The 144179-nt window shown below is 41.9% G+C and overlaps 4 protein-coding genes across 9 annotated transcripts; 3 read left to right on the forward strand and 1 right to left on the reverse strand.

The window, feature by feature from the left end:
- Positions 1-11348: 11348 nt before the first annotated feature.
- On the reverse strand, positions 11349-32804 carry LOC115376547 (B-cell scaffold protein with ankyrin repeats-like). Of its 3 annotated transcripts, none has more exons than XM_030076211.1 (16): positions 32786-32804; positions 31821-32216; positions 29810-29952; positions 29577-29715; positions 27958-28100; positions 26709-26823; positions 25247-25443; positions 20211-20274; positions 18114-18326; positions 16061-16123; positions 14072-14256; positions 12558-12621; positions 12374-12403; positions 12051-12130; positions 11824-11858; positions 11349-11673 (listed from the first exon to the last, which is right to left on the reverse strand). In XM_030076211.1, exons 1-15 carry the CDS (start codon positions 32796-32798, stop codon positions 11826-11828), a joined length of 1878 nt encoding a protein of 625 aa, XP_029932071.1. In that variant the 5' UTR covers positions 32799-32804; the 3' UTR covers positions 11349-11673; positions 11824-11825. The 3 variants fall into 3 exon arrangements, with proteins under 3 accessions (XP_029932071.1, XP_029932070.1, XP_029932072.1); XM_030076210.1 differs by having other exon boundaries at positions 25247-25446; XM_030076212.1 differs by lacking the exon at positions 12051-12130 and having other exon boundaries at positions 25247-25446.
- Positions 32805-37449: 4645 nt separating this feature from the next.
- LOC115376184 (serine/threonine-protein phosphatase 2B catalytic subunit alpha isoform) lies at positions 37450-110335 on the forward strand. 2 transcript variants are annotated; one of them, XM_030075673.1, is made up of 15 exons: positions 37450-37742; positions 67113-67313; positions 77037-77161; positions 77755-77866; positions 78305-78450; positions 79304-79443; positions 83402-83479; positions 84685-84779; positions 95403-95528; positions 96850-96921; positions 100127-100211; positions 101299-101396; positions 102002-102010; positions 104803-104832; positions 108508-110335. In XM_030075673.1, the coding sequence occupies exons 1-15, from the start codon at positions 37682-37684 to the stop codon at positions 108708-108710; spliced, it is 1581 nt and encodes a 526-aa protein (XP_029931533.1). In that variant the 5' UTR covers positions 37450-37681; the 3' UTR covers positions 108711-110335. The 2 variants fall into 2 exon arrangements, with proteins under 2 accessions (XP_029931533.1, XP_029931534.1); XM_030075674.1 differs by lacking the exons at positions 102002-102010; positions 104803-104832 and having other exon boundaries at positions 37453-37742.
- A 2459-nt stretch (positions 110336-112794) lies between these two features.
- On the forward strand, positions 112795-122522 carry LOC115376840 (mucin-2-like). 3 transcript variants are annotated; one of them, XM_030076632.1, is made up of 13 exons: positions 112795-112954; positions 115340-115420; positions 115760-115861; positions 116197-116328; positions 117017-117106; positions 117823-117873; positions 118068-118094; positions 118413-118463; positions 118577-118612; positions 119288-119389; positions 119551-119575; positions 119675-119757; positions 121235-122522. In XM_030076632.1, the coding sequence occupies exons 1-13, from the start codon at positions 112897-112899 to the stop codon at positions 121246-121248; spliced, it is 852 nt and encodes a 283-aa protein (XP_029932492.1). In that variant the 5' UTR covers positions 112795-112896; the 3' UTR covers positions 121249-122522. The 3 variants fall into 3 exon arrangements, with proteins under 3 accessions (XP_029932492.1, XP_029932494.1, XP_029932493.1); XM_030076634.1 differs by having other exon boundaries at positions 117829-117873; XM_030076633.1 differs by having other exon boundaries at positions 117020-117106.
- A 6974-nt stretch (positions 122523-129496) lies between these two features.
- LOC115376841 (DNA damage-inducible transcript 4-like protein) lies at positions 129497-132180 on the forward strand. Its single transcript, XM_030076636.1, has 3 exons — positions 129497-129635; positions 129887-130043; positions 130664-132180. The coding sequence occupies exons 2-3, from the start codon at positions 129953-129955 to the stop codon at positions 131155-131157; spliced, it is 585 nt and encodes a 194-aa protein (XP_029932496.1). The 5' UTR covers positions 129497-129635; positions 129887-129952; the 3' UTR covers positions 131158-132180.
- Positions 132181-144179: the final 11999 nt, after the last annotated feature.

A 144179-nucleotide genomic window follows, 5' to 3' on the forward strand; every position in this document is an offset into this window, starting at 1 on the left:
AAATCTCCCAACATACGCACCCTCCTCCGTAGTTACTGTAGTCACACACACGGGAAGCAAGAATACACTGTCACTCCACAATAAGTGCTGCTAATGTGCTGTGTGTTTGGGGGTTAATCTTTCTTTTCTGTTTGTTTTCCAGGGGTAACTTGGCAATTAGGTTAATTTAGCAATGCATAAGGAAATCACTACACCCATGTACAGCACCACACATTGGGGTTAGACCAATTTATTAGTCTACTGATGTATAGGGCCGATATCTGCCTTTAAAAAAAAAAAAAAACAGATATCAATGTGCCCATGCGTTCCTTCTCCCATATGACTGAGTTTATTCTGTGGCTGTTTCTTTAAAAAGATTTTTGTTTGACAGCATCTCATTTGCATTTGCATGATTTTCTTTGATCATTTATTTATTTAAACATTTCTCTAAAAAGAATTTTTTGCATAGTAATTTTTCAAATTTAAAGATATTAAATATCAGCACAATACATTGGTTGAAGTGAAAAAAATGCAACTGAAATCAGTATCGGTATAAAAAAAAATGCCTATCAGTCGAACCCAATCTCACACACACACACACACACACACACACAAACGTGCCCCATGTGTTTCCTATTTGCAGGGTTGAAAAATAGTAGTTACTGTGCCGTTAAGGCATTTAGCTGACACTCTCGGAGCTCTTTACAGAGAGCACAAGAGCAGATTAGGGCTCAGCTCCTATAATTACCATCAAAATGACATGTAAACAAAACTCAGGTATATTAAAGGTCACAGGCCTGGTGTCCCTACAACAATCCTGTGACCACAGAGTATCTAAAAGCAAAGTGCAAGGAAAATAAAGAGAGACATGAGTAAGGAAGAGAGTCATGCTGATGTATGTTGATAAGAGGTATCTGGGTCGTCAGAACATGCTGAATGCACTGCAGAGGTGCGCGAGTTCGCAAAAACACAAATATTGCGCGCTAAATGTCATATTGATTTTCTCGCCAAAGCCCAGGGTTTTATTGACTTGGACTCTCTCTTGTTTCCTCCCACACAAACACATGATATGATAAGATGAGCCGATAAAATGAACTGACCCAATGAATAGCAAAATATATCAATACCCATGCAAGCACAATTAGAAAAAAAAAAAAGAAAGAGAGAAAGATACCACTGCTGTTCACACACCACGGATGCCACCTGACAGGGACTTGCATCATTGCCGGTATGAGCGACATACAGTAGATCTGCAACCTTCCATAGGCTCCCTGAGACATCTGCCATACATGGCAACGTGAATAGAGTTGTTGGCTTGGGTTCAAGCTTTGGAGAGTGTCTTTTGTTGGTGAACGGCCTATTGTGGAGGGATAGGAGGATGGTGTTTATGGCCGCTGCTACCTCTGTGGCCCCCACAAGGAGGATAATGAGATACAGTTGTTATCAGTGACAGCCGAGGGCCACGAGGAGTTGTATCAGCCTGGTGCCTCTGCTCTGATCCTCCCAGGGTGTGAGGGGAGATTGGAATGACGCTACTGTTTACATGAAACCCTTTTGAATCTACGGCGCTCACAAATGCCTTGACTGCGGTATTTATCGAATGTTACGGAGCAGCAGTAATGACATGGGATCAGTTGTGTGTTTCACATTTGTAATCAGTAGGTTGGTTGTGCAGGAGTTGAGAGGCCTTTCAGGGATTTGAGAGGTTAGAGAAGCACCGGCTCCCAGCTATAAAACTCTCTCAGCAGCAGCTGACTGATAAACACGGAGAGGAAAGTTTCTTTCTGATACATACCTTTGTTTGAACTTTGACACCTCTGCATTACCCACCAGCCTCCCCCACAAAAACCGCTGCCATTAACTCTTATCTCAGAGCTCAGACCAAGCATAAAAGCAAATCAGCGGTGGCACACTCTTTACCCAATATCCATGCTGGATGTGGCACAACATCTTAATTGATTTGTTCCAAACCCAAGATGAAGTGACTCACAAAAATCTGCGCTATATGCCCCTAGATAAGTGCAAAGAAACATGATTTCGCTTTGAAGGATATCCAGCAATTATGTGCGGTATTTGTGGACAAACACCATTGTTCATGGAATTTCGGGTCGAAGCGGAGGCCCCTACAGATGATTTACTTATTCACCGCGGGATGGGGGTGGATAAAATGGGCAAATTTCATCTGGCTGCAGAACGCTCCAGCCCAGCGGGCCCAGAGAAGGCTTAAACATAAGCAGGACGGGTGCCAGGTCCTCTCCTCGGCCATTGTGCTTTAATTAACCTACATAGGAGCTGACTGCTTAAATGTGCAGTGATAGATAAGGCCCCTTGGATGATTGATTTATTTACTGCACGTGCTAGTGATTTCCATAACATTACTAGCCCAATTACTAGCCATATGAGGCACAGAAGTCATTAACAGGCAGCTTCAATGTATGTATGACCATGCGTGCAATCTCAATCTAACCAGTTTGCTGTGGATCTGACATTTTAGGTATACGGGGCGCACTGCATTCCCCCTACCAAAAACATGACAAAGCTTCATGAATGTGGAGTGATCATGAGGTAAACTGTCTCTGCATCACGCTCAGCCAAGGTCACTCGCGTTTCAGTGAAGGACAGCGAGGAATAATTACACTAAATGATCAAGAGATGGTGGATCGTCGACTCTTGGAGACATTGTTTTACAAAAGCACAGGCATTGGGTCTGGCATTGTCGAGGAAAGTCTGGCATGCGCCCAGCAGAAGTCTGAGGCTCTGATTGCAGCAGAACGTCTCCATCAGAGAGCACTAGAAGGTAACGGTGGGATTAAAATGGGCACTGCTGGCACATCCAGGCGGGTAGGGTGCTTTTTCTTTTTTTTTTTTTTTTTCCTTTTTCTTTTTTTTTTCGCAGGGCCATTGTTCCATATGTGCTCCACCTGCGCCTCTCAGAGCCTCGCGCCAAACACACGGCCGGCAGGCTCTACCATCCTTGTTGATTGGAAGTTGCCATGGTGATGCTGGAAGCCGGCGATGGGAAGGGGGGCCGCGCTGTAAATCTCAACATGGTATTTTTTTTAATTTAGGAAATTGGCAAAGGAAGTGTAGTAAATGAATCGCCGTTAATAATAATTCACATATGGGACAAAACACAATTAGGCTGTTTTTGGCTACAGGCAAAGAGCAGCCAGCTCCCTCTAAAATATGATCTCATCTCATCAAAGGCACTTCAGCTCTCCCAGTAGTCCTGAGTGAGGAGATATGCATCTATCTGATAATGATGTTTATGGAAATAATATCACTGAGAATTATCATTGAACACAGAGAGCAGTGAGATGGAGACATCAATCATGAAATGATGAGCTGTATGCCCACCAATAAATTAATTCCTTATCAACCAACGCAAATGGATGCTAAAAGTGATTCAGTGATTCTTTTGCTTAATAAACAACCAACCAACAGAAAACTCAAAATTAGTTTTTTCCCAGTGGGTACGCTGAACCCAACCTTGTTTTGTTTAATAAGTCTTTTTTTGTAGAGGTTGTCTACAGAAAGTGTGTTTGGAGTGCAGGGGAGAGGCAAGCAGCAAAGCTCACCCGTAGCTTTTAATAACACGATGGCCACCATCCAGCTTCAGACGAGTGCTGGGATTGGCTGATCCCTTCACACCCTGGCACCTGGAGCAGCCAGAAGTGTATGTGTGTGTATGTGTGAGTGAGTGTGTGTGTGCGTGTCTGTATGTGTGCAAGAGAGAGGAAGAGAGAGAGGGAGAGTGTTATTTGGAGGTTGCACTATTGGAGGCGTGATTCAACCGGAATCAAAGGCCCTCACCTGCAACCAAGTGAAAAGAAAAATCATTAAAATGGTTTCAGGCCAAAAGCCCTTGCATAAAATCCAAAAACTTTTAGCATAAAATATTTTTTTTTCTCCTCCGCTGCTGCACTCAAAGTTCACAGAACATTCAAGCAAATTCTTGGCTTGAGTTTGTGATCTGCAGCAGGTGTTGTAAGGGAATATGTCAGGGCAGAAACCTCCGTTTGAATTCTGCAGGGCTCAAGTATGTGAGATAGACGCTACCACGCTGATCACACTTGGGTCACAATTCACCATGGTGACCCAAGTATTTGCGTGTGATTAGCACCCCCTGCTGAAAACGGCTGTGTAAATATGATATGTACATTTGCATGTTTGTTGTCATTCATTTGACCATTAATCCATAATCCAAACTGTCGTCGTGGTAAACAGCATTGTGTGTGTGTGTGTGTGTGTGTGTGTGTGTGTGTGTGTGTGTGCATGCATGTGTGTGTATGCGTTTGATTGTTCAGCTGTGGTAGTGTGATTATCCAATGGGTTAACACCCACAGAACAGACTGAGATCCCAGCATCGATAAAGAAGAATTCAAGAATTCCTGCCATGTTGGCACCAAATTCCTAGTTTAGCAAAGAGAAGCTCAAACAGAAATGGATGTCAGTGCTGCTAATTGTAAAACGGTAACTAATGTAATAGTGCTAGTGAGATGTTAACTCGGTGCTGTTTGTGGGTCTCCTCCTCTGGCTTATTGCGGTGCGGATGTGACCTTTCCAAGTCATTGAAAATGCAGAGCAGCAACAGACAAACTGACCTGCGGAGGAATTAGCCAGTGCCCCTTTCGTCTCCTGCAAACCCAACAGCTTGAACACGCTTGGGCGCTGCCTCACAAAGGCGCTCTACAGAGGAGGCCTATTAATCTTCCCAAAGCCTCCAAAAGCAGAGGAGTCAGTATGGGCCCCTGAGTTTGGTGCCTGGGGCCCATAGACAGGGCTCCTTGGCAGGCTCCGCGGGGTCACTCTTGGCCCCTGATCAAATAGACAGGGGCGGGACAAGGGCACATGACTGTGTACCTGTGCCCTTTGGCAGATGCTAGGGTGAGGCGTGCTCTGGGGACAGGTGAAAGGATTATTCCTGGTGCTGCTGGCCTTCACAGACATCAATCACGACTCAAGCTGGGGTTACTCCATCAAGAGGAAATAGCTGTCAAGTAATTATGAAGCTCCAAAAGCTCTTTGCTCTCACGTGAAGTCCAACATAGAGCCGGAGTGAAGTGCGACACCGCTTTTGCCCCACTGTTCCCCTTATCTTAGCATTTATCATACATTTTCACTCCTGCTTTGATTGGTTGAGTACTTATGACAGCAAAACATCTGAAGCTGTAAATGACTTGTTACAGTTGTGTTCTTACTCAGTGAATAAGTAGTACTCATTTGCCAGCAGGGGATGTATTTTTGCATTTACAGTAACTAATTTACTAAAAAAAGAAACCCCCAGCTATAATTGTATGTATGTGTAGAAACAATCATTTGTATATTGTAACAGTATTACAATATGTGATTTTCTTTAGATTTGAGATTCTATTGTTTGTTTATGTGTCAGTGCTATCTTGTTAAAATCACCACCTGAATTTTTCAGTTACACAAACAGAAAAATGATCAGTTTTTGTCGCCTTTTCATCAAACTCAAACTGTTTTTTTTGTAGCCGGTGGGAATCAATACCCTGTCCCCACCAGGGACGGCACTATGCTGAGGGACAAGTGAATTTGTTTTTGTACCCAGTGCTACAGATGGCACTCTTGCCGGTGCACCAGTGGCACAAACAGGAGTGAGGCTCGGATCAAGACTGAGGCTACCATTATGGGCACAGTAATGGGTATTATAAAGTTGAATTAAGGTGACATTTTTAACTTTATTACATATGTGTGGTTGAAAAGGTCACATTTAAATTCTAATCTATCACACAAAACACAGACTGGTTGGCTTGTTTAACACTACAGTCATTAACATAATCCCCTGTACAAAATAAAAAGGACTAAAAATCCATAATGTGCATTTTGTGTCGCTTTCATACTTTTGCGACTTTTCCTCCACAAAGTAGCAGCAACTCAAACCGATAATTAATTTAACTTTATGTTCAGCAACATGAGGGGTGTTATTACCATCTTTTGGGCAGCAGGATGGCTTAATCCTTCAACCAGATATTTGGACGCAAATCCCTGCTGAAGTGTCCTTGAGCAAGACGCCGCTTCCCCAAGGGCGCTGCTCTGTCTCTGACCCTAACCTTTGACCCCGGCGCAGATTAAACAAGAAGAGAATTTCGCTTTGAAGAAACAAGAAAAGCACCACGTTATCATTTTCTACATCCATTAGCCATTTCAAACCACAGTTTGTCAAGAAAAAAAGCGGCGTCTGTGTCACGCCACCGTTGAAAATATAGGCAAGGGGCTGCCCTTCTTGAGAGAAACTCCCAAACTGTCTGCATAAATCAGAATAAAAAGAAGGGAGAGGGGTGCAGCTCTGTGCTTAAAATTAATTTATTATCAGACTTTGAGCGTCGAGCCACACCCTTCCTCTTTCTTTTTACTTTGGAGCCGCAGTGTGAGAGGGTTTTCTCTCAGTATCTCACAGAAAAGACACCAAATAATTTTTTTTGTGAAATCCACTTATGAATTTTTGCACTGCCTTTTTTTTTTTTTTTTTTTTTGCAAGGCCCATACCACTCTCATACTGATCATGCTCCCTGACCTGATAATATTAATTGCAAGACAAAAGTAAAACAAAGGCAAACAGGATGGATTACATTTTATTCGATTACTTTCCCCTTGGCCACAACCAGAAAATCATCCGGTTATCGTGTTATAGCCTCAGCGTCATTCAGCTGGCTCTATTGCCTCTTAAACAAATAGACCTTGCTCGGGCTTTTCAGTATGTGTAAGGACTTGTCAGAATAGATGTACCCTGCTGAGGCTTCTGCTCTTTTCACCCCACAGCCTGCGAAGACTGAACAGAGCTCTACTGTGCCTCAGCGGACATTGAAATTCCCCCGACGTTTGTACAGTGAATTCCATTTCCTTGGTTTTTGATTCATACTTTTTTTTTTTGTCTGTGCTGTGAAGTACCTTTTCGTCCTCTGTTTGAACTTACGTGAGGAATTACTCTGCAAATGGGGGATAGGGTTAGACAGAATGGGTGAAGTGAATCACTTGAGCAACAAAAAAAAAAAAAAAAAAAAAAGCATTGATCACACAGTCTCTTGCAGACGATGGCTACTTCTGTGGAGGTCCTCGCTGAGCAGTGTGTGTTTATTAACGCGCAAAGCTGTCCTGCAGGCGAGTTTCATAGGAAGACAGAGAAAAGCAAAATGATTTCGGCGAGGTTTTTCACATTGCACGATCCCTCATCATCAACTGATTTTTTACTTTTTTTTTTTTTTTTTTTTTTTGAATGCATGAATGTTTCCTAATTTTACACATGGACCTGCTAAATGCTTCATGTCTTGCTGCAGTTGGTGAAACCCAACCCTCAAGTCAAATCCCGCAAAACACATATTATTGTTTATTAATTGCATTTTTAAATCTTTACCTCAGGATCATCGTCTTGCTCGGGGTTGATGGATAAGAGCCATGATTCACACAATTATGATTATGATTGATGATTAGCAGCTCAGAGGGAAGTGAAGGTCAATATCCACCACCGGAACTGCCTTTTTCCCCCCCTCCTCCTCCTCCTCCTTCTTCTTCTTCTTCTTCTTCTTTTTCCCGCAGCACCCTAGAGTTTGGCTACTCAATGTCTATATAGCCAATCAGAGGTGTCCGCACTGACCGGGGGTCAGCTCAGAACAGCTTGTTCTCATCCCGGTGAGGTTCATCTATACTGTCTGTGCGGTGTGGATTAAGGGATGAAAGAATGCCACTGACTGTGAAATTGCCTGATTTTTATCGGGGATGTTGGGGAGCAGCTGTGCACAATCCTCTGCCCTAATCCTGGGGCCAGAGAGAGGACCAAGCAAGGAGGGGAGGTGTATATGTGTATTTTTTGCTTGTGTGTATGCGTTGTGTGTGTGTGTGCTGTGAATGCATGCATGCCCGGGTGTATAATGGAGAAGTTCTAAACGGTTGTGTTTCTGCATGCTCCTTCAGTAGACGAGTTATCCCTGATAAGTGAAAAGCCCGCGCTTGTGCTCTCATAACCATATTTCCACCTATGTGGAACCGGCGGTGTCATTGGGATGCAGGGAGGATTCAGCAAATGATTCAGGCAGCGGCTCGGCTTTTCATGTTTCAATTGGTCGAGGCCATCGCCCAGTTGAGAGCTGTGTCATAACAATATTATTGATGCGTTGACTGTATAATCCTGTTTCTCCACTATCGGGCCAAGGCTACTCCTGGAATAGAGGGGGAATGGGAAATCCTATTGTGAAGTTTATCAACACTTTTGCAGCATTTCAACTCACGCTGCATGAAACGTGAATACATAAAACTGACTTTCATACACCACTGAGAGAAAGTGAGGGAAAATTAAGAGTCCCTGCTGGCGCATATAGATATTTAACCCCTTAAGGCTCACTACATGCTGGTCCAGTCGGTGGGTTCATCGTTCCTGTGGAGCTAAACAAACTGAGAGAACTTTTATTTTAAATGCTAGTGAAGAGCCTGAGGTTTCTAAGGATACCAAATATGCCCTGCTGAATTGCAGGAAAAACAAAAATAGAAAATGATGCACAAGACATGTGAACATCTTCTGTTTTACGTAATGCTGCAGCCGTAAAACAATGGCATGTTTGATTGGAATATTTCAGTATAAGTGTGATGTAGTTTCAGTGAAGCTTTGCAAGCAGCAGGCACATGTAGAGTATGTATGAGTATGTATGTGACATTTTCACAAATACAGGATTTTTTTTTTTTCTAACTTGTGTGCTGCTGAAAGCAAAATTTGAGGGAAAATCCAGCATTAAGGGGTTAAAAACAACTTCACAGCATTACAGGTTTGTAAGTGTTTGGTCCAGCAAATTTCATCATGTGTAGAGTTAGATCATTTACATTTATTTTATTTTATGTTTTAATTTTTTATTCTTTTCAAAAAGTCATACAGAGTACAACGTTTTGAACATTAAAACAGAGATTCTTTGATCCAGCCAGTTTTTGATGTTCTCTTTCCCACATAAAGAAGTATGTGTGGTGTGGGTGATAGATGCCACTGAAGTCCTCTGGCTGCCTGGCTTTCTGGGGGTGGGGAATTGTTCCTGGTGGCAGAGCTCGGATATTTGCATACATGATGAATCAAGGCCTATCTCAGTGGCCATGCCTGACGCACAGACTGAAATATACTCAGCAGGTGACAGACAAACATATGCCTCAAATGCCATGGGGTCCTGAAGCCGGATCATCTCCAAAGGCTAACTGGCAGGTCTAAGTAGGAATGGCTTTAATACATATTATTCACAAAGAGCATGATTGAACAGAAAAATGTGCCCGGCGTGTAACCAGCTGCTTTGTTGGCACACAGCTCAGCCACTGCCAGGGTTTCAAGACCAAGCTTGGATTTAGCCATGCATTCACTGAATTCCCCATGCAGCTTTTATTCATTCATTCAGGCATAGATTTAGCTGTACCAGTTGAACCGATGAACTGGTATGTACGTACATGTATGTGTGTGTGTGTGTGTGTGTGTGTGTGTGTGTGTGTGTGTGTGTGTGTGAGAGAGAGAGGCAGTGCATGTGTGTTTGTGACGATGTTCCTTGTTCAGCAATCCTATTATTTCAGATTTGTGAAAAGCTGATGTATAGTTTGGAAAAGTCCTCCAGTTTAAAGAGATTTTATTCGTTTATTTATTTATCTACACTCTTTTTAATGTATTTTCCCTCGCTCCTTATTTTATCCCCTCATAAAGCACGTTGTAAACTCGATCTGCTTTTGGGTAAGTGCTGTGTAAATCAATTTTATCATCACTGAGGTGTGATTTAAAAAAAAGGCACGGGCCCCGTCTGCCTGTTAGTGAATGACTGTAAAGCTGTTTTTAGGAGACTAAAAACACTAGTGCCTGCACTACAGCTGCAAAAAGGAGCGGAAACCCTCTTCCAACGAGCCGCCCAGGACAATAAAGACTTTGACCTTTTATTTAGGGTCTGCTTTGCTTTCACTTGATGTTACAGCACCCCTCTGTGGGCATTTTCATTTCTCCCACTGAGCTCAATGACTGGTGTTGCTATTTTCATTTTGTTTTTTGTGCTTTCACCGGCAGCTTCACCGTCTTGTGTCTTCGGTTTTTCTTGTGATTGTTCCTCCTCGCAATCCAGCAGCTATTTCAGAGTGACAGGAGAGCCAAAGTACGACCCACAGAGACATTTTACTGCAACCAGGACAGACCACAGAGCAACAGCTGCTCTCTTTTATACACAGCAAATAGCAACTGAATGGTGAATTTAAATGCACTCAGTAATCTGCAGTATTTATATTATCTATCTATGTTTTTTTCTATAAAAATGTGTGGTCGCAAGCGGTCACAGCTGTGGTGTTTTTAGGAAGGTACGGTAATATCAGCAGGTCAATGGTATCAGCTGATAAAGGCTTTGAAATGAATATCAGCATATTATAAATCAACAACAACAAAATATATATCATGCATGCCTAGTGAAAATACATATTTTACATACATATTTACATATTTTGCCCAGTGAATGTGCACATTTTCAAAAGCATGTGTTTTATGTCTGCATCTGCCAATGGCCCATCACTATGACAATAATAATATGTTACATCCACAATAGGAGAGGCTTGATGTTCTGGTGGAAAAATATGTGCATATATTGGTATCAGCGTCAGACATCGGCCAAAAGAGTTCAAACTTGACAAGACATGGTACTGGATTTTTCTTTTTGGCTCATTGTTTGATCTGATCTCTGTGAGACATAACAACAACAAAAAAAATATATCTTGGATTACAATTAAGGTAAGAAGTCGCTCCCCCTCACATTAAATGTGTAAGAAAGGCTCAAAGAGGTTTGGTCATGTTTTTATAAGCTGAATGAGAAACTTGCCATTTTCACTTCTGAACCTATCGCAGAATACATGTTTTCGGTGCATTTTTCATCAGGAGGTCAGCAGGTGCTCCTGTTCTCTCTCCAGATGCTCTCCAGATGTGCTCGGATGCCTCCAGGAGCGCGAGTTTGATCATAAGTTATATTTAGCGACGAGGCGCCCTCTAGAGCCAGAGCTGTGAAGAGTTTCCTCAGCCTGGAAATCATATGGGAAACGTCTCGGTCTGGGATCCAGGCCCATGAGAACCTCTCACTATGACTAATGCCATTTGGTGCATTAGCCATTTTAAGAAACTGCAGCGTATTTACTCCCCTTGGATTTGCATTTCTAAGTTGGTGTGCCTTCTGCGGTCATGATATTTTTGGTTAAAGAAAGCTTCATGAGGAGAGTTATGCAAAGTTTAAAAAGTAGGTGACCGAATGTTCACTTGTGCAAAGACGACCAAATTTGCTGGAGACGCTGAAAATCCACTTTAGAGCAAGAAATAGCTGTTTGATGAATTTATTTACTCTCAAAAGTTACAAAGTGGTTTCTGAAATGACAGTCTTAAATGTGAAACACTTTACAGAATGATCACAATTAAAGTGGTAGTTAAAATAGCTGTGCTGTGTTACAAAGGTTATGTTCATGCTGTGTATTTATGTGCTTTTTATTTATTTTATTATTTGATTATGTTTGTGGCTGCCTATCTTAAATTAAGACAAAAAAAAATCAAGAATCAATGCATGATGAATCAGTAAGCAACACATTTGCCCGAGATTTAACAGGATTGGACAGTTAAACCCAAAAACTCATGTTTTACATCAAATGGAAAATCCTTGGAATAATCAGCGGAGGAAGTGAATCTTTGTGTAGAGATGATGCCTGTGAATATGTAAAATATGGTAAGCTTGAATTAATATTTGCAGAGGCAAATTTGTTTACCCAAGTTGATTTCAGTGCACACGATAAACTGATAAGACAGATTAATATACATGTGTTGCATTTATGCACAGCCGTTGCTTTTGCGCTCACCTTCACCGTTTGTCAGCTTTCCAGAAGAAATTTGTCTGCAAAGTGATTCATTGGTGAGTCAAATATACATTTTTTGACAGTGGTGAGCAAGCAGGCCTAATGCATTTTTCAGCTAAAATACAATAAAATTCTTAGGCAACGCATCTTTCAGATCTAATAAAATATGATTTTTCATATTCATTGTTTGTGCTGCTAAGCTCTCCCTTGGCAAGCAAAGTAAAACTTACATGCTGTCCTTTAAGAGGCTTGCTATAAAAATCTGACTCCACTGGATGGCTTCCTCTTCGACATTCATTCACGGTAACATCTAGGGGGAAATTATCCAATTTGCACAGCCGTATGGAGAATTGTTCAGTGAGAGAAATAAAAGACTTCCATTAACTGTGAGTGAAACTCGCTAGATCAAAACAAGGTCTTTGGGGGTTTGATTAAATAACACCTCCCCGAGGATCAGCTCTCCTCCGCTGCAGTTGGAGAAAATGCAAAGGCATACAAACAGCAAACTCACAGTTTCTCTATGAAGATTGAGATCATTTTTTTTCAGACTCACTTGGTGTGTGATGAACAATGTTGATTTTATCTGTAGGGGAGAGAAGAGTTGCTAAGCAATTTGAAGAGTAACTCACCATTTACACTTGTTTGTTTTCTGGATATTAAGCTTGGTGGCTCAAAATATGCTTATTTTACGTTATTTTGTGTCTCTGTGTTGAACCCACATGAAGAGGGATATTTACCATAGACGCTGTCATCGTCCTGCCTGTTGCTGATGATCGTCGCTCTCAGCTGACGCAACTTCTCCTGTGGAACAAAAGCCGCCTTCACTGACATGAGCGAGCCTTTATTTACACCTTTTTTTCTGCAGCTTTCCAAATTTAAACCGTGTTATGTTTTTGCGTGCGCTGGCTAAGAAAAGCAATGGAGGCCCTGCACATGTGTCAGAAACCTTCTAGCAACCACATCTGGCGCCATCATGGAGAGCCAGCCGAGAACTGGCTGTGTTTTAAAACGGCTAAATATACACCAGGCTGATAAAAAAGATTGTTGTGGAATGAGTGTAGGTGAAAGTCAGTCAAATTAATTGTTACTGTGGCTTTTGTTAGCTGACTAGCCCGCAGGCACAAGGGATGTGCAGAAGTTGGTGCCTTGTCTGAACAATAGTTCCTAGATGATTACAAGAAAAGAATCTGTTGTGCCGTTTGGGCTTAAGAATGAAGACGTCTTATTTTTGGCATCTTACTGTAATAATAATTGCTTTTGTAGTTAAAGGACAAAGATAAACCATCTTTTTGATCTGTTTCTGGCTTTGTGCTCATGTTGAACACAAACCTGAAGTCTTGTCCTACTTTACAATTCGTGCATTGTAACATTGCAGACGACTGATGAAATGTAAATATATGTAAGTATATTTAAAGTGCCCATGAAATGACTTCTTAAATAAGGACATCATCCCGCACTATATGGTGTAAATGAATATTTCAACCAATAAAACCTTCTCAAATCTTTAAACATCTTCTCTTATCCACCTGTGTCTTCAAATAAAATCATGTTTATCTCTCAGATTAGAGTCAGTCTTTGCTCTTTCCGATGGAGTTACATTTGTGAATGAACCTTCGCTGCACTATTTCCCGCCCAAACATCTCGTTTCATCAGGAAATACATTGAATCAAGTAGGTAAAAGTCCATTTCATGATCTTAAGTCTAGTCTAGGGTTAGTCAAGTTTATTATTGTTTGTATCTCAGTGGAACCAAGAAGGAATGAAAAAAGCCTGGTGGAAAAGTCGGCCAGACTGATTAGTAAACTATCCGCTAGTAATGCTAACCTTAGCTGCTGCTCGCTAGTGCACAAATCAATCGTGTTAACACAGTGAGGCCGAGCTAACATTTTCAAAACACAAGGGAACGTATATCGCTGAATCATGTTGGAATGGCCAGTTCATGCACTGAAAAATGCAAAATGTTTGTTACTCCAATATGGCTGCCAGATGGGTGTGCTAATGTCAACTTAAAGCTTCTTATTCTTTGGATAATACTCTAACATGCATCAGGACCACGTTCAGGATACGAGTCACACCACATCCAACATGTGCCGCACATGGAGGACGTGTGTGTCATACGTGAGTAAACTGCAGGTTGGTTTGTTTTGCCGCTCTCAGACAGCCGCGGTGAGGCCGTTTCCTCCTCTCGGCGAGGTGAGGTTGGCTCCTGCGTCGGCGGCTCTGTGCTGTGAAAGTGAGGCGCCGTGTGCTACCTGCTGGATGGAGTCCATGCCCTTCTGAACCCGCTGCCAGTCGCTGAAGCGCTCCAGGGCCTCATCCATGGTGAGAGAGCCTCCCTTCACCCGCTCCTGCAGCTCAATGAGCTGCTGCAGCCCCGGCGACTGGCTGGGCACAAAGGTGTCGTAGGTGGAGGAGATGCTGTCCCCTCGCGCACGTGCTGGGAAAAAACAAACAAACAAACAAACAAGAACAACTCAAACAAGCCAGCAAATGACCAGCTGTCTGTTTTTGGCGCTCCAAAATATGGCATGAACATTTACAGCTTAAAGGAGAAATAATTTAAATTTGTATTAACCTGGAGTACAAAACTGACAAATACAACATGCACACACACACAAACACACACACATTTACTGACCTCCTACCAGACAAGACACACTCATTAGGCAGGTTGTCATTTTGTTTTTCAGTCAGATAGTAGCAACATTTTAAAATTTTATTGGTTTGTTCATGTGACATGTGACATGTGACAGCAGCTTAACTAGTAAGGTGGTTCTAACACATTTTGAAAGAAAAATATAAACTCAAAGCTACTTCAAGCAAACTCGACCTTAGTATAGTGTTGGGTTGTGATATGAGTCCAAATATCCTCCTCAGTTGCTCTGTGCTCCCCCCTTATTTGTTAAAATACTATCAGGTCATTTCCTCCTTGCACGAGGATACAATGAATATGTTTCCTGCAGATGCTACCTGCCGGATCTACTTTCCGATTCAAATATGGAAAACACAAGAAAAGAGCGGTTTAAGTTCCTCAAAAAATGGGTACCAGGACTTGTTATATTTTTTATATTTGTTTTATATTTGCTTAATACACTTTGTGCACATTCATTTATGTGCTGAAAAAAAATATATTTTGGGACCTGTTTTTTTCTGTGGAAGTGAATGGAGAGACAGAAACACAGTATTGTGGATTAGCAGCCGAGAGGAGCGCAGAGCAACTAATGAGGACATTTCTCCACCATGTGGACTCATATTCAGGTAAATATACCATCCAACACTCTGCCAAGGTTAAAATCAGTGAAGAGTGTGTGTAAGTCCTCTCCATATGTTACCAGGAATCTGTTGGTAATGTGATTTTGTGATTCATTGGGGTGGTAAAATAATTTTCTAGGGGTGTGTGGTGAATTAGCTGCCTGCCACATTCCATTACCCACAGGTACCCGCCTAACAACCTCATAAGTGGCTCTATATCTTAAATGCCAAACATTATCACCAGTCATATAACTTGATGTTGTGTGCTCACACAACATCAAGTCGCTCCTGATGGGATTAAAATCAAATAAAATTCTAAGTAATTTCAACCAGAGAAAATTGCTGTAGTCCTGATTTCTGAGGTAAAAATGACCAATCGCTCGAACTCCAATGGTGATACTAATGCCATCTGGAGAGAGGGAAGTCAGGGGCATTTCTGTAGGCAGCGCCAGCCAGGCCACAGATGAGGAACCAAATCCAGGGACCATCGCCAGAAACTTTACTGATCAGCACCAGTGACTCACCAGTTAATTTACCAGGTACTAACAAAGTCACTTTCTGGCCTGAGCTCGCTGTTTTAGAAGAATAACTCAGTGGAATTACAAGAAGCTCCTAAACCCTCCAACCCTGTTTCTGCAGCAACAACAAATAAAAATCCTAAAACTGAAGACAAAGAAGCAAAAGACAAAGCGGTATTGTTATTACAGTGTTTTGCGTCATCATATATTACCTCTCCAGTAGACATTTTTGTCTGGTGCCTGCTCTCGTTACCTATCTTAACCTTTAGGGAAGGGAGGGCCATGCCAGAGACTTATTATTGAGAGTTTATGTAATTCCTACTATTCGTCAATAGAGGGCGTTAAAGGTTATACAATAGGCAATACCCCTTTCCTGTGATCACCAATGGAGTATTTTTCATCTAAGTGAAGTGCTTCAAATGGATCACATTACGTATTTCCTAGAAAAGTAACATCACCAGTCACTCTCACCTTGTTTAGTAGGAAGAGAATACAGCATGTCAGCGTCGCCCTGTGACATCTTCTTCTGGAAAACTGTAAACACATCGCAGTGCGCTATTATAGAGTATCATATCATTTCCATAGGCTTCACTGACGGTTACATTCACTGTCAAGCATGTTACGCTACATTTTGAAGCTGCTTCAAGCATCAGGCAATACACCTTTACTGATTTGTTCTCTTGTAGTTTAGCAAATCCTCCACAAGATGGCGCCACACACTTAAGAAAATATCAACCTGTGGCTTGACTGTTAAGTGTAAACATCCAGTCTTATGTGAACATGCTATTAAGACATTTTTTTTATGTTATAATGAAATCTGAATACAACGACATGCATTCTGATTTGGTATTCTCGAGCATTCCTCTCTTAAGACACAAATATATGGTCCTGGATTGAATTAGATACTCTTAATGATGGTATTGATTAGTCCTTAGAATGAAATGCTACACAATTTCGCTGAGCCTGGCATTTTTCCATTTGTCAGCGGTGCTGGAATTGCCTTAAGGCAGTGGTGGTGTGACATACACTGGATTAAAATTCTACATCCACACCCTGGTAGATACCCCCACCTCCGACTGTTTCCTACATGACAGCAGCACTGTTTTCCTCTTCATGTTCAAACACAGCCTCTGTCTCGCTCTTGCTCACAATACAAGACGCTCATGTGGCTAAAATCAAAATGAAATGGTGAGTGGAGCACTGTTTTGGATCAGCTGGATTTCAGGGGAATCAATGCGGCAATTACTTTCCTTTTCCATAGTCTCTGTGTAGTTTACATACCCCGTTATTCTCCATTCAAATTTCAGCGTTTCAGTCTCATTGAGCTCGAAATGTTGCAGCTAACAAAAGAAAACTCCTCATTATTTCCACTTGTGCAGTGTTCTCCAGCAACTGGCACCTCGCCTAATCCTCCAGCAAGCCTCATCTCTTCTCTCGCATCTCTCTCACTGCAGCAGTGGGAGTGAAGAGCAAAATGTGATCCTTGTGTGGTTTGAAGCTCCACTGTCTCAATAGATGGAAACCTCAGAATCCCTCTCCTTTCTCTCGTGCACTCTGGGGACATGGACGATGGAAAACATGTGTAATGACTTATTCTGGCTGACTTGGCCTTGGTCTGGCCAAGATTGGTTGCAGATGGCAGCCCGGTAGTTCCCTCTCTCTTACTGAGGAGATGGTTGGGATACAGGGAGTATAATATATTGGGTGAGTTCACTGGAGCACTCAATCTCCTTTTCACTTTGTAAGTCCCATTGGGCAGTGAGCTGGCTCAGTGGATAAGCAAAAGCTCAATAAAGAGCTACATAATGGAGAAAGGATGCCTGTTGCACAATCATAATAATTTTTTGAGATTGTGTGTGTGTGTTGCATGCATGAATGGCTGGCTGGTGAGGGAAAATTGCCATTTTGGCTCTGAGAAAGGCAATTAATACAGCCTTTTTTTGTATGTGTGTGTACACGTTTGCATTTGAAAGACGAATACACACAGTCAAAACCGTAGCAATGATTTATGATTTAGCTTTAATAATACCACTCACTTTTGGATGTTTCATTGTCATGAATTATTCACACTGCTCAAATTGAACAGTTAGGAACTATAGGCCCTCAACCACCCAGGCAAATGGGTCTTACTCTCTCTCTCCCTCTCTCTTTTTTTTGGGGGGGGGTTTGTTTTGCAGAGAGGAGCAACCAACTTCTTGTGGTTTTATGTGATGAAAACAAACAGCATCGCAGAAGCCTCGCTGCTCTATTCGCCACTGCTCTATTCACAATGGCAATGCACATTCCAGGCACTTCCTCCCCTCCCACATGCTCTCCCAAACTCCCCTTCACACACTGCAACTCAGCCTTGTTTTTCTCTCCGAGCCAGTCCTGTCATATCTGTGTCGAGGGGTGATCTCAGGTAATAAGAGATAGATGAAGTTTAACTCACCCAGAAACGAAAATTCTAACATCAAAAACTGCCTAATTAGTGAGTAACTACAAGTGAAATGATTTATTTTTGCATTTATCTGTTCTGTGTTACCTTGAGCAATGAATGGGATGCGGTCCTCCTTCACTTGGGTGCTCTCGGGCCGAGGTGTGGGTGCTGGTGGGCGGTTGGCAATGGGGACGGTGTTGCTGGAGCTCAAGATGGTGTCATACTCTTCATCATTCACCCCGAGCAGCGCGTATGGGTCTTCTTCCCCTTCCTCCTCTTCATGTTCCTCCTTCTGAGTGTCAGTGGTAGAAGGACTCCCTAACAGGCATTTAAAGGATAGGTTTGGCAGTTTTCAACCCAGCTGTGTTAATGTTATGTTGATACCCCTCATTTATAACAGTACTAACTTATGACTTCGCTGCAGCTTCTTGTTCACTGTTAACACAGTCCAACAGTACACTTGATTTCAGCCTCAAAAACCAACTGTACACTCAAAAATGGTTGAAAAATTGTGTTTTCTAACGAGTTTTATTTAGCATTAACATTACTATTGCCTTGGATACACCTAAACTGTTCTGCTGCAGCTAACGTCACGCTCACAGGAACTCGGACCACAGGATATCCATCCAGGCAATTGCTGACCTGTGACAACATGGTGCTCATGGTGTCAACTCCATGAAAATAAATGCTCTCAAGAAGAAAACAATGTGAGTTTTCTTCCTCGGGGAATGCCTAAGAAAAAAGCATCCATTTTTCCTGAGTTGATACTGTAACCAGCATGCTGTCAAACTATACAAGATGGATATTCCCAGGTCTGAATTCAACTGAATGCAGCATTAGCTGACATAGCGGAGTCATTCCTATGTTCCCAGGGTCCTGTGTTCCCAGATTTATAGGGTACATTAAGGGGATATAACACAGGGTCTTATGTGGGGTAGGGTTAGGGCTACTGTTAGGGTTAATTAAAGGATTAGAGTTAATGTGTGTTAACAGAATATTGAACTAAGGAACATAGAACCCTGGAAACATAGGGCCCCAGGAACATGGGACCTTGGGAACATAGGATCCTGGGAACACAGGGCCTCAGGAACATGGGACCTTGGGAACATAGGATCCTGGGAACATAGGGCCCCAGGAACATGGGACCTTGGGAACATAGGGCCCCAGGAACATGGGGCATTGGGAACATAGGATGCTAGGAACATAGGACCCTGGGAACATAAGGCCCACGGAACATATGACCATAGGAGCATTGGGCTCTGGGAACACAGGACCCTGGGAACATAGGGCCCTGGGAACATAGGATCCTGGGAACATAGAGCCCCAGGAACATGGGACCTTGGGAACATAGGATCCTGGGAACATAGGCCCCAGGAACATGGGACCTTGGGAACATAGGATCCTGGGAAATAGGGCCCCAGGAACATGGGACCTTGGGAACATAGGATGCTAGGAAAATAGGACCCTGGGAACATAGGACCCTGTGAACATAGGGCCCCAAGAACATAGGACCCCAAGAACATATTGGACCCTAGTTAAATAAAACTTATCAGAAAACACTGATAAAACTGTTTTTTGGGTGGACAGTTTCAAGATGTATTTGGCTATGTTCCAAGTTTCCTGTTTTAAAAAGTAACATTTAAATTGGTTTCAAGGCTCAAGGGCGCCCTTTTGGATTGTATTGCAGGCTAGTAAGAGGCTGCAGCTAAAGCTAGCACAGATACTGTGCCATATACGGTTGAACAATGATGCATGTCAACATCTTAATACAACCTGGACTGAAAAATACCAAACCTGTCCTATCCTCTTGGCGAGCTCAAATAGAAGATGGCAAGGAACTGCAACAGAGTAAAGCTAGTGTTGACGTTATAAACTGATAAGTACAGTACTGATGGTACCTCCTACTCACTGGCTGCATGAGAGAAGGTCAAATACAGGTCAACCGCTTGGGGAGGGAGGTATGATACTAAATGAGATTGTCATTATGAAGTTCAGCATGTTGTTTTCAGAATCATTTCACAGCTAAACAGAATCAACACTGTGCAGCGTGACCCTCCGCACGGGGGTGGGGGAGGCTTCGCAGTTATCGGAAATGAACATCACAAAAAGCAAATCTGCACCAGCTGAATGACATGCTGGAAAAAAAACCCATTACCGGTTTTCCTTTGTCCTCATTCCATATCCCATCAGCCCTTCACTCACCTGCAGTGCACATTAGTTCATACACACTGGCGTCGCCGTTGTCCTCGCCTGAGTCGAACATATTCTGCAACAAAAGACCATAAAGACGTGTTCTTCATGACTGTGGCACATCACTGAGAAACAGTTCAATAGAGGCAGTTCAAATGAAGTAATGCTTCTTCACTTACAGGACTGGGTGGTTGCTATATTTAAGAGTGGAGGCTTTTGTTACCAGTGTTGACACATTTGTTAAATTTTGATACACTGACCAACTGGATTGGCAGCCATTGGACTTTCACAAGTGTTTTACAGTGTGCATAATACTGTCACATGTAGCCTTCTTCCAACATTTTTTGGAGATAGAAATACATGCGCATTTAGATGACTATTCACTCTAAATTTAAATCTAAAAATAATGATTTGAAGGTCAGTTATACTGTAGGCTGATGCCACTTTACCCTAAATACCATGCAAGTGTTTTCATACCAACTTTGACTAAAGTCCAAATTATTAACTGTGGTATGTTACTACATGTGTTGGGACTTCACACGTAGAACAGTCTGCATTTTTGAGGTTATAACAGGGATTAGAGAGGTGTGCTATCACAACGTGAACATAATCCTGCCTGCTGGCACAATCCATGTACTTTTTCCTCTAACAGTGATACTGTGGAGTGAGCCTGTTTGCTAATAGCATGCTGAGGGACAGAGAGGGGTATCATCAGAGTAATTATGAAATCACAGACAATCTTCCCCTTTCCGTTCTAACATATCATTTAGTGGGCAATTCAAGAGCCAGTTTTGGCTCAATATGTGGACTACATCTGCGATTAGTAATTGAGAATGTATCAGTTTACGGGCATATTATAACTTCTACAAGTGCTGTGTGGGGAGAAAGGGTTACGATATGTTTTTATGTGCAGTGAACAAAATGCTACTTTGCACAAAAAAAAAAAAAAAATGCTTTGAAGGAGACAGACAAAAACAAGAGCAGCAAATTGATTGTGATTCTACTGTATAAAAATTGTTAGGATTAATTGAAATATTAACCAACAACCTTATGCTTCAAAGGAAAGAACAGACACTTTGTGCATTTATTACCGTAAAACATATGTAAACAGCTGGGAAGATGGTGAGTTCTCGCAACAGAGAAATAATAATGGTAACAAATGTTTCCATCAAGGGATATGATAATGTCTTACTCTTATAATTGGTACGAGAATATGGTTTTAATGCAATCCCAGTGAATCAATAATTCTTTTCAGTTTTTTTTTTTTTTTTTGCAGAATGTGTACAGCTCACTTTGATCAGGAGGGTTTCCATATAACTAGCCATGCTCTGTATGCAGTTTCTAAGCAACACAGCCACTCATGACTCAATTACAATATTGCACTGTCCCTAGTACCACAAAGTACTTATTGGCTGTCATGAATGCTTTACTTAACAGTAGAGGTTCGCAACCACTGCAACAGGTAGATGGGACGGGTTAATTACCATCCCAGCTTGAGCACTGAATTATAATAGTTCGATGCTGTGCTTAAGTATAATGTGCTGTTTTCACCGGTAATTCCAGGAATGAGCGAAAATATTTATTTATAAACCGCAAATGATAAATGATTTTTGCAGATGTCTTAAATTGCAGGGGCCCCAGGCATTCTGACAAATTCAGTTTCGCCGCCACAATCCAACCAGCAGTGCTGCAGAAATACAGCGGGAGTTGGCCGAACATTATTTTGCTGGAAGAAAGAGGAATTAACTTCATGTGACTACACAACAAGGACTATAAATCCAGTTTTTTTGTGGCCGTACTGGTCAGCTCACAGGCTGGCTTGTCTCAGCTCTCCTTGCGTTTGCCAGCATGTTGACATGATCGTCTGGCCACATAGTGATTCCACGATAAGGCGGCCTGATACGCTGCAGATTGCAGTGTCCCCTTTTGACAGGCTTAGTACATTACGACCAGCTCTGTGTATCAACGGAAAAGAAAGATCAGTAAGCAAGGAGCCCCATAGGCCTTTCAGACTTCTGTAAAACTAAAATTAATTGGTAAACCTGTCTGTTTTCATTAAAGTTTATAGTTATAGACTTTTTTCTAAGTGACTACATGATAAGGTCAATATCTTTACACTGTCCTGCTGCACACACACACACACACACACACACACACACACACACACTGCTTTTAGCCCCAGGGATGCAGACAGCTTCCCAACTTCCTTTCAGAATGAAAATGACTATATCATTCAAATACTAAACAAATCTCAGAATTAGGCTGACAACCAGCTCATTGTACGGAAGCTAACCAAAATTAACATGGCATGCAAAATAACCTAGTCGGACTCAACGCCCACCTGTTGGTCCCAGTGCATGAGGTTGTCTAAGTGTAGCTTAACTGTACTTGGATACAAAACAAAAGTAAACAGCAACGGGCATTGGTAACTCTCTGTAGCCTTGCTGTAGGAATACAGTTGCAATGTAATTTCTCTTTTTGTTTTTCTTCAGAGGGGCCAAACTAATTTCCAAGTGCAGACACTGAAATTTGTGATGCAGTGGTAATCATAAATAAAGAAAAAAAAGACATGTGGAACTTGGACTGGTAATTACTATTAGCCAGCACTAGCTTGCAGGTCTAAGACATAAGTGTAAAGGTTTATTGCATAGCATTTTCTATATTTGTGCTCGTGTTATGCTCTCCCTGAATAATTCAGCCTTCCCCTCCGGAGCAGTTCACAGCTAATTAACAAAGAGGAGTGGTGCCAGGGCAGGCTAGTGGATCTGACGTAGGTCCTGTGAGTGATTCAGCCTGTGTATGGAGCAGGGGACCCATCCATCCAGGATTTATTGACAGAGAGTTGGTACACTGACGCCCAAATCACTGATCCATCACGGGCTGATTAATTGGAGGTAGGGGGAAACACTGCGAGTGAGTTAATGAAACTGCTGCACAAAAGGAGCCAGAACAAAACCCCACCCCCACAGCGATGAATCATTCACCTGCTTACACTGACACACCGCACAGACACCGTATGTGTATGATTTTCAGGTGTCAACATGAATTTTAATTACCTTGCAGCGAAACCACAATGAATTGTCAGCTCCTTGTGCATGTCAAATCTGATATGTTACATCTATAGGCTTGTGCAAATCCCCACGGAGAGGCTTCTGCTCGACTCTAGTGCTCCCCTGTCAGTTTATACAACTCACAGTGAGCACTTCGACTCACTAGAGCAATCTGATCAAACCTAGCTCCATCTGCAATCACTCGCAATTAGCAGCGTTGCTAGGGGGATAAATACATTTACAACAGCTGTCGGAGTGTCTGAATTTCCCTCAAGGGGGAATTCTCCATAGACCGATCCAAAACATCAGAGAAAGTGAAAAGTTACCGCTGTTGCAAAAGAAGAGGAGAGTAGAATAGGAGGCATTTCCATACAAATAAAAGCCTGTTTTGCCACGGTCTGTTGCACACAATTGTGATTCACCCTATGGCCACATCATGACGGCTTTTACTGCTCTTAAGCTCGGTGTCTGGTAGCTCTTTCCTGGGGAAAAAGGAAGTGATGCACTTTCCTTTTTCGGTGGCGGCAACAGCAGTTTCTTTGCAATGAATAAAAAGGAAAAAGTGAGTAGTTTGCATGAGCTGTGCTAGTCACCGTGGCTGAACAGAGAGAGAAGTGTCTCTGGGATGTGCACTGCAGAAACACCACACCTGCTTGGCACACAACATGTCACCCAAAAACAAACAAACAAAAAAAACATGCATCTTTCAGGCTACCATTCAAATAAATCTTAATAATCTAAATATTAATGAGACTAAATGACAGTGGATATATTTATAAATACTCACAAGTGTCATATTTTCTTTCTTTTTTTTTTTTTTTGGAATTGCTTCACATATTCCTGGCCTGTCACTAATACACAGCCTCTGAGGGAGTCTATCTTGACTATTTCCATAAAAAAGGATTCCTGTGAAAATTAAGTTATTAGGTTAAACTAAAGGATTAAGTGCTTATTTCTGTGGGCAATTATGTATATTTGGAATATGTGAGGAGTGTTTTGCAGACCACACCACAAGAAACAGTGTCACATCAGTCGGTGCATTATTTCTTTGTTTTAATGATTACTGTCTTCTGTGCATCATGGCATCTTGGGCATTATGATGCCAGCATCCTTTGGCTTCATCAAAGAAAACAAATGCAAATGTGTGCATACTGTAACGAGCTATTAAGTTTGGATTGCTAGACATTAGTGAAGAAATGGTAAACGACTTGCAGTTGTGTTACTGAACCCACACAGTAAGATGGGAGATTGAGCAGGGAGAGGCTCTCTATATTAACATGAGAAAATGGCAGCCATTACACATGAAATCATGGCATTAGTGGCTGCATAATTGTCTTAATGTATGCAGACAACCTGCACTCACACTGCAAACACACCATTGTGCATGCATGAACAAACACAGGCTTCCTCGTCTCTGTGGGGGCCCTGCATCGAGAACCACACATATCCAAGACGAGAGGAGATAACGCGAGTCATAAATCCACTTGCTGTGCCTTGGACTGGAAGTAAAGATGCTGTGGTTAGGGGGGGAAGGGTGATGGAGGTGGTGGTGGTGAGAATGAGCTGACCCCTGGCAAACAGCTCTTTCCATCCCTCTATCCACTCCACCCTCTTCATTATTGATGGAGCACCTCTTACTCCAGAAGGCCTGACACAGGACTGCCTTGCCTGGGAGATCTCAAGATCTATGGTTCCTTGTGTCTTTTTTTCCTCAGCCCCTATTCAGCTTGTTAACAGGTAGCCAGGAATTATATTTAGCGTGCATTACATTCATATGGGAAATGCTGTGGATTAGGCACCCAATAGATGTCTGTGAGCTGATTTAATTGGCTAAGAAACCCTAAAAAGGCCTTTTATAGCACCTTACACCAATGAGAAAGTACTGGAAAGAAATGAAACTCATCATCAGACAGCAATGAATGACAGCGCACAGGCACAAAAGAAAGAGGCTGATACAGACACCCAGGAGATGCAAATAGCTGATGAGGAAATAGTTACCAGTCTTTCCTTCAACAAGATGTGAAGCTCTTTATGGCCGTGGCTCTTGGCAATGTCAGTGGGGGTCTGTCCATGTCGATTGGCTGTGCGCAGCGCTCGCTCGGCTCCTGGACACTGCAGCAGCAGGCTGGAAACGCTCTTGAATCCATTTTGGGCAGCAAAGTGGAGGAGCGAGGGAACATCCACAGGGTGGAGCTCTGCTGAGGGCGGTTTTGCCAGTTTTGAGTTTTGGTTAAAACATAATCTTGCCAAAAAAGTGCCAGTGTTGACGATTAATGAGGTGTAGTTAAGCATTTGCAGCTGCAGATTTATAAAACAGTGTGCACATAATGTTTTCAAAGACTGGAGATTGTATCGCATACTTGCTGAGGCCAGTAGTCAATTCAGTGACTCTGTCAAAGTGTTAATTTAAAGTTGACTGCATGCGGTATTAGAAATTAAGCACCTTAAAAAGAGAAAGACAGCTGGAAGGCACATATTGACCTGCTTGTCATGGAAATGTTTCCCTTTGCCCTTTTTAGCAGAGTTAAGAATCAATCTCAGCAGCTGATGAGGCCATCAATCTGCCGCATAATGAGCCAAGAAATAATGGAAGACTTTTGTCATGGTGGATAACGTGCATCATGCAAGAAGAATGAATTCCAACTGCGCACAGTATGCAGCATCCATGCCGCTGTATAAACACATGCTAAGAGGGAAACAATTTATGAAATGGACATACGGCGTGGTGAGGCATACCATAAATGCTGCTGATGTTTTGTATTAACACAAGGTATGGCTTCATCATTTGCTCTTATTATCACCTGTCAGCTGGTGTGGTGCTAATAAGTTATTTCTGGGCAGAGCTGCAGTAATTGGACTATATGTGCATGGGTAATAAGCAAAAGTCAACCAGCAAAATTGTTTCAATATTGTAGAGAAAGTTATGTGTAATATAAACAACATGTTTTGGCCTCATGGCAATAGGGCGTCAAATGTGACAGAGTGCAGGGACAGACAGATTTCTTTATCAAATAAAACATGCTCACTGATTAATCACCATATCAACAAATCTTTCACACTGCAGCTCCATCTTAAATCATTTTGTTCTAATTTTCAGTGTTAAAAATCAGTAAAAAATCAAAAATCTGCCATCTGGATTAAATAATCCTGTTAAGGCAATCCCAGCACACTAGTATCAAGAAAATGACACTTGATTCATGGAAATTCTGGAAGCAAGATGATTAGTGTTGATTTGATTTGATTTGTGTTAGGAAAAACAAGATTTTTAACACTGAATATGAGACTAAATGACTTGTGAAGATGGGGATTTTTTGCAGTGTGAAAATATTGTTTGAGCATCACAGAATTTCAAAATAGAATGTGGTTTAGTTAGCCCCTCTAATTTTTTTCCGTCATGGTTTGCCGCGTGATTACTCTCTTGTTATTACATGTAAGGTAAGAGCAGGCAGTGTTACAGTACCTCTCTCAGGTGCTTTCTCACCCTGCAGGCCCTGAAAGCCTCCGGTGGGCATTCCCTCCAGCAGCATGGAGGACAGCTTCTGATCCAGCTTCTCTACAGAGGACACCTGAAGAGCCTGAGGAGTCCGCACAGACAGACTGTCAGGCAGGCAGGACTCCAAACAGGAACCACAGGCCTTTATTCCACATCAAATGTAAGCAACATGCTGAATTATAATCTACAGCAAACAAGCGGGACAATGGGAGTCAGCTTTGTTCTGCTTTGTCAAGACATCCAGCATTGTATGGCTAAGTAGCCTATTTAACAGCAAAACACAAAAATAGCAGGTTGGACGCAAAATCGTGTGGGCTGGGTTGGAGGTAAAAAGTTATTACTGCCAGACATCTCGGTCCAGTATTGCCAACTTAGAGTCTTAGTTTGAAAGATAGCAGTATTCACTATTGTCATTCACTCTCTTGGCAAATTAGGCTTTTGGCATCGGGAAGTGGACTGCTGGAAGTTTGCCTCCTCAGCAAAAGAAGCCCAATCACATCAAGTGTTCGTGGCCGAGGCAAGGCTGGAACCTGCCACCTCTTCATTTTGAGAGAGAAAATGCTACAGCAGTGCACATAAACACAAGCGGGAAATATGCTGATTCACCTCATCAACTGTTTTTTTTTTTCCAAGTGTTTTCTTAATGGCTAATGTGTATTGATCATATTCAGCATTTTGCAGTGGGGATCAATTCATTTCTTTGACTGACTTACATTCAGTAAGTATTACAACACACTCTGACTAGAGAAAGCAAAGCATTGCAGTCAAATGTAACTTCACATTACTAAATCAATCATTGACTAGTTATTTGAATATATTTGCAAAGTAACGTTATAGTACTTTGTCATGGAATAGTTTATTACTCCCCAGCGTCCTACTTTGTTTGAAGGGTTACACATTAACCATACACACTATTTTGTGAGGAAAACCTACAGTACATAGTACCACTCTTGTAGTTCACAGAGGAAAACTTTTAATACAGTTTAATAATTTTAGAAACAATCTACATCTTCATTTTCCACAACTGCAAATAGGAAATTTAACTATTAGAAAGTTAGATTCATAATGTAAAATAATTTATGTTACTGTAGGTGTAACTGTGATTTCTAACATGATCTAGATAAAGCCTGAGCTTCCCTCAGCACAGCCCTGGTGGTTATCAATTCATGAAGTAAAATGTTAATATTCCTCAGATGGCCCTGAGCAGCAGGACTACCTGACACATGAAGTCTACGGGGTTGGCCGCTCCTCTCAGAAGCCTTGTAATCTCGTCCATGGTGCTATAATACTGCAGCTGTGTCCTGCTCAGTGTCTCTCCCCCACAATGCAGGGTCACGTTAACATTTCCTGCTGGAAAATCTGCAGTGGACATAACAAAGTGTCTCTGCTGAGGCATGTGGATGTGGTTTCCATGTATACATTTTATCTCTTCACATGATACCTCACTTGTAAACTATTTCGAATGGCTAATAGGGCATTAGGAGGGGAAAAAAACAATAAAATCAAGCAACAAATGCAAATATTAAGGAAAAAGGTGAGTGCAGTTCAAAAACAATAACAAAAGGACAGTATGTGATATCAAATCTATAAAAACAAGACGTAGCACGTGATATAAAACATGATGCAGAAGTGGTTAAGTCCAGAAGGACATGATCCTAGATCAACATCCCATGGTGCATTCCTGGACCAACATTGTGATCAGCCAATCACAGCCCTCTGACATCATCAGTGCACTGCTCCTGTACTTCTTTCAAAATTCATTTCTGTTTCTTTAGAGATAAGCCGAGTTGAAGTTAGTACAATTGCTGCAGTGCAGACAGCTCTAAAACAAGTCATATCCTCAGTAAAGCTAAATATTGGTCACAAACATTAAAGAGTAAGGATAATTTTGCAGTTGTGTATGTGAAAAGAGCAAAACGCAAAAACTCAGTGTGGGCTACTTCACTGTATTCCAAAAAAATATTGTTGTAACAAGTAAAGTAGGTCTAATGTTGCTTTGGTCAGCATAAGTCAGCTTTTAAATGAACAGGAGCATCGTAGTTTTTCAAGTAAACAACTTTCGATGTGAGCTAATTTCAGTGGTGACAAGTTGAACTGTACTCATTCATAAGAGAAATTAATTTTTGCACTTTTAATAGGCATGCTAACAATGACAAAAAATGTATAAAAATACACCAAACATATCCTTTAATAATGACTTGTTTACCATTGTGAGGCACAATTTTTTTATAACCGATTTAAAACGCTTTTCTTTTTTTTCCAATTTTTTTTTCCATTTTTTTTTTCAAGATTGCAGCTCTAGTGTTGATCCAAGACCACTGCCATGCTGATCCTGTAATAATTGATCCTGTAATAATTTGTTCATGCAGTTTTACAGAGGAGCACCGAGGAATTTTGAAAGAGGCACAGGAGCAGCACGCTGATGATGCCAGAGGGCTGTGATTGGTTGATTGCAACATTGGTCCAGGAGCACAAGGTGGGATGTTGATACAGGACCATGTCTTGGCTAAATCACGTCGTGCGGCTGAGCTCCTCAGGCTGCCCAATCCAAATTCTGGGAGCCCCGATGGCAAAGAGCCAACAGCCTCTTGTTTTTAGTACAGACTCTGAAACAGCCACTCAGCCCTCTTTTAATCTAGACGTTGAAACAGGCCCTCATGTGGTTACACATCACTGGGAGGACCTCTTTCATTGTCTCAGCACTCAGCTCATGACATGGACCGATGACTATATTCCACTGTGCCTAGGACTCTCCTAAGCTGACTCAGATGAAAGATATGGCAATAAGCATTTCTTCTATCATGCACTCATTACTTGTCATTGTCTTTTGCTCACCCGGTGCATTGACAAAGAGGATGTGCTCATTCCAGTGGAGGGGCTTCACTCTCACCCTCTGATTGTCACCGCTGAACTCAACTTCAGCGTCGCCGCCAGCCACTTTATCTTTCAAAAGAATGAACATTTCCATGGAGCTCTACCAAAGAGACAAATCAATGCATCGCGGTCCAGTCAGTGTTGTGCTGTGCTTAATGAAACAGGCTCTACTAGTGACTAGATCAGTGTCTCACCCCACAGGGGACTCTGGAGGGGACGACCACAGCGCTAGACTTGCCGCCGTGTGCTCCACTTGACTGCATTTGTTCCGGCTTTTGCTCTGATCCTGACGCCCTGCGTGACAAGGGGTTGATGCTTACTGCTGCGGCTGATGCACCTTCAGGAAAACAAGACATTGAAGTCAACCTAATATTGAATTATGCACAATGTTAACCTGTTAAACATTCATTTAAAATTTAAATTAGAAGACTATTCACCATAAGTCAGTGGTGAGTAAGTTATTGTGATTATCTTAAGAATGATTCAGAAAGTCATAAAGGTAACAACAAAATTGACAATTTGATTCTGTATGTGGGTCAGAATAAGCCTCAACAGCCTATTCATGAGTGTGATAAATTTAGCATGAAAAGTGCACAAGTTGCTCACGAAACGTGTGTAGACCAAATACAAGACTGAAAAATATAGATAATCTGGCCTGTGCTCAAAAAGTGCAATGAATGCTTGAATCACTCAGGCTCAGGCAGCAGCAGATGAACAGAAACATGTATGGCCTCTTCATTAGTGTCATTACCACAAGCAGAATCAATTTACAGCCAACGTGTCCTTACTAAGCATAAAACGACTGATTTGATAATATTTTTTTTTTTTTTCCGTTTCACAAATTCTCCCCTGTTACCTGTTTTGACAGGTCACAGGTTGCCTATAATCCCCATTTCATGTAACATTGCCTCAGTTTTCATGATATATGGGTCCTACAAAATAACCAAATCATAGATTGCAGTTCCTGTTCTGTTTATCAAAAAGCAAACAGACAAACAAAGTGACCCTGTAGGATGAAAGGAGGCTGTTTTCTCCCCTGCAGTTCATACTTTTGGCTCAGATTATAACTGAACTGGGTCTGAACTGCTAGGTTGCGTCACAGTTTGATGAGGCAGGGTACATTTGAATTTGCATGGCTGGAGATTACTGATCAGTAACAGCCAAGGAGGAAAGACTGGCTATTTGCATCAGACGTCCATCCTACATACGTCTGTATAAATAGAAGTTTTGCTTCTACTTGTTAGTTTATACAAATAGTTCAATTAGGAAAAACAGGAAGGGAGGCAGGGGATAATTGGTGGGATAGATGAGGACAAGCTAGAGGTACCGCAGTTTCTCCAAACTTGCCTCTGCAGCTGCTGCTAAAGAGCATTAATTGTCAGTCTGCAGCACACATAATTCTCAGGAAAAATAAGTCACTAAACAGTTTGCCAAGCCGCTGCTGAGGCATTCTTACAAATAATGAGCATTCTTTTCTTCGCGTTTATGACAGCGGAACAGCAAGGCCACACATAATCTTTCCTGGAACCCGTCTGCGTTGAAGAGCGTGATTGTATTCTGGGTTTCCAAGATTTGGTCGCAGACAGCGTCTAAATTTCCGATCTGTTTTACTCTCATCTATTATGATATTATCCAGCGGTATAAACTACAGTGAGACAGATATGTGGCTTCACGGATTTTGGCCTTTCGATTAAAAACGGGTATCAGGCATTTGATATCAGAACCAGAATCAGAATGAGAAATACTTTATTGACCCCCAAGGGGAAATCTACCTCTGACAAAGATCCCATGATGCTCTAAATGCTGAATCAGAGCTGTTTCTAAGAACAAAACTCTGAGGGAATGAAACGATAAGAATTAGTTTCGCTTAACTTGACTCAAACTCAAGTGGGATACAGTAGTTTCACATCTCAGTGTTTCCCAAAATGGGATGTGGGGACTTCCAGAGGTCCTTGAAGAAGGTTCAGACAGCCTTTAGTAAGAAGACAAATGGCTAAATATAACTATTATTTCTTTGTGTGGACGTTAAGGTTCACTCCACTCTGCTGCCCTCCATGCTGCAGTGCAGACAGCTCTAAAACAAGTCATATCCTACAGAAATCCTTGAGACAAAATGTTTTCACATGGTGTTCAGGGGTTTCATTTGTAGCTCTCAGGGGCCCTTGAAAAGGCGAAAAAGGAAAGGTTTTGGAGCCGATGCCATACCTCGCTTCACAATATCAGTCACAGTGGACAAGTACTCGTGAGCATCTTGTTCACTGGAGATCTGCGTGCACTCCTCTCCGTTCAGGGGCACCAGCTCCAGCAGAGGAGCCAGGCTCTCCACCCCACAGAGCAGCACCACCACGTGAGCCGCAGGGTTCAGCACACGGGCCAGGAAGAAGCGCCGCAGCTGGCACAGAGCTTCCAGCATGCCCCTGCTCAGGATCAGGAGCTTGCACTTATAGTGGCCCAGCCTCAGGAAGTCGTCCCGTCGGCTGGACACTGTGGCGATGTCATAGCAGCAGATCCCGCCCTCTTGGATGGGACCCGTGAAGGCTGAACGCAGGTACGTGGCCCACTGCTCAGCCTCTGCCTCATAGATAATAAGCAAGTCCGCAGCTACAAAAAAATACAATTCTGCTGAAATCCCAATGTGTAAAATGAACTGGAGGTTTATAATTAATTTAAGTATATTTGGCTAAATAGCACGATTTGTCAAATGAAAGTATTTTCTGTGGAAAAAAAACATCATAAGTACTTATTTTCATTATGCTTCAAGCCATTGAAGCTGCATAAGTTATATTTGTGGGAACTTTCCCTTAGACTTTCCTGCAATTGACAAGCATAAAGGAAAAACCTTGCGGCCTTCAAATCACATTTACACAGTATGAAAATATCTTAATTATTCTTTTTTTAGTGCTGTTGCTTGGACACTGAGACAAAAAAAAGGCAAAACATGGGAATTTGATATTTCTTTCCATTGTTATTGTGCCAACAATATAAGCAGCAAAATGAGGAGTAAATGGATTTCAAGATATTGTGATGTTGTCAACACTTAGACTTAGACAAAATATTGGTGTCAGCCTTGCCAGCAAGATGATCAAGCAGAAAGACATGCAAATTAAATCAAGTAAGCTTTATAATTTTCCCAGTAAAAATGTGCACAATAATGGAAAGGGATGGCTTACCCGTCTGGCTCATGGTTGCAGTGCTGTTTGTCCACAGGTCTTGCTTTGGAGTGACATGGAATACAGAGCTACTATTGTCAGGCGGGGGCAGATAAGAGGGAGTTTCCTGCTACATCAGATAGGGCAAGGATATGACACCTCATTTTCAAAGTGAACGTACAGGAATACTTTTCTGTGCAGCACCAATGAGTGAGAGGCTTGGCCATGAGAACTTGGTTTGGTTTTATTTCCCCGCTCCCAAAAAAAACAGAACATACATTGATTTGTAACTGTACTGGTTCAATGGCAATATTTCCCAGCAGTGTGGTCAATAAGGAATTTAAATGTGTTAAAAAATAATAATAATAAAATAAAAAAATCTCTGCCCACACTTTATGTTTTCGACATGGAGCCTTTCTGTCAGCCTGAATCATTTAAACCATCTTTGATCAAAAAAAGTGGCTGAAGGCTGCTATATATTGTACCTGATAAGCAGAATGGTGTTAAGTTATAAAAGGCTGATAAAAGGTTGAATTTCATTCACTGAAGAGGGCAAAAGCATGAACCTGAAACTCAGAAACAGGTCTCTCTGTGTTCAAATATCAAGGTTGCCTACATTAACCAAGACTAAAACTAGCATAAACAGTATTAAAACGTTGTTGTAAAATGAAAAAAGAAAAAAGAAAAAAATGAAAGCAAGACTTTGTGAAAAGACTGGAAGTGAGCAAAAAGCAGAAATATTGTCTGAGTGACATGTTTTTTGTTTTCATCTTTTTTATTCATGTGCAGGTAAGAGAGGGAATATGAAAATTATGAAGCTGGTCGTCAAAACTTTAAGTTTGTGAAAGATGTGTTGAGAATTTGACAAAAACATCATTAAAATGTTGAGTTGTGTGTATTACGCAATACCTGTTGCAATGCAAACACACACACACACACACACATACTATCTGTTCTCAACCTCTGTGTTATGCCTTAAAAAAATACTGTACCACCTCTACCAAAGATACTAAAAATAATGAAACTTAAATGAAAATAAACACAAACTAAACTATGAATCAATTCAGTCAATTAATAATATGTAAGAAAAATAAACAAATAAGTTAAAAATACTGAAGCCATGTTCAAAAGTCACCTCAACGAATGTGAGATTGGAAATGAAAATATAAACCAGTTTTAAATATGAAACTACAAAACTTTAAAAAAATAAATATATTTTTCATGAAAAAATGTTCAGGAGAAAGATGGGGGAGGGTTCCAGGCAAATCTAATAACAGCAAAGGTAATTCTCAGATAGACAGCAGATGACCAGAAGCTGACAGGACGAGGCAGTGACTTGTCCAGAGTTTAATTCAAGTCTGTGAAGCGACCGGAGCCACTTAAACTGACCTGAACCTGAGGTGCGGTAAAACTATTGATGTCCAGACACAGACAAAGAGGCTGTGGGATGCTCTGGTCTAGTTAGTATGCACACATATGGCCCTTTATTAAGAGAAATCTTACACTCAGGACTCCATTAAGTGCCTCCACCTGCCAGACAGCTGACTCATACTACACCAATGTCTCACTAATGGCAACTTGCTACCATTTATTTCCTTTGAGAAACAGTAAGGGAACTGAAGTGCACAATTGTAGAGGAAATGAGCAGGTGAAGTCGACGCCATGCAAAATGATGCCATTATCTCTTGTGAGGAAGCGGCCACCATTAAGGGTCCTGTATGCCAAGTGACTCACTGATGACACGTCATGCTGTTTTCAAGCATCTGTACATGCTCGTGCAAAAGATGCTGGACTTTCTTTATAGCCACACACACACACAGAGACACACACACACACTGACACGTTCAGATTTCCTGTATGACTGCTATGATCCATCCACAAAAGAGACGACATGAAACATTGCAGCAAGCAGCTCAAGATCTGTGCTGGGTTCATATGAGGGCTGTTTGCACTGTCCTCAGCCCTGGGCTAAACGAGTTTTCACACGTTCTAAAGTGGGCTAGCAATGACCGGGGGGGCAATCCACCAACCTTATGTCTTGCATTCTGGTGAGTTTTTAAACATACAACTATATAAAAGCACAAAATGAAAACTGCATCCTTTTATTTCCCATAGAAACATACTGCATTTGCAAAATACAACCCATGGAAACAGTACATTTTATTGTGTAGGCTTTTCTTAACAATGAAAACGGAAGGAATTCATATCACCCATGCCTATAAGTGATTAAAATTACAAAATTATCATACCTAAGTGCCATGCATGTACCAAATAGGAGCTGATCCACACAAATGAAGGTGTTTTCTACCACTAGAAAGACCCGTCTAACGATCTAACGATACTATCTGTGGCTCACCGAGACGTGCAAACATGAGTCATTTTGTCAAAATCAGAAAACATATTGAATCATTCAAATCAGAGGCAAAATAGCGGCAATAATGGTGTTCGCATGAGGACACCATAAGGTAACCATGGAGACTGCATTTTTAATACAGTGCATTTTATTGGTCGTTTGGCGACAGCAGCAGTAGTGTAGGTCCGAGGTTTTGGGTGTTTCTGTTTGCAACAAATGTAGTAAATGGGCAGAGTGTGAAATGGGATCCAAGTATGGGACAAAATGGGAGACAATGGGAGACAACCAGATGACAGACATGGATTATATAGAATGTAAACATTGGCCACAGCGTTTGTAGAAAGGACGTCAGCACAGGGCTTCATAGTACCAGTGTGAATCGTTAACCCTGGGCGAAGACATAACCCAAATGCTGGTGTGAACACGGTTTAAGTGTGTAAGTGCGGTGTGAAGAAGAAAACAAGCATAACGATCACAGCAGCCACGACAGCCACTAACCTCCTGTAGCACTTGATGATGCGATAAATAAAATGTTAACCATCAGATCATCAAATTCAGATTCACGCACATCTGCAGTGCACAGGTCACTGTATACTGTTGAGTATTTTTTTTTACTCTGCATAAACAGTCTGAATTTGCTGAAAAAGTTGCACATTGTAGCTATAATACATATTTGTCCGCTATATCACATGGTACATTTGCATCTTGTGATACACACATGCAAATTGCTCATCAAGGTTTTGAATAAACATTGAACTTCCTTATAAAAAAAATGAAAAGCCGTTTATTGTCGGAGATGCCCCCCTCCTGAGCACACACATCTTTCCTAACCTACTTTCACTTATTCCTTACAGAGCTATGTGGTTTCTCTCAGACAGACGTTTAGAAATATCACAGCCAGCTACTGAAATGCAGTGTTGTTTGGAAGGAAAAAAAAGTCTGCCTCCAAACCTAACAGAAATAATACAAAATTGAACCAGAAATGAAAAAAAAGGATCTAATAATTTGGAGGAAGCCCCTGATTAACTATCAATACATTTTCAGTGTTGAAAATGTATTGTGTCAACATGTCAGAGGAAACTTTTGACAACAACTTCACAGAAAATCATATTGGGGAGATTCTTTTGGGCACACTTTGGCACTCTGTACAGGCCAAATGCTTAGTTGAGCACTGAATTTTATTTTTTTATCATTAACACCAGAGGCACTATTCTGAAAACAAACAAACAAACAAACAAACAAACAAACAAACGGCAGCCGATGTTGAATGGTAGTTCACTCTAAAGATGGTATTAAATATCAGGCGAGGCTGGTTGCATTTGTGCCTGCTTGAAAGAACCACTGTAACAGATGTGGTTGGCTTGGTCATCTCGGGCTTGTAAATTGGTGACTTATTGTGTGTGTGCGTGTGTGTGTGCGTGTGCGTGTGCGTGTGTGTGTGGATAGGGAGGGGCCACTGGGACTGCGAGGACTCTTAAAACTGGCTTGTGTAGGCTTGTGCAAAACACATTCTCATGTCCTCTGAAACCAGCAACCAATCAGCCGTCTCTGGGGTTACATTCACACCCCGGGCTTCTTAATGGAAAATCATAATGATTTTCCTATTTTATCCTTATATGGATGAAATTGTGGCGTGACCTTTTCATACTTTATTGTATCTTTTTTTTTTTTTTTTTTTTTTTTTTAAATACATGTATATCTCCTTTGGTATCGCTATAATAATCCTGTAATTTCTCCATAGGGACTTGGAGTATGTGCCTGGTACTCCATTTTGAGTTCACAGTGACCTTATTGTATTTTATGGTATTTTTTTTTATAATATTAATTTTACAATAGCTCTTCTTCTCCAGGGCTGCCTATGCTGCAGATTTATTGGGACAAATACATTTTGATTGGCTAAGACAATGTATTCCCAGGGTCCACATACATCTTAAATACACAATTTTGCACAAATTAAAAAATCATACTTGAGCATAAAGATAAAATTAAAAATAAACAAAAACAAAAAACAAAAATTGTCTTAAAATGTTTAGGTGGCTACGTGAAGCTTGTATGACTCCATTATATTTTGACTGGTCAATCTGTAAACATACCCTCGATGTGTTTGTTTATTTATTTATTTATTTTGTTTATTTATTTGTGCGGGACTGGGCATGTACACGGTTAGAAAGTGAGATCATAATTTATTCATACCCGGCTGGATTGACGGGGGAAGGCGTCCACTGACAGGAGCGGATGTAAAGGCAGAGCTGCAGCCTGCCGCTCTCCACCAATGGGAGCGCGCCGCCGCGAGCTCGGGGGCGGGCCCCGTCGGCGCCAGGCTAGGCTGCACACTGCGCTCAGACAACTTGACACAGAATAACAGTAAATCAGACAGAGCTGCTCCTCCAGCACCAGCAGTGAAATTGTAACCCTGTTGCAAGTATTTTTGGCCACTGATAGGACCGAGTGAGATCACTGCGGTCTCTTCCTCTCGGATAGACTCAGAGTTGTTCGGCCAGAGCAACGCCGGGATCGCTTTCAGGCGCATTTCTTCTATATCTCAATATTATATCACACTGGAAATGTCCGAAAACAAGCCGAATGATGACCCGAAGTTATCTACGACGGACAGGGTGGTGAAATGTAAGTGTAATTTGGGAATGCAGCTCGGGGCACGCCGTTGTGAGGTTGGTAAAAGCAGACGCTACAAACACAGCTGTGTCTGGCCAGCAGGACGGGCTTGAATCCGCGGTCGCCTCTAACGTTAGTCGAAATTATTCGCTGGCTATGGAGGAAGAAGGGTGTTAGCCGAGCGGTGACAGCACTGAAGTAGGAAGTGAGGGTTAACTCCAGTTGTAGGCTAGAGCAAAGAAATCAGCTCGAAATGTGTCACACTGTGCCTGTGAGGCGTCATGTACCCGCCTGTGTCTTTTACACTGTTCTCACCAGCGACGACTGAGCAGCCAGCAGTGTGTGTGTGTGTGTGTGTGTGTGTGTGTGTGTGTGTGTGTGTGTGTGTGTGTGTGTGTGTGAGATGCAGGACCATTTCATTGTGATTCATGTACACAGTGCACGGCAACAAAGCAGTTTGTGCATGCACTGATATTGCACAACCATTGCATGCAACACAAGGGCGTTTTTTTTTTTTTTTTTTTTTTTTTTTGCCTCCCCTCATTTTGCATGCATCACCAAACATAGCCTGGCTGAGGCTTTTTTCATCATTGCATAATATTACTTGATGTAGCGTGTGTTGAGTGATCTCAGTAGTCTTTGGGCTGTGCATCATGTGCATTCAGTATTCATGCTATGTGCAGCGTTTCTTGCTGTCTTCTCTCTCTCTCTCTCTCTGTGTGTTTACAGGTCTGTCATTCCACCTTTGCAGTGTACCATAAGAATGCAATAAAGATCATAATCAAATCCACCTACTCCTCTAACAGTGTAGCCTACCTGGATTTCATGTCAGTGCCTCATGTGTACTTGTTGCTATCTAGACCACCACACTCTACTGGAGTTGCAGAATTAAACCCTATTTCTCTTTGTCTTTCAGGGTTTTTTTTTTTTTTGGCAGAATGTGTCCCTTTTATGTCATTCTGCGTTATATTTCTTGAGATAGAGGACAAAAAAGCCCCTACTCAGTTGGAAGATGATAGCTTGTGTTTATTTGTGGATATCAGTGTGCTGGATGTTTTTGATCCAACGCTGGTTGCAAAAAGTATCTTCCCTAGCTGGATCACAACAAGCGTGTGCGAGGATCACAGGCTGCACAAGCATGGGGAGGGGGGGGGTCGTTGAGTAATTTTCTTCAGGCTTGCTTACTGCCACGGTTCAGCCAGTAGAAATGATTGGATCATCAGCAACCATTGAACATTAAGATATTGAGAGGAAGGAAGGCAACGAGACACAGTTCAAAAGACCATGACTGGAATGATCGACTGTGCGCTGCGTAAAAGGCAGCCGTGAGCCGTGGCTTTGCTAAACTCTATCACAAATATAGTTCCACTTCATTAGTTTCTTAGGGCATTGCCTGTGACATTTGAAATGGAAAGCACTGCCTCAATTAAACGAATGAGAGCTGTAACCGCCCCCCCCCCACCACCACCACCACCTGCTTAGCCAGTGTCAGAATAAGCCAATTGTGTCGCGGCTCTGTTTTCCTCTGCAAATGGGGTTGAGTTTTAAGAGAGTCATGGCATGTCTTGGGTGCCTCTGTAATGAATATTTCAAGAGATCATCCCTACAGTCTCAAGCAACTTGAAGGGTACTGAAAAATGGATATGACATGTATGGTTTTGAAGAGATTTAACAATACCACTGGCGGACTCAGCCGGTTATGTTATGTGGATCTTAGCTACTCTTCCCTTTGTCACATGGCTGTGTTACATTGTGACCATGCCATTTGTTGCTCTTCACAGTACAGTGTTTTCCATCCCTCACTGCACTACTGCACTGCGAAGTGAAAGCCTACTCTGCCCTTAATCAGCTTAACCAAATGTATTGATCGGTGATTGTACGGGCTGTCAGGAAGCGTCAAAACCCAGGTTAAAGTGCCTATCCTTGAACCCGGTGTTCATATCAGAAAACGAATCTGAACTCATTATTCAGTCATCAGTTTCATTGTTTTGGTTATGCGTCAGTATTATGACAACATAGAGACGTTGGCTGTGTACAAAGCACCTCTCCAAAATAACTGGAGGCTATATGTGTGAAGTCGTTTGTTTTCAGCTGCCTAGTTTGCCCTGTTGCAGTGTCAGTCCAACTTATCGTAAGTGCTTTGCATCCACCTGTTCTCCAAACGCATTATCATGATGCCTCAGAAAGACACTGCAGCATCATAATCACCCGCAGAGTTTAATCAGCCGAGGCAGGACAGCTTGCATAATTTTCCGTCTTGTCTTAATCCGTGATGGAAGTAAATGTGAAAAATGTGACCATTCTCACTTGAAATCGAATGAGTCCCTCACATACAGGTCTGCCCGTTGCTTCATATTGCCATTGTCTAGAATTTGTGCTCACTGGGTGATCATCACAACGTCACCTCATAGAATTAGTTTTGGTTGGCTTGCCCGGTCAGGTTGTGGTCAGGGCTGCAGGATTGTGTCTGAAATGATAATTTTGTCACATATTGTGATCATAATAATTATCATTATTGTCAATAATATTTTCAGGAACACATTATTTCATAGCCCTTCCTGCATTTTTATCAGAATTTTGAATATTTGTAACAATAGCAGATTTACAAAATGAAATATGTCAATACTGGTAAGGCTAGGATACATTGATATTTATTGTGATATGAGACTATATATCGCCTTGTGATTTGACTATTGTAATGTCATCATATGGCACAAGTGTTGTCTTTTCCCGACTTAAATCCAATAATATAGAATCTAATGATATTTGTTATCTTTGATAGGATGATATTAAATATTGCGATACTTTAAGGCAACACTGTGATACTAAATTTTGTACCTCATGCTAACCTGACACGGAATTAATTATGCGCGCGCAGCCTGAGGTTAAATCCAAATAAGTAAATAATATGGTAGCCATGGCATTATCATGACAGCCATTGAGTTCAGTAATGGTGTTTTTCCGTCGCCAGCTGAGAAGCGAGGCCCCCCCCCCCCCCCAACGGCGAGCTGAGTTCTTTTCTATGCATGTGGATGGATAACATCTGACATTTGACTTTTGAGGAGAGGCCCCCATGCTCGGACGTGCGGGCCGGGGGTGGGAGGTGGGGTGGATGGGGGCTGGTGGTGGGGGGGCGGGGGCAGGCAGCAGGCAGCGACGCAATGTCAGCCACTGATCCCAGCTGGATAGCGGAGTCATTTATAGAACAGAACATTAAGTAATGGCACATACTTCATCCTGGCTTTACGTGTAATCACCTGCATCCAAGCCCCCGCTTCACGCTCGCGGGCTGCCATGTGTGCATCTACATGTGCGCTGTCACAGTCTGTTCCTCACATCCCGGGTACAAACACAGTCTCATATGGAGAGTATTCCCTACCTGCTGTGTTGATTATAACATCACCATTTATTAGCATTTCTACCTTGTGTTGCTTGACTGAGTAATGCTTCTGTATCAGCAAGCACATAATAAATTACTATTATCTCAGTTTGCAAAGCACTAATGTTACTTTCGGGGTGTGAAGTGAGTTGTAATAATGGCAGAGTTTGTGTTTGTAATGCCATGTAAATCTGTCTGTCATTTGCTAAGTAAAAAATTCAGCACGAGTTACCCACCGTATTTTGGTGAGGGCAGGGGTGCACTGGTAATCCTAATCCTCAGCGAAACAAGCTCTGAGTAATTTTAGCCTCATTTTTTTTTTTTTTTTTTTGTGATTTCTTCAGCAAGATTTGTGATTTCAGTGTTTTCGCATTTTCTGAAACGCAGAGTTGGGGCGTTGTTTATTCATTGCTTCACACGTCTTCACAAAATAGTTCTCTATGTCGAGGAGGCTTAGGCAAATATAATAATGAGAAAAATTGTCTGGCGAAATCAGGTCTCGCTGCTTTTTGTTTAGATTGTGCTCGTGGAAGTGGGAGTTTCATGATTCACACCCTTCAGGTATTTCAAGCCAAAGCAAATGATTGAATCAATGCACTCTTTACTCATGTGAGGACACAGCCATACCCTTAGGCCTATTTGACCACGGTGTTGCAGAAAATGAGTCGTTCCATATAGGTTTGTTAATGTACCCTGCAGTGTTTACTGGGACTGGAATGGATTTGTTGACCAAGACATGCTGCTCCCTGGAACGGGGAAGGAGGAATGTGTCCATAAATTTGTTGGATTTCTATAAAGGGGACAGGAAAAGTCAGCAGGACCCTTCAGCTGTCCACTGCCATATGCTGAGCTCAAGTTATGAAAGATTGGGCATGTTAAATACATCAGCGAAAAGTGTAAACATTTACTGGGCAGATACAACAAACAGAGGTGGGATCGGTGTGATGTTTCCAGATGTACCAAACGAACTGAACCTATTTTCATTCAAGGTTGTCTCTTCCCTGCCGGCTAAAATTGATTTCTCTTGTAAGACTTGCTTGATAATTTGATCAATTCCTCGCAGATGCTCAGCGTTCCCTTGCCTGCCCCTCTCTCGAAAAACGAATTAAAATGTCTCATAAATCTGTAAGGGTGTCCCCCCCCGCCCCCCGCACAGCCCAACTCTTTGCTGTCTCTGTGGCATCCAAAGGGAATCTGGCCGCTCGTGGCTAAAGGGGCTCACCGCCTCTTTCTCAGCATCTTTTGACAGCAGCCAACTCATGTCGCTTGACCTGGAAACGTCGCCTGACAGCAAAAAAAAAAAGAGAGAGAGAAAAGAATGACACATAGCACATAGCCAAACAAGCAGTCAAAACCCGTCATGTGTCTGCTTGCCCGGCCCTGCGGAGGCTTAAGGGATTCTGCTTGGGCGGTTCTGCACGTGTGGTTAACATTGTGTTGCATCATTTTATGGCAGGGACATCCCAAGCTACCTCCGTTGTGATGAGATGCGCACGTACACAGGCTGTGGTATTCTGAACCTGAGTAAGTGCACCTTTACCGCTCATTAGATTAAAGAGGAATTAGGCTCTGTTGTGGATTTAGGGCACAGCAAAGCGGTGGATTTGGACAGATTAAGCTCCATATAGGGGGATAAAGGCAGCTCTGCTCAGAGGTTGTAATCTGACTCCATGCATTAGCCGCCGCTCTTGCTAATTCATCTGAACAAATGGATGCCGGGTCTCGATAAAGCAATAGGGGCATAAAAACTGTTTACCTACCTTGGCATTTTTAGATCGTCGCTAAGCCTGTGAGTACAATTTGGGGATTTGCGCACAAGCCTTTGAACTCCCGTTGTTGTTGCACTTCACACCAGTGCAACGCGGGCTGCAGTGACTCTCGGGCTCGTAACGTAATGAGGGACAGTGTTTGATCGTGTCTTTGCTGTTGGGACGCTTCATAAAACGCTTCTGCACTTGAGCTCTAAAGTTTCCTCTTGAAGCATCAAAACATCATATAGTAGATGGGGCGGGGGCGGCAAAGACAAAAAAAAAATTCATACTAGATTAACCCCGGTGACAGCCATGAGCCATCAATCATGGTGTTTTTGTGTTGTGTTTTGGTAAAAATCAGTCTCACTTTAAACAAACCCTCGGCATCTCCCGTTTCATGGCTGGCAGACGCCGCCGCACGGTTCTTTTGTGAGCCACAGTGGCTAGCAAAAGCAATTTGGAGCAGAGACGAGTTGCGTGTCATTAGATCCCCCTCCAGAGCAGGCAGTGGCACAGTCGCAGATCAATCAATAGAGTGTCTACTACAAATGTAACTACATATTGGACACAGCACAGTCAGTGTGGGGGAGGACAGGCTAACCCAGTGACCTGGGAGCATTGGGCTGCCAGAGCAGGCCTTTAATATGGGGCGTAAAGCTGCTTCCTTACCTTTAACTCTTGCTTAGAGGACGGAAAGGGCATTGAGAGGCAGTATGAGCACAGAAATCGTCTTAAAACACAGACGTGTGGCTCCTGCACTTTCCAAAAATGCTTCGGCCTTCTTGTCTTTATTTTTGCACACCTGAAAGTGATAGCAGGTGAGGGCAGATTTCCCCACATCTGTATCACATAAACTGGGAACTACTCCACAAAGCCTGACTAACGTTTATGCTCATTCCATCGCAGTTCGTGGCGTTTCAATCACCTGCTTCGGTTTTGTTTCCAAGGGGAACACATTTTCATGAACCCTGCGCCGTGACTGGTCGAAATAGCCTCTCTTCTGAAATGGAAGGTGACCGCTTCCAGTTTCATCTCGCACTCCGCAGCACAGACCCTCTCTCTCTCTCTGGAGCGTTCGAAGACTGCGGAAGAGAGACGCTGGCTTGAGAGTGACTTTAATTGAAGACTTGGATTTTGTTCAAAATTCAAATATTGAGAAACATCTGAATTGAATTGCTGTCTGTTTACATTTTGAATTGGCTGAACACTACTTGTCCTCGGCACATATGTATGCTCACGCACGCACACACACACACGTGCAGGCAGCCCAAATCACATGTGAAATGAGTAACACTTTTAGTAGCACAAGACAGAGCTGAATTATGCTTTGTGCTTCAGAATGAGCGAGTCCCACAGCTAAGTTTTTATCTAGGACAGGCCTCTGTGTGAGCACGGTGTATTTTGGCCTCAGAGCCTGCCTGCCTTACCTTCCCTTTTGAAAAAGAGGAGGTGCCGCGCGGCGAAAACATACCTTCACGCTAGACACGTTGCAGCTCTGTTTTGATGGATGGGACAAGTCCCTGCATGCTGCCGAGTGACACACACACCCCAGCGCACATGCACACTGCTGTTTTGTGCCAGGCGGTCGTTTGTATTTAAATGTGGGTGAGATGTGTAAAGCCATCTGTGGGCTTGCCTGTAAACGGTAGATTAGTAGGCCAAAGGAAAGTTTGTTACCAAAGGGGGTGGATGCTCTAACTCTTGTGTCGACACATCTGGGGAATACAGATAGGAGCAATGAGATAGGAAGGGGGCACAGTATCTCATTCAAACTGTTTCCCAGGTTGTCTTAATTGCCTCTTCTCTAGTATAATATAAACAGTGGTAGTCATCACCCCCGCACACACACACACACACACACTGAAGCTGATGTAAATGTGACCCGTTCCTATGAAGAACTCATGAATATGCAGATTTTTTTTTTTTTCATTTCCAGTATGTGGGCATGTGTGTCAGGAGGCGCGAAGAATTGCAGGCATTATGCAGTAGGCACACTTTCTCCAAAATTATGACTCTGCAGGAAGATTCTACCGTGCAAGCCAAGCCCTGGCAATAGCCGAGTTTGTTATGACGAGCTGACTGAGCCTTTTTGTGTCAAGCACCCTAACAGGGGCAGTGAAACTCCAATTATTGGAATCATCCTGGTTTATAAACGGAGCAGATTTGCATCCAAACCGTTGCACCCATTGCAGCACATCTTGGCAACAGCAGCCAGCGAGGCCTCATTTTCACATCGTCGTCGAGTGATTTGATTTTTGCAGGGCATTTGATAAAGTATATCACCTGCCAGAATCACACAAGGTTTTAATCCCCCCTCCCCAGAATTCAGCGTTGGCCTTAAGGTGTAGTACATCGTTCCAGGGAAGGTGTCGGAGGGGGTTTGGTTTGGCCAGTCAGTGGTGCGTGGGCGCTGGGAACAGCGGGGGCCAATGCGGCGTCAGCGCTGCACATTTGGCCGAGGCTCCCCGTGGTTCCTGGACATTGACGGGCTTTCGTGCTGCAGAATGCAGTCTTGACATTTTACAGCGCGTTTTCAGCACTCTGAGCTGTTCACTGTAAAACGGGAGTCCCCCAAGAAGTTAAGTGTAAGTGTGAGTCAGATTGAGTGTTATGTGTGTCAGCCCGCCAGTTGTTTACCACACTGTGCAGGAATGCAGTGGAGGGTAAAACCACTTCGGCTGAGTGCACCCACCTTTATTCACCACTACATCACTTAGGCTGTGCCTCAGGAAGTCCCCTGCTGGACACACTTTATCAGACCATGTTGAAATCTTGATCTTCACAGTGTTCCTTTTAATTAAGAGACTACTCAATACTGTTAATCAGTTGTAATGAATATAACCGACTTCATTAGGAGCTCAAGTAACAATAGACAAAGGGATAGGGATGATGGAGCAAGCTTTATCCCTCACATTTCCATCTGGCTGAGTTAAGTCACTAATAAACACATGATTTAGAATTTTTTTTTTTTTTCGGGGAATGTATGTTTAGAAACAACAGCAGCCATTCATTTCCACTATCAGCTGTGCCAGGCAATGAGTTGGGCTCTTCTCAGGTTCTGGATGGAGCCTTTTAACATTAAACTTTTTTTTTTTTTTTTTTTTTTTTTTTTTTTTTTTTTAATTTCTCAGAACCATTAAACAAATGAACAGTTATTGCCTTAATTGAGGAAAGCTCTCGTTAGAGATGGATAAGTGAGCACATTATACCACGTTGTTTATCTGTATTAGTTCTTTGCTGGTCTTACTGTGTGAAATGACAACCCTGGGGAGACTTTTTTCCCTTTCAGGTGTCGTTAGCTAGCTAGCTAAAGTACCTAATGTGTGGACAAGGGAGCGACTCCAGCTATACAAATACAGCTGGAGGTGAGTCGAGGCCCCCAGGTTTATTTGCACACATTCACACGCGTTAATTATAGACCGCCTGGCTGAAAATTAACCCTCTTATCCCATGTAGAGGTGAATTTGGTGTCTGCTTAGCCTCCTGAGCAGTAGAAAACAAATTTCTCTCACTGTGCAGTAATCCTTTTGACACAGCATTGTTTTGAAAGCTTGGTATTTGTGTGACGAGATATGACAGTATTTCCTGGTGTGGGCAAACGGACTCCTAATTCATTCAATGCATGTATTAATGTTTTGTTTTTTCTGTATCTTAGAAATCACGGACGGTATTTTGTAAAACACCTTAGGGCTGAAAGAAGCTCCAAACTCACCAATTTAGGTGTAGATTCTAAAAATAATGAGCGTTTCACCCATATCTTCTAAGTTTTTGGGATAAGAGTATGTCACAAAGTGATTTGGCTCTAAAACTAGTCCCTAAATCTATCAGAAGATAAAATTTAGAGGTTGTGGAGTGGACTCCGAAGTCACTAAGACCAAATCACAAACAATCCTAACGTGGTTTCTGCAGGTAATTTGTCTTGCACGTTCTCATGCTTTCAAAATACTATTCCAAGAGCAGGATTAATCGCAGTCACAGCTTGAAATCAGCTCAGTAGCTGAAATAAAACATTTCCCATGGCCAAGTTATGTTTTCTTACTGTTGTTTTATTGATTTCGAATGAATGAAAGCCAGTCAGCAGAGCAGCCATTCACCTGCTGCAGTTTGTTTTATATCATGAAAACTGTGATGGATAAACACATTTGAAGTCTTTTAATCAGGACTTTGAAATTATGACAGCATGAGCTCTGTCATTTCATTCAGGCCTAGTCTTAGTATAATAGTATTTTTATAGCAGTTTTAACATGGGGGTTTTGGCAATAATCCCCTTTATGATGTCAGTTAACCAAACATGGCGCCAAGGTGAAACAGGCGAATCATGATGACAGTCGAGCCGTTCAGGGCCGCGTCAGTGTTTCCCATTCACTGTCCCAATGTGCTGCCCATGTATAGATTATAAAGTTGATCTATCAATTGCTCTCAGGTGCACATGACGTCATGTTCTGTTTGAGACTAATGCGCTCTCAGCGATTAAAACAAAAGCGAAACATGAAATTCTTCAGTTTGCTCCAAACGGGCCTTTGTTCGTAACCGTAGCAACAGTGTTTGTCAACAGTCGTGGACACTTTGAAGTCATGGAGACGTGTCAAACTGTCCAGCACTCGCAGCTCTCCTAGAAAATTAGCACTAGTGCAGCGCAAATATTGCCACATTTTGCTGTTCAGCGTTAATTTCCACCTGAAACTGCTGTCACTGTGTGGACTTATAACCCTCGTGACCCTGCTTCTTTTAAACATGTCACCGTGATATCTCCTTCTGCAGTATTTCTATCATCAGTTCACTGACAGAGAGCCGTCCCCTATCAGACATTCACTATAGTAAGTGAGCTTGTTCATGAAACACAATGTCATCCATGGCAACAGGTCAACCCCGCCCCTGCTCGTAGTGTAAGTTGGTCCGAGCAGCTTTGTGAGATGGTTTTGAGTGAGAGGTCTTTGCTTTGAACTTTGAGAGATATTTAGGGCGACTCTTACTGCTAAGGAAGTAATTCCCAAAAGCTGCACTTGTTGATTACTCTTATTCTTATTAAGATTGTTGTGATTGTTTTGGCTGACTTTATCTCACATTTACCATCAAACCTTTTCATTTGGGGATCCCTGGAGATTAGGCTATTTGTCGCACGATGACTGGGCAACTATGGGTTAATTTTGCCCTGGAGCTGATGATGGCAGTCCACTCAGTCACTCCCGCCCACTTGGATGGTGTGTGGAGGAGTGGGGGGTTGCTCACTTAAAACACACTGCAGTGGGTGACCAGAGCCAGAGTCGTGACTGAGGTGTGTGTGTGTGTGTGTGTGTGTGTGTGTGTGTGTGTGTTTGGTGAAGTGGGGGTTGTCTGTCTGTTTCCTTGCCCTAGCTGTTTCATCTGTTGAATAAGGCCCCTGGGCCAAGTCGACCTCCAGGTAAAATTTCATCACCGGCAAATGACTCTTCACAATTAGTTATCCCTGAGAATGTTCTACTAATAAGTACAAGGTCAATTCATCAGAGAGTAGGAGTAAATCTGTGCCACAACTCAGCACCACAACCATGAGAGACCGTACTGGAATAGCTCGCTGGCTCTGGGATGCAGAATAGACAGGCGCAACCTGTGGAGGTAAAGCTGACACCTTTGTCGACTTGGAATTGGTCTCGGCAGTTGCCAGGCCAAGGCGAGTGCGATCATAGTGCAAATTGATATCTCATCGGCCCCCGAGCTCAGGCCGGCCCTCCTCTGTAGCCAGATTGTGGAGAGGTTAGTGTGTCCCATTGGCTCCAATTGATTTTGTGCCTGTCCAAACACCACCGGGGAGCCATGCATTACAATTCCCAATAATTCTGGCTTTAATGTCATCCCGCTATCCATTGGACCGTCAGGAGGAGGAGGAGGAGGAGGGCTCGCCGACTCCTGACTTTATCTTTTTGTTGTCATGTGGGCCTGTTGCTTCCCCTGCCTCATACGAATGGTGTGGTGTTTGCTGTGTATTGATTGTGTGCGCCGAGATCCTGTATCCCGGCAGTCTTTTCTCGATGCAGCAGTCTGCTGTCATTGCGGTGCCAGTGTGTTCATTTTCACATTTTTGCAGTCTTATCAGCAATTCTGAAAATGTAAAGTTCAGCATCGAGGCAGTAGTGTGGGCTTCCCATCTGTTTCTTTGACACCAGACTTTTGTTGCATTGAACTTAATGAAGACTGAATCATGAAGCTGTAGGAGATGTGATGTTTCAACAAGGCAACCTCCTCTTTCTTTGTGAACTCTCAAGCCGAAGATGGGGTCCATTGTTAGTAATTAATGCTGTTGTCACACCCTAGTCCTACACACACATGCTTGCCATTTGTCATGTTCCTTGGCAGCCTGCGCATGGCTTTGCTATATCATGCAGCCTTTTAGAGTGGCCCAGCCCCCGCAGAGACTGGGAAGGATGACTGAGTGGCACAGTAGCTCACTGCCACACAATTACTGCTGTGAACACAAGTCGGTGTCGGTGCACAGCAGAGTCTCAAGAATACTAAAGAGTGGGACATGTTCTTTGACAGCTTTGCTGCCAACGCGCAACAGTTATTTCATAGTCGGTGCTCCCTCGTTTCCTATCCTGCAAATGTAGCTTTTTTTTTTTCTTTTTTCACTGGCTCAACTTTCTTATTCTCTGTCATGTATTCTAACCAGCCCTCAACAACATATTTCATGTCTTTCCCTCTGCTCAGTTTTAGCTGTGGTTCCTCTGGCCCTGCTTTCAACCATGACTACAATGCTTCCTCTAGGCAACCATCTGCCATTCATCCAGCATTTCTCTTCATTGCCTTTTGCACGGTCGCTTGTTCACTCCGCAGCTCAACTGTGTCAGACCCATGTTATAACACCAAAACACCCATAATGCTTCAGGCCTGTCTCCCTGTATAGAACGTAATCCGATCCCCCTGGAGGAATGCGGCAGGCCTTGGGGACGGCCAAATCGAGGTACAAATCAGCCAGGCGGCCGGCGGATAGTATATCTCAAAGTGATTTTGAGCCAGCATGTAAGCATAGCCCCGCACTGGGGCAGCATTCAGCAGACTGAAATCAATTCAGTCCTCTCCCCAAATTCATGGTCATTTTCAACATGAAATAGTTTCCTGAATGACAATAACATTGTTAGAGTAGTTGTAAGCAAGGTAAGGTATAGCTGTACACTCCCTTAAACATTCTCACAGGACTGGCTGTTCTGTAGACAGCAGTAAAGAGGGCAGGGACTACTTTTCTGCCTAACAGATGGTGTATACAGAATATAGCTATGCGGTCTCACAGCATGGTGCTGCCAAACTTCATAGGAAGTCTTCATAGGTGGATGTGCCTTGAGTCCAGAATGCCAAAATAAATGTAGAGTGTGTGTTTGTGGCCCAATAAACCTTAATACTGCTGCCAAATATGAAAACATGTCTTTTTGTGTATCTCTGAATCCAGTTGAGAAAATAGACCCAACATTTACAATAATTTTCTTGTGGTTGACTTGCTTTCAAAGAGATGATGACGATTCAGTTTTGACTGCAACAGGTTTTTTAGATGCAGTTTTTGTTGCTGTGTATACAGTGTTAAATGACCCAGCATGATGACTATTTGGACTTTATTTCCATTTTTTATCCTTTTTAGCTGTTTTTTTATATACATGTATCATGATTAGAGATAATTTTACATCAGATTTACCATTTCTCTCCCACTGAAATGAAATGGGCTAGAAAACCTTTGGGAAAAAAGAGGCCACCAACCATCTTTTGCAAAGTTGCAAGAAATACTTTTCACATTTCATACTAATCCATGCATTAGTATGCATGGATAGATGCATTATTACTTGTCAACATAAGGAAGTGTTTCTGCTTCTGGATTATGGTTTCTAGTTTTTGCTTTTTCTTGGCTAGAATAAACCTTTCAAACAGTGGCTAATGTACTCTGCAGTTACATTAGGATCCGCCCTCTGTCAGTCACAATGGAGTCAACCCAAACACAAACCAAAGCAAGACGCTATTGTCCAGCAGAAAATAAAGCTAGATTTCACAGAATTGCAGCTTTAAGTTTGCCCCCTCTTCTTGACTGGGAATACCTTTTGATATTTAGATATCATTTATTTTGGAATATTTACTCTGAAAAATAAAGACAAGGGGAAAAAAATACAACATCATGTGATAAAAGCACTGAAAAATTATCTTCATTAATGTAAAAGAGGAAGGGAATGCAAGAAATGAGCAAAACCTCTCACACTGCTGCAGCTGTCCATTGATGGTTTTATATCCTCTTTCATGCATACCACCCCATTTACCTTGCAGTTATTCTACTTGTAAATTGGGGCTCACTGACTGGGGATGTCTTTGACAGGTTGCAAAAAATAATCATGATAATGAATTAATGATAATTTTGAATAGTAATTTTTAAAAAGCTGAGCTACAGTCTCTGCACTAAATATCAGAAAAGATATGTGTGCACAGCTAAGGAAGTGCGAGAGGCTCTTGACCGCAGCAGAAGCGAGTCTGGGAGCAGAGACTCCCTTCAGGCAGTCAAGCTGTCAAGTGTCCCTTGCCGAGTCCTGAACTTACTCACTGACCTGCTCGTCAGGGTCTCATGACCCTGGCAACAGGCCTGCTTTGCCTGCAGGGATTTGGGGCACGACCTGGGCAGCTCACTGCCGCTTGAACCACATTACCCAGCAGCACCTGGACTTACAAACAGCCCCTCCCTCTCACTACAATACACCTCTTTGATTGGATGGAGACTGCGGAGATATAGCTTTCGATTGTGATGCTTTAACTGCCTTTAATCTCTCGGCTGCTCGTAAAGCTTGCACAGATGGTACCTTCAGCACAATACTGGCCTGATGAATTTTGAAAGTGCTATCTCTGCAATATGAAGGTCAGGCTGGCGGCAAAAAAGGATGATTTACGTTACAGTCACTCTTAGCCCAGAAGGATTGCATAATAGCAGCTACTTCAGGGGCTCTGTCACAGCCTCCCCTGATATATAGGACTCTTCCAGGGGGCTGGGAGTGGCGAGACAAGGTGTGTGTGTGTGTGTGTGTGTGTGTTGTGAGAGTTGGTGTTATATTCCTTGCTGAGTCAGAATTCCTTCAGTCTATAAAGAAGTAATTCCTTTGTTGCCCTCCCTCCCTCCCATCCCAACCCTACACTACTGTTTTTTTCCCTCTTCTTTTTTGGCAGTCAGGTGTCCCTGCTGGCAGGAGAACCCACCACACCCGCGCAGTGATGGCCTAGATACAAAGATGTGCTTGAGGGGTGGGCGTGGGCAAGGGGAAAAGGAAGGGATGGCAAAGGAAGGGGACTCTTAGGGGCCTTGTTGTCTTGGCAGGAGGAGGTAGGAGGTGGCTGGCAGCGCCCTCCCATTGCCTCACCACCTGTCCCCCAAAAAACCACAGCCTGCCTGCCAAATCTGCAAAGCTGAACCATGGATCACTTAGATGCAAGCACTTCATGCAGAAAAGCTGCTAGTTACAATATTAAGTGCATTGTGCTTCACTGCAATGCCATTATTTAGCCTTTGGTGGTACAAGCATGCAGAGGGCATTTTAATTGAAATGGTTTTTACAGAACACAAATTGAACATCACTTGACATTCCTGACCCTCCCCCATCCTCTTGATGCTGGCATGTATGAATGTTATTTCCCATACAGTAAGTATTAGGGCTTTTCTTTGTATGGGTAGCATGAATTATTCGGCCCAGCCCACACAACCTTGCTTTTGATAGCAGCAAAGCAGCATTCACTCTGAAGCCCTCCAGGTAACCTTTCTAGTTGAGGGCGGGGGATTAATTAATGATGAGGAGTGTTACCTACAGTTCAGGCACTGTTTTATTTGGGTCAGACTCATAGCTGGTATACTCTGTTTGCTAAGTGTGGGTGCAAATATAGACTGGCCTCATCCCCTCTGTATGCGTCTAGTAATTGCATTCTAGAAATGCCAACATCTCTGCTGCCAACGAGCCCTCCTTGGGAGGTGCGATCACGCCTGTTGAGGCATATTATCTCAGAGGCAAGCTGTGAATGAGTACAGAAAACACTGAAGCCAGTTGGAGTTGTTGGAACATATCGATGTTTCTCTATTGATTAACATAACATATTGTTTTACATGAGGTAACATGGTGTTGTATTTGTGTTGTCCATGGGTAAAGTCATTTTTGACAATCTGGGTCACTTATCTTGTAGTAAAGCATGAGGTAAGTTTGACTTATAGATAGAACATATATGGTTGTCCAATTGTGTCTGGCCATCAAGGCACCCAGTTATGTGGGTGACAGCAAAGCACGTATAAATTAGATGTTCAGTTCTTGTAACTGAATTGCATTTTAGTTTTCTTAACTTGATGGATTTATTTATAGTTTTGTTTTCCTGATTTAATGGAAATTAATATACATAATCATGTCTTGAAAAGGCTGCAATGGATTAGTTATTTTTAGTTCCTCTTCAGGTTAGAATTTACTGCTCTAATGTTAAAAAAATAAATGACATTGCCATTGTTGTCCCATTGTGGCAAACTGCTAATGGTTAAACAAACCAGTTTTATCATGACAACCAAAATTTGAATACTATTTCAGTGCCATTGTGGATGATTCAATTCAGGATTGACTTTTCTGAATGTTCATTATTAGCAGATGTTGTGCAAGCTGAACTTCCATGTAAATCTGCGGATTGAAATAATTTAAAAGAATAAGGATTGGAACAGACAGAGGCTTAATTTGTCTCTTGACACTGGACTGTATCAGTCAAACAGCTGCAAACGTTCAGCAAGTTAAAACAGCCTGTCATGTCCTGAACCGAATCCCAGTCCGCCTAAACTGGATGACAAAACTGCTGCCAAGTGCGAAAGATAGAGCTGTTTAATCTACAGAGCTAACAAAGATGGACATCCAACCAAAAACGCCTGTGCAAAGTTGCTACGAAGCTATCCACGTCAGTTCTAGTAACCACTGCTTGATGTTTTTTTTTTCTGGTTTAGCGTGGCACTTAGTATTGCTGTTGAAGTCAAGGCTCTGGTATGATGACAACACTGCCGTTACCCCAGCTGAACTGCAGACACCGTATCTGCGTCTTGTCCAGCGACCCCTCTGCATGTCATTGCTCGCACTCTGAACAAGCTGCCAACAAGGCTGCTTTGTGAGGTGCCTGCCTGGGTGCTTGCGGACCTCTCCAGGGTGTAGTGGGGACATATGTTCTCAATAGACCTGTGTCGTCAGCCCTTCCCATTACAAGCGCCAGTTGACAGCATGATGGAGAGTGGCGTAGCGCTCGCACAAAGGTGGTTCTGTGCACGTGCGGGGCTCAGGTTGGTGTCGAGGCTGAAATCCAAACATGCCCTCCGGTCGTTCCCCGGCTGCCTGACCTTCATTTTCATCGTCTGAAGGGAAATGTCAAAAATGGAGCCTTGAACTGCTGCAGAAAGATGCCCTCACTGTCACAAAGATAAAAGACCAGACACACGATCAGATAAACCATATGAATAGCCTGATTCACTTTCCAGTATTTGTGAGCGATATCTCAAACCCATGATCAGTAACAATATTTTTTGCTGTCAGAGGATGAATGTAAGATTCTTTTTCTTATTTTTTGTTTTTAACCATTGATTTCATAAATTCTGCAAGGCTGAGTTTGATGACCCTGATAAATAACCAGAATATGACATTCATGCAGGTTTCATGACAATAGCAGTCTTTTTTTTTCAGGCTTTGCACACAACCCTGGGTAAAATGCGGACGTGTGGCTGTATGGAAGTCTTGGTCTAACGTGCCACAGGTTCCATTTGTGGGAATAGCTTGCACACAGTCAAGCATGCACCCTTAGCACCCTGTCTTCCAGATCCTTTCAGCCTCCTCCATTGTTCCGTTTCTGCTATGCTCCAAAGCTGATTACAGCGCCTTCTCTAATGAAAGCTAATCCTGTGTCACGGCATTGTGGAGGGGTAGGGAAGGAGGGTGGGGTGTGTGTGTGTTTGTGTGAGTGTATGTGTGTGTGTGTGTGTGAGAGTGTGGCGCTGGGGGGGGATTGGCTTAGCACGGCACCACTAGCAGGGAATGTCTTCTTCAGGGCCTGTCAGTCGACTGAGCGGCTCTCAGAGGAAATGCCAGAGAGCGTTAACGTCTCCGCAAACCTGGAAGTCTACAAGGTGTTTTACTCTGCAGTTTGAGCTTTAGTGCGCTGCTCTGTTAGCCTTTAACTTTTTCTCGGCAGCATAACCTGGACTTGTAATGACCTGTAATAATTCACTTTTACTATGTAAAGTCAAACCATTTAGCCACGCTCACTTGTGACATAGTTGGAAATGACTCGTCTAAATCACTTGCGGTATCTGGACTGCGGTCCACTAGATGTTAAATAGAGTTTACAATTGCACGATTAATCTCCAGTCCTATGTTTCCTTTTCACTTGCACTGAAAATAATATGCTTGTATAAAGGAAAAATCCTGTCTGTTTTCTATCATACATTGTAGTGACGCAGGAATATTTGTTATTGCATCTTGTGTCAGGATGTTGTGGCTCTGACTGCTGTGCTCATTATTGGTTCCTTGTTATTGTGGTGAACTAACTCGCCTTGGATGCGAGTGTCAGCTAAATGTCTAAAACATGAATGTATTGTGGATATGATACTGTTTTTTTGGGGCGTTCTGTGAAGGTTTTTGTTTGATTTTCAGGCTTTTTGAAACCTGAACACAATGTGGCAGCTGTATACTGCGATTTTTACTTCCCTGTTAATAAAATAATGACAAATATGGGAAAACTAAAAGGTCCTTCTGAGTTCATTTCCGCGGCTTGCTTTTAAGAGCTATTTGTTGAGATTTCAGAAGCACAGAGACAGAGTTGACAGGAGGTGGTAAGGGTAAAATGCTCAAATATTTCGACCTTTTAGTTACATTTACAGCTGCACTCCCTAAGTGCCATAATCATACCTTGGCTGTCTCGCTCACCACTTGAGTCTAACATTTCTAGAAAACAAAGCTACCCGTGTTGCTGAGTGCTTTTTAGAGCTGCATCGATTAGCCGAATGATCGATTAGTTGCCAACCATTAACTTAATCACCAACCATTCTTGTATTGGTTCATCGTTTTGAATCATTTTTCAGGAAATTCCCACATCTCTGACTCCAGCTTCTCAAATGTCAATCTTTTCTGGTTTCTTTAGTCCTCTGTGTTAGTAAACTAAATATCTTTGGGTTGTGGGCTGTTAGTGTGCATTTGAGGATCTTACCTTGAGCTTTTGGGAAATTGTGTTCAACATTTTTCACCATTTTCTGGCATTTTATGGTCCAAACAACTGATCAGTTAGTCAAGGGAAAAATCAAGAAAATGTTTTAGCTTGTAACAAAGAGGTATAAAAGCTACTTGGGTGTTGTCTTTTAGCTTAGGAAATGTTTTCAGGGAATAAAAGGCATTCTTCTGACGTTGTCAATTTGTACTAAGACTTACTAGACAGAGAACTGACTTGACTGTCAGTCTTCATGGCACGGCATACAGTTTGCTGTACACTCTATGTCCTGTGAGGACAGAGATCTGTCCGGGGATGTCCCTGTCCAGTGGATGGTTTTTGATGGACTGACAGGTTCTCTTACACCCGCATACTGATTTTTTTTTTTCTTTTCTTTTCTTTTCTTTTCTTTTCCTCCCACAGCCATCAATGTCCATGCATTTTTATTCCATTGACTGATCTTGACCTGACTCATGCTCCTCCCCTGTTCAACCCCTGAATCACTGCAGTCATTTGCCAGCCTTGAACCGGGTCCCCACTGGCCTCTCACTGTGTCATTGATCCCCCCCCCTGCATTGATGGCTCACCACACGCCGAACCAGCGCCAGACAGCCAGTGCAGGGACACCCCCGAGAACGCCCACACACCCACCCCCACAACAGCACTTAGCGCCTACTCCCATCCATCCATCCATCCCTCCATTTGCCCACACTAGCCTCCCATACTTCCACCCTAACCTCGCTAATTAATCGGGGGCTTAGTCAGAGTGCTGTCAGAGCAATGGTGCATTTTGATCACCTGCTGCTGCCAACGCATTTACATTTCTCATCTGAAATCTGTTGAGCCAACAGCAGGATTTACGTTTGCTCATCACTCACTCCCAGGCTGCCATCGCTCCGGTCTCCAAAGCGGGGCTATATAAGCGCTCATCTGCGAGAGCTTGACGGTCTTTGACAGCCCTGACAGCTAGGAGGGATTGTGGTCTTTGCCGTATCGTTGGCTTGTTCAGTACACAACCTGTCTGTCATACTCGGGCGATCCCTGGATAATCATCATTGAGCGGAAACCTCTGTGTAGACTAGAGTGTCACGTCTGCACAAGAGACGCAGGTTAGGCAGTGAACAGCTGTCAGAGCAACATCTCACTTCTGTTGTTTATTTGCAGCCCATTTACGCTAATTCTCTAAGCATCTAAAATTGGAATATAGGTGATCAACCGTCCAAATGTGCACGTGACAAGACTTGCATTCTGACTTGTGATCAGCAGACTTGGATCCGCTTCGTAGCAGTAACACCGCAGCACTAATGTAACATGCTGCCGGCAACTCATTTTTAAGCCAATATTTTGATGGATGCAAGATTAAGACTGAGTCTCTACAGCGCTGTTACCCTGGCAACCCTTTTTACTCACTTTTATCTAATATCTCTCCTGTTTGTTGATGAGATGTAAAAGCTTATAGCACTGCAGCAGACGACGGCCGTGGTGGAAGAAGAAGCGACCCTCTTTACTGTAAATGTATTTTAAATGCTCCGTCGGTCGCATCAGGTTGAAGTCAGTCATTACAGCTGCAGTTTGATTATGGCATTGACCAGTGGCCATGGACGTGGGAGTGGGTTGACCAGACCATTCTGCAAATAACAGTGTAGAAAATGTGCAATTAATATAATGAAATGTACTTTTACAAGGCATACAATTAGTGCAGGGTAGTGGAATTACTGTGTCACATGGGAAATAATTCTGAGTAAATTCATATTATAGTAAGCCGTTTATTCTGTAGACTGTGGGCATCATTCTGCCAGCAGACTTTATATTATGCTAATTTTATGTGGATAGACAAGAGTAGATGTTAAGTACTGTTACAGGGGTGGGTGGGCGTTCTCTCCGGGGTGTCCAGTGGCGGCTGGGCATGTGGCGAGCCATCGATACAGCAGGGGTCAGTGACACGGTGAGAGTCCACCGGGAACCCGGTTATTCTTTGGGTGCATGTTGTAGTGCTTTTTGCATGAGCCTCCAAATATTACATAACCTGCAAAGACCCTCTCCAGTCGCTCAGTATCATTATCAAGATGGTTTTCTCTGTTAAGTTCCTCTTCAAAACACTACTTGTCCTCACGGCACAAAACCCGTCTTGGTTGACTGAGTCTCTGTTGACAGTTTTGCTCTCTGTCTTTCTCTTTCTCTCTCTCTCTCTCTCTCTCTCTCTCTCTCTCTCTCTCTCTGTGTCTCTATTTTGCATTTTTGCTTCCTCTGACACGGCCAAAGGCTCTTTCTCCCGCTCGCTTCTTTCCTCCCTCTCTTCTCTCCGACTGTCTGTCTCTGGGAGGGTGGGTGTTGTTGGCTCTGTCCTCCTTCCTGCCTCGACCACAGAAGTAACCACCCCATTCCCGTATTGCACACGGATATAGTCACAGCGTGAATCGGCGCGCTCAAAGGCATGGGCTTCAAAGCCATGGTCTGCAAAACGTTTTGTCCAGAGTCTGCCTCCATCCCCACTAACGCAGGCTCAAGAGCTTCATACCACTTTTATAAGTGACCTTTTCACTGTTAGCACCTTGAACCCTGCAGGCCTTTTTAATCCCAGGTCTGTTTGGTGACTGTTTTTTCCTCCATAGGTTGACCGGCATTGTTCTTTGTCCTCATCTACATATGACACAGTATGGAAAACCTGAGTACTTTCCTTCTTCCCTGTACTGAGCCACAAATACCAGGTGTATGGCTTAAGCTGTACTGCTGCGTCAGCCTAAGAATAAACCTATTAACTCTTGTTTCTGGCGAATTGGCCTAGAGCTTGAAGTGGGCAATGAAATAAATTGTCTTTTTGGACCACTTTTTTATCGTCAAGCAAATAAAGATGTTTTCACTTACTAGAAATGGCTGTCCTTTTCCCATTCTGGCGCACAACTGTTTAAAGCTTATATAGCAGTTTAGAAACCGTGTCTAAAATGATTTTAGTTACCTGATAGACCACGTGATATTTGTTGCCTCCATATTAAATGCTTTTTGCATCCTTTCATGTACACACAATATTGGTTTTCTGAATTGGACTGTGGAGAATGGAGTTTTCCACACTGACTTAGACCAGCTTTATGCACAGTAGAAGCTCATTTAAGGGGAGGAAGGGTTTTTGTAGGATTACTGTTCATTTCTGCTCCAATTTCTTTGCTTTAGAATCATCTCTAAATGAAGCTGGCAGCCATAAGTCCCCTCTTAAATATTCTTGTAATCCTGTTCATATTATAATATGCCATTTATTCTGTAGACTGTGGGCGTTATTCTGCCACCAGAGTTTATATTATGCTAATTTTATGTGAGGAATGCGTGACTTCAGTGGAGAGCTGACTTATGAATAACTGATTGACAGCTTTATGGGCTTTCGAGTGGAAGGAGGCAAAGCTCGATAAGAATCAAAAAGCAAATTTGAGACCTAATTTGGAGACATAAAGTTCTTGTATACAGTGTGGGAGGTGGAGGTTGTTGCAAATAATTGATCTCCTAACCAATATAATGATGTGTGACATCGTTCATCAGCCTAAGTTCTTGCCATCAGAAAAAATGGCCGTATGATCTCCATCATTTGTATTATGCATGCAAGGTAAGCAGCTCCCGCACGGACTTTGTGGGAGTTTAATAATGAAGTAATGAAAGTGCTGCCAAATGACATTTGAAGTTTAGATGCTTTTGTATTTGTACAGTATGTCCTTTGTCTCTTACCGCCTACAGAGGCTCATACATGCTGCTCATCCTCATCTGCTAAACATATCCCCCCTATAATTCAGCGTAGTTATGTAATTTAATTAAAGAACCCTGACCATCACTGTTTGAGGAATGAGGTGTTCACGCTTTGTGCCCTATTCAACACTTGGCAATATTCCTCCATGCATACAGTACACACATTGTCACTAAAAGGCTTGGTATCGGAAACAAATCTGTTGAAGAGTGCAATTGAAAAATGTTGAGAGATTGAGGATTTATTTTCTTCGTCCATTGCAGCCGGTCTCTGGTTGATTATCTCTGTGTTTTCTTTTATGCAGCCAGTACAGCTTCATTATAATGGGACTATGAAACATTATGACACATTCCTTAGTGTTGTAGTGGGCAGATCAATTTTTTTTTTTTTTTTTTTTTTTTTTGTGTGTGTTTGTGTGTTGCTGTTGGCTTGACTGCAGCAAACAAATTCTGCTGTGGGCCATTTCATTTTGCATGTGTTGAGCTATCTTTCCTGGCACCGTATTTATACACCAGTGGATCAGATAGTGAGCTTCCAGGTAATTCATTTCACACCGAGAGTCCTTGCTTGCTTGACCAGCCACTTACTACGTCTCAGGGTGAAGAGCCCAGACACGCTTCATTCAAAAAGGCAAACAGGTCATGGGAATAGCGACTGTTGTCTTGTGTGAATAAGGAAGAAAATCTATTGATCTTTATCACGCTTTAGATCAAATATCGTGCTGCCGCTCCATCTTTTGCATAATAATGTTTCAGCATTCAGTCAAATTACCTTCAATATTCCACCCTCGGCCTGTACGAACTGACCTTTGGTGCTTTCACACATCATTCTATAGCCTTTGTTCTGCCTCAGCTCCCTGTTGGTCATGCTGAGGCTGAGGGCAGGGAAATTGCTGGCGTGGTGGCTTGTCTGGGCAGGGACGGCGGTTCTGACATGGGCTTTGCCAACCAGAGTCTCACCCATACTCTCCGAGGACTCCTGCTGCATCGTGCGCTGTCAGCAATTTTTTGGGGTCAATCCTGCATTGCATTGGAAGGTGCTGTGCATTGCAGGATTAGGTTTCCAGCCCCAGAATTTGCCAATTTTTATCTAAGGTTGATGCTCCTCTTTCAAAGTAGACTTCTGGTTCTTTGCTGTTTTCAAAGGAATTCAACCAGTCCAACAATGCCAACTTGTTGGCCACAATCCCAACCCAACTCAGACAGTGCTGACATAATATTTTTTGTTTTCTTTTGTTTTGTTTTCTCAGTCCAGATGCAGATTTTATCAGATAGCTTGTTCTTGTTCTTTATGCGTGTCTGCGACATCCACAGTCAAGTGAAATAGTTGGTGTGATAAGGCAGTGTGTGAGAACCTCATTTGAGCGTGAGAGAGAGGTCGCAACTGTTGTTTGACTTGATTTTTTGCCAGATATAACAAAAGAACAAATAACGATGTTTGCCATGGGTACTGCTTTGCAGATCTTTTAGCTGAATATTAAAATGGCACCATTGCTCTCGGTAGTGCTCAGCACTAGTTGGACGCCCGTTGACTGATTGTATTGTTAAAGTATTTTGTTTGTAGTTTTTGAATTTATGGAGAACAGAATGCATGCAGGTTCCATGGTCTGATATTATCCCTCACTCAGTAGCTCAATTCATAATTCCAAAATTATTTCTCTCCTGAAGTGCATTGGTAAATGCAGTTCTGCTCTCGATGATTATCTATTTATGAAGTAATCTTTTGTGTGCAGCTTTTAGACAGCTTAGAAAGCCAAGAAGGAAAATGAGAAATAAGAATTGTAGACATCGGACGCCGCCTGATCAGCCCAGCCTCTCTGTTGCACTATATGTTCTCCATTAGATGAAAATGGCCAGAGGCTGCTTGATGAGCTGCTGTAGCTGCTATAGTCTGTCTCACTTTCTCCAATTAAGATGATCCCGTCTAGCGCCCATATGACTGTGCACCTCCCACTGATCTCCTCAGAGAGATCGCGTTAGCTCTGAACTAGACCAACCTGAACATTTCAAGCTGCCCAGTTTCCCACTGCTCATCAGCAGGCACAGATGCGCTGTACTTGGTAGTGTGGATTTCTCAAGAATCAAATCTGAAATGCCTGCATCGTTTTTCCTTTCTCGCACACTAGAGAATAACGGCGGTTGCTGATGTTAATGAGCTAAAGCCTTGTGAGTTCAAGACCCATAACCCAGTTCTGACATATTTTTAAGAAGTAGTCTCCCTACCATGCCAGATGTCGATATAAATCATGTTGACCAACACAATATTGTTATATACTGCTTATTAAAGAAACCTGAGAGTTAATTTAACACATTCACAAGAGATTGAAAGCTTTAGAGCTCTGCTAGTGCTGTTTAAACCTTCTAGGTGATGGATTGCTTATGGATAGTTTGCAAATTACAGTCCTAATCTGAGACAAATTACCAGGGAAAGTTAAATCAGACTCCTAAATTCTCTCTCTCTCTCTCTCCCTCTCTCTCTCTCTCTCTCTCTTGCTCTTTGTTGCTCGCACTCTCTTGCCTCTCTCACACTAGATGTGAGCCTGCAGTGCAATTTCCCAGTTACATAACAGAAGGGGGCAGAGAAATGGTAAAATTAATGAAAGCAAAAGCGATCAGCTAATGGAGGCCAGCATTGAGTCATACTGAGTTTGAGGCAGGTAGCCTCCGGTCAGTCTGTGCTCTCACAGCTATAAAGCACTGTAAGGCGCGATGGATGGCTACAAAGGGTCATTCTCAACAATCGACAATTGGTCTGTCGGCATGTCCTTGTTTGTCTGTCGGAAATGGAAGATTTGGGGAGGAAAACTTTGAAAACGGAAAGTTGCAGAGCTTGAGACAACAGCTGAGATTTGGGCATGTTTCTTTACGCTTGACTTTTGGCCGTCAAGCGCTCATATTGCAGGGGGAAATTACTGTAATGGCCTTAAGAAATGTGGCCACGTTTTTTTAATGCAGTTTTTGACACCGCCATTTATTTTTCTGTTTTAATAACTCCACACAGCCAATGCCTAGATGAAAGCTTTCCCCCTTGATGTAGTTGTTCATTCACATTGTAGTCCTTTCCCCTCAGCCCATGACTTTTCATTATTACCACGAGAGGAAAGCCTTTTTTCTTTTAGGCTGGCCCATTCAGTGAAGAGTGTAGGACCTATCATAACGTTGTGCCATGTAATGCTCTGGCACAGAGGTGGGTGTTACTCTTGTTAATAAGAGGGTTGTTAGAAATTCCACAAGGGGAGAGTCCTCACTCTTTCCATTGTCCTGACTCTAGGAAATGGCAGGATGATGTGTTGAGAGGTTGCCAGTGCACCAACAACCACAGCTTTCATGCGGGGTATTTTTCTAAAAGAATAATGTTATTCTTTACAATTAGAATTTTAAAATGTGTTATGTCACTTCAGTCGGAGCAAATGTGAGGCTTTGAATGCCCGCAGCTGCTCTTATGGCAACAATTGCCTTTCTGCTCAAGCTTTTCTTTGGTGAGACACCTATCCTCCGCAAGCTGAAAGCTGTCCGTTAACAATTGGCAAATACTCAATGCAAGTGTTGACAGCGTGTCCCACCAGCGATGGAAATGCATATTCGATGATTCACACCAGTGCATTTACAGTTTTTCTACCCAGCAGTGGACGTGGGCGCTGCCCTAGCCTCTGTGAGTCTCTCCGCCACATCATGTTTCTCTCCGTTTCATCTGCTTTGTTATTTCCTCGTTATTGTCCATTTTACTGTTCATGTCACTGTTTTTGTTGAGGCATCTGTTGCATGCTCAGCTGTCCTGGTAGCGGACGCCTCATACCCCACCCAAGGATTCTCCCGTTTTTTCCTAATAAAGTTTCCTTGGTAGTTTCTTCTTGCTTGCATGAAGGGATTGAGACTGGTGGCATCAAGGCTTGTTGAATGTTGATGAGTTAGATCTTTGTTGGGTCATTGTGTAAGTCCTAGGGGATGCGCTTGTCGTCAAGGGTCATATAAGTAAATTAACATGATTTTAGGCTTCATTACACCTTCAGTATTTATGACATCACGCTGGTCACATCATAAATTCTTGACATATTTGATCTCATTTGATATCAGTGATATCATTTTGAAGCTAAAAGCAGCATCTATAAAGTACTCAACCTGTTAGTCAGCATGCAATCTGAGGACGTGATAAGCAGAGGTTCACTGCGGTCCATATGAGTGTTTATACTGTTTTTCCACTGGCACACAGTTTAAATGCGCCGTGTTGGGCCAAGTTGCGCCTGAGGCCTCTAGCCCCCAGCCAGGTTGTGGTGACGTCAGATGGGCTTTGTCTGACTTTGTCTGATGGGCTTCAAATTATAGCTTCCTCTTCTAGATCCATTTTGCCTTCCTGCCTCTGTTTTTCAAGCAATAAGTGGTGGATGCCAAGCAAAATCCTAACAGCAGCCTGCAAATCCATGATGATAAGTAGCTGGCTACCAACAACCATTGCGTAGTGCAAGTAAACAGAGCTAAACAGGGCACTGCTTTTAAAAATCATGGAAAAGAGGGTGTTGCTTTTAAACCTCATCGACACAAGTGAGTCATCAGTTAAATAGCTCATTATGCTTTTTGGGTTTCCCCCTCACCTTTAGTGTGTTATATAGCTGGAGGTGCATGTAAAATGTCTGCAACAAAGGGAATTATTCTCTCGATCAGAAAACAGCCTGAAATGCCTTGTTTGTACATCAGGCTTTTCTTCCTATACTTATCTACGTCACTATGTAATATACGCTCTAAGCCGACCAATGCCAACACACACTCTGAGCAGTTGGCCAATCATAACAGAGTAGGCTTTTATAGAGGGAACCTTAAACAGACAGGAGCCAAAACAGCCCATTTTAGGCTGAGTAAGCCCGAGGTGCTGCAAGAACTGCCTGGACAGCTGTAACTGGGTACTTTTTGACCATAAAGAAATGTAAATGTTTGCAAATAGGCCATGAAAATCAAAAGATTAAACTGGGAAAGTGGAATGATATGGGCTTTTTAAAGCCACACCTTCAAGCATGAAGTCCTTTTGTAATGGCAATGCAAATCGCAGCCGCGTTGGGCTGACGTGCCGAGTCAAACCAACTCAAGCCGAGGCAGCACATACTGTATGTATGGAAAACATGTATGTTCCCAGCTTCTCAGGAGGCAAGTCTGCTGTAGTCACTCAAGTCAAAAGCCACAAGGCCCTGGCTTCAGGCTAGAGTTGCACAGCAGGTGCTTTGGGGAGGCCAGCCTGGGGCCTCGGGTAATTCAATATAGGATGGGGATTTCTAAAAACCCCCGGATACCTGATTGGAGACGCTGATATTGTTTCAGAAGATTTCGCTAAGCTCATTGATTGTTTGGTGTGAAAAGTGCTTGGCTTAAGTGAACATTCCTTCATTCTATTTTTACATATGCGGATTTTCAAATAAAAATAAACTATTGATTTCTGGAAAGGGGAAAACAGAGGCATATGAGATTTTTCAGATGCGTAGCCTTGATGCAATAACATTATGCTGATGCTGACTAAATTGATGACACAGTGTTTTGCGAGAACTGAATAGGCAGGTTACGTAAAGATGTTGGACATCACAGCAGTTTCATCATGTAAAATAACAGGAGCTGGGGACATTAGTAAGCTAACAAGTCAACATAATAATTACCATTGTGCCCAGTTAGCTTGCCAACATCAAATGATTTCGCATTAAAGATCGGTTTCCACTTCACTTGTTGCCTTCGTTACTGGATGCAGCGCTTTTGACACACCACTTTGGTATTGTCCACAAATAACCAAAATATTCAGGGTAATACTGAAGGAACTCTGCAAATCCTGTGAATCTGCTGTTTGCACGCACACCTGTTGGAAAGCTTTAAATACCGCAGTTAGGATACCAATTTTTATCTGTTGCTAAGCACAGTGTGACACAGAGATAAAGTGGAGGTCTGATTACCACTGATGTCACCTTTGGGAAATCATAGGATCTTAATTGTGATACACCACCGCCATCTCAACAGTATTCCAGTCATAGCTACTGGCAAAGTGCATTATTCACACCAGTATGCTATGTGCAAAGTCTGCACAGGGATGTTAATTAAGCACATGGCCTATTTTTCAACGCTGTGAAGCTGCTGGATAGAAGAGTCCGCTGGATATGGTTTTTAACTTTGTCCTTTAAAAAAAAAAAAAAACAACTTGTTTTGATTGAATGTCATAAGTAATATGCCTCTGAAGGGGCTGTATGTTATTATATTATTGAATATGTGTATTAGGTTTCAGTTTGTGTGGAGGTCACCAAAAAGTTACCTTTTTCTAATGGTGTCATTATAAAGTTCTTTTTAAACTATTAGCGAAATGTCATTTGCATTAGGTACATTTAAAATGAGTGCAGAGTGTGGAGGTGGACGTTTGTGATGAGAACAACCTTTGTTACCATTTCATTTAAAGTTAGTTTGAAGACTCTCACATGGTGATTTGCATTTGCAAAAAAAAAAGAGCAGCACTTATTTTTCATGATGTGAATAGATTGGAAAGTTCACTGTTTCAGATTGAAATGCATGCAAACAGGGTTCAGCCATTTGAGTGCATCAGTCGCATCCAGAAATTACTAGAGCACAATGAATTGAATTGAAGTGAAAAGCTTTTCTTTTCTTTGCGCTAATTATGGAAATTGACAGAAACAGATTTGTTGTGGAAGTGGGGCCTCTAATTTTCATGTTGCAAAGACCCTCAGAAAGATAATTGTACGCTCAGTCTTCCAAATAATTTGGATTGACAAATCAGTAACTACATGCCATATATTTATATTACTATGGCTGTGCTCTTCAAATCATAGACACAAATCAGATGATAGTTAGAAAAAAGGCATGGATAGAGTCTGACATGTTAGACAATTCAGGACAGCTTCCCTCTGACTTCAGACTTTGTACTCATTCTGCACATGAAACACATTATTATTTCTCAAATCATTTTCTGCTCAGCTGATGTGCTGAAATCTACAGCTAGGCCTATCCCTAGCAATTGTGTGTATCTGCTGTAAATGTTGAAAATTAAATGATTCACAGATCATAGCAGCAAATTGTGTCAGAGGGCTCCAAGCATAAGAGGGAATGTAACCCCTCTCCTGTAGGGAGTTGATCCCCTGGAAGGAACATGCTAATCAAACGGCTTAATTGCTGCCTGAGTGATGTGGAATTAACTGTGTCTTCATAAGCCTTTTGCCGGTGAAAACTATACCAAAGCATGAAAAATGCATTACGAATGTGCAGGAGGATTAGAGGATGCTACATGGCCATCTGCATTTAACACTGAAAGGCTGGATTGCAGGCTTAACCTTTCTCTTTTTTTTTCCGTCCTCGCAGCTGTCCCGTTCCCCCCCAGCCACCGACTCACGGCCAAAGAGGTGTTCGACACCGAGGGGAAGCCCAAGGTGGATGTGCTCAAAGCCCACCTAACCAAGGAGGGGCGCGTGGAGGAGGGGGTGGCCCTGAGGCTCATCGGAGAGGGCGCCGCCATCCTGCGCTCAGAGAAGAACCTGTTGGACATCGAGGCTCCCGTGACGGGTCAGTAGTCAAGTGTCACACACTGTTGTGGAACTGCTGCTTTAACTAGGGCTGGATGATATGCACATAATCAGATATCACTATATTTTTGGCTGAATACCTTGATAACTATATTGTGACGAAATTGTGGAGATGGCTGTTAATGCTTTCATAAGATAAGATATTTACACACAAGATGTTCTTGATAAACAGTCATGATTTATGTGGATTTGATGACCAAACAGGTAGAGGCAATTAATAGAACAGCTCAAACATTCTTAATTAAAAACAAAAAACAACAAAAACTGCATCCCTTTACTGTAATGCAGCCTTTAAAATAAAAAATACATATATATAGCTTTATATAGCGATATCAATATAATATCGATATATGAGCTAGCCTTAATTTTAACCTGTAACAGCTGTATAGTATTAACCTGTATGGATGTGATATAATTGCATATTGTACACACTGCCTTTTTACTAATTGGACTTTCCAGTGTAATGTATTGCCAACATTTTTTTTAGTGGTCTGCTTTCCACAGACTTAAGAAGCAGTCAGTACTGTTTTACTCATCATTTTTTACAGCGGTGAAACGTCAGGCTATGCAACCTGTTTTAACCTCTTACTCCAGCATTTTTTTTTTTTTTACACAGCTGTGTTTCTTGTGCGTCAGATCAGTAGGCTGTTGACTTGCAGTGGGTAAACCTAACCCAGAAAAACACAAACGCACATCGGGATATTTTTCACCCGCGATCAGAGTGAACATGGCCACAATAGAGTGAGCTACACAGTGAATGAGGTAAGAAAGCAACAAAGTGAGCCAGGAGTATGAGAAGACAGAGAGAGGAGGTGAAGCGCGGTACACAGGTACACAGTGAACTGGGATGTGGGACCCCAGCAGAGAGAGAGAGAGAGAGAGAGAGAGAGAGAGAGAGAGAGAGAGAGAGAGAGAGAGGGGGAGACAGCGAGTTGCACTGCATAGCGGTAACTGTGCACAAAAAATTAAGCCTGAAGTTTAATAATAAATGACGTGGATCAGACTCACATTCTCACTGATACCCGAACCAGCATTTTAGCCTGGATTGGAAGCATTTCTGATATTGGTATCGGAACAACTCAACTTCAAAATTCATTACGAGCTCATGGTCGTGCATGCATTCGTTTTGCATGACAGTGTTTGCCTTATGGATGTGACAGTTAGACAACATAATTGTCCTAATTATCTCGCCCAGACATAACAGAAGCAGGGCTCTCCTAAGAGATGTTGCATGTTGAAAATCAGTATGTAAACTTAATAAGTGAGTGACTGTGCCTCCAGGCTGGACGGGCCATGTGGCTAGCCGTAGCGGTGTGTTTTAACAAGCGCAGAGGGGTCAGTTCATCCAGTGTGTCAGAACTAACAAGCTTTCTGACACGCACTCGCCAAGTCTGCTTCATGCATTAAAACACCCCTCTGAAACAGACCGACTCAACAGGGACCGGCTCAGTTCTGACTGTTGACACTGCTGACTTTGGAAGCACCTGCTGACCGAAGAGGAATATAAACATTTCCGTCCTTTTAACCGGAGTCATCAGCCATTGCAGGGAACATAAAAAGAGAGAGAAAATACACAAACAAAATAAAAACCTAAAGCTTTTTCTGCCACTCCTTTGCTGTTACCTGCAAGATTTTACATTGAGCAATTTTCTTAATATCCCCCTGGAATCATAATTGAGCTGATTCATGGTTCTGTGAAGAAACACAGGCGATAGCATGCATATATGCATGAATATACTGTAGACAGCTGCATATATGCACATAATCTGAAGCATCTATTGTTGCCTTTTTCTTCCTGGTCAAGTGCCTGCTTTCCCCATTAGACTTTCTGATGAGGCCTCTTTGATGTTGTTGAAATCAGAGGCAGACTGCCACTCAGAGGAGCTATGGCAACCCATCGTTTTCCTAATGAACGTTACTCCCAAAATATATGTGCGCCTATGTACGTGTTTGGCAGGCATTGTGTCCTGAGCCACTTGAGTGAATGTATGCACAGTCCTCATTTTTTACACAAAAGGGCAGGACCCCGGTGTTTGCTGAGGGCGTTATGGCAGGCGAATGTCTTGTCTAGCTGTTAAAGAGAGCGGAGATGAAAAAAAACAAACAAGCCGGGCAGTTGTAAACCTTCTTACCTGGGTTTTATTCACATGGAGAGGCGGGTGTCGCAGATACGCTGATGTTGGACATTTTGGTCTATTCAGAAGCTTTCCTTTCCGTATGTTTGTTTTGTCATCATCAGGTTATTTCAACAAGTTATGAATGGATTAGCACAAAACTCTGTGGAAGAGTTGGTCATGGGGTAAGGAAGCAGTGATGACCAGGCGGTGTAGGTTTTCACAAGAAGACATAAACCTCCCAAATTGAGTCAGATATAACACTGTCAAAGTTTGTGTGCCCATCAGGCGACATAAGAACAGACAAAGCCTTCAACACTGGCCATGGCAGTGCTGCAGTAATTAAGTAAAATGCTTAAAAGTAGCTAGAATTTGAACTGGGATGTGTCATGTCCCGTTTCAGGCACAGTCATGAAGATGTGTACATCTCCTGATGTGAACAAGTTGGTAATAGGGCATAGAAGAAATTATTTATTTTAGGTGAAAATTTGAAAATGTGACCTGCCATGTCTTGACAGTTATGCGTGGCTTGGTTGGTATTAGCTTTACTGAGAGCTGTTGACTTTAATATTTTCAAACAGGTAAAAATGTTGATTAACAGTTAACAGCACCTCCTGCCTTCATTACCTCAAATTGAAAGAAACAGAGGTTGTTTTGTGTGCATGTGTGTGTGTGTGTGTGTGTGTGTGTGTGTGTGTATTTGCGTGCACGAGCACAGCAGTGAGGTACTTCTTTCCCTCCCACACAACACCCCTGTCTCAACCCCTCTCCCACTCAGTAGTCCTGTTAAACAAGGCGTTCTCTCTTTCTCTCTTTTCTCTCACTCACTTTTGCTTTCTCCTTTTCATGCGCGCACACACACACACACACACACACACAAACACCATTCTGTATAAACATTTCCTCGTTTCTCAATACCATCCTCTTTCGTCTGTCCGCCATCTTTCATCTGTCTGTCTGTCTGTCTGTCTCTCTCTCTCTCTCTCTCTCTCTCTCTCTCCCTCCGTGCCCCTTCAGCATACACCCCCAATCACAACATGACACATGGTCAGCAAATTTGTATGTAAATATTTATCATAGACGCAAGGGGCCCGAATGACATGCCAGTCTCTCTCTCTCACTCCCTCTCTCTCCCTCTCTTTCATACACACACACTCACACGCACATGCACACACACACAGAGCTCTCCTATATACTGACACATAGTCACTTCCTGGTTGAGCCAGATGGCAGGTGGGGTTTCATGGAGGGGTGGGGGGTGGGGGGGGGGGTTAGGCCAGAGAGTACACAAGCTGCTGCCATGGCCCTCTCTATCAGCCGAGCCTCTATAGCCACATCACCAGGCAACACCTTGTTTTAACACCGTCCGTGCACTTTGTTACCCGCGTAAAGAGGCTGAATGCACTGAATGCCCCTTTACATGCAACTCTTGAGCCGTGAATGTTAGTTTCCAGGGGATGCGTACAGCGGGCTGCATAATGTAATCACTAAAGACCGTTAGATGGTTTACTTGTCTGGGCTTGAATACGTTTATTTCGCCTAAGCTGTCGGCATTGCATAATGTCATTATGTCATTTAAATGTTCTTTGTGAGGAGACGGTGAGACCTTGATTAAGGAGTGATTTGCTCTCTCTAGACCTTATGAAGGGCCTATTGAGACAAACAGCCTTGGGGACTGTTGTTGGTTTCGCGTAAAGCTTCTTCGCACTGGCCTTCATCGACAAATAGGTTCTTATGCAACCGTCCTGCAATAGGAAATGCACTTGTTTTAAAGCTGTTGCCATGCATTATTCTACTTTGTATTCACAATGAAGGTGAATGAAAAGGAGGCAGGCAACTTTCAACCAGGTAATTAGTTCTGTTACGTTTTTTTTATTAGTGGTCGTAGTATCATAGCAGCGGTAGTTTTTAAACCTGGAGTAATATAGATTTATATGAGATTTTCTCAACAGATTGCTTGCTCCACCTCTGCCTTTGCATAAATGTGAGCTCTGCAGGATTTTAGCTCTGGAAAAAGTGCCAATGTAAAGCCTAGAGTATTGTTATCGTCGAGTCTGCTCAATCAAAAAGATGATCTGGCATCGTCGGCCTCCCGGTGGATTTCTCTACCTCAATGAGCTTGGCCTTTGGAGTGGCCTGTGTAGGTTCTGAAGCCGCGTTGTGTAATGCCCACCACCCACTCGATAGCTGCTGCCCGCTGATATGCTGCTACTCGGGGAGATCACTCTAGCGCACAAGCAGGAGATGGCCAGAACAAATTGTATCTCACTCACAGATAATGTACTCCCACCTGCTCTCCTTATGTGGGCTTTGGTTCTCGCCTCTTTTTTATTGTGTGTGTGAGAAAGACAGGGAGAGAGGGAAAGCATGTCTGTAGGTGTGCTAGAGCAGGGAGAGCGAGGTGAATTGTATGTGTTTTGCTGTGATGAAGAAGAGCCCCGAGCTGGAGGAGTGAACCGTTGTAGGGTTTCTGTTTGATTGCGCACGCATCATCCAGCAGCGCCCACACAGACGAGGCGACAACAGTTCACTGTGTCCCCCGCCTCGGGTCTCAGTGGCCTGATTGAACTGCCGCCATCACCGCGTCACCCCGCTGTTGTTTCCATCGTCAGCTAATGACAGATTTCCAAAGGCTCAGCATCACTGGCATCAAAACTGGAGATGCTGCGAACTCTTGTTTCCTTACCGAATGCCAGCCTGCAGCGTTGCCCTTAAAAACATGGATATATTGTAATATTTAGCAATATAATGAAATGAGACTAGATATTAGTTTGGATGGTGGATATCATATTATCATTATGTGGCATAAGTGCTGTCTTGTCCTGTTGTGGAGGCTGCATTACCGTAAAGGATGCATTTTTCTGCACTAAATCATTATAGCTGTTCTATTATTTGCCTCCACCTGCTTGATTATCACATGCATATGGCTAATGATCATTTATCAACAAAATCTTGTGTGTACATGTCTTATGAAATCACATATATCCACACTTACAATACTGATATCAAGGGATTTTGTGAAATATATTGTGATATTTGATTTTGTGCACCGAGCCCTACCCTGAAAACTAAGAGTTTTTAGAAACCTCACATACCTGTGGTTAAAATGTAGCCTCCACATTTCAGCGGTAAGCCAAGCAGTGAATGTGTTATTCATAATTGGTTCTGTAAGTGGTCATCTGTTGAACACGCAGTACTGTAGAGCACCGTGTCTTGTGAAGGTGTTCAGAGGAATTTCTGTATAGAGATGATGGTTACCTGCGATATTTTTCTGCGTGTTACTGCTGGCGATATTCTTAGAGGTTCTTTATCTGATTAGTTGAGGAATTTTTTTTTTTCAGTGATATTTGTTGTCATTGTTGAAAGGTTTCCATGCCACTGAGATGTTACCATAGCAATAACCAGCCTTGGCATCGGGCACACTCCAGGGTAAAGTAAGATGAATCACTAGGATGCTTAATTTTATTGTCCCTTTCTTAAGGTTTGCATTTCAGTGCTGAATACATTTTCCATCTGAACATTGTATGCTCTAATGTTGAACTTCAAAGGTGGCAAGCATGTCACCAAAATAAGCAAAAAAAGAGACTAATATATTGCTTTTATTGCGCTTAAACATTTATCTGCAAAAAGTACAATTTCTTCATGAATAAACAAAATGCTTATTTTCATGGCTGTGTATTTGTGAAAATGCACAGTGAGGATTTTGGGCTCAGGGGTTATGAAACTTGAATACATGCAGTAACTGACCATGTCAGCTCTAAATTAAAGGTAAGGAAAACCACCACAGTTTTGGTCATTTTAATTGTCAACAGAAGTGCAATATTTTTTTTTAATATAAATAAGATCACAGCAATTGCAGCTTGAGTTGTATCTCTTCACGCACCAATTGTGTCGGTTTTTGTTCCAGTTAATCCATTTTGCCAGCAACTTTGCAAACCGTGTCAAACAGACCGGTGCTACACACTGGGCTTGACTGAAAGGGAGAGTGAGGACACATTTAGACATCGGACAGAGATTACAAGGCAACTTTTTGAAGTTTTATTCCTGCTGTGGAATTAAACAATTTACACAGTATGGGTTTAATAAAAGACATGGTAAACCGACGGTTTACAGTGCAGCTGAAGAGAACAGATTCTCCGAGCTCCCTGTCTCATGGGGCTTGTAACTTGAGCTAATTGCTCTCCAGCACTGTCCTCCAGCTCACACTAATTGGGCGTCTTTCTGAAAAACTTTTTCTCGGGCTTCCATTCTAATTCCTTCTTCTAGTTGCAGCTCATAAAGCAACAAACAGCCATGTGAAAAGTTAGCCTGTGTGCTTTTCCAATTAGATTTCACTCTGTTCTCCCTGTTGTTAATTACTTAACCAGCTGATTGTTTGAAGAATACCTGAACTGTGGCACTTTGTCTTCATACTTGGTTGCCGTGCTTATTGCTGCTGTCACTGCCGCACTGTTCTCATGCTGTTTGTCACCTCTGTTGTTGTTTGTTTTTGCATAACGTCTACAAAATGTATTTACTTTGTTTCTGCTAATCTTTTCCTAAAGCAAGTAGTCGTATTTCCAAGTGATAATTCAGCCATTGGTTTCCATTTATTCCACTATGATATAAAAGTTAACTTTGAGAGATTTCACACTTTCTTCACACCAGTATACCACCACCATTATAAAGTCGTCCACATTAGTTTTCTCAAAAAGTAGCAGGTCTTTTGTGTTATGATGACTTGAAATTGGAAAAATAGTCCCTGTTGAAACGTTTGCTTTCCATACGATCAGTTCTGTCGTTTATGAATGGTGACGACTTTTGAGCCAAAGAAGCAGAACATTATAAGGCGGGTGTTTGAACCAAAAACTCTCATTTGAAGATCGAGGAATTTTGATGGTATGTTTTGAAATCTTTTGTTCACCGTATGATCTGCAAATTGGTTTGTTGCAGTTCAGAGGCCAAACGTTCAAAGTCACCGGAAAAGTGCTTTAATGGCCCACCTTGCAGATTTATTCTGCCTGTTCTGTACATTTACATGCACATAGTTTGATAAATAACAGCAGAGGTCATGGGCAGAATGGATACAATGGGACACAGCTCTACAATCATTAACATAAACCCTCATTGTTATTTTAATATATTTTTTATAGATGGGAAGATTTAATAATGGAGAAAAAAGAATTAAAGGATAATTCATGTATTAGGAGCCAATCCTCCAAGCATCTACAAACCTGAGCAGGAGCTCTTTAATCAGACGACCCAGCATGCACCCTGTCAGTCTGTGGCTGCTAAGCAGAAAATCTCCAATGGCCTCTGCTCCCCTTGTCTCCCAAGGGAGCAGTGGAGTTTAGGGTCACGCAGGGCAATAGGAAAGCAATCCGTTTGAGTAATTTGCGGTTTCTGATTTTAGGCGTGGTGGGCTTGTCGCAAAACAATCCCCAGACACTGTTTAACAGCCTCCCGACCGGCTGTTGTGTGTTTGGATGGAACTGAAATAGCTAAATAAAACAGGGTTCGATTGGTCACGTTATTTAGTGGCTTTAACAGTGGGGAAAGTAGATTTGAATTCCTGTCAGCACTATTAGGATGGGTGGGGATGGTAGGAACAGGTCCTGAGCAACTCTGTTGTTAGTGGTATAAAATATTCAACGCTTTCATTACAGTTTGCCTAAACCAGGATTTGATTAGCAGTGAATTTGACTGAAAACTTCCCAGTTGTTTCAGCCGATGAACTTTGAGTGCATTTGGCACAGCAAGGTGTGCCCAAATTAAGTCTAACTAGCTATTTCCTGAAATGAATGTGTCCCAAGGTGATAGAGGCTGAAAGAGACTGGTGAAAAAGCAAAAAGAAAGTATACTTACCTTTCCCTTGGAAATGCACTGAAACCAGATATTTTGGCAGCTTTTCATGTTCGACAAACGTATATTGACCTACTTTCACCTCTGCACCTGAACATTATCAATCAGTGCTTGTTAAGCCTCTACAAAACCTGTATGGTGAGAGAACGATGGAGGAGAAGAAGCATATTAATGGTAGAACTTAACACTGTTTGTGCACATTGACAGGTTCTGATGTTTCTGTTGTCATTCAACACATACACTATGTGGACCAAAGCATTACACCACCTACTCATTACACCAAACTCACCCAACCAGGCCTTTATAGAGCTTGCTTTGTGTACTGGGGCGCAGTCATGCTGGAACCGAAAAGGGCCTTCCCCAAACTGTTCCCACAAAGTTGGAAGCAGAGAATTGTCCAAAATGTCTTGGTGAGCTGAAGCATTAAGATTTCCCTTCACTGGAACTGAGGGGCCGAGGCCGACCCCAGAAAAACAAGCCCATAGCATTATCCCTCCTCCACCAAACTTTACAGTCAGCACAGTGCAGTCAGACAGGGAACGTTCTCCTGGAACTCGCCAAAACCAGACTCGTCCATCAGAGCACCAGACAAACAGGCGTGATTGGTCGCTCCACAGAACACATTTCCACTGCTCCAGAGTGCAGTGGCGGCATGCTTTACATCGCTCCATCCGACGCTTGCCGTTATGCTTGGTAATGTAAGGCTCACAGTGCACAGTTTTTGTGCTGATGTTAATGCCAGAGGAGGTTTGGAGCTCTGCAGTTACTGAGTCAGCAGAGCGTTGGCCACTTTTACGCACTATGAGCCTCAGCACTCGGCGACCCCGCTCTGTAACTTTACTTGGTCTGTCACTTGGTGGCTGAGTCGCTGTGGTTCCTAAACGCCTCCACTTTGCAATAATACCACTTACAGATGATTGTGGAAGATCTAGGTGAGAAGGAATTTCACACAATGACTTGTTGAAACGCTGGCATCCTATTACATTACTATTACAGCACCACGCTGGAATCCAGTGAGCTCTTTAGAACGAGCCATTCTTTCACAAATGTTTGTAAAGGCAGACTACAAGGCTAAGTGCTCGATTTTAAATACCTGTGGCCATGGGACTGAATGAAAGACCTGAATTCAGTAATTAAGAGCTGTTGCCAGTACTTTTGTCCATTTGGTGTGTATGTCTTTATTTATACTTGAAAAGTGATGCAGCCCCTGAATTTAACTTGCCACCACATTTTTATTTTTTCATTGTTCTGAAGAGTATAAGATGCAGATTATACTAATTTTAGCGAAAGATTTCACACCAGGCAAGACCATTATTTGCCTTATATTGTAGCATATTTTGATCAGTGTAGGTATAGTAAAACTAATAGCTTTTCATCACTGATTTGGACAACAGAATTGTGTATTACAATTGGTATGTAAGTTACAAATGAGGAATTTTACTAAAAACTAAACTAAATAAAATATGGATGGAATACATATGAATGTGATGATCATTTTAGCCAAGCTGTGGGTGGTTTTCCCAAGGTGCAGACACAACTGCCATTAGGGGTCTTTTTAATGAACTCTCCCACCAGTCCTTGCAGTAAATGCCTTCGGCCTTTAAATCATCTTTAATTGGGATACACATTGTTAGAGCATCTGAAGAGCTCCAGCAATGTGTGCTGGGGGTCTATCATCTCCTGCTTCCCAGCTATAAAAATAGATGTTTTCCTAATATGCTTTTCTCTCTCTTCTCTGCTTATTCCAGTTTGTGGAGACATCCACGGGCAGTTCTTTGACCTGATGAAGCTGTTTGAAGTAGGAGGATCACCAGCATCCACACGCTACCTTTTCCTGGGGGACTACGTTGACAGAGGGTATTTCAGTATTGAAGTAAGTCTCTGCGTATGTGCTTTTCTTTTCACAAGTGCTAAATCAAGTGTGACACACACCATGTGCCCAACTGAAGCAGTGTTTATTAATAGCCTCCTCTGAGCATAGTTCAATTCAGGCTGTGGATATTGGAACGGTAATATGCTCAAGACTCAAATTTATTTTTATATATATAGTATTGTCATGATTTCAAAAGAATAGCAAATACTGCATCTTAGGTTGTAGGGAAAATCAATCAATATATGTCAAGCAGCAAGTGCTACAGGCAGGAATTTTATTTGATACGTATTTCCTGCCATCTCCTCATCTAAGACATTACACTTTTATTAATAAAACATATTTTAATGGAGTGCATGTTGTGCCTATATTCTCTGAGGCTTCTCTGATATTTTTCAAGGTTCCTCATCGCTTTGAAGAAGCTTGAAAGCTGCACAAAATGTACCGCATGAATGTTTCATTATACGTGGAATTGCAGTATCATGTCACCCTGTGAAACTGATAGTTCTGACTTAATGGTTTATGTTTCCAGTGTTGTATGAAGATGACAAGCTAACTCGCTCCCCCAATCCCTTCTTGTGCTCTTCTCATTTCAGTGTGTGCTGTACTTGTGGGCCTTAAAGATCCTTTACCCCAAAACACTGTTTTTGCTGCGTGGGAACCATGAATGTAGACATTTAACAGAGTATTTCACATTTAAGCAGGAATGTAAGTAACGCTTCGGGACTTAATTTTCCCATCAACATTGTGTCCAGGCAGTCTGGTGTGTGAGGCTCTGTATGGAGAGGGAGAATTGAGTTATTCTTTCTAAAAGCGGTTCATTATGCATCCAGTAGTGCCACTGACCTCAAACGCTCACAGAAAAGTGCTCTCTGGCATAGTAAAAGATTCAGTCAGATTCTTGCCCTCCTTGATATTTACACATGTCAGAGCTATTTCTGTTGGACTCAGATGGAGTATGGGAAAAAAAACACAAAGGCGCTGTGAAATTATGTTGTTGTTTTTTTTAAATGTCTTTGGGATGTTTTTTTGGCACTTTTCAAAAAGCCTTTCCACCCCAGACCGGCACACTGCCTCAGTGTATGAGACTGGAGTTGTTTCACTTGGCGCACTCTCACTCCCTGCCCTGTTTCCTCCCCCCGACAGGTAGAATTAAGTATTCAGAGAGGGTGTATGACGCATGTATGGACGCCTTCGACTGCCTTCCCCTGGCTGCCCTTATGAACCAGCAGTTCCTGTGTGTACACGGAGGACTGTCCCCAGAAATCACAAATCTTGATGACATCAGGAAAGTATGTGTCCCATTCAAAACCATTTCCTTTATAACGTCAAAAGGCATGTCAGTGTGTTTGTTTACCAGCAGATGGGCATTGATGGCTTTATTAAACCAATGCTTTTGACAAAAGTCAGAGTATTTTTTTGGTTCATTCAGTCAGCGAGGGAAAAAGTGTATCCACTTTAGCAGGATGTACTTTGAAGGTAATAACCTTGGTTGCACTACATGAAGTAATTCTCCCCGATCTGTCTCAAATAATGTTCAGAACTTGGACATGGGGATTGGTAAGCACCAGTCTGGTCTGCGCTCTGATTAAAAAATGTTGAGGAGTCAGATCCTGCTTTCAGACTAATTCAATAATTCCAAATGGATTTTGTGGCTACAATCAGAGGGCATGCATAATAGAATTTGCTCTATTGAAGTGTCCATCATGCTATCCATCCAGTAATCCACAAGCTTTTGTTGGAGAAAGAGCTATCCTTGGTTGACAGCAAAGTAGTTTACGTTAAAGACCTCATTGTTCCAGACGATTGGCTACTGTCGAGCATTTCCTGTCTGCTGGAAAACCACTTCTGATTTATATAAAAAAAAAAAAAAAAAAAAAACATGAGCGATGCCGCTGACACGTCCTCTGCATTCTGCTCATTTTCACCTTGAATAGACTTTAAAAACCGCTTCTGTGAACAAGTACTTGCGGTACCAATTTAATTATGATCTTGATGGCAGCAGTCAGTGTGGCTTTCACAAAGAAAAAGAGAGAAATATTTTCCACTCCACGGGATTCATGCACTAGTCATTTCTAAAAGAACAAAATTTTCTCATTGAATGAGTCCAAGAAACTGACTAAGGCTTTACCTTGATTCTCACAGCTAGACAGATTCAAAGAGCCTCCAGCATATGGACCAATGTGCGATCTGCTGTGGTCCGACCCCCTGGAGGATTTTGGGAATGAGAAGAGCCAAGAGCATTTCACACACAACACAGTGCGAGGCTGTTCCTACTTCTACAGGTGAGCGTTCACTGTGTTACTGGGCAGACTTACCTTATATCTCTGATTCTGAGACCAATGTGATGTTTGCAGATGGCAAATAAAAGATAGCAGCTGGATCTGTAAATGAAAATGTACCTAGAACTTTTTTTGGTTGATTACCTTGAAAGTAACCAGCTGATATCCATGCAGTGCAACAGCTGGTCAGATAGCAGCTGTAGTCACTGCGGTTGTTGATGCTACCTCCCCACAAGGGCCACAATATTCACTCCATGTGAAGTTTCCAAATTAAGCCAGTGCACCATTGTTTTTATAAGCATTTCACTATGCCAGGGGATTCGAGTAACTATTACTGACTACATGAAGTGAGAAAAATTTGTGTTTTCGTTTGGTCTTTTGACTATTTTTAGTCGTACTCTCTGTCCTTTTTTTCTTTTTGTTTGTATTATCTTAGGAAATTCAATCAGTAATGTGCCGAATATTTTCGAAACTTTCATGACGACCCCAGACAGAATATTTAGTGAACATGCAGACAAAATAATGATAAACAACTATAAAACAAAACAGAAAAACAAATAACCATTATGGTGCACGGTGAACTGATAAATCAAAACCCTTTCCTGCCAAGCATTCATTTTCAAAGATCTATTCTATTAACTTTCTCGGCTCTCCGTGTCGGCATGAACAGCAAACTCTGAGTTGGAGCCCCACGGAAGAAAGAATATGGTCTGCATTAGTAGTCCCAGTTCTCCTTAGACTGTCGCCAGTATTTATGTAACCCACATTACCTTAAATTGAGCCGAGTAGCTGAACAAACAGAGGAAATGCTGGGAGCGGGCAGCTCGCACTGTCACAAAATGTAATGAACTGGCACATTACCACAGGGCACAGTCCGCTCTCTAAATGCGTTCAGTGCTCCCTCCACTCATTATAGCCTGAGCGATGCTTACTTGGTCCTGGCATGCCTAGGGCAAGCCAGCAAAAGCAGTCAGAAATGTCTCCAGGCTCCTAATATACTGTTTCTTTCTTTTCTTTTTTCTTTTTCTTTTTTTAAATAATAGGTGTTTTATAGCTTCCTAATGAATAACATTTTAATCTCACTGCTGAGAAATGAACTTCCTGTGCTGCTGTTGCTGTAGCTGTGGATTTCGTAGTGCATATTTCCCCTCGTATGCAGATTCTCTTTACATCTTTTGTTGATGTTTATGTGAGCCATGCGAACCACAAATGCAGTTGTGTTTGTATCACAAGAATAATATTTGCCCAACAAAAAAGCAACAGCGTGGCTGTCGCTTGACTGAAAGGAACAGAGGAAATGTTAAGCATGCAGCCTGTTGACCTCAAACTAGTGAACTGATGTCCATTTTTGTCACATGTTGTTGCTGTACCAGCATCCTGGTTAACCTTCTGCCGTTTGGTCAACATTCCTCTGGAGCCTTGTTTTCATCAGTGTCCTCCACTTCATCTGCCCAGGGGATGGCCGCTAATTGGCATCACACTGGCACTCTGGATTTATGAGACAGTTTCAGCCAGAACAAGAAAGCTATTCCTCAGCCCCCCCTCACGCCAAAAAAGTGTGTTTCCCTGTAGCCCAGCACCATAGGCGCCCTTGTAACGGTTTTACAAACACAACTGAGGCATGAAATTGCACATGTTTTGAATATGGTTGCAGTCACTCTAGCCTTCACTCAGCATAGCTGTAATAGCATCCTGTGCAAAAAAAATGTTTTTTTTAATCATTGACTCACAGTATTGCTGTAAAACTAAGTTTAATTCTGGTAGTGACGAGAGAAAGTGTCACTCAGTGTGCTGAAGTCCTTTTCTCTCTTTTTTTTTTTTTTTTCTTCTTCTTTGGGATCATGCACAACTTGTCATGTTGTCCATCAGGCTCATTAACATCTGTGCCCTGTTATTGGACAGATGGGAAATGCTCTCGGCTCCGAATGCTAACTGCCAAAAAACAAACTAGGCCAAAATGTATTTAGTGTACCGAACGGCTTCAAATGGCATGCATTTACATCTGCTGCCGGAAATCAAGAGAAATAAAACATTCATATCACTCATTCCTCTCTTCCCATACAGCCCCCCTCCCAAAAATGAAACACTATGGTTTAAATATTTAATTTAAATTTTTAATTCCCTCTCAACTCCCACTCCCTCCCTGCCCTCATCCTGCTTACAGAGATATATTGTGTTTGTCGTGTACGTTTGCATTTTGCAGTAGGATATGTGATTAACCTTTCCTAAATCATGACAGATTTTCCACCATTTGGAGTTCAAGTCAAATTATTTCCCTTTTAGGTACATAGCAGCATGTACCCAAGCTTTGTACATTGCGTTCTGACAGACTGACATATAGATGGTCTACAAACCTCGCCAGTCAGATGCATGATAAAATAATAAACTGTTTGGAGTGAAATGTTTGTTCCTCTAAACAACAAACAGTTCATTCCAGTCATCTGGAAGCTCTGTGTGTACAGGTAAGAAGCTGTCTCCAAACCAATTGGTGCACCACTAATGCCAAAAACAGTTCTTTTAATTTAATCTTAGATTTCACTTGACTTGGTGCACCGGCTCTAGGGTCAAGAGTTTTTGTTTTAGTTAGTACATGTGGGCCTTGTGCTTATACCTTGAAGATGTTTGAGAGCTCTTGACATCTGCAGAAATGCAAGATGTTGACGTCCTCTGTCATGTTCCTTTTTTTCTTACATTATCAGACAGAATGACAGCAGAGAACAAAACCATGCTGGTTGAAGTAATCACACTCTGACAGCACTTTGACAATAAACGTTATGATGGGGTTGCCCTTGTTGGATCAACGTACTGCCTTGTCTTGTGACACAAGGCTGTGAGGAAGCCTAAGGCTTCATCGCCTTCAGTGTAAAAAGCATAATGTGACTGCTGCATTAATTGGACATTTCTAGAAATCAAACAGTAAAAGGCACGGGATCCAAGCCTATATATATTGTATATATTTTTTTAAACATCCCCTTCCCTCAAGCATGTTTCAAATGTACAACCAAGGTGTCATTTCACCAGTTTGAACTGTCAGTATTTGCTTTGAAATCTTGATTGCATGAGTTCTAAGCAAAGCACAAAAGTGTTGGTATGGTATTTCAATTCCCAAATTCACATTTCACAAATGCTCAAGTTAACCGGGGTTTCATAAAATGTGCCTCAACTCTTCAAAGGAACTTTCAAAAGTATTGTGTTTAAGCTATTTTCTAGCACATTTAATCACATTTGAAGGGTTTTTCAAAATCTAGACATTTTACCTCAGAAAAATTGTCTTTGGCAGTGGCGTGACTTGAGCCTATTTCTTTGAGAGTGAAGGAAATTTCCAGTGGAAGCCGGTGCCGGGGAATGAAAGGTTGTAGAATGGAAAGCCCTGAAACCCTGCTGTACTTTGATAGTTGGCAGTTAGTTTTGGCCGCTCCACTCAGAGACTGAACAGATCAGCATGAGTATAAAACATGCACAAACTCCCCTCTGAATCCTTACTTTTCCTGTAAGAAAAAGTCTCTTCAGAGTCATGTCATACTTGACACAATTTGAAGAATGTCATACTAAAATGAACTCCACTGGAAAATGATGCCTACTCCTCTTACAGTATAATAAATTAAAGCATATAATGAGCTTTTATTTAGATTTTTAAGGTAATTTTTATAAGACCTTTGCAAAAAATGAGTTTTTAGAAATAAAATAATGTTTTTGGTTTTTTATTTCAAGTAGACAGAAGGAATCGTAATTGCTATATGTTTGAAAGCTTGCATTTCAACATTTAGAGACAGCCTTTCGAGACAGCATACCTTTTCAGCCAAAAGCAGCTTGAACCGAGTGTATTATGCAGTGTGTTTCTGTGAGCCCAATCAATATACTCATGACTTATTTAGTTATTTATATTGATTATTCTACTGGATCTTACCGGGAGTTTTCTTTATTTGTGAGTAAATCAAATGTCTGTCTCTTCATTCAACAGCTACCCTGCAGTCTGTGACTTTCTACAACACAATAACTTATTATCTGTCATCCGGGCCCACGAAGCGCAGGATGCTGGGTGAGTGCTGTTTGCCGTCAGCCTGGCATTTCTTCCCATCGCACTGTCACACAGCAGAGCCCGTCAGACCTGGACGTTCGCCGAAAACCTCAAGGCTTGACTTGAGTGTGTCTAGAGTGCAACTTTCAGAGCGGTTCAGTTAATCCCAGAAATGAAATTGAATCCATTTCCAAGAGTAAATTGCCCAGATGTGGTACTGACAAGCACTCCTGATGCAGATGTTGTCAGGGATTCTCTGCCATCCCTGCATTAAAAGAACTCAAATTTTGAAGTGATTGAAGACACTGAGTTCGTATATGTTGTTTGCCACACATACTGATGCATCCAGTGCTGTGTTACCAAACTGTTCTCCCTTTATAAGCATTTCAAGTACAACAGGAGGCTATGGTGCGCCATGGATTTTTGCTTTTTTTTTTTTTTTCCTTTACCAAGGCGTTGGGAAGCCTCTTTCAAGAGTTTGGTTTTAAAAACAGAGCAGGGTGGGTGGACGTGTCAGTTGGTTTTCCTCTAAGCAGGGTTAAGGCGGTGGGAGGCACAGCGCAGTTGTTTACCATTGCACTCCCACAGTGTGGTCACATGGGGACAACATGCCTGGTCTCAGAGGACGCTGCTGCCCCAAGCTGCCTGAAACCACACATATAATAATGTTATTTTATTTTCATTTACGCTTTTCTGCAATTGGTACCCTTTTCTAATCTCCTTGAAAGGAAAAATGGCTTTTCTTTTTTTTTTTTTTTTTTTTTTTTTTTTTTTTTTTTTTCAAGGTGAGGTGTGGTGAGTAAGTCTGGTCTTCTGTGTGGCTCAGTTGAGTTACTGCCTTTACTTTTTGTTTACTTGAAGCTTTGTTCCAGTCCAAGCATTCAAAACAATGAATGCAGCACAGACCTTTGCAGGGAGACAGGGAGAGAGGAGAAGCAGCAGTTGGGTTTGAATTCGGGATTAGTTGAGTCGATCCCGGCTGTGAAGGTATACAGTGAGGGCATCTTTCACTTGCTCTCCTGAGACCAAAGCTGCATTGCCCCCCCTTTGCTCATGCATCAAGTGTTATCCTCAGGGGACAAACACACCGCCATAGTAAACACAACAGGCTTCAAAAACACTTGATCCTAATCATATCCCAAGGGTTGAACGGCGATGAGCAAATCCACAAGTGTCGTGTTGCAGCTTCTGTAACGCTGACTGATGCTTCTTTTGTGTTTCACCAGCTATCGCATGTACAGAAAGAGTCAGACCACTGGCTTCCCGTCCCTAATCACCATCTTCTCAGCACCCAACTACCTAGATGTCTACAACAACAAAGGTAAGAAGAACGACACGAGAGTTGTCAAACTTGGCTTCAGTGTCATATTCACACAGCGCGACGAAGTGACATCATGCTCACAGACAACAGGTGAACCATGTTTTAGGGTGCAGGATGCATGTGGCCCTAGTCCCCGGCCATTTATTACGCCCCTAAAAAATAATCTCTGCTCATCAGTGTTACATATCTATTAGTTTATTCCATGAAAAAAAAACTTACTTAGTGCCTTAAAATGGCTTAAATGTAACTCTAAACCTTGCCCTCATTAAAAATGCAGAGATCTATGAATATGTAAATGTTTCACCCACCTCCCACCCTGCTGGCACGGCGGCTCGCAACCACAACGCTGTTAACAGGAGGCTGAAGTATCATCTGGAACAGTCATGAAAATCATGCCATATTTGAAACGCTGATGCAAAAAAAAAATGAAAAATCATCTCTTACTTATGCTAATATTGTACATATGAAGCAGCCATTTCGAGTTGGTCTTGTTTTCTGCAAAATAAAACACCGGTGTTGGAAAGCTCTGAATCCACTGACAGTGACTGGCGGAGCTGCTGCTAATGATATGCAAAGCGACACCTCGTCAGCTGACAGGACTGGCTGTCAGATTTGTGTCGTACCAAATCTAGCTCACCTGGGGTACATCTGAATCTCAAATTTTAGGGGCGTGCACACACACACACACACACCTCCATCCTCAGTAGAGGATTGTGAAAACGCCTCTCTAATGACAAAAAAAAACAAACAAATGAGTCAATATAGTCAAAGTCAGACATTTTAGGGACATAAACACAAGAAAAACACATTTTGAGTGGAATGGGACTCTTAAGGAAAAGTTCACCCAGAATAAAAAAAAAAATTCTCTCTTTCCTGCTGATGAACACTAGCAAATGCATCTAATTTGTGGTGGACAGATAGTTTTTTCAGTGTTTTTTTAGTGGGAAGTAGTTCCCAGCACAACACAGGCTGTCCCACGTATCTTACCACATGTTTTAGTCATTATTTTTGCAAAGAGCTGTTGCTGTTGACTTTTTCTCCTGTCATTTTTTTTTTGTCTGATTGAGCTCCACAACAGAAAAAACAAAGCTATCAACAAGAACTCATCTAGCTGCACTGCACTGGCTGAGGGGAGACACTGAAAACCTAGCCAAAACACACAGAAATAATCTAGATGGATAGATCACACTAGATTAAGTGGGAAAATATTTACTTTTTTGTATTTTGAGTGAACTATCCCTTAACGCTTAGTGCTTCAGTGATCCTCAAGTCTTGCATTCACTTTACAGGTGTTTCAATATGTTGTATGTTGTATACTTGTAGACTCTCTAAGGCACCCAAACAGTATTTGGTTGGTGCTTCCCCAATTTCCAAAGGTGTTGACAGGGCTGTTGCTGTTCCATTAGTGACATGTAAACAATGTACACAACTGCTCAATACTCCAATGGAAAATCACACTGTCCCATACCCATAGTACAGGGTCGAGCACAGCACTTGTGCAATGGCAAAACGTTCTCTGGCGTGGTTTTGGGTCAGGTCAACTCAAGGATGTGGACCCCCAGTCTGGACTGAGATGGGTTGGCGCCGGTCCACTTGGCGTGTGCTGGTGCCCTATACTGTGCCACGGTGCCCACGCAACAAGATAGACTTCCCTTTGTGCTGTGAGTCAGCAGTTTTCCCCAGAGAGCGTGGCAGGATCTGCTGTAGCTGCAGGGGAGTGTTCGGGGTGGGAATGACGGGGAGGAGGAGAACCACGGGAATGCCCATGGATATGAATAAGGAGAGAAATGTGGAGGAAAAGGCAACGGTGCTGTTTGGCACTTTTTTCTTGTGGTTAAATACCATCACAGAGGTTTATATTTCAGTATTTGCAGATGTGACAACATGCCACAGGGGTTTTCTTTTCTTTTTTTCCCCCCTAGACCATATTGACGTGTGTTTCTTTGATTAGAGATAAGGTTGCATTTGTTTACTCTTTCCCCCGTGAGCTGCCACAGTCACTTTCTCTGTGCTGCACAGTAAGGACAAGTAAGATACAGCAAAGCACTTTGTTTGGGCCTTTCTGATTTGCATTAGGTATTAGGACCCACCCCGTGTGGTCCCTGCCAACTAATCTTCATAGGGCTCACAGTTAGCACTGTCCAAACAAACAAACTGGTGTCATATGCATGTTGGTTTTGGTTTTGGCGTCCAACTGTCTTGTGATCCTTTGTACGGCTAAAGTATCGGAAAGGATTTAGTCTATGTGCTTGTCTTGGCTGCAGCCGCTTGACCTTCAATAGATAAAATGCCTTGCGCTACATGTGTGTTAATCTGAAAGAAGAAGATTGCTGGTGTCTTTTATATCTGTATTATTAGAATGAAATGCATTTAGACTTTAGGCACACAGATGCATCTGTGTGCCTAAAGTCTGCCTAGTAATCAGGCACACTTCTCTTTGGTTCAGTCAAATAAGGATTTTGGCTCAAGGTACAAAGATTATTGGCAAGAAATATGACTAACTCCACTTAAACAAACATCCCTTTAGTCTAACTCAATTTCTTGCCAAAGCTTCTATGCTAAAGCTGTTTAAAATCCAGGAAGTTATGGTTCTGCAGTTATTTAGTTCCCAAAACAGAGCAGCAAGCATGTTTTATCATTTGTATCTACAGAGGTTACTTGACGCGATTTGATTTATTTTCCCCAGTTTACTGTTACACAAGTCCATGGAATAAGCACAGTTAACCAATACAGCCCCATCAGTCCTGTTGATGCTCTTGTAATCACTCATGTGGGTGGGGTCCAGCGTTTGGAACAGAGCCACCATAATGAATTGCTCTGCTCTTCGCTTCTTGTCAGAGCTGGGGGCCCACTGAGCATGTCCCATGATTGATGGCCAATCGAGTGGGCACATAAATCTAAAAGGAGGGGGGAGGGAGGCATCAGCAGGGCTCATCAATCTAGCACTGGGAGTTTCCAGATTAACCAATGAAACTCCTCCACGGTCCCGGAACAAGGGTAGCGGGCAGTGCAGAGAGGGGAGGAGATCATCCCTGAACCAGCACAGACAGTCTTGGGACGGCTCTGACTCCGTGGCTGGAAGATTAAAGTGCTGTATGTGGGGCGGTAATGTAGCTGAATCAGGATAATCAACACCTTAATGGTCCTTAGCATATAATTCTATAAAGATGAGGTCCATCCATCCATCCATCCTCCTCTTTAACCCAGTCATCCACACTGGCAGCGATAACAGCCAGTTTTTGATGTGGCCACTGACCAGCTGTCCATCACAGCATCGACGCCGGCACCCCTTGATAAAACTCAGGAAAAAAAAAACTGTGTACATGGATGAGCTGGCAGGGAAGCCGTGTTGAAATGAGAACGCAGCAGCAATGATTTTGCAGTTTTACTGTTGAGCCTTTAAAGAACTGAAGTGACTGCAGTGGAGAGTGGGAGTTTAGAGACTGGGGGAGGAGGGGGTGAGTTGGCAGTTATACACTTTTTTGATCGCCTGCGGTTTTGCATTAATGGAATGGTTTTCTGCTGCATCACCAAGGGGTCCTGCAAGTCAACAACCTGAATCCTATCGGTTACAGTGCCTAGATGGCATAAAAAGTTAAATGACACTGATGAGGCCAGTGCTTTTGACGCTGCATGTTTACTTCACCCCCGAGATAGTGAGGGAGTGTTTGGTTCAGATCTATTTCACACCTGTTAGGTGTTACACAACCAAATTAATGTCTCTTTTCCTCTCTGGTGTTATTGTTCGATGATGAGGTGGAAACAGGAGTGGATTGATGGGAACGGAAACTGAAATTAAATTTTTTGTTGTTGTTGTTTTTAAAGAGGAATGTGCCGTTGCCAGGGGAAATCTGACACAGGGTTATGGCATCAGGACAGCACTGTGGTTCATTTTCAGGTCAGACTGGATGGAGTTTGGTTTTTTTCCCCGTTTTTCCTGCCTGTGGTCATGTGGCGATTATGGGGAGGTAGTTGAAAGTGGTGATATGAGGGAAGGAAGATGGAGTGGCATGATTGGCTCCTGGCCCTACCACTGGAATAAATAGCAGGACGGAAGCCAGGGCAGTGATGACGCCAGCACAGCGGGGAATTCGTTCTTCCCCTCGGTGTGCGTGCCGCTCAGAGGAGTTTCCCTGGGTGCGAATGCCCCATCTGTTGACCATTACGCCGGTCCTGATTGGGTTTCTTTTAGTATTGTGTTATTCATGAACCTTTTCCATATCCGGTGGGATGAAAACACAACAGGGACTGATTGAATGAATGGAGCTGCAGTTGCCCTGTGTCATCATTGACTCAGCCATAACAGATATGAAACAAAAACACAAGATATACATTTTGCCGCTGTACGCGCACCACAACCTTAGATCCCTATCATCCGCACATCAAATGGAGGGAGGGCGCTTAACGTAATGGACTGGGCGGGCAAAGACAGCTGAAGTGGAATACTAAGCCGGTGGAACGTGATATCAGAGGCCTTCGAGAGAGACAGACACTCAGCATTAAGCCTCAGGCAGGACAGGGGAATCTCCCCTTGATCTCCTGGCAGATTTAACAGTCCTGGTTACCGGGGGAAACCAGCGTGAGGCACTCCGTCATGAATAATTAATGAGCGGGCGGGCGTGGCATCAGAATATCTGTGTTACCGTGGCAGCAGACTTGGCCCGGTCTGTCCGTGTGATACCGTCAAAGCAGCAGAGACATCTAGTGGTTGCCATGCAGTGTTTAGTTTAGCACTTCACTGGTGCAACTTTGCATGATTGCGTGTGTTTGTGTGTTTTTTCTGATAACGGGGGAGGCAATCAAGGCACTTCGCAGGTCAGGCTGATCGTCATGTGGTAATGCAGTATCAAAAAAAAAATAAATAAAAAAAAAAGGCAAATTGGAGCCTTGACCGGCTCGCACCCAGAGCTTGATGACAGTGTTTGTTTAGTGTGGCGAGATTTTTTCGGCGTCTCTGCTCCTTTAAAGGGAATCAGATATGAAGGAGCGTCGGCAGGGGAGCTGACCTTCTCCCCCACTCTGCCTCTTCCCTCTGGGCTCTCAGGGCTGCATTCAATCAAGCGCCTTGACAATGTTTATGCAATATGCGATGTTTATGCAATGGCTGCCCACACGTGCACTTGGCTTTCATGCACGCCGACACACACACACACACACACACGCACACACAGGCCTGTCTGAGTGGAGATGTGTCAGAGCAGTGCAGCGTCTTTCTTATTGCACTCAGATAGTAATGCGTATTTTGCTTATATTGATAATAATGCCACATTAATTATACAGTATATTGATGTTTCCCCTGCAGGAGGATTTTCTGTTTATGTTGGAGGACGTGTGCGTTCATTTGTGCAGCCTGGCACAAATAGGAGGTAGCAGTGGTATGTAACACTTGGCAATTCTCAAGGGGCCACTTTAATCGCATAGTTACTGCACTGTATATGCATAGCCGTGTCCTCATCGCCTGCACTTACATACACACACACGCAGAGGCAAACCCCAGCCTAGCGGGATGTTTGTCCCCATCTCCACTGCGACAGCGTTTATGGGCGCGAGCCGGCTGCTTGGCATGCCAGGTTTGATGACTTGCTATTCTCAACCCTGAGAGACGCTGAGGTACGAAAGTCCCCCATGGTGACCCTGCCACGGTGTCTGCTTTCCCCCAGATCTGGGCCACGCAGGCTGGCCGCGGGTTTAGGACAGGCTGGGGCGTCTATATACAGTGTGGATGTATTTATGTCCAAGGGCTCCTCTGTTTGTCTCTGCACCCGAATTCACAGTATGCCTCAATCATGGGTGAGGTTGGCCACAGGCGGCCATGGTCAGAGCCAGTTTTCTGTGTCAGGGCTTGGCAGAGGGCGTGTGATTGCATGTGATTATGATGAGGCTGTTCTATAAAATGAATCGGGAATTGAACGAGCCGTTCTCCGGTTATCCTCCTTACCTGATTTGTCTCTGCCTCACACAGTAAGCAGTTACAATTAATAACACCATGAAAATGTTTCAGCTGCTGCGAGACTCCCCCGCCTGGCTCCCAGGCTCATGTCTGAATCTTTACACTGGAGTTTGCTTCCTAGTTGAGTATGGCTGCACAAAAAGTGCGAACTGATACAGTATCATGAAAAATAACATTTCATTTCACGGCTATAAGCGTACTATGGTAATCTTTTCTTCATAAACTGGAATGGGAATTTTAATTTAAACAGTTGTGAGTAACTTTGTCACATCATACGATATGTTGTATATTGCATTAGTGTACCCAGGTGTTCGGCAGTAGATCATTAAGCTCTATTTTCACATTTTCAGTTAAATCTGTAGGGCTTTACGATGTATTATGACCCGATTCATATCATGTCTCATGTATGAAGATATGTTTTGTATTGTGAAGTGCATGAAACTAACCAGCACAACAACTGAGTAACTTCAAAGTTAGTCCTTGATGATTTCATTTCTTTGACCCCCACAAGTGCAGACTGAATGCAGAATGCTGCTGCTGTCTGTTTTTCAAATCACGAAACTAGTCAAATTGGCTGTTTTGTTACATCACACAAAACCTTGGTCATTTTTTTTTTTCTCTTTTAATTTCATTGTGGTACTGTAAGTCTGTCTGCCCTACATTCACACTGTCAGCACAAACCTCACCACACCCACTGGAGTCATCACCATTTTGTGATAAATACCACTGCTTTTCGGTTAAGAAATCTTTGTGCGTTTTATAGGAAGGAAGCCAGCGTCAACTCTTGATGTGTTTCAGGATAGATTGTATTATGTTTGAGCCTTTGAAGCAGCATGAGAGGGAGTGCAGGGTGAGTGGGAGCTGTCCATGAAAAGTGGAGTGTTTTCTAATGAGAGTAGTGTGGTGGCCATCATACAGTTTTCACTTTTGTCCCTTGTCATTATTATTGTGACAGCTGTAGTTTGAATCATCTGTTTTTTATGTCCACCATTATCTTTGCTTTCTGTCTCTGCACCTCCCTCCCCCTTCCTCAGCTGAAATTGATGTTTTCAGGCTAAGTAATGAAGGCCCTCGGCCTCAAAAAGCCTCAGATGCTGAGCCGTGTGTTTCTGTGATGTTATTCACGTATCCAATCCTGTAAATGACAGACATGTTTCACTGGCCAGGTCCAGTAATCAATACACAGAAGGAATGGTCCGGAGGGGGAAAAAGGAAAATTGATTTGTGAGGCCTGCTGTGTGCAGCAGGTGAACACCACCAAGGAATCGGACTTGTTTTTCCCCAGACACTAAAAGCTGTACCTGCAATTTGATGTGCCTGCATTTTCCCAGACACAGTTTACACGTCTTGGTGTGTTTGCATGTTTATCAGTCCATCTGTCAGTGTAAGAAGTGGACAAATGTTGCTGTTTTCTATGTGTTATTTTTTTCTGTGTTTCCTTTGTGTAGGCAGCCATGAACAGTAGCTGTAGCGTGATTGACAGGCCGCGCTGATGCTTACCACAGTATCTTCTGTCACACTCGGGCTCAGTGCTATTTCTTGGTTTTGCCCACTTAACACGTTTTGAAATGTTTTTCGGCCAAATGGAGCTAAGTAGCAATGGGCAGGGATTCATGATGGTGTTGATTTTGTTCATTCGCAGCAGTGGCACAATAGCAGTCCAGAAATTGTTACTAACAAAAAGACAAAGGCACTTGCGTTAGCACTGCAATGCCTTTATTAATCTGGCATTGTTCTGTTTAAACAAAAAAAAAGAAATAATAAAATTAGCCAGAAAATGGGACATTTCAGCCAAATGTCTGTTAGTGAATGAGAACAATACCAGTTTAATGAGAAGCATTTTATTTAAAAAGGGGGATTGCCTAGTCTTTGTGTTTTTTTTTTTTTTTTTCAGTTCCATGAAAAACTACATTAGCAAAACACCCCTCTAGTCAGCACTTGAATATTTTTGTCTCCCTCGTCTTGTCATATGAAATTGTTACTAAATGAACGAGTGATATCCTCAAACAATACCAGGTCTTGTTTCCTGGTAGCGAGGTGGTGGGATATGGGCAGAGCACTGCGTTGGGTATTCTCATCAGGCTCATAAAATGTTGGAATGAAAGAAGGGCCTGGGTGTGTATTGGCGGCTGTTGCGATATTTCTAAAATTGGGCCGTGGCAAAGACTGAATCAGGCCAGACACCAGCCCAAAGTGCAACTGATTGTCTCAACCATTAGACTTTTTATTTGCTGCTTTTTCTCATTCTTGGTTATTTATAGAATGCTGAATTTGAGTGAAAGCTTGCATTGTGCTCTGTGGGCTAAATAGACTGTGCAGAGCATAATGGAGGTCACAGGTACAGTGCAAGGCCCCGAGAGCAGGTGGAGGCAAAATCCACCCCAAAACACAATCAGCTAGTAATTATTTGGTGTTTTGCATTTCTGCCTCCCTTTTGCTGTTCTGTGTGTGTGTCAGTGGTAAACATCAGATTCTGGTTTCCCTCAAAATCAAAGAGCAGAAGCTTCTTTCCAGACTGAGCATTTTTGCGCCAAGGTTCGACAATTAGAGAGAAATTTATCGTACAAGAGGCAGAGAGACCAATTCCTCAAGAATGCAGTGCTACCAGAATGCGACCGGACATGTTTGGATTTTGACGAAAGGACACAGACGCTATTGCCGTTGCTCTCCCCACCTACATGTTCAACCCTGAGCTAAATGACCACACTTTAAAGCATGTCCATACGCCCACCTTTGATCGAAAGAGACAAGTTCATGCCTGTTCTTTGGGGGTTGCTGTAATTCAGTCTGGGCAATGTAGGACATCACCAACCAAAGCAGAAGGGGAAAAGTGGTGACACCAAAAAAGGAAATCACAACGCTCTTAACACAAAATAACTCCTGGTATGCACTGAATATCATAAACTGATGATAAGAGTGTTCAAGGAGGGGATTTTTCCTTTTTATGAGACCTTTTTGCCTTTGTTTTGGTTTTTAAATGGTTAGCATATCACAGCACATCTTATCACAAAATAACTCCTGGAATCCACTGAATACCATAAATTGGTGATGTGTAACAATTTGAAAGTATCCCGGGGGAGGATTTTTGTCCTTTTTAAGACATGGCAGTTTTTAAAAAATGGTCAGCACTTCAGCTAGAGTCACTGTTCCACAGCTGCAGTTTATTATTCAACTTAAAAGCCAGGGCACATTTGAAGTGAACCTGTATACAAAGTGTGGCCTCAGGCCTGTTCATCAGAGCTGCTGCTGCCCCAGATGCGTTGAGAACATACTACTGGATGAAGCTTTTAATTAATGTTCAGTTACTGAAAACAGATGTTGTGTGTGTGTGTGTGTGTGTGTGTGTGTGTATGCTATTCATTCATTTATTTATTTATTTTTAAAAATCTTCTGTTAGACTTTGCGGAACCTGAGTCCTAATTTCCAGCTGCTAAGAGGAATATTTTGAAATAGCACAGGTTGTGTCATCCGAAAACACACACACACACACACACACACACGCACTCACGCAAGAATGTGGCCAAAAACGGAACAGCTCTTGTTAAAGATGTTAGAGATGGTGCTGCATTATTAGCACATTAACACATCTTAAAGTCAAAAGGAAACGGCATTTTGACAGCGAATAAACTCCAGCCGCTGGCATGCACCCTTGATGTCTGAGGGGAAAAGTAAACAGGCTTTCAGGAGTGAAAACCCTCAAACTCCACCACCACACCAAGCTGGCACTCGTGTCACTTTGAAGGCGGTGAAATTGAAGGGTTAGCAACCAAGAGTGAGACTGGTCAAAACTAAGATATGAATCGTTTTTCTTTACACCTACTAGTAGACCTGTAAGCAACCACAAAAGCACAATCTGTAGCAGAAGTTAAAGTAATGGAATTTGGTGATATTTATTGTAAATAAGTGTGCATTATCATATGTGGCATCTGCTAACAAGATGAGGTCATTTAATTCAATGCACTGAAAAAAAACTCCCTCATAACAAGTCCTTTGGTCTCATATTCATATTTAGTCTCATATTATAATCTTTAAGCAAATTGGAAAAAAAAAATCTGCCAGTGGGGTGACATACCTTGTTTCTAATGTTAATCAGTTAATTGGCAGAATTTTCTTGAATCAAGTGTCTTTTGTCTTGATCCTAGTGGCCTTATCTGCCGTGTTTCAGCATTTTTATACTTGCTCCCATTAAAAAAAAAAAAATCTTGAAACAAGTGAAATTGCATTGGAGACAAATGGATTATCTCATCCCACTGGCAGGTTTTTTAAAAAATTTGTTTTGAGAAAAATAAGATTTTAACACTGAAAATCAAGATTAAATGACTTGTTAAGGTGGCGATTTTTTTTTTTTTTTTGCAGTGTGTGAGTTGTAAATGTCACTGAACATGTCAAGCCCGATCTCAGAACAGTCACATTTTAGGTATTCTGCTTGTATCCTTACACAGAAGGATTTACTACATGATGGGAGAAGGGGGTTATTTCTTGCTCAAGGGCACTTGGACCAGATACATGGCTGTTGATCACTGGGACTGAAGCTGTGGGCTATTGTCCTCCTCATCACCATGTATTATGTCTGTTCAGGGACCAGAGAGCAAGTGTTATTTCAACACATCTATCCTCACACCAGTGGGCGATAATTTACCAACCACCTCTCCCGTCTCGTCTCTCCTCCCCAGCGGCAGTGCTGAAGTACGAGAACAACGTGATGAACATCCGACAGTTCAACTGCTCGCCTCACCCTTACTGGCTGCCCAACTTCATGGACGTTTTCACCTGGTCCCTGCCCTTCGTCGGCGAGAAGGGTGAGCACACACACTCGCTCGCTATACTCTTGTGATGAGTTTGTAATTTAGCTGAAATGAGAACACTAAATGCAAGTGGTTTCGGGTCAAAGGACGCTCCGTTCCATGAATTTATAATAAATGGAGTCCAGCCTTGTCAGAAATTTAGCAGGGTGTCACATACCACTATTAATAGTCGCTTTATGTTGCACAAACACAATGCACATTACATGCGGTTAAGGAGCACGTCAAGACGTTCTCACATGCAAATTTTACAGGTGAGTGTGTGGAGTGGCAACATGCTGAATATATAAAAAATAAGTGAGAAAATCACACCTACTCGCTTACACTAGCTAGTTGTTTCTGCCTATCTGAATATGTGTAAATATATATATATATATATATATATATATATGTGTGTGTGTGTGTGTGTGTGTGTGTGCAGACAGGCCTCCAGCCAGTATAGATTTCAGTGGTGATTTGAATCTGATTTGTACCAAGTGGTAATTATTGCTTTGTACTTTTTACTATGACTAAAGCAGAGTTAGTCCTAAAATGTGTTTTTACAGTGTCAAAAAAAAACAATTAAACTTCAGATTGAAGTGATGGGACTAATGCTTTTTTTGGTGTAATGGTTAGTTGGGGGATTTTTCAACGCTGGCAGAGGTTTGTGCTCTCTATTTGCCCTCAGATTTGTGTCAGGAATGTGTTTGTGTTGCGTCTGTGGTACCTCAGATCACCCGTGCTGCTATCATTCACGTCCCTTTGCACTTTTAATGTGATCTTTTAGCGCTCTGCGGACATCTGCCATTCCTCGGTCACAGTTCCCGTTAGATCTGTGTCAATAAATCACACACAGCTATTATCACTCACACACACCCTCACTTAGTCACTCACTTACTCACTCTGGTTAGCCCGTTTTAGACGTGGCCCACCCACCCGGGGCTATTCCCAGCAGTGTAGCAAGGTCACTGAGGGACACAGCTCCCAAGAAGAGGTGGGGGAAGGAAGGGGTCACTTGGTTGAGGTTTGGGTTTTCAGACGAGCACCACATGACTCCATGTTGCCTGACCCCTTTTCAAGGTTGAACAAATATTTCCCAGCAGATATACAGTCTTCAGTGCTCCGTGTTGATAAGTTATGCCCATGTGTTTTGCATCTAGCTTGCTCATTTGCCCCGAGGTAAATGTGGCACCTGTGTTTTGCTTGCTTCAGGAAACAAATATTCATGATCCTTAGCCTCAACCAAGGTATGACACACTAGAAAAATCATCGCTCTGTTGCTACTTGTTGTTTTTTTTGCCTCTAACCAGATTTGTCTTTTTTTTTTTTTCCTCTGCAGTCACCGAGATGCTGGTGAACGTATTGAGCATCTGCTCCAATGACGAGCTGACGACCGACGAAGAGCTGGATGGTAAGCCCCGGCTTCTCGCGTCAAGAGCAGAAAGCTGTTCAGTTAGCAGCCAGAACAGGCCAGCGCTCGCTGCATTTTCCCACAGGTCCACTAGAGGGCATCCTCAGCTAATACCTCACACTCTCTCCGTCTCAAGCACACCATGCCTGCTCAGCCTTTTTTCCCCCAAAACACTGAAAAACCGATCCAGCCGCCACCTCAGTTCAGTATGGGACCATATTACAGAATACACTCCGCTAGTCATGGGTCAGTTTTATTCATGCCTCAGCAGAGGGCAGATACACACTCTGTACTACACCTGTCAGTGCCAATTGAATGGACTTTACCATTATACAAGACGGATGTATTGTCATAAGCCGCTTGAAATCATCCCATAATATACCCAAGATATTCCCAGTCTGTAAAAATCTTCAAAAGTCTACATTTTATGCTTTTAAAGGTATTAAATCACTTCAAAAACAGCTATTAGAGTTCTTTTTTGCCACCATGCATTAATAGGCTTCTTAGTTTTCCCTTTGGTAATACAGAACAGGGTTAATAGTACAATATTCATGGTTTCTCCCCCATCATATCTGAACTTATTGTCCCCTTAATTTCCTGTTGCCCTTTTCCTTTCGCTGCCCATTTTGGATTTTAGCATTAAAAAGGTCCTAAAGACTTTTAAATGTGGCTTCGGACACGCTGACACCCCACCCCACAGGAGCATGTTTACAAAATCACAGCCGTGTGCGTCAGTAAACTCAGAGACAGAGGAGAGGCGGTGAGATCATTTCCTGTTTGGCAGGGAGGGGTGGGGCAGGACGGAGCGAGGGGAACTCGCCGTCTCGCTGTTGATGAGCCGCAGTCTGTGGTCCAATAGGCGGCTCGAAAAAGTGCACAGGCCGCGAACGCTCAAATAATTCGCCGTCCTCAGTGCCTGTTCATTTTCCACCCACCCACTCACTCACTCACTCACTCACCTGTTTGTTTTCACGTTCTCTTTGGTCTCTCCTTTCACTTTTCTGTCTTTTCTTCTTGCTTGTTTCTTTTCAATCTTGCTTCCTTTCATACATTTGGTTAATTTTCACTATGTTGATTTTTTTTTTTTTAATTCTCATCCATATCTACTTTTGTTTTCCTCATAATCTGTGATAATCCTTTTTTGCCCTACTCTTTATCTGCTATTAGTTGGATATCCATTGTTACTTTCAAGTTCACTGCTTTTTTCACATTTTGTGCCCTTTCTCTCACAAACTCGACCCACTTGTGATAATCTCTCCCTCTCTCTCTTTCTATTTTTTTTCTCTAATGCTGTGATATTGTCACTGCCTCGGTTACCTCATCTAATTTGTCTTTTTCTTTTCTATGTTTTCCAGAGTTTTTGTGTTCAAGGCATCGCTTGTTTTTTTTTTTTTCTCTTTCACACCCCTCTGTTGTGCTTTTGTGCCTCCTCTCTCGCTGTCTGCCCCCTTCTCTCCACCGCCTCCACCGTCATTCTGCAGCCATCCACTGATCTCTCTATCTTTTCTCTCCTCTTCCTCTCTTCTGGGGGTGTTTCTTGAGAAGGACAGCTAATATATCCCCCCAAGAAAGGTACAAACACCAGCCATACCGGTGTGCACAGCGCTAGATAGACCTTTGTCTTTGCTTGCACTCTGCATTTCAGACTTCTGTTGACTAATGATGTTTTTAAGGCACCATCTAACATGTCTACTGATTCTAGCTATTAATATTATTTGATTTTATTCTCTGAAAGAAATCGCAGCAGTGTTATACAAGCGCTCACTCCTGCTTCAGCTGGGGCCGAATCTGGCAACTCAGAAGGAAAAAGCTAATGAGAAACGATTTCCAAGAAGGAAGTTCCCATTAGACATGATGATGTCACATTCCTCCGTTTGGCATACAGGCTTACTGCTGATAGATAATTAAAGTGTGCTCAGTTGTCCTTTCACTTTTCACAAAGCACATAGGAATGCTTTTCAGATAAACACCTAAAGTGCTTTAACCCTATAAAGCCTGAACTATGAAACAATTGGCAGAAAATTCCAATTTTTTGAAATTGAACCCTTTATTTAGTCCTATAACAAAATATATATTAAAAATTTTGTTCAAAAAATATGTTATTACACGACCTTTCTGGTGTATGAGATATGATATGTACTTGAAGTGCCAATGGTATGGTCCAGGGTGAACAGGGGAAGTGTTCAAAGGTATAAAACAGTATTTTGGTCAAGTATTGATTAAACTGAAAACGAAAAAGGGAATTGTAAATGTATATCATATATCATACAAATGGCTTTATAGGGTTAAATGTTCTACCGTAGATGTACATTTGAAACAAGTGTCAGTGGTTCCTTCACTGGACCGATGAGAGGAGGAGTATTTAACAAGGCGTCAGACTGCTATCACTTTCCTTTACCCAACCTTTCACCACACGCTCATTTCATTTCCATCTCTCACGCTCCACTCTCTCATTTTCCAAGCTGGGTCCCGAGGGCCATGCAGCTGTTGTCCTGCGAATGGGTCCCTTTAAGCAAAGTTTTTTTTTTTTTTTTTTTTTTCCAGTTTGGGAAAAATCCTGTTGGAGTTCCCATTACCAGAATGCAGGACCGCTGGAAAAATGAAATTCTTAACAGGTCTTCGGGGGGTGTTCTCATGTAACTTGTAGAGAACAAACAGATTGGCGCATGAGTCAGGCTCCCAATTACAAACCCTAACAAATGATGTCACAAGGTCCCTCTGAGAGATAGATACATTTCAGCTCCGTCTGAGGGAAATACAAACCGTGTATAGGAATTAAATTGACTGTTAGTGACTTAACCATGACAGCCAGCATGACTGCACTGAATGCTGAGAATTACTGTGCCAGTTGCTGTGATTGTGGGTTGGATTCAAAGCACTTTGTCTGGTCTGAACTACGAGCTTCAATAACTGCATTCTTTCTCTTGTGATCTGATTTTTGCTCTGATGCACTCTCTGATTAAAACTTTGTCACAAGAAAAGACTGTTCTGCCTTGTTAGCTCACTCGCTAAGCTTTAAGCAACGTTTTTAGGTACTTAAAAATTAGGACATTTCCAAATTTGAACACACGTACACACACACACACACACACACACACACACACACACACCTCATGTGGCCTAGATTACCCTTCCATTGGGTGTGGTTTCCTGCACCCTGTGCGTTACTGTGTGTGTGACTGTGTCTGCCCTTTGACCCTTTAAGGTGCCACAGCTTCTGCCCGCAAGGAGGTCATCCGCAACAAGATCCGTGCCATTGGGAAGATGGCCAGGGTATTCTCTGTGCTCAGGTAACCAAACATGAAGGAGTGTTTTGTTTCCTAGAGTTGTCACGGTAACCAAAGCTTCAATAGTGCTTCGTTTCAAGAGACTTAATTCAATATTTAATTTTAGAAATGCTTCATACTTTGATTAAATTTGCTCTACAAGCTGAAATTCCACTTTGTTGTCGCTTCCTGAGGGCATATGCATGCAGATGGATTAAAATAGCTGACGAAGAAGGAGGACTGGAATAGACAGGGCTGCTGTCTGTCTCTAGGAGCGGCTCAGCGGCAGTCAGTGTTAAATTTATCATCAAATAAATTTCAAACAGCTGAAAATATGGCAGTAGCGTCAAACAGTCCGAAATGTCTTGAACTGAGTCCCAGTCCACCTAAAATGGTTGACAAAACTGGCGCCAGGCGAGAAATATAGAGCTGTTTAGCTTACAGAGCCGCCACCCGGCTGCCATTCAGCATCCAAACCTGAGCAACAGCTGCTGCAAAGCTCTCCAGTAAGTATTCAGCAGAGACGGTTATTTTTTAAGTTACTGATACTCGTGTTGAATTGACAGTGCTTACGTGAAAAGACAGCAGAGCCGTTGCTCTTTCTTGTTAGATGATTTTCTTTTTTAGCCTGGTACCGTAGCAGTATTAAAATGTTAAATATTAACTTTAGACTGAGGTAATGAGGGCAAAATATTCTGGCATCAAATCTAAAACTTTAAGTGATAAGCGATCTGATGTGTTAGTGTCACTGAACAGTGCAGCACCGGCCCAATACTTTGGGGGCACTCGACAAAGTAACTGAAATTAAATCCTTCTTTTTTTCCACCATTTGGGAATTTCAGGCTTCTGTGTGCCAAAATTGGAGGATATCAAACCAGTGTGTTTTTATTTTTGACATGTTCCTCTTGGTTTTTGTGTTTCTCTTGGGTAAAATCTCTGGTAATGATGGTAATGTGCATTTTAGCCCAATATCAGCACCAATATCAATATCAGTATTGGTGCATCCTTATTGACAACACAGCCAGTACATCATGTATAGTGGATAGCATGTACAAAAATGTAATCTTTTATGTGTGGTGTGTGTGTGTGTGTGTTTGTGTTTGTGTTTCAGAGAGGAGAGTGAGAGCGTGCTGACGCTGAAGGGACTGACCCCGACAGGCATGCTACCCAGCGGAGTGCTGTCCGGTGGCAAAGAAAAGCTGCAGAATGGTAAGATTGCCACCACGTACCCCAAGACCCCCATCTATGGCTCCCAAGAGACTCCGACAGAGACACACACACAGGCCTCAGTTCATGTTACATAGCCCGCAGTGACAATTTGAATACACTGCTAGCTCAGTGTTGAGGGAAATTGCATACCGTCTCATTACTTTTACCTCATTTATGATCCTGGAATTTCAGACAAAACTCTGTATGTACAATATCTATCAGGCAGTCATTTTGCCATAATATCTTATTTAATAACTATTTTACTATGCACTTAATTGAATATTTGTGAGAAAAAATATCTCCTCTGTATAGTTTTCTTCAGATTTAAGTAAAAGTTAGTAGGACTGAGCAAAAGGTGCTCATGGTCAGTAAGTAAACTGGTAGTAATCTAGATGAGTAGCTGTACAATGTCCACTTAGATTCCCCTTCTTCCCAAACAATGTCAAATACATTGAAAAAGACTTTCCTTGTCCCTTTGTCTTCTCTAATGTGTCTCCCTCCTGATGTGTTGCATTTTTGCCCTGTCTTCCCGTCCCAGTCTCTCTCTGTAACCCAACTTTATCTCAAATATTATCTGTATCTTTTTCTTTCTCCTTTCTCCCTAGAAACTGCAGGTATAATCGGTTGTGCAAGTATTCTGTTCAGAGTGTTTTTGTGAGACGAGTATAGAGTCACCCTCCCATGTTAAATTCCAAACACTCCGTAAATGAGTTTGCTAACCTGCCGCAGCTAGGAAGTAAAGGCTTTCTGGGAACGCCTTTACGACACGTCAAATTTAGTCGGAATCCTGACAGAAAATGGACGCATTATTCTTCCAAAAAATTGAGTGTAGTTTGAATCTCTCCAGTGCTCTGTCAGGAGAGACGAGGGACTGGCTGTGATTCAAAGGATGAATTGGAATTGACATAACCAACTGTGAATGAAAGGGGGATAGCTGTTATCTGCCTTGTCATCCACAAGATAAAGCAGAAATCCAAACAGCTTCACTCTCCTCACTGGTTCTCTCACAGTTTCAGACTTCAGTCATGACTGGCCTCTGTCCGTTTGTTGCGTGTTGGACAAAGCCCAGAGATACATACATTACCTTACATCGCACACATAACTCACGAGCCAATGAGTTCAACTTTTAAGAGGAGTCCTATTGATTACCAGAAAGGCCTTGTACATCGTCCCTTGAAAGGAGACTGCTGCTCAATTTCAACATTCATATGTGTTACCGCCATGACTTTGGAGGGTTCAGGCACAACTTAGGAAGATGACCAATTCTTCTCAGAACCAACAAAATGCACAAGTTTGTCTGTCAGCCCAAAATGGCAGCAAGAGGTAACTGTTTGAGACATTCAAACTTAAATACCTACAAATCAAAAAGTATACATGCACAGGCCTATATGGCCCATAATGTTTTAATTACGGCGTGCTGTTGTCGACTTAAAATCAAATAATTTCCATTCTCAGATGAAGTAAAATAGACTAAAAAGTCTTCGAAAGCTATTGCTGGCTCATGTCATTTTACTTAAGATTTTTCACAGCAGTGAAGTGCGCAGCTGCCGGCTTACAATCAAAGGTGCCAGGTGTCTCTCTTTAACTTGTCTTGTGACCTTGGCGCCTTCGCCGTGCTGTTTTGATTTGGTTCCGTGGAGAGAAAGCTTTCTGTGCCGGCTACGGCATTCAGTCCGAGCGCACGCTTTATCAGAGTGAGGCAGCAATGAAGCAGATGTGACGGTTGTTTTGTTCATCGCGTAGGCTATGTAGCCTACACATTCATGAAGAAAATTAAGACTTAATTTTTTCAGTAGAAGGATATGTGTGCTTATATGAGCTTGGAGGGATTTCACTAGACATTGTGACCAGAGAGATTTAAATATGTTGGATTAAAACAGATTTTCCCGGTAAAACCAAAACAAAACGGTGATTATTGGCTAAACGGACACACAGATGGAGCTGATCGTGGCAGTGCCACGAAACACATTTGTTAGGCTTTGAAGTACCAAAAGAGCTGTCATTTGTAGTAGTGCCACAAGAGGTTTCGAAAACCACTAAGTGCATTGTTACCTCCAGAAGAGCATTTTGGCTGCTGTCCGAGTCCGACTTGTCATCTTTGCCCAACAACTCTTAGTGCGGCGGTGCATCTCCACAGATTTGAGGAGAACCGTGTTCTTTTTTTCGAGCCGTGACAATGAAAGCTCACGATTACAGACTGAACCCCCTGAGGGCCCGAAGGTAACATATATGAATGTGGAAATTGAACGGTGTTGCTCTTTTAGTTTGCCATTTGGAAGCAGCAGAGACTGAAGAGAACCACAGTGGAGGTAGAGTGATGTTCAGAGATTCCTGTTGCAACATTGGTAGAATCACATTGCCCCCTTCTGTCCAGGCAGACGTCAATGTGCTTCTGCCGAAATGTTGACTCCATCAACCACCGGTTTTGTTCAGACGTCCTTAGCCTCGCTCTGTCTGTTGCTCTTGTGTCCGTCTGTAATTACCTGCCCATCTCCATGGCAAATTTTAGCTTTCAGTATCGTAGAGCTGTACTTTATTTTGCTGTCTACCTCTACCTCATATCTGTCTTTGTGTCAACCTTATCCATACAGTTGTATCTAAATCTATACTCTCAAGGATGACAGTAAAAAATCTGAAATTGGTAAGTGGTAAATATGCCAAAGGTTTTTCCCCTTTATGTTTTCTTCTTGACCACAAAGGTATGTCAGCACTTTTGATGTATTTACGTATCAAAAGATGCTTACTCTGCAGTTCCAGATGCTGCTCTGCTCTTCACAGAACATAGTGCCAACGCTCCATGTCTCTCACCGCACTTCTCTCTCGCATTAGCAGTTCAGCCGCAGCCATAATCATCACTCTGACACATGTACTTGTCACTGTTTCCCATCTCTCCTATTTCAACATCGCCTCTCTCCATGCGTGCCCTTGTCCAAATAATGGAAGTCTACTAGCGTATTTCTGGATTTTTATGTTGAATCTGTCACGCTCATTTTATTTGCCATCAGTCCCTTTGTCCAACGTCAGGTATCCATTTTGTGTCACCTTCTGGCGCCACATTTAGCACTTCCTTCCTCAGAGCTTTATTAAACCATTCATTTTCAAAGTACGTGGGTGATAAACGCCTTTCCATGAAGTTGTTCGCTGCTACAAACCCTTGTCACCTCCCCTTCACAGATCTGGAACTCAAAGGAAAGTTAAGACTCTGCTTTTTCCCTCTTCTTCTACATCCTCTTCCCTCTCCTCTTTTACTAACACTCATGTGTCCTTTGTCATTAAACGTGGAGATTATGTGAACGTTTGTTGTCGGCATTGGCTCTCTTTGCTGCTCATTGACTTGTTCCTGGGACAAAATGAACTCTGCTCACTTCTCTCATTCGTTTTGCAACCCCCCTCTTCTTCTCTTCAGCTACTATTGAAGCTATTGAGGCTGACGAAGGTAAATGGGTCTGGCTGCCCTCTTCTGTTGCTTTCGTGGCAATAGACAGGGGGCTCCGCTGGGTTTTCATCCATCTCGCTGGTGCTTGAATAGAGTGTGTTGGGTGTTTGGGCTAACAAATTGTGGCATAGTATTAACAAAAAAAAAAAAAAAAAAAAGAAAAGAAAAGAAAACAAAGAAGTAAGTACAGAACTCCTCCAGTCACATGTGTTTTAAAGGGGAACACATTTCATAGCACAGACTTCATAATCACAGAGCTCATACATGTGAAACTGTGATTTTTTGTGAGTGCAAAGCTAATATCATATGGTAGCTCACTGAATAAGACAGCACTTCAGGATGCATGGCTCATGCTAAAAGGTTAGAGGTCAACTGCGGAAACAGGAAGTTGTACAAGAAATCCCCTCATTAAGTTCATCAGCCTGGTCGGACTAGATGTACGAATCTCATTATTGCTTAGATTTTGTCAGCTGGCTTTAAAAATGATGACCTATCAGTAAAATACACGTTTTCTTACTGTATGGTAAATTTTGCACGACTTAAACTGATCTTGTCAAACTTGCATAATGCCGATTTATCCGCAAGTGTCATGTGTTTGACGTCATCACCTCTTGAATTGTGAAGAACACTTCAGATTCCGTTATTCATGCCTGCTTAACCCAAAATAGAAATCATCGAGACAGTCTGGGTTCAAGGTAACAAGAGACTGCGATTAAAGAAACGTTCACAGTCGCAGAGCGTGAAAAAAATGAAAACTGTGTGGGCATGTCTGGATCACCCGACAGCTCTGCCCCTCACCTGTTCCTCAGGTTAGGGGTAACGTCTCAGTGAGAGATACCAGAGGCATCAGCTGGCCCTGTTTATGGCGAGCATCTCTGACATGCTGGCAAGCCATAAAGAACTTTGTCGACATTGATGTAGACATAAAATCTAGTAGAACCTTAAAAATAGATCAGCTGAGTAGAAACTAAAGCATCCGGTTAGATGTTAAGATAAGATAAGATAAGATATTCCTTTATTAGTCCCACAGTGGGCAAATTTCCAGCATTACAGCAGCAAAGTGGATAGCAAAATATGAAGCATAATAAATAAATAGCAACAAGCAATATGAACACTATAAACAAGGAATATAGTACAATTTAAACAACGGAATTACACAATAAAGTGAACAAGTTAAAGTGAACAAGTTACTGAGCTGCCTAAGGAGGTGTCTCATTTTAGTTGTGGTCCACCAAGAAGAACAAGCCGCTGATTTGCTGTATGTTGCAGAAACTGTCTGAGAAAGACAAATTTATGTCTTCAAAATGATAAATGAGATCAGATGGATTAAGCTGCTTGGTAAGTTAGGCTTGTTCATTTCTCTAAGGCTGTATGAGCTTTCCCTGAGGTCAAGAGTCACTACAGCGTTAAATGAAATGCTGAGTGAACTTGATGATTTTTAGCGCGGTTTATGTTTTGCCGAACGCCACATCACACAGTCTAGCCCCTGCTCTGCCCTCACACAGCAAAATGAACTCTTGCTATGAAAGTTAATAATGGTATTTCCCCTTTGAAACAACTGAAGCAGTTGTGCATTGTTGTTGCAGTTACATACATATACGTCACTCTGAGTAGGACCTGAATTGGTAGAGACAAACATTTACTCTCCACAGGAGGCCTCCAAATGCAAATTGGATTCTTCCAAAAAAAAAAAAAAAAAAAAAAAAGAAGCTAATTTTAAGTCGCCACTGGCGCAAGAACAACCTCAACTGCGAGCTAAATAGTAGTTTGCCAGCTGCTATTTACGTTGGAATTGTTCAGTAATTCCTCTTTAGCGCCCATAGAGGACGGTCCATTGTAGTGTCGAGACTCTTCTCTGCTTCTTTTTCCATGTGGATCCTCTGTGGCCCTGCTGTGTCGTGTTCTTTTCTGTGAGCTGCTAATAACCTGTGTCTGACCTGTGCTATGCAGCAACACAATCACACTACCCATCAGCCCATTAGCCACAATCCTCAATTTGCCTTCTAAAAATGATGCCCCCCCTCAATCCAGTAAAGGACCACCTTCTCTGGAGTCATAGTTTTTTTTATGATCATCAAGATCCCAGCCTCTATGAGAGGTGGAAGTAACAAAATAGAAACCGGATCCAGTTAAATAACTTTTAAAAAAATGGGTTGAAATGGAAACACAATATTGAATATTGGGATGATAAATGATCAGCTTCAAAAGGTCCCACTGAATGTGATAAAGCGGAGATCATCTTCCATTATGTGATGGTGTTAGTCTTAAATCAGTCAGATTTTGTTGATTTCAGTGGCATTTGAATAACTCGGGTAGCCACTGTTTTTTTTTTTTCCTTATTCCATTATTCAGTTCCTTTTCCTGTTTTAATTTACGCAAATTCAACCCAAGCCTCAGCAGTGTTGTGACTTCCACCCCTCATAAACTCAAATGAAAACTCCTGTAATTGCTGCATGCTCCAAGCAGGCTTAACAAGTGGTTAGCACCCCAAGTACCTTTGTAGTGTCTTTGTACGTGAGCTCAGTCTCAGCGTGGTTATATTTTGTGGGAGTGAATGTCTCGGTGGGCTCCACTTCTAGTTTTTCTTTTTTTTTCTTTTTCTTTTTTTTTCCTCCCCTCATTCTTTTGTCTCTCTTCGATCATTCTCCTTCGTTCCTTTTTGTCATTTTAATCTGTGATGTGCCGGGGAGATCTGGATATTTGGGGTCCTCAGGTGTTTTTGTGCTGTGCCTTTGAGTAAGGACAATATTTTATATATATATATATTTTTTTTTTCATCAACATATTCTGTGTCAAATTTACACTGCAGGTTAGAAATAGCAGTGATGATATATTTTCACACAGCAACCAGCTGCTCCCATATTCATTGATGTTATTTCACAGATAATTAACATTACTTGAACTTCAACTCTTTCTTTCATTGATTGGATATAAACATAAAGGATATAATCAGAGGTAAATTAGCTATATTGATTTATTACCATCTCTGGAAAAGCACGGCCCAATGAAAACCTGTTGACCCTGATGCCAGGAACACCCCTTGTAGTTTTAGTAGGATTATATAATCCCGTTGTCAGTCAGCTTCTATCATTTTGAACCTTATGTAAATGGTGTTAATGTGTTGCTGCTGTGTAACAATGAGTTGTATCATTTTATATTAATTGATTATGGGTTAAAAATGCACAGTAGCCAGTATGGTAATATATATGCTGTTGCTCTCTAAAACATACTTGCTTTATAACAAATTGTTGAAGATTTAGTTCAGCCTTCTGAATAATGCAGGCTTGTGTCACATTGTACTTGCAGCGTTGAATGATTCAGAGTAGTCCTAGTCTTTAGGGGTCCAAAGAAATAGAAGATTAGTGTAAACCAGCTGCTCATCTGTCACTGATGACTTGCCCTGTCGATTCATTTAGCCAACAGCTCTTCAAATGCTGCCCCAAACAGCGGCGCGACACTGCTGTTGCTTTGCCAGTAAACGGTCTTTCTCTCACAGTGATTTCTTGGCACAAAACAAAACCAAAGATAAGACAAGTACACTGACGTGTGGGTGGGTGCGAGCAAGAAATGTGTGACCCCATTTTGTTTTGTAAAACCTTCCTCACCTCCCCACCGTCTAACGTCACTCCTGATTTCCCTCCCTCCTTCTCCGCTCTTCTTCTTCCATCCCAACAGCCATCAAGGGCTTCTCGCCCCAGCACAAGATCACCAGCTTCGAGGAGGCCAAGGGCCTGGACCGCATCAATGAGCGGATGCCGCCGCGGCGAGACGCCTTGCCCTCCGACGCCAGCCTGAACTCCCTCAACAAGGCCCTGTCCTCGGAGACCAACGGCACAGACGCCAAGGGCAGCACCAGCAGCGGCAGCAACATCCAGTGAAAGGCCACCAGCGGGCGCCACCTTGGCCGACGGGGCTGCGCGGCCCTCAGCCCCGTTTTGGCCCGCCACCGCGGAACAGGGGCCAAAGGGTGAAGAGAGTGTAGAGGTGGGGGAGGGCAAGCGTCCGAAGGTGGAGGGGGGAGGGTGGGGGGTGGGGCGGTGGCGTCTACGGCTCACATCGGGGGGACATCTCACTTGCTAGTCTTTGGATATGCCTTCAAAATATTAGTTCATAGTCAAGTCTGCTAAGTTATTGCTGGTTCACATTTCTGAACGATCAGGCCATGCGCTTGATTTTACACCACACCACAGTATGTCAGAGAGAGAGAGAGAGAGAGAGAGAGAAACAGAGAGAGAGAGAGAGAGGAAGATCTTAACGGTGATGTTTTTTCGGAAAGACCCTCGCTCATTTACACCGAAATGGAAAGTTGTGTAACTTCTTACTAACTATTGTACGTTTACAAAATACAGCACTAAAAAGGACAGAACATGAGATAATGTTTTTAACATATAAGGGTGTACAAACTAAATAAGGACTATTTATTGATAACTTTTTTTGCTACTCTTATAAAATAGCTCTGAAATGAATTAGGCAGTCTTAAAAAGAATGTTGCAATGTTGTCGAAATGCCAAATAATGGAACGTTTTATGGTTTTGTACAGATTATGCTTACCTCAGGTTCTTTTGGTGTGTGCTTTGACCTGATTTTTCTGTATAATGGCTAAATAACTCGGTAATGAATACCTATTTTCTTGAGTTTCATAACTGGAATTTACATTTACCTATCTATCATTTGCAAATATGTTTATTTTTTGTCTCTTTTGGGAGGGGGGGGTAGATTTATTGTGGCTTGCTGGAATTCTTGAGTGTTCATTTTTCTCATTTTAAGTATTGCGAACAAAGTAAAATAGAGAACCTATATTGTGTAAGAAAAAAAAAGAATACAATAAACTTAAAGTGTCTGCCTATGCATGTTTTATAAAAATCAAACCAAGGAAATAGAAAATCTGAATACCTTGGCTGTGGAAGCCTGTTTTGAAATATATTGCGCTTTAGTGAACATATACTGGAAACGTATACCTGCATACTTTCAATTAACACCATGATAATGCTCTATGCCTTCAACTTCTTTTGTAATTGAAGCATTTAACTATCTAAGATGGATGAGAAATCATATTTTTATCCTGCGCTTGTAAGTGCACACAGTCGAATTAAGCATGTTTGACAATTCTCGTGAGGTGTGTGGTTACATGTGGAACTCAAAATGCATGATAGCTGTTTGTGTCATATAACGGTTTAATCGGTTTCGTTCTGTTTTGTAAATGTGCCACAGAAAGTGTAATTTGATTATTATTATTATTATTATTACTATTATTATTTGGAACTCTGCTTTGTATATCAGTTACAGGTTTGATACTGCTCAATACTTTAAGATGAAACAAAAAAAAATAACTTCAATCTTTTTTAAGAACTGCTTAAGTGCCCAAGTAATTCACTACACGACATGAAGCCTTGCTTTTGTAATTTAACTTCAAAACTGTTGGCAGATGAGGCATGCACTTGCAACTATGAAAAGTATTTTATATAACTGTTCAATAAAAATGTGCATGAATTTCAACTTGAAATCAAGCTGCTTTTCGTGTGTGTGCCTGTGCGTGCGTGTGTGTTTGACTTAGTCAGGCTGTCGTACTCTCAGTTCTCTGCCGATGAATATGCAACCATAAAAAATAAAAAGTAATACAACTGACAAAAAAAAAAAAATCCTTTAGGCTTTTTGCATGGTGGCTGTATGGAGCTGCATTGCAGGGCTAATTGTGTGATAAACAATAAGATATTAGAGAAACTACTGTCGCCCACAGTCATTCAAAATGCAAGAAAACCAAAGACAAACTTGCTCCCAAAAATAAAGTCATATTCTTTTCTTCACATCTGGTAATTTAAGGAGGAAAGAGATGACTGAAAGCCTCTCAACAACCTTTCAAGGGTAAACTTGATTTCTAGCTCTCTTCTACATGACCCTGCCCTTTATTGACCCCAATCACTGACCAGTAGAAATTGCAACAATGATGGAGCTTGTCTCCTGCACAGCTTTCAAAACAGAGTACGGGCCAGAAATTAAAGTTCAAAAACAGGAAATCACAGCACCAGGCAAAGTAACTGGTGAGTCATTGATTTTGATCAGCGACTCTTATCAAACCCCCTGCAATGGGATCATTATGGGCTACAGTAAGGCAGAAAGAAAAATGTCCCTGAAGAGATGGTGGGCTCACAGTTGGCACATTTCACTGTTAAATACAGCTCAGCAACTGTAGGTTTGCTGTAGGGGAGCTAACAAAGGGCTTTGGCATTGACTGCATGATATGTACATGGGAAATAGCAGCTTGGCAATCCCACATAACAAAGGTGTTTCCTCTGGGTCAACCTTAGAAACTTCTCTGATTAAAGTGTGAAGACAAAGCCAAGACTGCGCAAACATCTTTGTGTTTATAGTAACAAACGTGCAGCCTTCCTCTTGATGGCGTTACGAAACACGGATTGCTACGCAGAAGACTCAAAAGTTCAAAATTCACTTTTCACTGATTTTTTTTTTTTTTTTTTTTTAACTCAAGCAGTACAATTTATTCTGCCTCTGTGGCATTTATTCTTATGAGAAATGTTTGTTTATCAAGAAAATGCATGAAGATGAATGTTAATTTGCACCACTGAGAATCAGAATAATTTCAAATCACTGAAATTTAAAAAAACAAAAAAACAAACCAAAAAAAATCCTATCATCCTATAATGAAACTTAGTGTGGCTTCTGAAAGATTATTTTATGTAACAATGATGATCAAAAATCACCCCTGTTTTCCAAAATCAGTTCCTCAGATTAGTTATTCTACTACACCACCTAATGGATTTAGTATTTAGCCACCTTTTTTTTATTTGCATCTTATTTCTGAAGGTCTTTTCTCTGCTCTGTTCAGCTGAAGTCGAGACACAGTGCCAGATGGAAGGAAATGAACTTTGACATCCTGTTTTTGGGAGAACCAGAGCTTTGGCATTGGCTTCTGTATGTTATGTAGTCCCAAAGGAACAATTTGAAGTCACTGGAGTCTTTACTCATTATGAAATGAGTAACAATTGACTGCATTTCCACTGAAATTGCTGACAGTTTGAAGCAACAGAAAGATCTGGGTAGGTCTCAGAAATGTCCAAAAATATCAGTTCCCGACTGGTTTTGATAACAGAGACTGGGAGAAACAGATTGCACTCTGCATGCCATCTATTGCCACAACACTCTGGTCACCTCAACTGGCAACTTTGATTTCATGTATCATAAGATCTCAGTGGCAAGAGTATCCACCTGCATTTCTTTGCATCAGATCTTTGTTTCCAAATCACCAAGATGAAAATAACTTGATTTATGAGAGCCTCTGCAGCACAGCTGCTAAAACAAGTGTATTGATTTGAGCCTAAACAATGTGGTGACCTAGCCAAGTCGTCTGCATGAAGCCACTGTTCATGAAAAATCATGAAACATTATGGCCGGTATTTGAGCAGCTCCCGTGGACTGTGCTGTTGGTGCATGCACTGAAATTGGTATTAATCAGTGACAGCTTTTGCTCAGACTGGAAGTAGAGGTTGTTCGATAATTTCCAGCACTAAAACCAATTAGGTCTCCCTCCTCAGTCAATAAGGATTGGAAATGCAACCACTATGTTCCAGTGACACTTCTTGGAAAATGAAGTCCTCTACATTCTTGTTTATACCGACTAAGAAAATACCAAATACAATAAATTTTTGCCAAAGCCTACTCCTTCAAAACAGCAGTGACATCCCTGACCTGGGTGATTACAAATCAAACTATAAGTGTCTATATGAGTGTCAGATTCCTCCCAGTTTCCTACCAACTTGTCATGTTGGCCTTGCAAAGCAAGAGCAGGAAAAAATAAGGGACAGAAGTTGGGGATCCATTCAAACAATCCTAAGCTGAGTTCCTGTCAAGTGGGTCCTGTGCTGGTCTCCCCAGCCAGCCACCATACGTCAGGAGGGGAAGCTAGCGTATTTCCTCCCCTTCTTTATCTAAAGGAAGTGCCAAAATAAGCATCAGCGGCGGAGCGCTCGAGCTTGGACACCTTTATCACTGGCTGTTCAGTTCTGGTCTGGGGAAAGACTCGGAGGACTTCACGGCCGCGGAATCACCATGAAGACCGTCAGGGTGCTCGTCCTCCTCGTAGTGTCTTTCCACTTCCTCACAACAGGTAAGAGAACAATTCACATTTCCTCTTGTTGGGCTCACATGTTGTAGGTGAGTGTGACAGTCAGAGCTAAGGGCCTTCAATGGATGTTCGCAGCTTTCTTTTACCGAGGATCAACCAGACTAAGCCTTGCTGCAAAGAATTGTCACTGCAGCTTAGACAGGGCCCTCAAACTAGTAAATACTAGATTAGAGAGTAAAAATAAAATGGACTCCAATATCTTTAAATGGCAAATTATTTGCTCATGCCAGAACCACTTGCACAATCTCAGTTTTTGTCAGGCCAATTGTCTCAATTTTTCTAGGAATATAAATGCTTTAATAGAAGGTTTTCTACATTTCCTGAGATTGCGTGGCAGTATTTGTCTACGTTTTTGGTCAAATGATTGCCAATTAAGCTTATTTTCTACTTGTTCTGGTTCTCCCCACGGTATTTACTTTTGTCCTGGTATGTGCAAAGATAAGATCCAGAGGAGTATCACAGTGTTTCACAAAAGACACTCTCACACTTTGAACATTACCTTGGGGGCATGTAGCCTGAGAGTGTATTTCCGTTTGTCCAAGTTGAGATAAGAGGTGTGTGTGTGTGTGTGTGTGTGTGTGTGTGTGTGTGTGTGTGTGTGTGTGTGTGTGTGTGTGTGTGTGTGTGTGTGTGTGTGTGTGTGTGTGTGTGTGTGCATATGCGTGTGTGCTTGTGTGTGTTGGTTGGGGGGATACAGGCATGCAATTCTGATTGGGAAGACTTTTGCACAAAAAAGTGAAAAAATACCACAAGTAAAGTAGCTGATTTAAGGTTAAATGTATGTAAAAATGCATTCTCCCCTGTGCCTGTTCCCTGAGACCCACCCTAAGAAATGAAAATATATCAAGGAGTGACAAATGAATGTTGTTTCTTGGTTGAAGGAAAGGAAAAGGAGGGTGGCTCTTGACTGTTTGTTTTCTTCTGCAAAGCCGGGCACACATCCAAAAGAACCTTTAACTGCTCTGCTCAGGCCAGATAGGTGATCTAACAGCAGATAGCCAGTGGGAACCAAACTGCTCCCTCTCTCACAGAGAAGAGAGATCATTGTCCTGAGAGTGAAACGTCCCAACTGGCAGGCAAAGCTGCTCCAAGCATTTAGGCTGTAAACATTTGAAGGAAATACCCACGCCACGGTCACTGCGTTCCCTGCCAGGACATCTGCACCCAAGTGTTGGAGCTTTTGTTTGTGCCACAACACAAAGAAAAAAACAAAATACAGAGACAATTACAATTGTCTCCGCTGAGATGAAAGAATCAGAATGGCCAGGGGATTTGGGGGGTTTAAGAGATGGCCAATAATCTGTGAATTTTGTGGGATAAATATAACAATAAGTGATATTTTCATACCTCATTTTGAAAATCCGACCACACCAACTGGTTTGTGTGGGGAAAATCAAAAAAGAACTCTTTGAAAGCTGGAAAAAAAAATCGGGAATTTGACTGCAACCTGACCCCTTTGGCATTCAGTTTCACGTCCACTGATGTGTGTCGCACTGTAGTCATGAAGAATAGCACATCTGCAGCGATATGGAGGGTTCAGCTGCTGACAGCTCTGATGAGGCTCATAAAGGCAGACAGAGCGGCATGTGGTCACCGCTGGAACCCAAGGGTCAGCTCTTCAACGACCACCTCGCTGTGAAACATGAGGGCTGGAAACGGGTGTTTAGCCAAATTGCAGCTGACAGGGGTGAGGCCAGGAAGTTTGTCCCAGGCCTTGTAGCTGCGCAGGTCAAGGGACAACAATAGTGTGTGTGGGACAGGATGCAGCTTCACACCGCCGCGGGCTGCCACCAGAGGATATCCACCTCCTCACGCCTCAGCCACCGCCACTATCTTGATTTGTCATCCTCAGTCTGACATGCGGGCTTTGTCTCAGACGCTAGCTCTTTCAAAGCGTGCCAAACAGGAACGATGCAAATATGTGAAGACCGTCTGATCCTAAAAAGGGGTAATCTCTGAGGAAATGTTCTCTCACAGACAAACTGGTGCTGACTTTTTCATGATGGGGGCATTTTTTTTTTTCTAATAATACAATTTAAGGCTGGTCAAGAACGTTGTGTTCATTTCACATATTTCTGTGTAATCAGGTTGTATTTCTGACTAGATGCATTATGAGCCACAGCTGACGGTTGACCTTTAAGACAAATTTCTTCCTCAGTGATTAATAAAACATCACAAATAGGGATCAGTCACATTTGTAACTTAATGGACAACACCTTGTAGCTGGATGAGGGGAGTCAGCAATTATCTCTCCTGTCAGTGGGAACCCATAATTTGTCAATTTTTTTAAAACCCAATTTCAAACTTGTGAACTGTTTGTCATTGCATCACATTTTTAAAGTTGACAGTTTCATCTCTGTTTTCCAGTTTTATCAGACGAGACAGATGAAACAGTGGAAGAAACAAAGCCCACAGCAAAAGCAGACACTGAAGGGGGACAAAATAAGGGTAAGATGACCACTTCAGTACTTTTGCATTTAGTTTACCCAGATTTTTTTATGATGCATTTCATTGTCTCATGTCTCCAGAGCTCATCCCCACTGAATAAACTGCTATATGGTAACTGTAGGCTGAGGAAAACTACCAAGATGTTACACTTCTACATCACAACAATTTTTCTTCCCCTGTGAAAGCCCGTCTCCACTGATATTACAGCGATTTCTTTGTGTTTCTGACTCTGCAGTCAACCAGACCATAAATATTAGTTAGGTTTTGGCTTCATTTTAACTTAACTGATCTTATGCAAATTTTAACAGTGTAGCTCAATTTCAATGTGTCTATCTACAGGATCGACAGTACCAACAAATACACCAGCAGCCACAACAATTCCTGTAACTGCTTCTGCTCCTGCTAAATCCGGAGAAACAGCAACTGAGAGCAAAGCAGAAGGTACTTCTGTAGAGTTTTGCAATATATGGATAAGTTAAGATGATTTGATTGATCTAAGTTTGATAATGCTGATGGCAAAACAGACTATGTTATCCAAAAAAAATAAATAAATAAAATGAGGTAAAATACTCAAAATCAAAAATTTGGAGATATTTCTTCACAGCCTCTTTATTTTCCTCATGAGTCTGAAAAGCGGCATATATGCTCCTTTCAGCTTTATTCCTAGCTTGCTCCTGATTTGAGGAATTCATTACAGCTTTACAGCGTTTCAACCATCCTTCTGTCTCCCCTATTTGACTGCAGTTATTCTGACTTTAATTTGTATTGTCTTGTAGTTCCAGTGAAAGAGAAGATTACAACCCCCAGTGCTCCTGTGCTCACAACTCTTAAGCCTCTGCAAGCAACAGGATCAGCGCAGCCAAGGGATGTGGGCACTACACCCCCAGCTCTAGCAAAGGATCATGAAAGTTAGTCTTTTTCCAGAACTGAATTAACTACATATTTGACTTTGTTACTTTGCTGATGACACACAGCTGTATTTGACTGGAAAATCCAGTGATATAAGCATCATTGATTCCCTGAGAGTTTTTGTGGCTGATATCAAAGCTTTCTTCAGTTTCATGATGGGGTTGAGAATTTTGGCAATTTGGTGTTTCAACATCAAATGCACAGAGAAACGTTTTGGATTGATTTTCAGTTTTGATTTAAAGCTTGAGAAACAAGTCAGTGGAACTGGAAAACATTATGCCTGTATTTCAGCTTGGACTGACTACTGGAACTGTGTCCATTAAAAGAAGAAGAAGAAGAGGAAGAAGAAAGTAAAATCAGAGCACAGACATTAGACCTTGAGTCAGTAGAAATCATATAAACCATTCTGGCCAACTTACACTGGGTTTTAGCTGATAAATAAATGAATGAAGAAAAAACAGTACAAAATGAAGATAAATAAGTAGAAGCCACAGGTTCAGAAAAAACCAACCTAAACACCTCAAGTTGTTTCAAACTGTTCAAAGTACAAGCAGATTTAATTCCAGACCAAACTGGAAATATCTGGGAAAATAATCTGGACGTTAACCATATTGTTCTTAGCTATTCATTCCCCATCATGCCTCGCATATTTACATGGCATTTCCTTCATGTGTCTGTTACCTTCAGCAGACAAAGGGGATGGCATGACACTCAAAGACGAGACTCCAGAAAACCAAGGCAACTCGTCCGAGACCTCCCAGATTAATGTGGTGTCAGGTGAGAGGAGACTTTGTCCAAGAAAATCTGATCATCATTATCATCATTATTATTATTATTGTATTCCAACATCTTGTTTGCTTTTTCGAAAGACTATGTAATGTAGGGGGATATGGTGAAACCAAGTTCAAAGGGCAAGGTGGAATGAAGAGAGCTGAGGCAGAGGAGAGGGATGAGGTCGTGGCTCCAAACTGCACTGGGCTGAGCTGAGGCAGAGCGACAGAGCAGAGCTGAGTGTCAGCAAGGATGAGCAGAGGTTGTGTCGGGGGGAAATCCAGGGTTAGGGTGCAGGGTTGAAGGCAGGAGCCGGAGGCAGGAGCACAAGGAACTGCAGGAACAAGAGAGCTGGGGGAGGAACATGGGAGCAGGCAACAGATAGCAAACAGAATTGCAGATTTGCACAAACTTGGAATGGCTCAAGGCGTAGGTAACTGACTGGTAGCCGAGATTGCAATCTGATGGTGCCCTGGTGGGTGAACAGAGTGTAGGCAGGACTGGAGTGATGGGAGATGAGTCGCTGTGTTTACTCTCACAATCACAGACACACACAGGGAGAGAGAGGGAGAGAGCCACTGGGGGAGTGACAACAGCTTAGTGTGGGACAGAGTGAGATGTGGAGCGGGTGTCAGTGGAGGCTGCAGAGGCAAATGTGACACACTGATTATTACAGTTTTCAAAATCAGCAAAGAAATAACTACCAACCTACCTATTTCAAGATTTAGGAATCATTCCACTGAGCACCGAGAAAACCCCAACACCAGACAACGGTATGCACTGTTATGAAATTATATCACCTCTTTTTTTTCTACTCAACTACAGATGAATCACTTTATACAAATAACTGTAAAAACTGTGTCCAATGATCAGTTTCCTTCAGAAGCAAAACAGCTAAGATGAAACTAAAATATGTTGTATGTGACTCAAAATGATGATGTATTTATTTGTCTTTATTGTTTTCCAGGTGCTCCAAGTGTTGCTCCCACCACAGGTAAAGTAACTCAGGATACAGCTGCCGTTTTTTAGTCTTTGAAATTTTGCTTCTTTTTTCAGTTTTTTTTCTTCATTTTTGTATAATATGCCCACAAATTTATCCATGAATTAAATTTGACTTGAAAGGGGAACATCAGTTATGATCATGTGACACAAACCAGTAACACTGATTACTTCATGTGTGTCATTCATCAAACACTTAACAGCCCTATGAGTGTCCGTGGTTTACATTTACAAGAACGTTGTTTTCAAGAACACAATAAATTTAATTTAGATTCACTGTGATTGTTACAAATGTGACTTAAATCTGTTTTAGTTTCTGGAGAAGGGAAAATGAAAGACGACACCACAAAGACAGAAAAGAATGGTAAGTTACACACAGGTACACATCAAATGCATGGAAGAAACAGATTTCCTATTCAGTCATTATTTATTCACAATCATGCAGTACACTAAAAATACTTTGGGATGCTTTTCCAGGTCCTCACAGTGGAAAAGAACCGCCTTCCAAATCAGGTATGTGGTCAGATGGACCGTTGTGTGCTCCCACTTTCAATATTGACACATACAGTCCCCTAAATGCTGCAGTCACCCCGTGGGTCAGTCAGCAGCAAGATGCATCCTTTCTCCAAGCATCATTACAATTTGTACTGCACATGCAGCACTTTTGACTTTTCAAAGTTTGAAATGTTGACCTTTAATTAGAGAAGAGCATATCCAATGCGCGGCCAATGAATAACTCTTTAAACTCCATATCACAGTGTCCAAAGGCATCATCCGTTCATGTTGTGTCAAAATTCGGTTAGTGATATCTAGAATATCACATTTCAGTAAAAATGTTGACCTTTAATTATATACAGCCCCTATCAGTGTGTTTTTTTTTTTTAAACACAGACCAAAGCGCCAAAGCAGTGGTGTAGCAGTTTCTCAAAGGCCTTTAAAAATTCGTAATGTTGACCTTTAATTATAGTGTCCCCAACAGGCAAATCAGTTATTTTCAATTCTGTCAAAATGTGGCATTTCTGACAAGTTTTGTCAAAGTGGTTTCAGTTAAAAAAATTCTGACTTAATTTAAATTATAGCGTCCTCATTAGACCAATCAACATTTCATCAAACACTTTTCACATCTTTAACATTCACAAGGTAAGCTGTTCTGATGTTGATGGTGGTCTCCACCCATTTTTTCCTTAGACAAAAAGCTGCTGTGGATTCTCTTGCCTGTCCTCGCAGTGGGAGTGGCTGCTGTCGTCTTCCTTCTCAAATTCAAATGCATGAAAGTCCACGACCACACAGGTATTAATGTCTGAATGTGTGTATGAGGAGAATGCACAGTGCACTGAGACGCACCATACAATATCACTGCATGTCAGTAGGACTCAGATATCTGTAAAAAAAAAAAAAAAAAAAAAAAAAAAATTGTTGACAGAAGTCTTCTCTTGTCCACTTTTCAACAGAAACCATTGACAATGGCACTGAAAAGTGAGTATAATTGAATTTTCTAGATATGGACTCTCTTTTAAAGGTCTGAACTGTGAAAGGATTCATTCGCATTCTCTTTGCCTCTTTGCCTCTACACAGTGCCTCTTTCCAGAGCAGGCCTGACAGCACCAAAGATGGAGTCATGCTTCTCGGGGTGAAGTCATCAGGCGCAGAGGAAAATGGTGCGTTGTTTTCCACAGATTTCCTGCAACTATAATGAAATCAGTTTCTAAGTGCTTCTCCTGCTGTCTTCTTCCATCCATCTTAACGCTGCTTCACCAGACACACTTACAATCATTTCAGAGAAGTTGGGAGCTTTTAATATCTCATTGTACACGTTCCCGCACTGGGCTTTGGGCTTTGCCGGACAAGGGAAGGTGTTTCCTGTGATTTCGTGCCCCCGCCCTCGAACTACCAGCAGGAGCTGAAAGATAGGGACTTCCTCACATAAACACAGATTATTTTGGACGGGAGCTATTGTGCAGGCAGCAAATGTCAGCGTGGCTCAGACTGTGTGTGTGTGTGTGGAGGGGTTGGTGGTGGGGGAGGTGAGATTGCATGTGCACGTCCACGTGTGTGCATGTGTGATATGTGGTTTGTACACATATTTACAGCCACTCCACCCCACTCATGTAAAAAAAAAAAAAAAAAAAAAAAAAAAAAATCTGACCACTAAAATCCCCTACCCTGCTTTCCTAATACAATCAGGCTTAGATTACTTAACTGTAAGCAACAGAGGGAAATGGAGTCAGGCTTTAGGAATTTTTGTGAGGAAGAGAGTGTTTATGATGTTGGGGCCTATTTAGTCTTTTTAACTGCATTTTTAAAATTCTTATTTTACATCAATATTTATGGACGTTTTTGAGCAGTGCCCATTTCCACTGCAGTAGCTCAAGCACACAAAGGCAGGATATTAAGAGCTTGAAATGTCTTATCAGACTTTTTGCTATTAAACTGAGACATTCATATGTTCATGATTTTTTAGGGTGATGTTATTCAAACCTTTTGGGGTTTAACAGTTTAACAGTTAAAGCCATGATATACTGTATAATCACAATCCTGTTTTGTCTAAATTAAATGCATTGATCTAGTAACTATAAAGGCTATTTGGCATGAAAAAATGTGGCAGACAAGTGCACCAGATGACCTTTTGAAGCAGACCATGAGTGGCAAATTTTCTAAAAGGCACCACCTCTTACTCACGCTCATTTATTGTCACATAACTGGTGCAACAGTGACACCTGGAGGCGGGATGAAGTAATGCAAGAGGGTTTCTCAGGTCAGTCTGGGGCCACAATGCAAACTTCTTAAATAAGCACGGGACAATAAGCTTATCTCCTGATATAATTCAGAATGTGATATGGGCTCTGAGCCACAAATCACTTGCATTGACTTATTACAATTTAAACATTATTTTCCTTGAAAAATGTCATAATGTCAGTGGAGACCCTGTGAAACTAATAGGCAAGCCAGCTCATTTGTGTTCACTCCAGCATGACACTTATTGTCACATTTCTTTAAATTGTGATATATTGTCCCGTCCCTACAAGGAAACAACCCAGTGAATTTTTGAAATCTCATTTTCAGGTTTTAAAAAGATCAGTTTTGATTTTAGCCGACTCCTCAATCAACAGCTGCTTCTTTTATTATGTGTTTCAGCGGCTGCAAGATAAAAACAAGGGCAGGACCAGTCAGACTGAGATCGACCGGAGGATGAGTCAGACCCGTCGCCCACACACTGATGGTCAGGAGGAACTGCTCGGATGTTTGTATGTCTTAAATACTGAAACCTGACAGAAATCAAGTTTGAAGTGGAGAAAGGCGTGTTGTGATTTGGAAAATGTTGAACCTGGGTTTGTGTATGATTCTGTATGCTGAACACTTAGGATTTTTTTTTTTTTTTTTTTTTAAGAAAGAACACTCAAATAGTCCTGTCCATGAAATTCACCTTCACTTGCACCATATACTGTAAGCTTTCACTGACTGTGATCATAAACCTCAGAGTGAGTAAGCTTGTTCCTCATGACTTTATATTATAAATCAGACTTGATAAATATGGGTCCAGGGTGTATTAAATATATTACAACAGGAATGCTAATCAGCTCAGCTCCTAGTCACAGAGTCAGACTGAAAATCATATGCACCAAGCTTTGGATTCTATATTATAATTCTTCTAAGAATGAATAAATACAATCCTAGTTCTCCAGTCTCTTTGAATTGATAATGTAGATTTTTTTAATACACTAAGCAGATGCATTATTGTCTGAGGACTATGTTAAATAAAACCTGAATCTATAAGCTCACTGATTTATTTCAGTATACTGTTGACTAAGACAAACCTTTATGTATTGCCACAGCTCTTGCCTTTTTACAAGTTGGGCTACAAACACATTTTTTTGTACAGTGCACTCAGTTCACATCTATCACATATTTGATGTAATAAATCATTGTTCGTTTCATAGTTGTTGTTTTTATTACTCTCCTTGTCTTTGGATGGCTTGTTGCCCATCGTTTATCTACCTTTTGTTGTTTTGTGGATTATGACGGCATTCATTTGTTATTGCTTAGATTTGTATTGTTGTGCATCTTCTCCAAAAGAGGTTGTAAGTGCCCCATCGCTGTCTCTTCACTTTTTACTGTATGTATCTAAGTTAAGTTTTGTTTTCGATGTGGTAGTTTACATGTCCTCTCTGCTTCTTGATTGGAATCTTTTGTTGAACCAGCAGACTCGTCTTGCTTTACCATAACATCACAAGCAACTTTGTTTGCTCTCTGCTCTGTGCACTTACGGTGTTTTGGTGTATTTTTGACAAAATATTACATTCAGTACAGTGACGGCAGAGGGCTGTATGTATTTAAAAATTCTGGAAGTGCTTTCGCATGTTCCTGAATGGCATATGACTGTAGTTGTTGCTCTTGTCCATCATTAAATCACTCCTAAAACCCAGTTTGGTTGCATTAGATTTTTTCCTAAACTGGTTCATTGTCTTTTGCTTTGATTTGACATCCAGAGTAAATTATTAAAAATAATATTTCAGTTATGGATGCTTTGATCTGTAAGGTATTAAACCAGTTGAGAATGGATCTACATACACCATGGATCACTGCACTGGATGGAAGGATAAATGTGTTCAACGGTTATAGTTCCACCATCTAACTTCTGAAATGATTCAACTTCTTTTTAAATCCCGAGCCATGTATTTCAAATAAACATGATATACTAAATAAAGGCAGCTTTGGAGTTGTTATCAGGTTTTATTTCGTTTTTTCGTTTTTTTTTTTTTTTTTCATTTAAAGCAAAGATGATGATTTTATACATGTGTATTCCTTTACACATGTATAAAATCATCTTTGCTTTAAATGAAATACCATAATGACTGGTACACTGGGCTTCAAAATGAGCCATTTTCAGTCTGTTTGGACCGTTAAAAGGCTCAGAAACAATGCTACAGTTTCATGTATGCATGCCAAATGTTTTCTCAACAGGTGCACAAGATAAATGTGCTTGTTGTTGTTTCTCTTGCCTTAAGAACGAGCTCTGTGCAACCCAGTACGTCCACTAACACGCTAACAGGATCCATAGTCAAATCCCAGCCCCATGTTGTTTGTCTGTTCAATTATTCACCACTGGAGGGAGCAAGCTGTCGGCAGAAGACAAAGCACCGTGCATTGTTTGGCCCTGACCACTTCACAAGGCGGTGTTTATTGCAGAGGAGGTTTCATTAGGTTGTTGACAGCGGAGTCAAACAGAAATGGACAAATAGTACAAAATGTCTCACTCACTCACTGCCTGCCTGCTCTAGCTTTCATAACGCACAACACATCATAACTTCATAACCAGGTCAAAAAATCTCCACAGAGTGTTTGTTTTTTGTTTGTTTGTTTTTTTTTTTTTTTTTTACATCATCTGAACTGTATTTAAATCAATAAAAAAAGAGGCGGTTCCCATTTCTGGTGACCTCCATTGTTAATTAATTCAAAAACAGTGTGTGTGTTTGTGTGTCTCTGTGGCCTTTGTAAGGTGAGACAGGGTGACAGCTTTCACTGTGGGCACTTTTCCATGAATGAGGAGCTTGGCAGAGAGCCTATTGCACACAAGTAAACTCCGCACTGGCTGCAGTATGAGCTAAGTTACATGCATGGGACCATGCCAGGCCTTTCTTTCAGCTTCATCATATAACACACCCGCGGTGGTGTGCATAGTCTCCCTCTCTGAGCCGAATATTCACCCGTCCTCACTGCCAGCAGCCTGAACCTGCACGTGGCTCCAACCTCGGATAAGCATGCAAGAGAGCACTGTTGGTGTTTGTCATTTGTTTTCTTTTTCTTTTTGTTTGTGTTTTGCTTGGTGTCAGTATCAAATGTTAAAAAGATCTTTCAGCTCTTTAGAAGTTGCAAACATTCCTCTGAAAAAGTTGAGTGTAACTTGGTGGACTTGAGCCACGCTGGAGCCAGTTTGCTCCACAGTTCTCATCAGAGCTGTAATGAATCTCCCCAGGTAATCCTCAAGCATATCTTCTAACTGAACAACATTAGAAAATAGAACAAAGTTCTGAGACAGAATGCAGAAGTGAAGGCGCAAGCCTACTTTTTTGGCTTGGCTTCAGTTTTGAGCAGCATTTCAAGCAGCGCCATTTTCAGTTTTTTTTTAAATGCCACTTGCTGCCCTCTGCTTGTCACTGACTGAAAAGTGCTCCATGCTTCAGAAAAATGGTGAAAGTAATCTCAGCATGTAATATTTGCTGCAGTGCAGTACAGTGGTACAATTCACCACAATGAAAATTCCTCCCTTTGCCTTGTTGCTGAGCATAAATTGAGTCAATTCAAGTATCGTTGCTTTTCAGATTGTGTTGAATTCCCTTTTTTGTTTTTAAAAAAGTTCCCAGAGAAAAGCTAAAAATTCATATCATGTCCTGTTTTGAACTGATCCAACATTTGGCTCACCACATGGTTTGTTGGTACCATAATAGAGATAAACTTCCCATCTTTCATTGGAGCCCTCATTGATTGTCAAATGAACAGAGTCCACGGAGCTTCATAGTGACCTTCGGTCTGTTCCATTGCCTAACTTTGCCTATTCGTGCCAAAAACCAATCGTTTTTTTTTTTCAGCAATCAGTGACCTCCTCCAACCATAGTCCAGTTGTGATAAAGTACTAAGGCCCTAAACAGCCAAATCAGATCTACTACAGCCAGGTGCTGCATTACAAGTTCCATCCATGAGAGCACATAAGATGCATAACATAATGCTAATAAAATAGTCTATCACTCCACTGATCTGAAGTCATCCAAAGCCTTCGGAGTAATTTAGAGATTATAAGTTATAAAAACATATGCATCACTTAGTATTAAGCATCAAATATAATGGTGGGTTAAGTAATGATTCAAATGAAATGCCTCTGCAGATAAGGACAGCACAATAAACGGAGCTCAGAAGCAGCATTTACATAAAATTAAGCATAACCCAAGAAGCAAGGGAGGAGCAAATCGACAAAACTCATAAATGAGCAACTATTCTTCCAGCTGCTCTTTGTGCCCAAAAAAAAAAAACTTTGCTATTCAGCTTCCTGCTAATTAATCGACACTAAATCATGAACATATTAGAAAGATTCCCTACTTTACTTGACTTGATGGAAAGACTTGCCAGCTTATTGTGCCAGAGCAGCAAGGCTATGAGATGCACTGGTAATATTACTGCACCATGTAACCAATTATCTCCTCTGTTAGAGAAATGCAACTCAGCAAAAAATAGGCAGGCTTAGTCCGCTGTCAGATTCTGCGGGGGAGGGGATGCAACATGAGGCACGCTTCACTGAAAGGTGAGGGGTGCCAGCTTGACATACCAGGCCTGTTGATAGGGGATAACAGAGGGTTCATCTGAACTGTGGTGGATTAGTAACATGAAGCGCAACACGTTTTATTTTTTGCCTCATTCAGGGAAACAGGAATTGGCAGATGGAGCGAATTCACCAGCGGACTTTGGTCGACTCACCTTACGAGCTGAGACTGAAGGTCAAGAGCTGGGGTGCCTCACATTACTGAGTGGGTCATCCCTCGTTCACACTCATTGTCAGTGTGTGTGCAACAGAGCAGCTGCATTTTGCTGCTCTCAAAGACAAATGACAGATTTCATGACTTTTCCATTTGTGATTATTGATTTAGTCGTTATCAACCCTTTGAAGCATGACAATATCACTGAAAAACATGGGGAAAACGACAATGAGCAGGCAGAAATTAGTAAGAAGTTATAAGAAAATAACGTGAAAATGACCAAAACAAAAATAAAGAAAAGAAAAAAGAAAAAGCAAAGGAAAGAAAACTAAAAAAAAAAGAAAAAGAAAAAAAAAACATACAGGGAGTTGAACTGGGGGAAAAAAAAGTCCTGAAAAAAAAAGCCAGGAAAAAAAGAAAATAATTTTTCTCTCTAACATAATTTTAATGTAAAATTATAATAAAATATAAATATAGTTTTCTGGGCATTTCTCACAGGACAGTTTGCAGGTCATTTTCTTGTCATCTTCTTTTAATTTCTTGCAAATTTCAGGCTATTGATAATTTGCTTGCTGTCTTCCCAAGTTTTTGAAAGACCAATTTTGCTCAGGTTTCAAAGGCTTAAACTCCCTGAGGTTAAATGTCTTTTACAAGTGTGACCTGACCTACACAGGAGCAGCAGCACAGAAAGTTACAAACACAGCAGCATATAACAAAAATACTGCCAGTAGAGTACATTTAAAATGCATGGGTAACATCTTACTTAAAGAGGTGATATTTAGCGAAAAATTAATTTCCCAAATGTGACGGCTGTATGAAACTCATCAACCAACTCGTCTCTGCAGGAACTGCGAGTATTAAAGGGCCAAAATCATGAAGACTGCCCCACCAGACCCTGTTCAGGCTTTCGAGACAGTCAGCAAAAATCCACCTTGGGACTTCAGACTATAATGAGCTCCACATTTCAGATTAATCCAGACTATCCAAAATATCTTGTTCCAACCCTGACTCGCTCTGCAGATTTCTCTAGCAGTTCAAAGATGCCAAATTATTATCATTTCCAAGTGCAATAGTTAGCGGCTGCAAAAGTTCAAATGAATTCGAGCCTAAAGCTAACACATAAACTGATTTCCGTCATATTGGCATTTTTATGGGTCTAGAGCACAGCAATATGACTGTGTCTTGTTAACTTGCGTCAGTGCATGGGAACCAAGTGTACTCTGTGTAGTGCTCGTAATGTGAATAAGGTCATTTCATCGCCCTACATATAGCCTACTGCTGTTATGATTTTACTGTCTGCCATAGACCCACACTACACATACAGTTATATCCCAGTATAGATTCATCATGGTTGCACATGCATTCATGCAAACTGTGTCAGCATGTGCAGATAAGTGGAGGACACTGGAAACTGGCTTCAGGTGCTGTGTGTAAAAGCGCTTTAAAGACAAGCTAACAAGAAATACACATTAAATTTCAGTCCAGATTTCAGTCCTCAGGGCTTTGAAATATTTCACCTGCAGCTGACCTCCATAGATATCTAAGTGAACTGATCCTGAGTTTTTTTCCTGCTCATTAATTTTTTATGATACAATAAAATGTGTCAGCTCAGAAGGTTTAACTTAAAGCACAGGTGCATTGTATAATCAACTTAGGTCAAAATCTGACGAAATGACAGCTGATGTTGCATTGCAGTGATCTCAACACCAGAATATATAAATTCACCATTGTCAGTCATACATTTATTGGAACTGACAATTCAAGACGACTTGCAAAAGTATTATGCTGTAGCCAGTGCTACTAACTTAGGAAAAGATTTTGCCATCCACAGTCTTTTTCTAAATGTAGTCTGATCTTTTCAAGAGGTAGAAAAACTGTTATGACAAAAAGTATTTTACTAAAACTTTTCGCTTGTGTTTAAGGCCTTTGGAATGTATTTGACATCTCAGAAGCAGTACACAGAGGAGTTACTGTCCAAAACACATGCTTTGGATAGTGTTGCCACATCCTGGAGATTACTGACGTTTAAAGTGAAACTTTTATAGAAAGATGTCCCTATCCTTCTCCCACACTGTTATAAAGTACAGTGCTTTGCTGTAATCCCAGAAATCTGGGGAAATTTGCCATAATCTCCTGCCAGCTTCAGTGTTTCGATAGTTCACACAGCTATAGAACTTCGAATGATACATACAGTATACGTACACGTGCTGTGCGAGGTTCATGAAATTCTCTTGCTGTTTGTAGGTTTTATGCAGCGCTTTGACAAAAGTCTTGTTTACCTTCAGGCTTCCTCACAGGACTTCAGTTTGCCTACATCAGCATGGGCAGGCAACCCTGGCTAAAAGCATGTGATTTTTTTTCTAAGGGGTATCTAGTTCTCCCCATGTGACGGGAGGAAAGCGCTCTCCAGCCTGCTGGATTCCATTACCCTCAGCCAACAGGACTGCAGGGGGTCAGGAGGGGGGCAGATCCAGTTACTGGGAGAAAATGACTGTTGAGAGGGTATGATTATGGATAAACTGCTGAGGAGCTGAACATCTGTCCTCAATCTCTAATGTGCCAAATGCACACACACATACACACACATTTAGAAGATGAGACGCTGGTTCAGTAGGCCACAATATGCATAAAGATACAACCTTGTGGATTGATTGAATTCTCGGGGCTTTCCATGCCCACCAAGAGGCCACCACCTTAATGCGTCTGGTCCATATTTTTTGGCTATGTTTTAATACTAAATGTGCTGAAAATATAGCCTGTTACCTAAGCTTTTAAAGATTTATTTTGTTGTTTCTAAACATTCACTAATTTCAATGAAATTCTTCGAACTCACATATTAATCTTGTACTCTGTGGATACTGCTGAAAACTGTGAATTTCCTTCGGGATGAATAAAGTATCTATCTATCTATCTATCTATCTATCTATCTATCTATCTATCTATCTATCTATCTATCTATCTATTATGTGTGAACTATGTGTGCAGTCAAAAGTATAGGTAGACCGTATATTCTTTGAACATACTGCAGAGTATCTGTTTCCCACCCATTCACCTAGTAAGTGCAATCACTGACTCTCTGTATAAATAGGATGGTTACAGTAACAGCCTCCATATGTTTTGGGGCTAAATGATAAAGCTCAGGCTGGAGCAGCAACTACTTGGTGTGCATCTGCTCCTCTTAATTCTTTGAGTTTGAAGAGATTAGAGACATAAGAGCTTTCATTTTTCATAGTCACATTGGCCCATAATTGATACAGCAAACAACAACATGACTGCATATAGTTGAATTTCACGTTTAAGAATGAGTGAACATCCATCGTGACCTCATGTTCTGTACTTGTCTCACGCCAAAACTGTGCATTCACCAACACTGTAAGCCTGATGTTAAAATACACATTGGAAACATAAAATCCCACTTTTTTCCCAGTCACATCAGAAACTCACAAAACATCTTTAAAGGGTCAAACGGAGGGTTCTTTTGAACTGCACAGACCGCCAGGATTGCGATTCTTATTTTATTTAAAACTTGTGATGTAGTGGCAAATAAAAACGTGAGTGAACGTGGCATGATATCTGATAAACATAGGGCAATCAGCCACTGCATATATCCTATATCCTCTCCACACAGATAGATAGATAGATAGATAGATAGATAGATAGATAGATAGATAGATAGATATTCTGCCAATTCCATTCCATCCCTCCTCAAAACAAATAGTTAAATCCACTCCATCCATGTAGCAACACAAATATGCCCCTAAACAACTGGTCAGCTATTTCATTTAAACGCCTCGCAGCAGCCAATCAGCTGACAGGAGGTGTTGCTTGGTAAATATTTCCCCCCCACGAACGGCGCTCTGTGATTGGCCAGCGCGGCAGCTCGGCTGAATCCGACCAGGGTATAAAAGCTCCCCAGGCAAGTTGGGAGCGCTGCAGGCAGTGTGAGAGTGTCCGTGTGGGTGTTTGTGTGTGTCGGATAGGTACGGGGGGGTTGAGCCGCCGTGAATGTTTGAACTTATTTATGAGATACTCTCCAAATTAATTTATTTTCCACTGCAGGGGAACGTAAGGTAAGTGGTTATGCGATACAGGTGGATATGTTGTGCTAACGACTATTAATACCGCCGAGTAACTTATCCTAACGTTAGCGTGAGGGGGAAACCTGGCACGGCTTCGTTGCTTGTCATGTTACCAAGTGATAAATTATGGCATTTTGAAAAGTCCCAAAGCTAGTCACGTTAACTCACTGTGTGACCGTCTTGGAGCTATAAAAACAAGCCGCCCCGGCTGCTGCATTGAAGCTGTCACGTCGTTTTCCCAGGTAACTTGGCTAAAGCACAGGGAAGGAAAGCAGCCGCCGCCTCCTGGAACAAGCAAGATTTTCACCATGGTTGCCACAAGCACATTAAAGACCAAAAACAGCGAGTGCATATCCGAGTTGGTGGAGCGGAGATATGACCAGGCTTGCATTGAGAAAGGTGGGTTCACCGGCTGTTTTGTGCGTGTTGTTTATTTTCTGTGGGGCTAACCTGCTAGTGACTGGATAGTGGAGTTGGGTGCTTGTTTATCCCTGTGTGGTGCATGGCTGCAGCAGTGGAGGGGAGGGGGACGGGCAGAGGCAAGTCAACAGAGGATGAAGTCATCCCTTCAGCCTGGGTCTGCACAACAGCAGCCTTCCCAAACACCACTTTCAGCATTTGACAGTCAGTCATCTGTAGCCGTCCCAGTCATGTTTTTGTCCTCATTCTAAGCCTTGCTGTGCTTTTCTGTCTCAGGCTTTGCTTATATGTGATGGTGTCAACACTCATCCTATGAGGGCATTGCAATCTGAGAGGATGAGAGTACATGAATTCTCACAGCCAGATCACTTAACTCATTTGCAGTTGAGGATTGGTGCAAATAGTGTTTGGCAGCTAAATAAGACTAAGGAGAAAAAAACATAATAGCATCACTACAGTGCATGTAGACATCTTAAAATATCTGTTTGTTCTACACAGTAACTTGATTATATTGAAAATTTGGCTGCTGCTTAATCAGAAAGCTTCCTTTGATGCCTCTCATGGTTTCCTAAATGGACAAATTGCTTTGTTTCCACCAGAGCTGGATTTCTGGGATCACTGCCTGGCCGAACCGCAGAGGAATGTAGATGTCAACGAGGACAGGACGTGTCAACAGCTGGCCAAGATGTTCGAAAACTGCCTGTCACGTGCCAAGAAAACAACGCTGCACTGCTCCTCTGTGCTGGTACCAGAGAAGCTGACGCGGAGGATAGCTCGCGACGTCCTGCGGCTGGCATCGGGCGAGCCTTGTGGCCTGCGTGGCTGCGTCCTGTATGTTCACCTGGAGCTGGACAAGGGCTGCAAGCGGCTGGAGCGCATCGTGTACGATGCCACCGTGGTGCCCACTTTCGAGCTGACTCTAGTGTTCAAGCAGGACGGCAGCGCCTGGCCCAGCCTGCGGGACTTCCTCTTCATGGGCACCTGCTTCGCCCCGGGCTTCAGGCACGTGCTCAAGCTCAGTCCAGGTTTCCGGCTTGTCAAGAAAAAACTGTATTCCTCCTCCTCGGCTGGTACCGTAGTAGAGGAGTGCTGAACAGGGAGGGAGGGATGGGAGTGGGATGCTGGGTTTTGTTTCTTGGGTAAACGCACTTCTGCCTGAATGTAAATGACACTCCATTGGTGTCTTCTTTTCTACAATTTTTTTGTACAATACACTTTGTCAATTCAACAATTAGTAGTCTGTCTGTTCCTGAGTGGTACTCATTCAATTTGAAACTAAAAGAGGTGGAGTTGAGGTTGATGCCTAAACAAGACAGATAGTTCTGGGACTGGCTTCACGGTATTTCTAACAGTACACGTTTTTATCAACAAAATTGTAATATTCTGGATGTTTTTCGTAAAACAAACATTTTCCCACTCGCGCACAATTTGATGTACATTTTTCAGATGAAAGACTGTTTGCGTCAACATGTTTTTGAGAGGGATATACATTCTGTAGGTACAGTTCTGTTAAGACACTAGCCACTTTGTTGATGCATCTACCTGTTTCCAGATTCATCCAATGTGTTCAGCAAAAGTAAACACACGTAGGCTTGAATAGGATACTGAAGAGAGAATTTGGGGGCCATATAGTTGTGTCATGCTGTATTTAGGTATGGATGTTTAGATAAGTCATTGAATGTCTTGTGAAGATGCTGCTTTCATGGTCTGGGCTTCCTTGCACTAGGGAAATGTGAATGCCTTAACTGCCATGTAATCTTTTTTTTTTTTTTTTGCACTCAGATAGATCACAGTGTTGGAGTTTAATGTAAATCTTTTAACGCTTTTTTATACCCTCCATTTCATTGCAGAGCTTTTCTAGATTGTTGATGGGATAGTTCATTCAAATGTATACTTGTTTCTGTACCTTCTTAACTGGGAGGCACATGAAAGTAATGAGGTTCAGAATTGATGCGTCAGATTTTTCTGAATTATCCCCCACAGGTTGCAATGCATTTTTCAGAATAACTGAAGAGTTTTTTTTTTTTTTTTTTTTTTTTTTTTGGACACAATTCTAAATTCCTGTTTAAGGAAATGGTAGTTCTTGTCTATTTGACAATAAAACATTTAAACCATGCTTTGAAGTTTGTGGAATTTATTGCGCACACACTGATGGTTCCTTCGGCTGCCTGTCGGGAGGCTTTGAATAATTTTGTTTATTCAACAGGCATTCAAAACGATGCATATTCTGGAGTCGTAAACAAGCCTGTTAGGAGTGGGCAGGCAACCACAGCGGCACAATGCAGGCTTTTTAAAGAGGACAACAAGGCCTTTGCAAAAAAAAAAAAAAAAAGTGACGCATGTGGTTTATTATGCTTACTCCTGACTGGTATAACACAGAATTTTCAGCGTGGTGTCCATTCACTGTACAAAAAATTTCTATAGGCTTTGTAACTCTTAGCAACAGGCATCACCCTAAACTACCTGTTTTGAGAATGTAATTTAGATGTTTCTGTGTAGAGTCCATACACTTACACTGATGAAACCATTTGGAATAATGTCATGATTAAGCCATATTGTTGGTTGAAACATGTGAGGAAGCAGTTCTTATTCAAGTGTTTTTCAGTATAAAACATGTATCAATCCTAATCCTCCCTATGGCCTGGGTAGAGACCTGACACTATATGCTAGGTTAAAACTTCACAGAGGCTTTAATATATTTGAGTAGCTTGTGCATCTGCAGGCCCATGGGTGTTTCTGTAAGTATATCAGCTCATTGTGAGACCCTGGGAGTACACTAATAACCTGCAGAGTTTGTGTGGCATTTCTCTCACTCCCTTTAATGGAGGTGTCTGCGTGGCGATTTTGAGGGGCACTGTTGTTGTGTGCCATACTAATGAGCGCCCAATGAATTAAAGCTTTTGTCACTTGTGTGGGACTTTCAGAGCAGCGGCATTTATGCTCAAGACTGATTCCTCCAATTCAGCCTCTCGTCTTTGTGACTGCTTGGGCGGACGCCAAAAGGAATAAGTTGCATGACGGTGGCGTACCACGTGAGCGCATAAAAGTTCTAATTCATGGTCACATCGGCCAAATGTGATCATTTACAATGTGTCACAAACACACAACCTTGGCCCTGACATGCTTGCACACTGCCAGCTACTTATGTGGGTTAACAATAAGGAATGTCCATAATTGGACCCATAAAAAGGATAGAAACCCATAAACATATGAAAGATTTACTCAGTGTTTTTGGCTACACCATGGCCAGTAAAACTACATAAAAACCTCAAAATGTTAATGTGAAAATGTGGATGGTCAAAATGATATGGATTCAGTCCAGTTCTAATAAAACTCTTATTCGCCTGGATGCAAGACAAGAAGTTTTTACTACCTCTGTTTATGGTTTGATTCATCCTGAAAAAAAAAAAAATACAAAGATTTAACTCAACACATGTGGTAAGAATTAATTTTTATAAAATCTGGTTTATCTCATGTTTCACTTTGTTGCAATAGCGTTTACATTAAACATTCATGCATCTTTTCTTTTTTTTTTTTTAACTTTTTTTTCATGTTATTGTTCTGCTGCTGAATCAGGTCTTCATGTATTGTAAAAGAATAGTGATTCCTTCATCTTTCTTTTATGATTATTCTGTTTCATTGTGTTTTAAAGTTTAAATGCCCACAGTACAGGAAAAAGCTACACCTTCCTTTCTGAATACTCCTGCAGCCAGATGATAATGGTGTAATATTGTTAACACCTACATTCACTGGTGGAAAGAGTACTAGTAGAAGTACTGTGACTTTGTTATTTGATGTTGTTGATACTTAAGTAGAAGTAGAAGTACTGCTGTGAAAGTCCACTGAAGTAAAAGCAACAAGTAGCTCATTTAAAATGAATTCAGGAAAAAAGTTACTTTTTCAAAACAATAACTGTGTTACCTGTGATTTTTTCTCCCATGCAGTAATGAAAGGATGGGCGAACACGATTCAATCTCCATTCTTTTTAATGTGCATTGCGCAAAATTATCAATGTCTGATTGAAGGGAGAACCTCCCAGACTCAGCTGACAAATGTAGAATGAGCACATAAATTTAATTTGCTGTCATGTCTATAACTTTGTGTTTGTCCTCCTGTTGTTTATTGTAGATTTATTTTTTGCCATTAACTTTGTATTTAATATCCCCTGTGCAGCATTTAGGTGCTGTCCTCTTGCATAGCACTTTGGTCAGCTTGAGCTGTCTTCAAATGTTCTCTATAAATAAACTTTATTTACTTTACTGGCTTACGTAATATGAGGGTTGAGTCTCCATGGATCTCATTGTCAGGCCAAGCCTCTGATATTTTTCCCCCTTTTTCCACACTTATTCCACATTGTTGCCGGTTGAGTCTACATTTGAGTTGAGTCCAGCTGCAGTTTTTGTTCATCGTGCAGCTTTTATTGTGAAATTTGGAAATGACAAGAAGTAGAACCAACAACGTAGAAGCAGGTTGCACAATCTGTCACTGATCATTTGTTCTCTGTAATGGATATGATTTAAAATGTAGTTTAGTACAACACAGCATAAAACACACCAAAAAAAAAAGTAAAAGTAAAATGATTAACTTTAAAAAAAATACACAAAGAGCTACTAAATTTCAGTAATATGAGTGCATGTAATTAGTTACGTCAACCTCTGCCTGAATTCACTTTGAAAGCCTTCAGGCAAAAGGTAGGATTTCAGCAGACCACTCAGCCTTGTGAGGAGCTTTGTGAGTGTACTCCCTTCATGATGCAACACCCACTGTGTATCACCTCTTTATTGACACTGTATGCCCGAAGAAAGGGGCCGGTGAGTCAATCCTACACCATAACGCCTGCTAACATCATGGCGTTTGCCTGTGATGGAAAAATACTGAAGAGCTTCCCTGCTGTTGCCAGAGGAATTTGAACTGCACTGTACTGGCTTGGCAAATCATTTATTGAAGCTAATAAATTTGTTGGTAGTGCTTGAGGTCTTCAATGATTTATCGAGACCTGTGCAATGTGGGTTTAAGTGTCCAGGTGTGAGAGTAGAGGAGGGGGAGCTACCCCCGAGCTGATCAGACTGATCAGAGAGAGCCCCCCCTCTCCTGCCAGCATGGGACAGGGCGCCTGCCAGTGTTACAACCTATAGATGTTTCCTGAGCCGGCGATGAGCTGCCATCCCCGTGCATCCTCCAAGTCACTGGATAGGGCTGTTTGCTGCTCCCAGGAGATGTGCCGGGCTCCGTGCCATGTTGTGCTCCTGACCCACAGAATAGCCTCTTTCTTGGAAGATTGAAATCTGATGAACTTGGCTAAAGTCTGCATGCACGTCACACTGGGACCGGGAGTGTATGATCCAGATATAATTTAATGTTTATCTGTCTTGTCTTTGTGTATAATCTCTGTAAACAACATAATCAAATTTTCTGGTGGGCATTTAATTTTTTTTTTTTTTTTTTTTGCAATATCCACACCCAAAAGCAGTTTTACGCTAGTTTACCAGATATTCCTCCCCCCAATAAAACCTATTCAGGCTTGGTTCTCTAGCTTGTAAATATCTGAAAAATATATTATTTCTTCTCATGCTGACTGTGTGAGAGACAAGATGGACAGCGCAAAGAATGGGGTTATTAGAGCCCACTTTGATCTCTTCTGTCTTCTATTTACAAAAATAGCACAGGAGCTACACGACTATCCTTCAATACCACAGGCCTTTTGTGTGTTATTTGGTTATGGTACACTGGTGGAAACATTCATTCAAATACCTGAAGGGCGACAAGAATGGGCAGCTTAAAAAACAACAAAAACATGTTTTTACTACAGGCAGCATATTTAAATACCAGATATCTGATACCATCTGCAGCGCTCTGGTTCTGTGAGGCAGTGGAAACTCAAGAGCCCTTTTTACACTTGCATTACACTTGCACTTGCATTTTGCATTTCTTAGTCCTGGACTAACCTGAGCCCTGGGCTAATACCTTAAATTACTCTATGCAAGGTTTTTAGGTTTAAGTTCAAGTTTATTTAAAGCCCAGTATCATTGTTTGCTGTCTTAAAGGGCTTTACATGCCCACAAGTTTACATCAAACAGGATAACATCCCCTGATTTAATCCTCATACTTACCAAGAGGAAACTCAAACCCTAAAGAACTTAGCTCTAACGGGAGTGGGGGAAATATGTAAAATTACACTGCATCCAGCTTATGATCCACGTTGCAAGATGGGACTGCGATAGAGAAGAGACGAGTGTTTCCTTCCCTTTAATGAAAACACCATGGATTCACTCTGTTCACCCAAATGAAATTCTGGTGTTGCTATGGACACTCCTGTGCCGACAGGAAGAGACAAATTGAAACTTTAAACTGTCTCCTAAACAGCAGTGAGTGAGAGCTGCATGCGGAGAAAGCTGCACTAACAACATTAGACTTTTTGCTTTTGGTAAAAAAAAAAATGATAAAAAAACATCAAAGCAGGAGCAAACAGGAGCTTGCTATGTGTAGTTTCTTTATTATTATTATTATTATTCATTTATTAGTTCATGTCATCACAGACAATGTACAAAGGATATTAAACTCATAGAGAAAAGATATTTTGTATTTAACTAAATAGCCCGTTTCCATCTGCAGTCCCAGGGCAGGTAGCAAAGCACAATGAAGACATACAATACAAAAGGAGAATAACAACACAGATGTACAATAAGACACCAGAAAAAACTCTCCTCCCCTCCTACAAAACATAGTCTCTCTCTCTCTCACACACACACACACACATACACACACATAAATCAAGAAATGCCTCCCTAAAATTGCATAAATTATCGACGTCACATTACAGCGTTTCTGAGAAGTCGAAAAGTTTCAAACCTCTCACTGACATTTGGCGCTGCGGTTATAAATCCACATTGTATTGCCAAGCAGCACTAAACCCTAAACCCACCTGGGTGGATATAATGTACACAGAGGCAATCTGAGAGGGTTTAGCACAGCTTATAACACATTGACTGCGGTGTATCACAGCAGTCATCAAGTATCACGTTTGACCCAACCTAGAACACAGGGTCATTGTCAGAGATGTTTTGTTTAGCCTTTTATAGATCATTGGTGTTTACATTCAGATCTTAGCGCAGAGCAGGGCTCAAAAAAGACTTTGATTTTTCTAATGTAAAACTGGTCCCCTCAAAAGTCAAGTAAGCGTGGATCCATGGGGTTTGGTCACAAATATATGAGTCACCTCAATTCATGTGTTTATTCATGTGCATGGCATTAAGCGAGCCATCCACAACACTTAACTTCACAGCAAAGTGCAAGTAAAGGTCATTTCACCACTTACTTAACTGATGCCGGACAACTGTTCAACACCGTGATATTTGAAATGAATATGATCAGCAGCAATCTAAGTACGCTGTGTTGATCTGTTTGTGTGGCCACCATTCAAAACTGATGCTACACGTGGCCACACATGCCTCGAGCGCCTGAGTGGAACACAGTGTTTGGTGCAAGTGTTGCCTTTCCAAGAGGGTGAGGGATATTTTATTGTGTTGGTCACTTTAATGGGTATCTAATGTTAAAGGGAAGTCTGCTTTGACATCCAGATTAGCTCTGACACAAAATTATCAGCCCTTTACGGCTTGGTCAGATGACTTAAACTTGAGTAGAGGAGTATGTAAATAGCCAGTAGACCAATTTAGGATTAAATTAATTAATCAACTCTTTTTCCTTTTTTTTTTTTTTTTTTTTCCTTTTTCTTTCTTTTTTTTTTTGGACAGCATATTCATGCCAAGTTATGAGGTGGCAGTCTATTTTAAGCAAGATAATTTACAATTTTGGCTGCACACTGACATTTAGCATCATGGAAATTAATTTTGTTTTATGTCACTGGTGAGTTTCCTGCTATTTGCTTCAAAACAGGAAACTAATGTTATTTTTTAGCTCTGACACAAAATTAGCAGCCCTTTACAGCTTGGTCAGATGACTTAAACTTGAGTAGAGGAGTATGTAAATAGCCAGTAGACCAATTTACAATTAAATTAATTACTATTTTTCCTTTTTTTTTTTTTTTGGACAGCATATTCATGCCAAGTTATGAGGTGGCAGCCTATTTTAAGCAAGATAATTTACAATTTTGGCTACACACTGACATTCAGCATCATGGATAATTAATTTTGTTTTATGTCACTGGTGAATTTCCTGCTATTTCCTTCAAAACAGGAAACTAATGTTATTTTTATTACTGGCCAACATCTTTGATACTTTACCCAAAGACACAGCTAGAAATAGCTCAGATAACATGGACCCCAGTGAAAACCAATGCCACATTATGGCCACAATAATACTACCTGAGTTGGATTTTTATAACTAGTTAGTACATATGAATTGTGTAATTATCATAAAATTGAATTTATAACATAATGTGACCAGTGTTAGCATTTATGGATTAATAACTATTTTTGAAAAACTTAGTGCACTCCACACTCTCATATTAATGCTAGATATCTTAAGTCAAAAAGGTGCAACTAGTTTACACACGTGTCAGTTCAGTCAAAGTAGACTCTTTTAACTTTTAACTTTAACTGTTCTTGATTTGGATAAAGTTTTTCCTCTGTCTTTATTTGGGCTTTTAAGACAAACGAACATGGTTTCTTTGGTTCAGTAACTAACAGAGTCCTAGTTTCAGTGTGTTTTTCTTAGGACTTCATGAGAAAGCAACCAGCAGTGTGAGCCCCCATTGTGAGCTTTATATTAACAACGGGAGAGACGGTGTACATGTACAGATTTACAGCGCTAAGTGAGGATCTTTGTAAACACAGAGATAACATGCTGGAATAGCAACATGGGACCAGCAACCAAGGCCTAAATTCTGTTTATGACACCATTGCAGAAACTATGCCAAAATATTACATGTAACAACTATAAATATGCCATGGAGAGAAATGATAGCCCCCTGTGAGATAATCCACACCAAAACACTGTCATATAAAATGAAATATCCATAACAAACATAGAATGCGCAAGAATAGCAACGGCGTATTCCAGAAAAAACGCTGGTATCTTTGGATGTTGCTATGCTATTTGAGGCTGTGTGAATGGAGTGCTATAAATGTACCACTACAGTGTTTATCTGGCCAGTGTCTGACCTTCGCAGGACACTGCCTCAGGAACGTTCACATCTGACAAGCCTTCTATAATGAATGGGCTGCTGGCTGGAGACCCGAGTTTCTCTGGCATCTGACAAGTGGGCGTTGTCTCTGGCTTGACCTTTTATGGGGGGCTGGAAGTAGGTCGTTGCCTGGGTGAAATCACCTTCATGGCAGTGGCTCTTTACGAATATGCAAACCGCTCCAAGTAGGGCAATTCAAAATCAGTGGCCTTCAGTGCAGAGGTGGCTTCGTAATGGGCTTTACAGTATGCTCATGACTAGAGCAATAAGCATTTCATGGATTCACTGCAAATGAATCATTATTAATAGGTGTTATTGTATGCACTGTATGGAGTCCTTGATAATTTTGCAGTGGAGCATCTCTCCAGGCTTAAATGAGGCTCTTTGTAGACTGAACAGCTCTCAAAGTCTAAATCAGCCTCCAAACAAAAAAAGATGAAAGTACGTGCAGATCTTTAGAAGTGTGTATGCGTGTGTGTGTGTCACTAGAAAGCTTACTGGAAGTAAGAAGCTAATTTGACCTCTTGCTGTGGGACTGATCAAAGGGTCCCTTTGGTCTCTGTCTTGCCCTGAGAGATCCATTGTTCATTGTAATTACAGACCAAATAAAAAGAAGTGTAATATCCTCTGTAGATGTTTGAAGGATTTTGGATCAGATAATAACATCAGCCAGTAGAAACTGAAGCACAAATGGTTATTATAATGAAATGAGGTGTGTCTTATTTATTTGAAGCCCTCTCAAATGGGGCCTGAGAGTTTTGAGGGTGAAGTGAAGTGGCCGTGGCTCCTTCATGCTCTTAAATGAAAAACAGCTAAAAGCAAGCATGAGGACATTAAGACAAAACAACAAAGCCACCATTTCATCTTTTTGTGGGTTCTACAGTATCTTTGTTCAAGATGGATTTTCATTCTACTTTGGATTCATCTATCAAAGCAGAGCTGGAGACTGACTTTTTATCTCTGTTGCTATAGTGTATCCCCTCTCTTGTGCCTTGGCTCATCTGGTGGAACAATTGTTTCATTACTCAAGATACAGACAAAATTACTCTGTGGCTTCTCTGTTCCAGGTTTCCATCCTTGGGATCTTCAAGGTTGTTTTTTTTTAAACTGATTTCTGGCGCTGAAGATGAACCAGCTGTCCTCCATGAAGTCAATCAGCTCTGCGGCTCAAGTGCTTGATTCAATGATGGGACATAGCATAATTATCGCTCTTAAATACTGCTATTAACATTTATGGAGGCGTGTGTGTTTCAACATACATGTGGATTAGAGTGTATTAGGGTTCAACTCACTCACTTTTTGAAGGCTAATACTGATACCAATATTTTTAGACTGAAATTGTAATTTTATGTCGTTGTTCAGTGTCTTTAAACTTTCAGAAGTACTAAGAGTTTCCTCCCATAATTTTACTGTCAGCAGACTGGAAATGCTTCGGAAACAGTGTTGGTTTTATGATATTTGTTTTATTTGGGAGTTTTTCAGGCTGTTTTTATGTTGCTGTGCTCAGATAGGAACCTCAGTTACATCAGAGATAGATGACATGACTGACTGATATGTGATGTTTAATAAAGGGCCAATATTGTCCTGATACACAAACAGGCCAGGAAACCACTCTAAGCCTGGATTATCTGTTTGTGCATATGTAACCAGACGGGAATATTTCATTGCTACGCTGCATTTCATTGCTTCTTTGCTAAGTCTTTGTTGGAAGATCTTCTCTAGTTATCTCAGCCATTGATATGATAATCCCATGGTGCAACAGATGAGGCCACAGTGAGGTCCACTATGCTCACAACAAATACCTTCGACTGTTCCCACTGGCAGTATCACACACAAGTTTGAAAGTCAGTGAAATATCTGTGGTTATCTGCTCTCACTCTGCTCTCACTCGAATGCTCTTTGAGCATTCGAGTGAAACTGAGACATAAAATTGAATTTAGCAAAAGAAATATTGAATTTCTGTGACTTAAGATGCTGAAACTGCATGCCCAATAATCTGGGACACCAATACATTGAGTAATCTCAAAGATAAACTCAAATGCTTTCTGTTTTCTTTTTGTTTATTTGCACTGCATTTGTGTGTTTAACAAAGAGCAAATGGGGGTGGTTAAGGTTTTGATAATATCCTATATGGATAAACAACACTCATTGGTGGCTTGCTGACTGGTTGAATGATGTATAGGAATGTTTACTAACATTGCATTAAAACATGAAATAAGAAATATACTTTAAATAAGATGTCGGCTGCCACTTTGAAACTATTTGGGGGCTACAAACATGCTGTTCTTCTAGAGGCAGAGACCCAGAGCGCAAGGTACTCACTGCCATCTAGTGGGCACAGCATGTATTGATCATCACCAAGATCAAAATACGTCACACTATGCAGTGTTACACCACACAAAAATAATGTATTTTTCAGTATCAAAGCATATCCATAAGAATACACGAACATGGCTTTTAAAAGAACATTAGCAAATCTCAACAACACTTTCCTCACATGTTTTAAAAGGAAAAACACCCTGTCCCGCATCACCTCCTCTCCTGCCGCAGACTAAAATCCCCTTGATGCCGCCAGTAGTTGCTTAAAGCGGTGATTGGCCAAAATCAGCAATCGATTTTTTTTGGATGGGAAAACTCAAGACGTGATTGGTTGGTTTCGTTTACCGTCTAAGAGTAGCGCATTGATATTCAGAGTAAGAGCACTTGTTGATTCAAGTCAAGTGAATAGGTCCATCGTGTTCAGGTGCTGTGTAATATGCGGCATCTTAAAAAAAAAAAAAAAAAGGTGAAGTGGAGAGGAAAAGATGGAAAAAATAAAGTCATTGAAGGTGAGGAGACAAAATGATGTGAAATCACGGAATTATTCGCCAAAGCCCCTTCCGCTCCCGTAGGTAAGTTAGCTAGCTAACTCGGTGTAAAAGTTAGCTAGACAGGACAGGGCATTTGGTTTTACCATAACTCGGGAAAACAAGGCATATTCTAAACTGCTTTCATGATTATTTAATTTAAATGCTGGACTGTGATAGCTAGCCGTATGTGTGCTGTGCAGAAGAAAAAAACATTTTGCTCGGTCCAGCTGCATGTTGAGTGTGACATTAACTCTTTACCTAATAAGCCCTGCATGGCCCAGCTGAGAACAATTTGTGGACAGTTTATCGTGAAACAGAGGACAAGTATGAGAAATTAACTCCTAACACTATACATCACAAAAATGTAGGTGTAAAACGTGTTACGGATCGGACAATTTGTGTTATTGGCCTTGTAATACACTATGTACGTTTGTATGTTTATTTAGCAGCGCCCCCAGTGGCAATACTAAACATGGCAGGGGCCATGCAGTAATAATGTACTTTGAATGTGCCTGTTATTGGTGACAAGTAAACACTGCCGGGGACAAAGTACAGGCCTGCTTGTCTTAGTTAATGCATGCTTTCTTACCAGTTTACTACTACACACTAATTGCATTGTAAGGTATGAACTTTGCAGATGACACAACAGTCATCGGCCTCATCCAAGATGGTGACGAGTCTGCCTACAGACGGGAGGTGGAGTGGCTGGTCCTCTGGTGCGGTCAGAACCACCTGGAGCTGAACCTGCTCAAGACCGTGGAGATGACAGTGGACTTTAGGAAGAGCCCCCGCCCTCTCCCCCCTCACCATCCTCAGCAGCACGATGTCTACTGTTCCTGGGATCCACCATCTCCTGGGACCTGCGGTGGACCACCCACATAGACTTCATCAGGAAAAAGGCCCAGCAGAGGTTGTACTTGCTGCGCCGGCTTAGGAAGTTCAACTTTCCTCTGGAACTGCTCACACTTTTCTACTCCGCCATCATCCAGTCTGTCCTGTGCACTTCCATCACAGTCTGGTTTGGGTCTGCCACCAAACAGGACAGGAACAGACTACAAAGAACAATCAGGTCTGTAGTGAGGACTTTCGGGACTAACCTCCCCTCCATTCAGGACCTGTACCAGTCCGGAGTCAGGAAAAGGGCCGGTAGGATCTCTGCACACCCCTCTCACCCTGGACACAAACTGTTTCAACTTCTCCCCTCTGGTCGGTGCTACAGAGCACTGTTCACCAGAACCACCCACCACAGAAACAGTTTTTCCACCAGGCTGTTGTTCTGATGAACTCTTCATAGTCAGAGTGTCAGGTCCATACACACTACATCATCGCACATTATTGCACATCATCTGTATATAGTTGTTATAGTGATTTGTTTGTTTACTATTTTTTCTCGCCCTTTCTGTGTTCTCTTTTGTTATTTAATTTATGTCTATCTGCACTGTTTACTTGTCTATTTGCACTGTTTACTTGTCTACTTGTTTATTTTGCCACCCTTTTTCTGTTTTCTCTTTTGTTATTTATTTTATGTAAATTTAGAGAGAGCAAAGTTTACCGGAGTCAGATTCCTTGTATGTGAACGCATACTTGGCCAATAAAGCTGATTCTGATTCTGATATAGGTTTTGTATATGACAAATGCAGGTCGGTCTTCTTTTTTTTTTTATCAGGTTAACTACACTGAATATGAATACAGATTTCCTTTTTTTCTACAAGCTGGAAATTATTCCAGCGCTAGTGCCTCTGAGATAGTGATGCATCAGAAACCCAGTGGTAGTTCAGAGGTGATGGCTGTAGTATAGGGACAAAAAATTACAATAACATAAAAACAGAACTAAAGCATTTGGCCGTTCATCTCGCTGGATATTGACCTCTAGCCAACATGTAAATGATTCGCTGTTAAAATTGTTTATACAATGTTATCATATAATATCATATAAAGAGCCCTGTTGTGACCGAGGCTGCAACTGGACGCTAACTTGACTCGGTCCGTGCCCCGAATATAGGCGCCGTCAAGTTAGACAGAAATAGCGACACCGGCATTTTAATTATTGAGCTTTCACAATAAAAGCGAAAAGCGATTACCGCCTGAACGCCATAAGTCAGTTATAATTTGTAGCGAATACTT

The sequence above is a fragment of the Myripristis murdjan genome, chromosome 18 (assembly GCF_902150065.1).
Source record: "Myripristis murdjan chromosome 18, fMyrMur1.1, whole genome shotgun sequence".
Classification (NCBI taxonomy): domain Eukaryota; kingdom Metazoa; phylum Chordata; class Actinopteri; order Holocentriformes; family Holocentridae; genus Myripristis; species Myripristis murdjan.

Coding starts and splice junctions, on each gene's coding strand:
- LOC115376547 (XM_030076210.1), bottom strand. Junction 12,404..12,557: donor GGACGATGACAGCGTCTATG/GTAAATATCCCT, acceptor TCTCCCCTACAG/ATAAAATCAACATTGTTCAT. Junction 11,859..12,050: donor AGCCTCTTAAAGGACAGCAT/GTAAGTTTTACT, acceptor ATCACTTTGCAG/ACAAATTTCTTCTGGAAAGC.
- LOC115376184 (XM_030075673.1), top strand. CDS start 37,682: ATGTCCGAAAACAAGCCGAATGATGACCCGAAGTTATCTACGACGGAC. Junction 37,743..67,112: donor GACGGACAGGGTGGTGAAAT/GTAAGTGTAATT, acceptor CCGTCCTCGCAG/CTGTCCCGTTCCCCCCCAGC. Junction 84,780..95,402: donor AGATGTCTACAACAACAAAG/GTAAGAAGAACG, acceptor TCTCCTCCCCAG/CGGCAGTGCTGAAGTACGAG.
- LOC115376840 (XM_030076632.1), top strand. CDS start 112,897: ATGAAGACCGTCAGGGTGCTCGTCCTCCTCGTAGTGTCTTTCCACTTC. Junction 115,421..115,759: donor TGAAGGGGGACAAAATAAGG/GTAAGATGACCA, acceptor GTCTATCTACAG/GATCGACAGTACCAACAAAT. Junction 118,095..118,412: donor AAGTGTTGCTCCCACCACAG/GTAAAGTAACTC, acceptor AATCTGTTTTAG/TTTCTGGAGAAGGGAAAATG.
- LOC115376841 (XM_030076636.1), top strand. CDS start 129,953: ATGGTTGCCACAAGCACATTAAAGACCAAAAACAGCGAGTGCATATCC. Junction 130,044..130,663: donor CCAGGCTTGCATTGAGAAAG/GTGGGTTCACCG, acceptor TGTTTCCACCAG/AGCTGGATTTCTGGGATCAC.